Here is a 121,896-nt window from a genome sequence, read left to right as displayed (position 1 = left end):
CCGAAGAGCGTTCGAGAGAAAGAAACTTCAAAACTAGTTATATATAAAAGTCTCTCATTCAATTTATCCCTTTAACGGTCCCCTACAAATACAATTTAGGCTGGTTGCGAAAATGGTGTGTTTGACAAACGCATTTTCGAAACAACAAATTGAAAAATATCACAATAAAATTTCTACATATGATCTTTTCTCATATTATTAATAATTAATATTAATTATTAATAATATTTAAAAAATTTTTCAAGAATTCTCGTTCTTGAAGCGAAATTAAAAATGTAAATATATTTAAAATATTCAGACAATTTTAGAAATTAATTCCTTTCTCTTTATTATGATTTTATTTATTTATTTACCACATTTATCGCATTTTCCAGCGAAATCCGGATGGAACAAACAAGCCGAAACGGCAAGTCAAATCGATCTCCCTCTCATTTCACGAAAGCGTTTCGACCACGTTTTAAAAACGTCGAATGAACACGTTCGCGCGCATATTCTTAAAGTAACGCGGTCTTACAACCCCTTCGGCCGTGAAATGAAGTCCACGCTCTTATCCGTGGCAGAATCTAGCGGGATTAAGCTCGGCGCCCCCGGCACCTATCTCGCCATGAATAATTCATCGCGTGCAACGTGCTTGTCCGAAACAATGCACGCGGACGCCATCGACAAACCTCGTCATTCGGGAAATTAGCATTTTTACTCCGCGGTGCTACGCCGACGTTCCTCCGCGTTTGCCTGCGTAACCGATCGATTCCCGCACTTCGGGCGATCTAATCGCGATAACACGGTAAACTTGTCTTACGACGAGAACGATCCGTCGGGGATCATTTCCTGACGGCGTGACGTCGTGACGTGCTCGCTCGTGACGTTTCGCGTTGCTTATCGTCGATCAATTCTATACATACCGACGATTCCATCCCGTAACGTTTCCTTAAGCCCAAATTACATTCCCGATGTTACTCGATATTACTTACGCTCACTCGCATAACGTGCGTCACGTTATTATCCAAAAGGTGCAGCGAGATAAGGTGCAATCGATAAACTTAAGGGCTACGAGTATAATTTAAATAAAGGTAAGGGATATGATGTCAAAAATATAACAAAGTAATCGAGACATGGTAATAATGTGTATATAAACATACTGACAATTTCCACATATGTAATGTAATTAATTATATTTTCCAATATCTACAAAAGCCCATCTCTAAAAAGCAGAGAAAATCGATTAATCCTTAATCAATTAATTTAATTATAATAAATTAAATTCTAATTAAGTTAATTTGAGAAAATTAAATTGTAATAAATTTAATAAAGCACGGATCCTAAAGAACATCGTGTCGACGTGAAAACGAAATGTAATAAAGGTCTGATTATAATATCGGAATCATCCTGACGTGGCTGTGAATGAAATTGAGCATTTCCCAGCCACACATTGAAATTCCTGGAATATCGAATAATATAAAAAATTAGAATACTGAAGTTTATAGCCTACGTTTTTAATTACTATTGATCATCTAATTTCGAATTTACATTTATATCTGCCGATGAATCAAACAATTTTTGCCGTAAATTATCGCTGAATATATAAATATTTCTCTTGATGTATAACAATAATTGCGAAATTAATTCAGAAAATTGTTCTATTGTTAATACACAAACACGATGTTATCATAAAAGTATTACAGACACCATACGAATCCACCGTTACAAATCGTAAATTAAGTTCACGATGTTGCCACGATCGTTAAAAATACAATATATCTTCAAGTCATAAATGTCAACAGTGGAAGTGAAGCAACTGGCAATTGATCCTCTTCATAGCAATAAGTAAAATAATTCAATTATAAAGCATTATTATTTTGAAAAGGATCCGGAGAGCGGAAAAATGAATCGTTTATTGCAAACACGATGTTCAAAAATATATTATTGCATTATAAGATATTATTGTTTTGAAATTTACGAGTGTAAAGAGCCACGATATTCAAAAAGAGAAGAATACAAAAATATATTATCAGAAAATATTATCATACCTTTTTCAAATTTACGCTCTTCAGATTTATTCATATATTTCCAGAATATGTTATTGTTTCTTTGAACAAATGAACTATTTCTCGGGATTTTACATGTTTCAATTTTTCCAAGCGATGACAAACGAATTTTCAGTGCATTACCTCACATTTGTAATTTTGGAATTATAACTTTTCTTCATGGCTTTATACGTCAAGCTATTTTTAGAGAAGGAACTCTTGGTGCTTGGTGAAAGGGATTTAACTCTTTTATTTCAGTTCGCTTTGAGATATAATTAAACAGTGAGAGAAAATTCTATTTTTTTCTTTTTTTTTGTGCAATAACGTATTATGTTCTCGAATTTCCTTAAAAACGATAAATTAATTTAATAATAACTTCGCAAATACTTTAATATTCAGTTGATTGAATTAACATAAATAAAATAAGATTGTATAATTAATTATTATGTGTATATAAACATCAAGCGTAATAACTCTTGCTCTTTCTGAACAACGGGATATTCTAACTTATCTCCTTTACTCCATTCCTCAAAGGATTAATTTTCCTATTGTGGTTGTTATGAAAAGGATACGAACTACTTTACTCAGGGGATGATTCTACCACTCTGACTCATCGGAATTTCCCGCTCCAGACAACAAGAGCGAGCATCTTCCGCTGGGACGTTCCGTCGTGAACATAGCGAAGCAATAGTATGTGACATCGCCAGTATCCTTGCAGCCATATCGATAAATCACAGTCTGTCAGTCACAGACACAAGACAAGCATCGTTATTCATCTCATTTGCGTAATAATGCGTAACGTACTCTCAAATCAAATTTCGATCAATAAACATAATTTTACATATATACAATATCAATAAAGAAATTATCAGTTACAAAATAGTTGCTTCGAATTTTAACCGGAAATCAAATCGCGAAATAAGTTATCAAGATGCAATTACCGTATATGTGTAAAAATACACGATTAAATAAGATAAAACAGAAAATAATAAAAGTTGATTTTCTTCGTTTAGCGAAAAGAAAATAACAGTGATTTTTCACCAAACTAAGTTTCGTAAAAAAATTAAAGCTTGATATATCGAGAAGTGCCCCATTTGTCTTTGGAAACTCTTCGTAAGGATCGAACCGCGTAAAATATAGTAATTAGCTTATTGCGGTAATTAACGTTTTTCAACAATAATTTGCATTTACAGCACTATTATATTCACAGCAATTGAGATTAGCGAGACTAACGACCTCCGGCTTTTAACGACGCATAAAAAATTTCGTCTGCCTGTGACGTACATTTTTTGTTTGTTTTATTATTAATATCGATTTATAATCGCATGACTTTCTCATTTATTTTATTTTTTTTTTTTCTTTAGTTTTCGCTATCTACAATTTGGAGAAAGTGCGTGACTTTTGTGGAACACCTTTCATGTATATTAAATTATATGTAATGGACTTTTCTATCATGTCTTTTGTTTGAAAGCAAGAATCTCTCATGCTTAACAAATGTGAAATTTCTGAAGGGTCGCTCATTTATTTTTATAAAAAGTTCAGAAATGTTACAATATGAAAGTAAAAGGTTCTAGGAAAATTTTTGTTCATCAAAAGTACCATTCAATGCTGCAAATGTACCTAAAAGAAACATTGAAAGCATAGCGAGAAAGAAAGAAAAAGAAGCTTTCATTGGATATCGATTTTTCTACACACAATCGAGAATTCGTTTATCAAATGAATCGCAAAAATAACCAAGTGACTGTTCTAAAATTCCAGATTTATAAAACATAACAAACTTGCTCTGCAAAACGATTGATATTTAAAATATATATATTGTTTATTACACATAATTTAATCTACATGAATGATGTTTTACAAAAATCATGCATTTCTTCGAATAGCAAGAACAAGAAAAAAATATTCATTATTTATATTATTATTATGTAATTATTATATATAATCACTGTTTAATGATGGGTAATTAAAAGATTTAATGTATAATTAATATTCTTAATATGCATTATTCTTTAATTAATTTCAAATTATTTCAGTTAATTATAATTTTTTAATTGACAAAATAATTATACATTTAAATAAAAAAATGATGAACAATGAAATTGATGTTAAATCGAATATTATTAAATTCTGCAATACATTATTTTTGCACGATTAAGATTTAAAATTAACCGGAGAAATCCATTATCTCTTTTTTATTTAATTGCATCAATTAATTATAATCAAGCATACTCACGGTAGAACTAATAACGTCAGTGACCTTAATGGGGAAGCGATTGCTCTTCAAGGACACCCAAAGCGAGCACACAGCGAGACTTCGCGTGCGGCTCGTTATATACGATAATGTTGGTCAACGAACCCTCTTCGCGATAACAGTGGATCAATTGAAATGCACCCCTCGCGCGCGCTATCCCTGGCCAGCCATTATTACGATGCAAGGGGCATTTCATTTTCTTGCTCGAAACATATCTCCGGAATACAGGATCCTTTCGAGCTGAAGTAATCGCGAATGTATAGACTTCTCGCAATACGCGAAATCCGACGAAACGATTCGAACAAGATTTTATATCATATCCATTACATCATGGAAATAATTTTCCACAAATATCCCTTACATCTTTTAAGAAAAAAAAAGTTATTTTATATGTGAATTCCAACTTAAAAGTTGAAAATAAAAATTTTAATAGACTTTTTCTTGTTGAAGAAATTGTTGAAATTATCTTTTAGTATTGATGAAAATCTAATTATTTAATACTATCTAATAATATAAATAATATTTGAAATAATATAATCTTATCTGAAATAAAATTAGACATCCGAATGATATGACAGCAATCAAAAATTTGCGACTTGACCAGCCGTAATACCAGATGGCAAACAACGTTACTACGCTACAATCTACGTGACTATTCCACGGGGTGAGTTTTATCTTTAGTGCAGCGTGCATACAGATAAAAATTTCACGATGCGATCGTCAGCGTTCCACTCATGGCAAGATAGAGGTGCGATAATGTATCCATTATATCGCTCGTGCTGTCATCGACATCGTGACAAATAAAATGTTATGATCGCTATATCGATTAATATAACAAGCTTGTATAATGTTTTGTGGATGCTGGACGTTAAAACTGAAATATTCCGTACAACGGATTAACACAGAGAAACAAATTCTCAGAATGATATTCAATTGAAGTAGTAAGCACACTAAGCTTTCTTCGAAACTTGTCATAATAAAAAAATAAGGAAAGATTTAATTAAATATTTTCGAGTTATTTTAGTTATAAATGATGTTATAATAATTTAACTATACAACTATTAAACTAGAAAAAAATCATAATTGTAAATATATAGCAGCTATAAATATAAAAAAAAATTCGATATTTGAGTTCTTTAATAAAGAACAAAAATGAATACAAAAAAGATATATGAGAGATGTAATCATTTGATTGTCAAAAATAATTCTTATATTTTTACAAATAGGATCAATATCTAACAATAGTCTCATAACATCGAGAATCAATCAACTTGGTCATTATGTCATATTTATCTACAGAAAACGAATATATTTTACTTTCAAAGAATTTTTGAAAAATAGCATATTTTTCATGAATTATATATGTTGTAAATTATGTTTAAAAGAATAATATTTCAATGTGCTTTATTGGTTTTAGATCTAAAAAAGTTTTATCAATAACAAAATAACATTTTTTAAAAAAATTTTTGATTAAAAAATGTATAATTATTAGCATAATTTTGAGATGTGACAATATTTATATAAAGTCCTATCATTTTCATGATTCCTTATATCTGTTCATTGAATTAAATTGCATATGAAATTTACATAGTAATATAACATTTATATTGCTTTTATAAATCAGTTTCAAAAATTATAAAAATATATTTCTTATTTATTTTAAAATGTTTTAATATCAAACTCTATAAAAAAAAACATTATTCTTTTCTTACCCTTATTTTTAAAATAAAAAGCATCAGTAAATCACTTTTCTACATTCGCAGTTTCTCCGATTTGCTAGTATTGATAGCAAGATGCATATCGTAAATATAAAGCAAATGCATCATTCAAAGGTCACCAATGACGACTTCGTTGCGTAAACTATAAATCATATGTTGGACATTTGTTTCTGACACTGCGATCGATTTAACTTTTTTCACAAACAAACGGCGACATGCAATCTTCGCTAAAACACGCGTCTCGCGAAGGAAAATGCAGTAACGTCTTCAGCATAAGAATATAAGAAACAAGTAGTTTTTATCAAACAATATAAAAAAATTGTTCTCGAACTTAGAATTATACCGTTAAAGAGAATATTTGTGATAGATTTCAATGTTTTTAAGAAATTTATTTGTTTGGAGCTAAACTTATTATTTATTATTTTCAATTTTTATTAAAATTTGAAAATATATACTTTTTGAGATACTATAAAATAATTGTTTTTATATAATGTAAAGAGTAATCTTTTATTTGATAATTTATACAACAATAGCTACAAGTTGCTTCAATGTTTCAAGGATCCAAGGGATCCTTGAAAGTATATGGACGACACTGAATAGGAAAAAGCATTTAGTTAAGTGTACTCAAGGAGAAAGTCGCTAAATCATAAAGACATCTTCCATCGTGAATGAAACGCCCGCGAGGCTGAAAAAATGCCGGCGCGTCTAAACGTCGTGCTCTAAATCAAATGCGAGTCACACATCTATGCTTATCCTAAGGAAAACAAGAGAGAAACATAGTGGTATTCCCCTAACTGCAGGCTCGGCCTTAAGGGCGTACTAACGTCTACGATTTCACGAGTACTCCTGTTTACGGGAAACAACTGGGAAACGGAGCAGATCTACCGCCGAATCGATGTTCTAATTGAATTAGGAGAAAGGCGAATAATGCGAATAATGTGACCCATCGCAGATGGGACAGAATGCGATCGATGCGAAACACGATTGCACGATTCTGTGCTTTAAAATGCAAATATGAGAAACGAGATAAATAGAATAAGTATAAAATATGGATTAAACGTAACATATTCACAGTAAAAGAGTAAATAATTGTCATAAATTGATTACAGCGTATTTAAAAAGCAACAATATTCTTCTATAAAATACTTAATCTTCAAATAATCATTTTATATAAATGTAACAAGCTCATATTTTATAATTTTTATTTGAAAGATTAATTATAAATGTTTTATTACAGTCAATAAAGATAAATATAAAATATATCTATCTTTCAAAATATATCCTTAATAAATTTATGTATAAATTTAACTTAAATTAATGTTCATGTTATAGATTTCTAATATTTTATTTCAACATTTATCTGTATAAAAGATTTAATTGTTTTGTCTATATCTTCCATATTCGTTATTTTCTATTCTCTGTGCGTAAAATAAATTATTCATCATTTCTGAAAATATTGCTTATAAAATTTAAATCATTAACATATTAAAATCATTATGTCATCCATATCTAAATGACGCGTTTAAGTTTCCACAAGATTCTATTATCCGCTTATAGACGATTTTACTTTTCTAATTAGTAAGGATTTTATTAAGTATTTACAAGAATATTTAATAGAACATTATGAAGCATATAAAACTTAATGAAATTACTTAATGAAACAATATCATATAATTATGATCATAATAATTTTTTATTTTTATTCAAAAAATTTGTAATTTAATTTTATTATTAAAATTATTTAAATTTCATCCTTAAAACAATTTTATTGTAGATCGATTTCTGTCTCAAATCAAAACGACTCATTTGCACTTCGTAAAATCATCTAGCGGAATCGTTACCGCCTACTGAATAATCGAAATACGAGTGTAGTCCTGAGTCTATGAACGACGTGCAAAAGAGGAGTCGCGCCTATTCCCAGTGCGGCCATAGGGGATTCCCTCGGCATTGTCGCCTCACATCACCCCGCACACCGCTCCAGCAGCCCCCCTGGGTTCCTCGGGGGCGCGTGCGCACGCGTGGAAAATTGTGTCTGATAACGGCGGGTGTCCCGACGTCGTTTTAGTATTGGCCGTAACGCCGTAACGTCGCGACGTCTAGATACCGTCTTTTTCCCTTACGATATTTACGTCCCTAACGAAAACCGTCAGACGCGATATCGCAAGATGAGACTCCGATTTGTCGCAGTAAAAAGTCATCTCAGTCTTCCGAGATCGGTTCCGTCGCTTCGTATTGTTCCGGTTATCGCACGGCCACGGCAGGAAGTATAGCGTATTTCGCTAAGAGGTACGATTGCATCGATTTAATAACAGCCGAGATTGTTTTTATCAATAATATCATTGTCATTTTCTTTAATCGATGCAGGGAACAGTGATGACATCATTTTTATAAATACGCGAAATATTTATGGTGTATATTACAAAGAAATTTCGATATTTTGAAATCTTGTTGCACCAATTGAGCAAAGATACAAATATTTATCCAATTATATATAAATAGATAAATGAAAACTTTAATATATTGATTTAAAATAAAACGAAAATAATTGACAATGTTTATATTTCGAGATATATCTGATGTACAACAGGTTTTCGCTATAAAGCAATAATATGTTATCTTCTTTTTAATTCACATCTGCAGCAAGTGCTCCTAATCTCATATGGATTTTATCCTCTTTTGTTTCTGAAACAACTGCCGTTATTATCTTCCAAAATATTGATGTTCCTCGAACGGGGCACCTGCGCCAAAACGCAGAAAGAGCTTCATTCAGTTGATTTTCTTGAAAATCAATCGCGATTGTTCCATCTTTTTTTGGCAAATTTCCACATCGCGTTTCATTTCGTAACGAAACAATTATTTAATGCGAGAATCATACTTCATTATGCCAGCTATATAATTTGAATGTCCTTTCGCTTGACAGGAAGACGGATGTAAGGACGCGGCGGTGCGTTTTGGCGAGAGAATAACTTCGCCGAATCAGTGCAATTTCGAGTCGCAGTGACTACGATGTCAGAGTGATCTTTGCAATTGATCGAACGACAGACGTGCGTCATCCATCATGCAGAAGCCTAGACTGCAATTCGCGCTGTTATTCTGTTCGTTCATGGTGATAGGGATATCGGTGGTCTCAGGTACGCCCTAAAAAAAGAATTTTGCAAACATTATTAAGACAGATTTCATTTGTATTTCATTGTATATCCTATAACGCAAATATCATCTTTCATTATGACACCTCAAATTAAAGTAGTCAGCCGCGGTGATATATTTACTTCATAATGTAAAAGGGATTTAAGACTTTCATTTTATCACTTTATATGTATAAAATACAATAGTATTTTTCTCAATTTTATCATGTCTGTCTTTAATAATTATTTCTCAGTATTCAGAAAGCTTCTTTTTTCGCTTATAATTTATCAAATAACGAATAGATAAAAATCGTAATTGCGTGTGCGAAATTTATGAAAACGACAGAAATACATTTGTAATTTATGGTTTAATATCGTAACCAATAAATCTAATACATAACGGAAGTTGCCCGCCTCATATTAATCATTGATCATATATTTCCTAGATAGATACTACAACGTAGAATAATATGTAATAATACAATTTTTTAAATTACAATAACAAATGATAGAATATAAACGATCTTTTACGATATGATATCGTAACCGAACTTTTAAGTCGCGCCAGATCCATGATTAATTAATTAACTCGCGTCGCCATTGTATGCTAAATTGTCATGTCCGATTTGCAATCCTATACCGAAATACACTGTCACGCAGTATTTGTTGGATAAAACGGCTGACGCATGAAAAATAATAACCAGACGCGCCGTTATCGAATCTCGTTAGGTGTAGCGAACTCATCAAACTTAAACAGATACCAAAACTTTCTGCAATGGAATTTTTTTACAGAAACCAAATAGTCTGTCAAATAGTCTATCAATTAAATTCTTTAGAATAAATGGAGTTTTACTTGACTGAGAGAAATTCATTTAATTATATTCATATGTAACAATTTTCGAATTTTATAGATACAACAATTTCAATTTTACGGAATCAATTTTTGCTTAATTGTGTCGCGGTTTCAGAATAATATCGTAGAAAATCAGAAGGGGAATTAATCATTGCAATTATGTCGTATGAAGGGACGATGGATCTGGATGACAGCTAAGTTGACCTAAGATCATTCTATATTAGACCAATCCCTAATTAGAGAAGAACTGAGAGGGTGGCTATAGGATTAACCTTTGCACTAGGAACATAATTCTCCGTGCGGCAGATGCCCCGCGTTTTCCTAATGCATCGATGCTGCCGTGTTCATCCAATTATCCCCGGCTCGCGCCGTTGGTAAACGTCGGTGATGGAAGCAAAAGGCTCCATCGTGTAACTAATGTCCTGTTGTTGAAACGTTATAGCACGACATAACAATTTGATAATATTATGATTATAATATCGTTATTAAGTTGTAATTGGAATATTATAACATCTGCGATATCGCACGATTTCATAATTATAACGTTGTAGTTATACACGAGCTACTAAGATGATAATGTTGGACTGACGTTTTCAACGGTGCGCAAAGCCGTGCTTGCATTTAATTGTTAAGCTTTAACAAGTCGCCGTTAAATTGCACCTCTTCGCAACACCCGGAAACATATCTCTCCGCGCAACTCTCGCTCTAATTCAATTCTTAACGCCGTACGCTTTACGGAATATAACATTGTATGTAATTCTCAGGAAAGCGGCATGTCACAAGACAATGCGAGTTTCGTTAACGCACAGGAGGCGGTAGGCGCCCGTGAACGAGCTACAAGTTACAGACAGACCCCGTCCGTCAGTCTTTGCTCGACTTCTCACGCACGCCTGCGGGACTATCGATTTCGCGTACAGAACCGCACGAGCGAAAAAGGGTCTTGGGCAAGGGTGCATTGATAGGGGCTGGATGATAACGCGTTCGCAGAACGCAGCTCCAGGTGCACGGGTAGGGTCGTTTCGCCCTTCAAGCGCTATAATCCGCATTAGACATGGTATCTGAAGTCTACGAAAACTGTTTAAGGTCTGAAAAGTTACTAGCTAAAAAATCCATGAAAAAAATACAAGGAAAAAAACATAAGCAAAAAAAATACAAGCAAAGTCTAGTGAAAGATATTGATTATAATTAGGCCTAATAATTAATTACCATTCAGCTCCGAATTTTCATGTAGTTTTGCGTATACAAAACTCTAAATTACCGCAAAATAATGCTTCTTTGATCATAATTTATAAAATTACAAGTGACTTCTTCTTTTCAACACTATTAATTAAAACGTTGTTCAAATATTCTCGTTTCTCGTAGTATCAAAAGTGACGTTACAAAAATGTTTTTTAGATTTTTTTTTTCTTTTGAGTGAGTTGAATGTTTGATTCGAAACAGAGTAGCGCTTTTACAGAGCCTGTTGAAGCCGACGGCAATTTTGAGCCTGAGGACATCGGGGGGTAAAAGTCACGAACTACATGCCTCTTTGAACGGTTTCGTAACAATGCTACATAAAGGTTGACATTCGTCGCTTGATCATGCAATCGCGGTGTCGCGTGCCGACCGTGTATTCTCACGTGCACGGGCTCCGATGAACCGCGAGAATCGATACCGGCCTTCCGCATACGACCGTACTTTCTGTCAAGCCATTCAGGCTGATACGTCACGCGTGACAAGATCGAGCCGTATGGCAGTTCTCGGTATGGTCTATCACAATTACGATCTCTGAAGGACGATCATTTTTCAAACGTAGCCTTGGCATAATCCCAGAAATAAATAATAAAATAAACGGTATAAGCCTGAATATTTCAAGCCTGTAACACATATTTCAAACTTTCAACGAATGTCAGATAGCATCTTTCTCTAAAATTCTTTTTAAGACCTAGATTTACAATTCTAAAGAAAAATAAATATCAAATATCTTTGTTATCATAATTTTTATTATTTTTGAAAACGATATCTGAGCCAAAATATCGTAAAATATCGTCTAAAATATTAAAGGAATTACAATAACATCAAAAATCATCAGTCTTCAGAGTCAGAAATATTATCCGAGGAATTGACGTCATAGTTTAAAGTTCAAAGCAATTAAATTTCTTTTCATTGTCCATTAGCTGCATTGTACGTGCAATAATAAAAAATCTCGATTGCACGCAACGCAGGCTGAAAAGGGCACTTTTTTTAATCAAACTCAATTCTCAAGATAGCAAACCCCCGTAGAAGATATCATTTGATACTATCGTACTACATCAAGGGTATCTTACGATGTTTGGTATCGACGGGTCTCGTAGATGTGTGCTTTTTGCTCCTTTTCTTGCCGCGGCCCCGCCGCATTAGCGCGAAAGGAGGATACGACGAGGGGATGAACGCGGCGGGATTGGTCCCACCCCACGCAACCCACACGACGCTGTGCAGAACTCCGGCATGGCGCAAGACCGCGCCGATTTATTGCTCGCGTCACGCTATCGCGTTCGCCATCCGGCCGGGCAGCGAAATTTGGCATCGATTTCGTCGAAGAAAGCTCGCGTCGCGAGCTTCATTGACATTGAATGCGCCATTCAGTGGCAAGGCGCGACCTTGGCTGCGTTTCCGCGGTCGCATCGAGGTTACCGTCGCGCGGATACTATAGTTCTTCCAACCAGGCGACCGCCCCGTTACTTCCGTCCCGGATATAAAGGGCCGCTTTAAAATAATGAAAGTCTCCGCGGGCGCCGTGACAGAATTCTACGACGATATAACGAGACACCACCGAGTCATTTTAGGAGAGATCAATTAATAAGATTAGCAAGACTCATGCGAACGTGTAATTTAGCAACGCGAGCACACGCGATCGAGGAGCACCGCAGGACGACAGGAAGCTAAATGCGCCCGAGAGCTAATGACGTTCCGCAAGATAGGTGAAGAAGTGTGCATTTTTTAACGCCAGGTGCACGAGCTAGTATACATCGGATGCAATTTGTACGTGGCAAAGTAACAGAACGTTAAAACCGAGAGAAACCGTAAAACTTGCAACTCGCTCGACGTAAAGAACGATGAGAACGATGAGAAATAGAAAACCTTAGCGCGATATGACGGCAGGGCCATGAAATACGGACGAGAGGATAGACATGCATACAGTTTCCGACGCAAAAAGATAAGCGCAGCAAAGTTTGGTTGAGATAAGTTATCGCGGTGGGGGATAACGCCTCGTGTCCGCGAAAGAGGAGATATTAGCATTTCGCACGTCTTCCGAAACCAAAAATAGAAAATGGCGTAATTTCATGCGACACTCTTTCGACGGACTCTGGTTTCCGCGAATTTTCAGACATGCGCGATGTCATCAAAAACTAGAAACGTTAGATCGCGGCCGCAGACCCGCTGCACAATAGCGTTCATTGTCGACAGGACATTCTGAAAGGGGCCCTTCATGATACCATCGATAAAGCCCCCGCGCGAAAAGTTCGATAAGTACAAATCGTAGCGCAACGTGAAACGCCTTTCGAAGCGCCGCGCGTCATTCACGCCCGACGTTTATCGCCTCGCCGCAATAATGCTCTTTTATATTATTTGCGGGCCGAACTATAGCATTCCGCGATGTCGTGCCGCCAGCAGGCGGGCTACCTGGGGATCGATAATCGAAATTCCGCCGCATTGACGATGAAGCGTCGCGTATGAATGTTGAATCCGACGCGAACGACACCCACGCGCGCCTCGGTATTTATGCGAGTAATTAATGAACGCTATCACATGTGGCGGTGGGCGATCGTAGAATAAAAAGGACACGTCGAGTCGAAGGTAATGCGAGCGTGAATTGCAAAATGTCATTTTGGAAAATATATCCGCAATTTTTTTTTTTTTTTTTTTTTTTTAAGAGAAAACCACGCAGGGACGACAACTAAAATTAAATTCGCGCATTATAAAATTGTAACAATTTACCGGGATATAATTTGTCTTTTTATTATTTACGTAGTTATTATTTATAATTCCGGTGTGTCTGAGTTAAAGTGCATAATAACAATTCTTCGTGTCGATAATATTTCAATGATCAAAAATTAATAAAACAAAATTTTTTTTTAAATATATCAATAAACGATTGAGCGACTCGAGAGTAGTAAAAAAATTTGAATTGCTCGTCATCATCGCGAAACATGATGGTTTGCATTTATACATCAAGTCATCGTAACCCATGAATAGTAATGAGAATAGCCGAGACTCCCTATTAATGACACGGCAGAACACGCAGCGGTGCAAAACGTCTGGCGTGGGTCTTCTCGCCGTAATGTTACGGACTCCATTCGCGGCAATACATTTCACGGCGACATTGCCAGGTTTAGAAAAGAAAGGCTGTTTTTACTCTCCCGAATTAACTTTCTAAAACGTGAAATATCTGAGAATTTGTTTTAAGATTATTTCGTCATTTTGATTAGACTTACACTTTGCACGATATCTGATTACTTCACAAAACTAAGTAACGTAATATACAAATTTGTTAGTTTACGTAAAGGGTACATTAATTGAAATGGACAAAAGTAAAAGCTATATTTCTCTCGTAATCTTTTATTATGGAAGCTTTTTTTATATGAAAATATGATTAGTATTATTCAATGACATGAAATAATGTAGGATCTGATACTGAATTTCGAATTATAAATTTCATCTCATCAACAACAATTTAAAGTTAATGCACGTCACAACTATAGAACAGTCAAAATAGGAAAATCAAACATTGCGTGCCGCACTGGAATCGTTAATCAAGACGAATCCTAAAAGCAGCCCTCACCCTCACTGCAACCTAATCAAAGGGCGCGTGTGCATTATATGCATGTAAGAATCGATTTCCAGCACCCGCCATTAGGCGCCATAAGAAAGTATTAAGTTTAGTCGACGATCAAGTTTGGTTAATGGAAACTAAAAGAAATTTTATAATTCGAAGTTGAGAATAATTCAAGATTCAATCTAAAAAATGTAGAAAGGAATAACAATAGAATAATTTCGAGAAAAAAAAGACTTATGATCTCTAAACATTTAATTGTTTCTCTCTCTCTCTCTCTCTCTCTCTCTCTCTCTCTCTCTCTCTCTTTTTTCTATTTCAAGTTCTGGGAATAAACTTTAAATTATGTATTTCAATTATAGCTAATTCGATTTCTAAATTAATGTTTCGATTATGATTCAATCGATCAATTTCTATCAAGTGAATAAGTTGATTAATAGAATATTTTCTATGTTGGTTATTGGATTCCTAAGTATGAATGAAACAAGCAAACACGTTTCTGCAAGTACGAAATTTCCTCGAAATTGCACGTTATTTTATCGTCTCGACTGTTCTTGAGTGCTTTCTATGAATCATTGCCTGACAACTGTTTCTTCCCAGTGAACTAATGGCCAGATACACCGAAAGGATTTGGGTTCTAGAAGAAAGTGCATCACATAGAGTATACACGGGGCATTCTAAATCGTACCTTTCCACTCCGCAAAACTTGGTGTATCTCAGCATGCTCTATTATTGCGGATATATTGCCGTGAAGTACATCCACGTGTTAACGGACGTGTTGATTATCCGACGGTTTTCACTTGTGTTTTGCAAAGTACGCAGAATAATGCGCATTAAGCAAACATGAAAAAAACGGAAATTATTATTTTTACTCAATCCGTGATAATTGAATCATGCATTAAGCAAAAATTACAATTCCGATGTATGCGACATTTAATCAAATTAAGTCCATCACGAAACAAACGTTGAGAAAACGTCTGGCAAATTACACTTTCGAGCGAAAGTAAACTAGGATTATTCGTGTCACGCGCGAGCGTGTTTCAGAAATATCTTTTATAATATTGTATTTTTCTTGTGATTTTTCAAAATAATTCAGAGATACTGTTGCTTTGAAAAAAATCGACAAATTAAATAATTGAACAAATATAGCGAAGTCAACCCGGGAAAAAAATTTATATCAAATTATATATAATTATGTATAATTTTGTAGATCTACTTATATATGGATTTTGAACTGATCTAATCATATATAAATAGATAAAATTGTTTATGATTATGTACGAACAGATCAAATTATGCATACTTCATATATACCTAGGTAGCAAGATGTCGTCAATATAACATCTATTTTAAGTCATTAATATTACCAAATTCATAAAAGACGTCAAAAAGGAACAAAATGAAAGAAAGTGATGAAACATCTTTTATCTCGTATCGCATATTTCTAAAACCCCATTCTACTTGGAATTCCTGCTCGATGCTGCTTAATTTCTGTATTGGAATGAAATCTGCTACTGAAATGATGATATAAGTGAATATGGAATTTTGGCATAAAATATGATAGATCTGGTTAATGAATATTACTATATTGTCGTATAAATAGTCTCAATTTTTAAATCTCGATTGCATATGTAATTTTTATAGATAATTTAATTACATATATAGAGTCGTGAACTTATATTATACTTAATAATAAGAATCATTATTCTTATGAAAATTGTTTATAAATTGTAGTATATATTTTATTTATTTTATTTATGAATTTTTAATAATTGTTAATAATTGTATTAAATATGGGAAATATTTTTCTTATTTAGTAATATTACATTAATTAAGAAAGATGTAATTAATAATGTTATTTCATGTTGTTTTTTAATGTATATCTTTTTATATATATCTTTCTTTTATTTAATGTATTTCTTTCTATTTAAAAAAGAAATATAATTTTGTATAATTCAATTTAAAGTTGTTTTAATTTATCAACATTTTGATATAATTATTTCTAATTAGATATTCTTCGAAAAAAATTTCAATATAATTTTACATAATTGTATATAGAATTATTAATATTTTGATATAATTTGATATAGAGTTATAAATATTTCGATATAATTGCATATAATTTGTAATATTAATAGATCTCATTATATATAATTATATATAATTAGATGTAAACTTTTTTCCAGGGAAGTTACCGTTTTAGCAAAAATAAAAAGATTAACAATGTTATATCGAGAAACATGTAATGGAATTAATAAAGAATAAAAAAAGAATATAAAAAGGAGCTTAAAGTGAATAATATTATTTTAAACGCAATGAGATAAAATATAACTTTAACTTAACAAAAATTACTTTTTAATTATTAAAATTTTCTGAGTCTTTATCAGTCACTCTTGTTTGCAACATAACTATAAATCGATTTAACATTGCACGCGTGAACGGTATTTCATAGATTTAATGAATTATTGTTAATGATGCAGGCCGTAAAATAAGCTGAGGTAAAGGCGATGGAAGAATTGATGATTTTGGCTAATTCAAATAATTATTTTACGACTATTGTTCTGATCGTTGCACACACAATACGGATGTATATCGATCAATATATCCCGCATTCGCTATGCATACACACACATACATGCTTTATACTACGAGGCAGAAAATAAAGCTCAGGCCATTGTTTCGGAGCATGCAAATGCCTGACCTTAACCTCGACAATCTTTCACTTTTCCACGTATTTGTAATCTTTCTTCATCAAATTCGCATCAAACTCCGCAGGACTATTAATATATTATAATTCAAGTACCCCGAATTGAGTACCTAGCTATAGCTATAACTATTTTAGTCGTACGTATACAGCTATAAGCACGATACATTGAATTCCTGTAAATTGATCGCAGTATAAAGCAGAAAACATGAAATTCCGAAGAAGATTCCGTCATCGCGCACCTTGGCCTTAACGTGACATTTCACGAAACATAAAATTGTGCCACCCACGCTCACGTGTGTCCATTAAATCGTAATCGTGAACGCTTATCTGACGTGTGTGATGACGTGTGTGTACGAGGGACGTACTTATAAAATTGAAATATCCTTCAACAACGACGACAACTGTAATCGACTGTAGTCGATTCCTAGTTCTTTCGCAAACGTATCATCTCTCAAAGCTCGCCATATATCCGAAGAATATTAATGCATGTCGTAGTGTCATGGTGACGTGAGAACAATGCGTTCATTAATTTAGTAAAGCTATGCGAGTAACGAGCGAAGACACATTCGACACAATAGCATCAGTAACGAGAAACCGAGCTCAATTGCTGTATACGCTCCATATAATTCGACGGTTACGCGATAATCCTGTGTATCTTAATTATCGAACAATTCTGACTTTAATGTTCGCCATATTCAACAATATTTATGCGTAATTGTGCGTTACTAGGAGCGAATTGAAAATGTCATTCATGTCCCAATGAGAAAATTAAATAACAGTTAAAGAGAAATATTAACTTGGAAAATATTGATATGACCATTGCTTTATCTCGTTCGTCCACTTTGGCTCTTACTCGTGTGTAATGCAAATTTTATTCGTGCGGTACAATCAGATAAGCGTAGAATAATGCGAAAGCATCAGTAAGTCGGTATCTCAAAAGTTGTATCTGCGAGAACGAGGCTACAACGCGCCACGACTTTTAGGCGGATCTCTTTGATCTCTAAAGTGCATCAAAGGGTTGATCGATATCCTCGATGACGGTAATCATCGTATCGCCACCTTGTTCTCTCGATGTTCACGTGGCATGAGCGCATCGCGAGCGCGTCCGACGCGCATTACAAACGCATAAAGCTTTACGGTTATTGCTCTCGTTTCGCGTAATCGCGAGATTGTGTCGCGATCGCCTCGGCGAAAATTGGAAGCATTTTGTTGGGATCGTTAACGCACGCGGCTGTAATCAGGATCCCGAGCGCGCCGAATAGAGCGTATTTTCCGAAAAATAACGCCGGCTCTATAGAAACACACCCGGCAGTCATAACGACGATTACGTGACTCCAAGTGAGCATTGTTTGCGTCGCACCGCTCATAATGAATACGGTATTATTAACGCAATGTAATGGGACCGCGCGATAATGTAATCGAGGGACTCGCCTCCTCGACACGAATGCCCGTTACAACGCGCTGTTATAATTTAATCTGACTATCGTCGTCTCCCCCCCTCCTCCCCCCCGCTTTACTCCCCGCGAAAAGAGTCAAAGACACGTATGTAGGTAAAAATCCATCCTGTCAGTCCCATAAGAGGGGTGGCTGTCGCCACACCCCGTAACCCACATACCGAAAACGCACGTGTGACACACGGTACGTGCCAACCAGGTCGGCGACAACCGACCGCTGACATTTGTTACTAATTAACCGTGTACAGTACGCAAAATGCTTTCGCGTGTACAAGATCAGATTTCAAATTTCAGAATAATGTTAAAAACTTAATAATATTAGAAAGGCGTTGTGCAACACGTTGCAACATTTATTATGCAAGTTAAAAATATACGTACAATTTTAATTACTCCCTAATTAATTCTCTTAACATATGTCATAAATAAAACAAATTATTTTGTCATAAATAATATTTTGCAAGACCCTTTAATTTCTCTAATATGAAAGGTTCATGATCAATGTAAAAATTAAGCAAACTAAATATTTTTTGAGTATCGTATGGTGTTACATTTTTTAAAAATATTCATAATTTTTAAGAGCTAAACAAGTGTAACATATTATATTAATTTAACTAAGTAATATTAATGCATTCTAAAATTTTTATTATTTAATTAATTTATGTATAACGTCGCAATATGACGCTTCCTACATGAAAGTTTGCACAAGATGTTTTTATATATCACGATACGATAATATATATCTTTCGTGAAGATAAAATTCGGGTGCGGGCCCGATAAATGTATCGCGAAGGAGGTAAATATTTTCCCGTAAAATTCCTCCGTTACAGAAAATATTCGAGTCACGTACAGCTCTGATTATCTAAATTTTTTTCGTCCCGGAATTTCGAATTTAAGCGAATAGACATTGTTAATGGTCGCAGATATCGCACACGATATATCTTGACTAGACACCATCGGTGGAAAATACGGTAATCTTTATTGTCTCGTAACATTTAACCTTTAGTCGTATAGCATTTCTATTTTAAATGGAGCATCGCGGAATAGTAAAACGAGTTGATAAGTTCAAGACATGACGAGAATATGCCGCCACGAAGCGTGCGATTGAGTTTTTGCAGACGATCAATACGTCTATGCCAAGTAGCATTTATATATATATATATATATATATATATATATATATATATATATATATATTATAATTAATGAACGAAGACAGTGAACAAATAACAGAAAATGGCACATGGTTGTTTATGTATTTACCCAAATTGTAATTGAATGTTGTATGATCAAAAGATAATTAAACATTAATGTAATGGTCTTTCTGTAAATGACGAATGTAACAGTTTATAACAAATATGACGTTTTAACTGTTCAAACATAAACGATCGACGACAATGAATTGTAATTTAAATTCATCCCAATCTAAAAGTCTGATGGGAATCGAGTCTAACAACAGAGTAGAAAAAACGGTTTGTAGGAAAATATGAAAATGTATTCGCGGCTGTATTTCTCACACGTTGGCATCTATGTAAATGCTACGCCACCTTAAAAGGCAAACAGAATTATCTCACCGAATGTTCCACCTGGCGCTCTTATACGGGGTAATCCAAACGAAATCCCAAATTTAAATACAGATGTCATTAATTTATAATCACATTAAATTTTTTTAATTAAAAATGTTAATTTTTAAACTGACGATAAAAAAACATTGAGGAATTTAGATTTACAAATGACGTATCTTTTATATATCTAATATTTTTTATAAAATACACAAACAAATTGCATTTTGTTTCGGTCACCTTATACCTTGTCTGTCGCTGTTGTTTTTATCTTCGAGAATTTCCACGCTAAATCCGCTTAAGCCTCAAATGTTCGCGGCTGTCGCGTGCTTCATAATAGACTATTAATTTCTTCGTTAGGCTTCCTCAGCACTTCGCCGTTGTGCTATATCACTCTTATTGCACGGTTTTCCCAACGGAAATCATCCATTTTCGCTCTACGTTACATGATGCAAGTCTTCGTAATATCTCGGCCGACGCATGCATGGTGATTAAAAAAGACACGGTAACACTTCGGTGACCTGATACACGGCGCGAACAAAGTTTCGCGCAATCTGGGTTACCGTCAAGTACATAAACAAATTACTGCAAAAGCTGTAATGTGATAGCATTAATTAAAAATTGAACAAAATTAATTAATTAATTAAAATAAAATTAATTAATTAATTAATTAATTCCCATTTGAGATCGAACCGAGATCTTCATTAATTTAATAATTTTTAATATATTATTATATAATATGTAATTAATTTTGTAATAGGCAAACAGTATATAATAATGTTATTGTAATATTAGTAATTTCTCGGAAAGCAAGTTTTTAATTAAATTTAAGATTGTGATTTAACATAAAGAGAATCCCGAGGTATATTAAAATTTATATCTCCGTTGGCGCGAATAATTTACACAATCATAATAGAAGTACAATAATGATCATCACAATAACTGTTAAACCTCTTTCTCCTCAAAAGAAGGATTTAGCATGCTGAAAGCGTCCTCAATGACCGTTTTAGTTTAAAAAAGACATCTCTGAGGCGTTAAATCTCGTTCCTTTCAATGGAAAGGATTTAGCGTGCTGGAAGAATCCACGATAAGCCGTATATATAGAGAGAGTCAGTGCTGCGGTTATATATAATATATATGGCGCAAACAATTCGCATCTTTCTAATATTTATGCAGGCAATATCGGAGACGCGGGAAGACGGCATCGCACGTCCGATCGAAGATCGACTCGCACCACTGGCGACGAAGGGATATAAATCCCAGAGCGCGGATGCGGGAAAAGCCGCCGAGAATTAATCTCATTTGTAAACACGGATAGTCATCCCTAGAGAGACGAGCAGACATGCATGGAACGAGCAAAAATGTTCACACCTTCGAGTATCGCAGGATGCGGAAACCATTGCGCTCTCGTGGTTCACATTTCGGTAAAATAAAAGGGATATGAGATGAAATATAAATATGAGGCCTGCTGTGATTTTTTTAAGCGTCTCACACAGAATATATAATTTTTGAATGTTGAAACTTAAGCAAATTCAACTCAGCTTATGACATAACGATGATAAAGTTTGCGTAGAATTATTTATTTTATTTCCATTCCATTTTGTTTTTCCTGTCTTTTCGCTTCTGTAATGTTCTCTTGCGGCAATTTTTGTATGTGTTACATTCGAAAATTTTTTAATTGAAAAAATGTACACTGTCACTAAATATTGATAAATATATATATATATATATATTTCATATTATATCATTGAAATCATATGAAATGATAATATATCATATCATTCCGATGATGTGAGAAAAATATCGCAGATTTCGGTCTCTGATATACAATGGTCGACTGTTCCAATATCAGCTAATCCAAATATCAATTGTCGGCAGATATAACATTACATTATCGTTTACATCGATAAGCTACTATTTATGGCCCAATCGTGAACAGGATTGAGATAAAAGGGCAATACGGGCCAAGCCATACATTTTAACAAACGAATAATTAAAAAGCTTTTGTATATGTGTTTATGTGTGCGTAAAAAAGAGAGAGAAAGAAACATTACATTACGAAAATAAAATATTATAAAATGCTATAAAATTTTACGAGAAAAGATAATGTTAATCTGATTTATTATTCTTTGCAAACACAATTAAAAAAAATTCATCTCATCCGAAAACCTATTTCGACTAGAGTTCTTTGAAATCTGACGCGAAAAGAGAGCAAAATTCTTAATGGACCTATTGTTTATTTGAGCGTTACAGGGGATTGATTAAGTTCGTTCGATTCTGGCTCGATCGGTGCGTTGACACGAGTGTGGTGTCGACGGAATTAGCATGGTACGTACGTTGTTGACCATATCATTTTCGCGGCGCATCCGCGACATTATCGTGCGAAACGTATATGCCCCGAGCAAACAGAAAACTGTCGCGCGCATACGTTACCCCCCTCAGGTCTGTCAACATCGCTCTGCGACATATCCGTCCACCTCGATATAACCACGAAGAGGACGGGTCCGCGTCCGGAAACTAAATTCCTCGAAACGACACGCTTGTCCACGTTAAAGGATACCTCGGCACGCGAAGTTTGCATCCCGGGACGGCTTTCTCCCGCAGATTAATGTCAGCATCGCGGAGTCATGAATGTTCCAACCGCGAGCGAAATTCCGTTTGCGCTCAATTCAGCAGAAAGAGAAATGAAATTTCCCAGAGAGAAAAATCTCCCTTTGTCCCGACAGATTATCCTGATTTAGTCATTAGTTAAAGAAGTAAAAAAATTTCGTAATAATTTAAAAAAAAAAATTTTTTTTCTTTTTTAAATTAACGATTAAATGGGGATAAGCTGTGTAATCAAGATTTGAGATTTTTAGGTAATAAAGGAGACTCCCATTTCTGTTTTCGCAATATTATTATTTATGCAAATGTCTATAAAACTTTTTCATTTTTGTTTACTTCAATATTTTGTTGTGTCATACAAAAAATATAATTATATACCTTATAACTATACAATATTAAATTAAAATATTTGTTCTCTTCTTTAAACCAAAGATTCAATTACAAGATTATATTAGTTATATAAATTAACACAATAAAGAATACAATAGGACTAAATATAAAATTTGCTTAATTTACCCCTTGCTCAGTTTCCCCCGAATTTATGATATAATTTATCATTCCACGGATACAGGAGGATTAGTTGTTAATACCACAATGAGCTAACGACCCTAACGAGTCTAGAAATTCAAACGTCGATTGTCCCCATCTGCTATTCTAAGAACGAATAACGTTTTGTTTCTCGACACCTACATCGTGTTTCCGACAAACATTCGAAATGTTAAAGATCGAAAAAGACGGAAACGTTACGCAAGAAAAGGTCATAATATAAATACATCTATTAACAGCATAATATTATTTATTTAAAGCACATTACAAAATTTTTTGAAAAATATATTTCAATATTTTTCTACATTTTAAAAATATAAAATTTTTTTTTATATTTTAAAATAATATAAAATTTTTATATTTTTAAAATAATTCAAAATACGAGCGACTAATTTAAACATGCTATGAAATATGATACGCAATTATTCCGGAAAAATATGATTTAAAGCGCAAAATACGAAATATTTTTTAGTTTCAATATTCACCGCTACGTATGTTTGAAATTCTAAAATCTAGTTGCATAATCCGCAGAAAATTAGTTTAGGGAAATAGAAAATTAATTTAGGGAAAAAATATTCTGTGATATAAAGAGGTGCAAGCTTCATAATTTAATGATCGTGAAAAGTGCACTAGTAGCGTCTTTAGCAACACGAATCTAAATGCCATTCGCACTTGGGATAAACAATAGCTGTCATATATCATAAACATATATAAATTTAAGAGAGAGTAGAAAGGAATAAATTATCTGAATTTCAAATATTAACGATATTAATACTAGATTATGCGGAAAATAATAATCGAATTTAATCTACCCAATTTTAAGCTACCTACACACTTTTATCTATCACGAGCTAAATATTAATTTTGTGGATTAATTTTATGTATTGTGCGAAAAGTCCTTGTCCAAAATTTCTCGTTATTTTTTTGGAATTTGTGTACTCATAAATTTCTTCACTTAAAATTTTTAATTTTATGTTTAATTTTTCCCAAGATTATCGTAGATAAAATAATTTTATTTTAACAACCTTGTTTTATATCATTTTTCTCTTTAATAATATAAAGCATCTTTGTATTATATCATTCTTTTCCTTTTATAATCTTATAGATAATATTTTAAATCAATACGTATACAAGTATACAGATATATATACATATAAACAATGCAATCTCATATATATATGTGTGTGTGTGTGTGTGTGTGTGTGTGTGTGTGTGTGTGTGTGTGTGTGTGTGTGTGTGTGTGTGTGTGTGTGTATAGATTATTATTTTTTGAGCAACCTATAATAATAAATAAATCCACCAGTCGATGTACCACAACTCTGCTGCATCTCTGCGCCATTCTGTCTGCTGCTTGTTTTTTCTTACTAATCCACAATTGATCACAACTTCACACACATACACAGACACACACACACACACACACACACACACACACAGTGCAAACCTTAATCACTTTAGCACGACAATCACCCGTTATGTTGTACTGGCACCCTTGACGATTACTTCATCGTATTCCGTTTCGACACGACACGCTTCGAACCAACGTTATCTCGCTGTGTTCCAAACGAAAAAGTTCCTTATGCCAACTGTCGCGTTTCGGTAATGAATTCGCTAATGAATAAGTTTCGTGATTGCATCCATTCGATAGCTGCCTAAATACGGATTCCGTGAAGTTACATCAAACTCCGAGCAAACGCGAAATACGACTGCCCGTGGGCCCGATCGGCATTCTCGATCTATCACGCATGGCTTTCAACCAGGTCTTTTTTTTCGAAATTCGAAAAAATGTCACGACGAACACTGGCACTAATGGCACGCATTGGCACCGCAACATTTCGACTTCTCGATATTTCGAAAACGATGCGTCACCTGATTCGGCAAATCCGTTTCGGCGATCTATCGACGCTTCTCGATGTGCCGAATGGTGCTCACGAGCGATTAATGCGAAATACGTATATCGGAGCCTGGCAGGATGGAATCCACTTTCGCGAACGATAAACGCGCGATCCAGGACGTGATCTCGCGCGCGAACGGACGGCATCCGGAAGGGGTTAATAACTTTGAAACAACGTTTCACATTTGATACTTGCGATACTCACCCGCTCGTAAAATCCACTCGAAACGATCGAGAAGAACGCGAAAATGCATTCTCGACTCTGCTCTGAGAATGCTCAATTGACCGGCCTTTAAATCAGTATGTCATGCCACCTAACTTCACGGTATTTACGCGACAAAGGCGTTCCTCGCGCGTGATGAAAATTTCTCTTTGAGCAATTTTTTCTTTTATTGATGTGTCGGTAGGGAAATTTATTATACGAATATTCTCGAATTCATTAAAATTCAAATTAATTGAAAGCTCTCAAAGAGCACGAGCCCATTTGAATATAAAAGGCTGTATAGCGTGAGAATTCGAAATAAAAACAACGATACAAAATTTCACTATGTGATTCAAATTTAACTCGCTCTTACGATTACATCGCAGAAATTCTTCGATATATATTTCTATATGGAACAATTTTGCTGTAGAATTTGATCAGATACAAATTTAAAAAATAATTTTGTTGGATCAAAATTATTATGATAGATGTTTAAATATGATAATAATATTGCAAAAATTTTTTTATGTTCTGGCAACTAATTTAAATGTTATCCTATATAATTATTTTAGTGGCGCAGCAAAATTATTTTTTGGATCTGTATCCAACAAAACTGTTCTCTCCCTATAAATAAACAAATTTTTTTAATACTATATTAGTGAGATATTAAGAATATTAACTGCTGGAAATCAAATTACTTGGTACTTTACCTTTGACAAATTAGAACGCGAAAAATTACAATCTCACTTATGAACGAATAAATATACCGAATTAAATGGGACAGATGATTAACTTTGATCAACTTTGGGTCACTTAATATTCGTCTTTATACTCGATTCAGCGAATCAATTTTCATAATAACATCGAACATCGTATTTCAAAACAAATAAATGTAACAAATAGATATCGCTCAAAACACAGGTGTTGAGATAATTAATCTAATGTAATTAATTCCACTTAATATTTTTTGGCGAGTCATAACACGAAGAATTTGTCATGAAATTGTCAGATTCAATAAATTGATCGAGATAAAACGATATATCTATTAATATTAATTCACAATATTTATCAAAAGTTTGTTTATTTGTCAAATATACACTATCTCTCTTCCGGTTAAATGAAAAATAAAAATAGAACAAATAATTTAAAAAAAATACTTTATTGATACAATAAAAACAAAAAATTAATTAATAAAAAAATATAAACTATCGTGTGTTGTGTTATTTTTAATTTAATTGAAAAAATGGGTGCTCACACTTTTAACACACGATGCAAGTGCCTTTTCATGCTGATGCTCGGCATTTTCAGTGTCAAAAATAAATCACATGGCTATTCAAAAGTGACTATTCGAATTTCACTATTTTGTGTCAATTTTACGTGACATATTTTAACATTAAACATGAATTGGTACTTTAAAGCTATAATTTGTCAAATTCTTGGTATTTTTTTTTTTTAACAAGATTTTCCGATGCGAGCAAATGTGAAATGCCATGACTCCGATCTCTGGAAACAACAATATCCGAATAATTCAACAGAATAAAACGTAACAATTTATATTTTACAACTGTTGGAAAAGTTTTTAAAATATAGAGCTATCCTTTTAGATAAAAATATAATCCAATCACGAGCAGAAAATCATAAGCTGTCGAATGTAACGCGATACGACGCAATCGAGCGTTTGTCTTCGACACGTTCAAGATTATATGTATGAAAATCGCTTAGCGAAAATTCACACCATAACAAGACGCGCTACACCGATTTTATATCCTCGAACTTGTGTATTTTCGTCCCATTTTCGTATATTCTATTTTATATTCTATTTTTCAATATCTCACGCCTATTCTACACGAGCAATACACGTATCTTCCCATTTCCCATGTGCGCGTTACTCATACGTCATAGATGTGACACGTGGTGATATATCCGCAAACTCCTCGTGGTTTATCGTTTTAAACGTTTTCTATTTTACGAGGATTTCTATAGATATCTCGAGACGTATTGTATTTGTTGGAATTTTCGCTACGCGGATATTTACGAAGATATCTCGAAGCGCGTATTGTATTTGTAAGAATTCACTACGCGGATATTTATAAGATTTACTATTTTTTTAATTGATATTTATGATTGTTATGAGAAAAATGTGAATGTGAAATACAGACGAAACATGCATAGAGATGCTTGCGGATGCATTTTATATCGCTCGTTAAAATTTACTGGGTGATACTTTGGTTCGTTCATATACTATTTATTCTATATGTTATCTGATTTTAAGTAAAACCTTTTGCATTATCGAAGTGCATAAACATGAAACAGCGCATACGCTGACAAAATATTGCAGAGAATATTGCTTCTGTGTAGTTACGAAGCATCGATTGCATCTTCCAACGGTGGCTTTTACGCGCACCCGTTTCGATTCTGCAAGCATAACGTTGCAATAAAAAGATGCAATATCAATTTATAGGTATACATATGCATGTAAAAAGTTCAAAGAGCGTACTTTATTCGAAAAAAAGGTTGACCGAGATTTTCCGAGATGTAAATAACAGAAAATCAATTATGATTACGTTTGTAACAAAGTTGCAAATCCAATTTTGATAAATTTTATATAGAAAATAGCATTTGCCTCTCAGGAAAAAAATACATATTTTCTGCTGAAACTTATTTTATACTTTAATTTTTATACTTTTTCTCATAAAAATATTACAATAAAAATTAAATATCAAAATATGATTTTTATGAAAATGTATGTACTTACTAGAATAGTGAGATAAAATAATAAGTAATTCTGAGTAAAACTGATTATACAAAAATATGATTGAATATAATAAGACTTTTAAATTATTAAAAATGAGGACATTTATATACACACACACACACACACACACACACACACACACACACACACACATATATATATATATATATATAAAGAGGAGGAAGAGAAGCAGAAGATTTATGTTTTTCAAACTTAACGTAGTGTTAATAATGTTAAACATTAATTAAGCGCAGTTGGGAGGAGGCAGAATTAAGGAAGCAGTCGCGTGTATTGGTCGTGGGATCGCGATATGAAAACCGGGCCATGTTTACCGAGACTTTGATTAAGCCTTCGGCACCTTATTGCCGGTAAAAGCGCGGTGTGCGGTCGGTCCCTGGGTAAACTTAGCTTGATTGCGAGGCCAAGAATGGAACATAAAAGTCGAGTTAAAAGCAATTATAGCCCGGCCCCGTTTGTTAGAGAAATGGACGAGGAAAAATCGATGATCGTCAGTATCACCTGCGTATCGCACACGCGGGGATTCTCGACGATTAATGCAATCCGATCGATCCGATAGGAATTAATGCGTATTCTGCGAGAACGATCGTCCTTCTTCATAATTTATTGTCTAATTTATTCGTCCTGTCGTGGAAGAGAAAACGCCGCGAATTAGTTCCACCACCGTACAGAAATTACCCGTCGCATATTTAACGAAGAGACCCGACTGGCATACAAGTTTAATCGCAAGCTCCCAAAGCTGGTGTAATCATCTTTACGGCTATCAGAAAATGGTGGGTACATAGTCGTAAGTAAGCCAGGAATTCCATTGGTGGTTTGAGGTTTAATTAGTTCATTAAAAAACTTATTACCTTTAAACTATCGCTAATTACATTTTCATCAGTCGGCGACGTCGAAAGAATCCCATGAGAATCGCGCGATCAGAAATCAACAAGTTAATATTTATTATCGCGATTTATATCGCGATAAATTACTCTAATTAATTTATAGATTTTTTTTATTTATTTTATCTCGCGATATTCCTAACGCAACTATTTTATTTTATTCTTCTCTTCATCAACAATACAAAATAGATATAATATGGAGAACATAAATCTCACACATGTATCACGCGATATATTTTTTAATCTAACTCAAATTGCAACATACGAGTTTATTTCATTGACTGAAGAGAAACGCCACCGGGAAATAGGTATTTGCAAAGAGCAGCGAGATGAACAGCATATGAAAAATAAAATAAAAAAGAAAAAAGATTTCGTTTTAATGAGTTATCAATTCGCCGCGCGAACGACGTGTCAAAAGAAAAAAAGATTGTAAATATATTGACTCAAAGAAGAATATTTCTCGAAAAAGCTCTTATTTATTTCCGAGATGATTTTATTACGTCGTAATACATGAAAATTCGGTTTCTTGGAAAAGTTTGGTTACTATCCGCAAAATGCAGCGAGGTGTGTTGTTGCCCGCCGCGCCATTAACACGGCTTGTCGTATAGCATAAAATTTAATGTATATCGCGTACGCGGTAAGCGAATTACTTAACGGCATTACGATATCGCCCGCAGTATTATTCACCGTGGATGATAAGGCCGATTACCTGAGCAAGGCGAATGTAAAATTAGTAATATCCTTCCCTATTCTATCCGACAGAACATCGTGAACAAGCAATTGGAACGCAACCAATTAGTGTGACATATTAACTATTATCATATATTATATCAAATACGCTATGATAATTTTATAAAGTAATAATTATATACTAAAATTTGAAATCTGAATCTAAACTTTAATAAGCGTGAAACATACTTCTGTGCTATTATTATTATTTACAAAAATATTGTATAAATCATAAGTTAATTTATTTATAATTAATTAATTTATAATATAATTAGATGTTACAATTAGATGATATTAATTAATAGTATATATAATTTTTATTATCAAAATTTCGAAATAGTTGTAGTATTTTATGACAAGCTATCGGTCATTCGTTCGGGATGTAATTAAGAGAAATGTACCTCGCCCCAAATTATTAGGATACGTATGTGAAATTTATATAGATATCTCGCAACTTCTCGATAAACTCGAAATTATCGGTTTTTCCGCAAGTACATAATTAAACAAAGTTATTATTAATTATAAAGAGATGACTTACCACAAATTTTTTATTTATAACGTATACATAGATTTATAAAATTTGTTATATATTTATAACAGAGCAAACGTTAATATTATATTGAAATATGACATTGGCAAAATTAACATTTTCAATAATTCATAGAATCTATATTAACTAATCTGAGATTATGGGGTTTCTTTTCGGAAACTCTCTCTGCAATATAAAATCACGCGGCCAAATGGAGCAAGGCCGTGATGCAATAACGAATCGCAAGTGTTTACGGTTTCGTTTCTCGCCACGTACATCGCAACACATGCGGTATTAACGCGTCGATGTTAACGAAGCCATAATAAATTCCATATCTTAAAAGGTGGCGGATGCTCCGACGAACGCGGAGTTTTCCATGGGAGCCGCGTGTCGAAATATCCTAAATATAGTTAGGGCTATTTCCGAGTTCGAGAGCTCGGAGAGAGCTCGGCCATCGGGATAAAAGCGGGAAAATGAGGGAAATGTGGAGGGGGAGAAAGAAGCGGGATAACAGGCGGCCCTCGTTATTTATTGACGTCGCACGCACGCAGGTGTCTTTGCTTCGAGATCTATAGTGTTCGTGTCGCGTGTGCATCGCGTCCAGGACCATCTTCCTTGTGCCAAGTGTCACGACAATAGCCAGCCGCTTTCTTCTCTCCCACCTCGAAAGCTATTGACACACGTGTTCCATATCGCATCGGTCTGTCGTCTGTCGCGCGTCAGCTTTAACGGATCATCAGTATTAAATATCAGGATATTCCCCGGGATGTTTCTTCATACACAAACGATCGAGCAAACGATAGCGTATCTTTCTTATCTCATGAAACGAAAAGTATTGCGTGAAATTCTTCAATGATGTGCAGCATACAAAAAAAAAGAATAATTTTTATATATCTTTGTTATGAATTAAAAAAATTGTTTAAGTGCATTATGCAGAATTTGGCAGCGACAATTTTTTTTTTTTTTTTAATAAGAGAAAAATAATGTTATTCTGTAAACTGTAAGACTGCGTCAGTCAATCGGTACGATTGCGAGGATTCGCTTGGCATGGCGGAAAGGGTCCTTCTCCGAGATCGAGAAGCGAGGGCCGCTGCGGCACGTTGTATGGCTGCTCGTATCGTGTTCAGCTCCTCTATTTTCGGGAATTGTAACTCGATGTGCAAATACAGGGTTTCTACGTATAACGATCGCGTGTGTACCCGCGTTCATAGATGCGTGCGTGCGTACGTTAACATTACGTATCGCCCGCATGGACTGCATCGATCGGCCCGGACAAGATTCTCTCGCGCCTCCGTTTCTCTATCTCCTATGCACGAGGCATAAACCACTTGAACGTCCAACTTCGACACCCAGTAATTATCCACCGCGATCGAACTTCGCGAAGTCGGCTTGTAGAAGCCATTAGCCAGAGATTAACCGATAGTTGGCCGCCGAAATTCGTACCCCGTTTGCTGTGTCAGTTCTTAGTTCGATTACCAGCGTCAATTAGCGCTCTACTGAATAATTTAATTTCAGCTATGTTATGGCTAATTGTAAGACTGCAATCTGATATCGTGTGATTTAACATTATCATGATTCTGTATGTTTATAGAAATACTTTCACTCATTTTTTTTTTTTATTCATAGATAAAGAGATTCTCAGAGAGATTTTTTTCTCATTATATTAATAGTTGTGTAATTTTAATAAATTAAATTGTTTTAAATTGTTTTGCAGACAGATAACGTATAATGTATATTTAATGCGAAGAAAGTAAACTAGTTTTTAACTAATAATAGCACAAAGAAATCTCTTTCCTGAAATTTAGAATATATTGTCTTTAAATATCTGTCTTTAAACATCTTTTATTAGAATTAAGATGGTGATAATGTATTTTTATGAGCTTACTTTATTGTTGTGGCCCTTATTATGACATCTTTATAGCGACATTAGACGAGATGTGATAAAAACAGTAAAACAGTAAAGAAGACGAAGTGCGCGAATTAATAAATTAGAACGTTTCATGGGATACGTACAATGAAACATCTTGAGTGACGTGCAAAAAGAGATATTTGTACTCTACCGTATTTTTATATGAGAGAGTTGAGAGATTTATTTTAAAAGTATTCTTTCTTAAATAAGATTTCTCACAAAATAATATATATATATATATATATATATATATTACAAATGATATTGATATACCATATTTTATGATTTTATGTGATGTTATGAACAGTATAGAAATAAAATAAGAAGTAAAATTTAATTGCTTTATAAATCGAACATTTATTATAAAAAAAAATAAAAAATAATTATCAAAATGTTCTCTCTCCTTCTCTTTTTAATTTTTATAAGCTTATTTTTCAACTTGAAAGTTGTTTTCACTGTTTGAAACTAAATTCTAAAAAAATATAGACTAAATTACAAAAAACACAATTTCAATGTATTCGTAACATAAATTTAAGTCCGTTCGGAAATAAGCTCTTCGATCATTTCTTTCTGCCTCTGAAAGAAAAATCACCAGGGAAATTTTCTTGCCAGGTCAATAACGATGTTGGCGCCGCAAACTTTAACGCAATATACATTTCATGAATCCATCGAAAGTTGACATAAAAATTATACGGATGAATTGACAGTTAATATATGCTTCTAACAACGACGAAGTGTCATGATGTAGAAAATTCTATAAGCGACATAAGTCGAGCTCATCCGCCACTTTCGCTGCTCGGTGTCGAAAGCCCTAAGCGCTACCGTCTCGTAACTTATATTGACAACCCAGCACTTAAGAATATGAACGTTGTAATGCTCTTTTTTTTCCGAGAGAAAACTCTTTTAGAAGTAGAAGAAGCCTTTTATGAATATGATCGATTTTTCTTTCGTCGGAATAACATATCATCGCGAGCTTAAAGCCAGTAGCTTAAAGCACATTCAGTATCGGACGTTATTAACGTCCAAAGTTTTAGAATATAACTTGGAGATCTCAAAAGTTTAACGATACATTCGCACTTGAATCTTTCTATCATCAAAGCCATTATCATAGATAAGAAAGAGATTTTAAATAAAAAAATGTATAGTCATTCTAAGCCGCGAGACAAGCAGTAAGAATAATAAACAAATAACAAGAGTCATATTTGAATATATACTTAAAAAATTTTATAGTTTAAAAAAAGTAATATGTAATAATGTATAATATGTAATAAAAATTATATTATTATTTCTATCTTTAGAATTAAATTTGTTGCAAAAGTGCTTCTTGTCTTTAAAATGTTAATCACTTTTAATTTAAATGCTATAAACGCCTTGCCAGCTTTCTTGCTTAAACTTCTTACTTCGGTATGTATGACAGAGTGAAATTGCGACTGTTCTAGGATCTTGCATGGCGATATACGTAATTCATTCCTAATCCCCGACGAAAGTCAGGTAGATCTCGGTTTTCCGGAATGGGGACGAATGTGCTGCGAGACACGTCGAGCAAAATGGTTTAATAAACGACTCTCGGTGTCGTTTGTGTGTCTCGAGGTGGGCTCGGACCGCGGAATAAACAATTCCGGGCATCCGTGGAGAATCCCCAGGATTAACGTACCGCCGTCGCTCCAATAAAGCTAGGTTACAGAATGTCATTATGGTAGACAGGCGGCAGAAATACCGCGCATCCACTTCATCTACTAGACGAGGCCCCTTTTATTTTCATTGCCGCCTCGAAAAAAATTACACCGCCGACCACGCTATTTTTACGATCCCTTAAAACTATGCGCACTTTTATTTACAAAGTGTAGAAAACGAGTGACGATTGATGGTAGTACTTAAATTAAATTTAAATGCATAATAAAATGTTGCAATATAATTAAACTTAATTAACAAATAAATAATATATTTATGACAAATTGCGCAAGTAATGATAAAAGATAAAAAATTATCAAATTCGAAGAAAAATCGCAATACGACATAATCTATTGTGAGACAAAATATGCGTGTAAAACAATCGTAATAGAAGTCTCCTTTCAGGTAATATTTGCGTTGAATGGATCTTAACGACTGCTTTGAAATGCAAATTACGACCCGTTAACTCATCCAATATTAGAAAATGTTGAATCAATCGATCGGATTAAAATGAAGAAATAATGAGTAATGTGGCAGCTAGAGTCCATTAGACTTTATCCCTGATTACAGGAGGAACTCGTCACGGAATGGTCACTATTAAGGCTAAATGCGGTGCGTTATACCTACACGGTAGCGTTCGTTTATTAGTAGACATTTATCAAGGAAGCTTATACTACAATTGATTCCCCAAGATCCGCAACTGATTTACGACTTACATAAGCACAAATCGAATCTATCCATTGTGGAAATGATCGTACGCGGAGTTCCAGCAGCATTCTCAGTAGAATCTACTTTACGCAAATTATGTTTGAAATTCATATATTTAATGGACTTGTAAATGCCGACAAGCGTAAGTAAAATAACAAACCAGCAAATAATAAATCTTACTGATAACACAGAATAAGAAAGAGTTTTACGTCTTTGTTATTATTAGATTATTATTGCCTATTACGTTATCTTAAATATCTTTATTTTATATATTGGCAGTATTGGCTTTATATTTCTACAGTTTTCAATTTCAATGTTATTTATTTATTCAGAATTTTTCTTATAAAGTGGTATCTCGAGTATGTAAATACGATGTCCAGGTCCCCAAATATTCCAATAAGACAGCCTTCCAATAAGACATTCAGTGCCGAGAATTCAATTATACGAGAAAGACATAGAAGAAGAGGTCTGCAAGGCATATCTGTCTTGGCGACGTTATCCACTCTTGAATATGCAAACGCTGCTCCGTGCGATGTTTAACACGCGAAGAACTCCCCTACGGTCGATTGCACCGGGGATACAGACGGCGTTCTACCTGCGCCTGCGAGTGTACCTAAATGCATGTGCAACGCTTGTTTCGAGATAGAACAGGATTTATACGGTATAAAGTACCATAGTATAATATTCAACATCCACGAATAAATTCGAAATAAAAATGCTTGAAGAATTCCACTTACTATATTTCTTAGAAATATTTTCTTTAAATTTCATTATTCTCTATATATTGTTATCTTATATTCCGTCATTTTAGGTTCTAAAATTTTATGTATGAAATTACTAATCTAGTTTTCTTAATGATTTTGATTTCATTGAAATCTATGTTCGTCTATCTTAGACGGAGGACGACCACATTCGTTCTATTATTCAAGAGTTTAACAAGGGAATTGTTCTATATGAGGGTAGAGAACGTTTGTTCTTTTGCTCTTCTGTCACAAACTTAACTGTTCTCATTCCATAAATTGTTATTTAAATTAAAGGTGCATACTCAATATGTCTTATTGATAATGTATGTAATAAGAACAGAAAAAAGTATATAAATATATAATCTCTACACACTTGCTTACGATAAATTTTTGCTTTACGATAAATTAGCGTTTGGCTAGACGCATGAATCATGCAAAAAAATCAACTATTGTCTAGAGACAATTTTTCTAAAGTAAATCGCTATTTTTCAATGAGAAATAATTTCTAAATAAAATGATAATACAAAGTTTTTCTTTTAAATAATTTCATAATTTTAAATAATTAAAAAATTAAATTTTATGAAATTTTAAACCTTAAATTTTAAAAGACTTGAATTTTATTTATAATTTTATTTATAACAAATACATAATGAGATCTTGTAACTGAATTATTTCGCAGTAATTTAATTTATAAGAAAGTTTCCATATTTCTAATTCAAAAACTACTGATTATTCCGACATTTTAACTGCAAAAGGATCTTTTCCAAGTTCTCAATAGATCTGTAATTAAAATCGATGGTCTTGAAACACTTTTAGTGCCTATGGCGTATCTCAGGAAAGCCCTTCGAGGATAGTGTACGTGTTGAAGAACTTGCGTGGGAGGAAGGGCGGGTTGTAAAAGTGTTTGTAATCGTTCCGTCTGTATCTAGTTGCACACGCGATCTACGGATTAAAATTAACAACCGCTCCGGCATATATTGATTGCACTCTCACCTTGACACCGAGCAGGAGGTTCGTTCCTCCGCCGACAACGATGGCCGCACGCGAAGGTTCCGGTGCAGAGAAATACCTCCCTCTCTCGACATTGAACCCTCTCCGTATAAATACCGAAATTAGATGCCGCCGTCCATCGGAGAATCGGATCGTTGTTTCACCATTTAATGCGACCTCGCAGCAAGCTCTTTGCTGAGATTAAACGAAAAGTCGGAATCGAGTCAAAGATTTAAATTGCGACAATCCTTTAACAACTACTTAATTAACCGTAACTTGAATTTGATATTATTTAAAATTATATTATATAAAAAATAAAAAATGAATATATACATGATAAAATTTATAATATTTAAGAAAATAATATAAATTTTTATTTTTGACATAATTTTTTGCAGAGGTAAGATTTATGAGATGAAAAATTAATTATTTAGTAAGAAATATATAATACGTAAACACAATTTAAACATAAATTTAATAATTTAATTATATAAATTTAATAACAAAATTTATCCAGAATTTAAAGTGAAAGCATTAAATGATAAAATGAAAAAAATGACGTTGTTGCTTTATACGATGTTTTACGTACGTTTTATATTTTTATATTGTTACACAAAAGACATTGTAGAATTTTGTCAATCTAAAGTGTCGCTGTAAATATGTAACGGCCGTACTATCTCTTAAATCCCTCGATCCTCTTCGACAATCGCACTTAGGGGAGCAATATCATCATTTCACGAGAGTGACAGAATATCTTCAGGTCGCTCCTGGTACGATCGAGTCGATACAGTCCCTTATCGTCAAGTATATGGATTACCGATGAATGTCCGTTCCAATCGAAATTGGAAACGCTCGTCGAATAAGGAGGAACTCGCTCAACCATAAGAAACAGAACCAGAGCAACTTTGTATTTCCTCCCATGAATACTGGCCGAGTGCTCTTCCATTTCCTTTATTTGAAAAGAAGATGTTTCCGACATTTATTTTACATATCAGGTAAACATATGTAAACATTTTTTTAATTTCATAATTGCAGATTTAATTTCGATCTCACAATAAAGATAAATATAGCGCATTACGTTCCCTCTTACATTTACGCTTGTCTGAAATTTATAAATTCCCAGGTCAGATTTACATCGCTTTCAAAACAAACGGCCTCCATTACATTGTTATATTTTTCTGTATCTCTCATATCTGAAATTGCGTGCGGTAGAAAAGGTTTTCTCTATCTCTCGCGGGCGCTTATCGTCCTAATATAATTTATAAGGTATGACAGGAAGCGTGAGAGGAAAAGTCGCCTCTCGTGACATAATTTATTTGCTGGACGTGGCGGCGACGATCTCGAGAGCGTGTTCGATGTAAGCTCAAACGTAGAAACCGCCAGACGATCGGCTTCGATGTGTAACATATGCCTTACGCCAGACGGCCTTTAGATCGTCTCGCGGCATATTTTATTCAGCGAAGCGCATTTTTGCGGCTGAACACGTTCCAGCCGTTTTCAGAAACGCAGGTTTTCTGCATGCACGTAGGATCCTGAAGTTCTTATCCCGGGAAAGCTTGCAAAAAGAATTCTCGCGGTATCCCGAATGAGAGGAGATACTCGGTCAGCTCCCTTTCCACTTCTGGGAAATTGGTTTTCGTAATATTGCACTCGACGAGGACATGCGAAAAACTATTGCTTGAATATTCACCTTTCGGCAAAAATGCAAATTTTTTTTGCTGCTATGAAATATACATCAGAGAGATAGACTTTTCTGCGATATAATTTATTCGTCTTCTTCTGTCTCTCTTTCTCCGTGCACAAAATACCGAAATTCGACTGAGATTCTGATAGACGATCTATTCGTTTATTTAAACATTAAGCTTTCGCAACATTACTGAATTTCCATTCGACGACAGATTTTCCTTTCACGTTTTTTGCATCTTTTTAATCCAAAATTAAATATTCCTGATTATACACTCAGATAGAAAACTTATAACGCAAATGACTATGAAATAGAATCGCTTGGAAACATTTCTTTTTTTTTAATTACGGGCTGTTTTTTGTAATAAAAAAATTTTGCAAACGTTTTTGAGAAAACAGTATTGGTGATAGTAATTAACAAAACCGTACTGTTATCGTACTGTTGAAAATAAAACGAATTTGGTAAAAGTTATTGTTTTTATCTCTTCTTTTTTCCCGTTGTATGCGATATTTCTGCGTTGTACCTGTCAACTTTTAACGCGATAACGACGGCAAACAGCCGCGAGGCTTTCCGTGATGTTACGTGACGTTTCCGTGTACCAAGTAACTGTGAGACGTGCGCGCGAAATCGTCAGCAAAATCGGCGAAACTGGAATTACTACACACGTCACTGTATATTGTACATACCATTACTACATACCGTTCGCTTCCCGAAATTCGGCCGTGCCCTCCTACGCTTCCGGCGAGCCATTGAGTTCGTTTTGCGGAGAATTTATGAGCGAGGAGCCATTGTTCTTGGACGCGACAACTTTTGGGAACGATATCCGATATAAGTCAGCCTAGGGCGCAATCTGAAAATTCTATCCGGAGAAAATTGCGGAGGAAGAAATCACCAGATAAGAAGCGGACAAACGTTATTTTTTTTTCTTTTGCTTCAGGACTCTACTTCCCGCAATCGGACCTCACTCTAAGGTTGCCGTACTCGGCTGAATACAACGCGGACGAGGTCAAATTAATCGGCCTTAGGACGCTCCGGAACAACTCCGCTACGCCACAAAATGCGGAGTATCGGATCCTCATGCCGCAAGAAAAGTCTGTAATTTATCTTGGAAATACGAGCGATGTTATCTTACGAAATGTTCCGAAAAATGGTAGATACATTTTTATTTATTTATCACATTTTTTTTCACAAGAAAATCTATCTAAGGAATTTTATTTAATGCTATAAAAAGATAATATTTAACCCTAGCTGAAATAGTTTCCTATTTTTTACCTATTTTATTGCAAGGCACCCTTCATATCGTTATCAAAGCGACGGAAAAGAATTATAGCGAAGCAGTGCTCGAAATAAAAGTGAAATCAGTACCGGTGAGAGGAAAAACAATCAACTGTGCAGATTTCGTGCAGGTAAATTGTCGCAATAAATTTTTACTACCTTCTAAATATTCACGGATGATGAATCCTAAGTAATGCACCGCAAATATCACTTGAAAAATTCATATTCTGCACATAAATAAAATTGAACTAGATAATAAAAAAATATCTAATAACGTATTTATTATTTGGTGAATATAAAACCACAAGTCATCGTAAAAGTTTGTTTTATCTAGTCGCTGTGATATAAAGAGTATGGTTGTGTGAAATATCTATTAACGTGTATATTTTATCATATTTTATGGGAGGCATCGATACACGAAGTTCCTGGTGTTGCAGGACATGTGCTTCTGGAATACGTCAAGATACAAGATTTACGAGAATCAACCAGTCACCATGATTGGCATGTTCGGCCCGGAGGCATACAGCTACGTGTGTCCCGAATTTCGCGTTACCAAATATGAATTATTGAATGGCAAGTATCTTCACTGACATCACAATCCTTTCAGTTTCCACTTTTCGGATCCAATCCCGTATGATTTCAGACACATCCAATTATATTTTATTCAAATGAATAACAATAATCCAGATTTTAAATTTTAATTCAGAAATATTCAAAAAGTTTCTAAAGCATTTAGTGAAAGTAACTTTAAAAAAAAAAACTCCATTTTCTTCGCGTTTGAGATTTTTATCATTTTGAATTAAAGCGTCCTCGATGAATCGTATCGTCGCCCGGTGATCTTCGTCGAACCGTCAGGTTCATATTTGCGCGAGATAAATTCTCCGTCAAGGATCGAGCATTTTTCACTGACAAAGCCGGGATAACAGCGAAACGGTGATTGATTGGAGTCATTCGACGTAAAATACGAATAAATCGTGCCGCAACTGTTCGCGACAAAGCTGCCTTGCAAAAGCTGCCGTTAGATCAGCGCAAACTGTCATCATTAAAATTCACTGAAGACGTCGTTAGCGTTACAGTGACGTAATACGTAATAGCGGATCGAAACCTGTGGCTCTCTGTGTGCGTTGAATCATATATCAAATCCCTGAATCTCTTCAGCGACGGTTTAAATTTTATTTTTTGACCGCTGTGAATACAATAGAAGTCGCTATTGGGAAAGTGTTGCAAGCTCCATATTTCAAATGCAGCATTTTGGGAGAGAGAGTTTAATCTAACAATAGTGGGATATAAACATTAAACTTTTATATAAAATCCCGTGAAAAAAATGTAAACATAATAACTCGCATTAAAATATTTTGTCATTTGCAATATCATTTGCAAATGCGTTAGTATTGTAATAATAAATTTAATATCGATATCTAAAATTGCGGGATATAAAACGGCTTATGCATTAAATTGAAGGTTAAAACATTAAAATATATGTACATTATAGCTGTATCATTATTGTTATCATATATTATAACAGTATTTTTTATCAGATTCGTATCTGATAAATTTGATTGCTTGCATTATTGTTCTCGGAAGCTCTGCAATTATGTTAATTTAACGATAGAGGTGCTCTGCTACCCCAATCCACTTTTAAATAATATATATGCTACCCTGCATTTAATATTGAACTTAAAGCATAGATTGTCATAGAAATGATAACGCAAGATTTACTCTCACCTTTCAGGAACTGATTATTTTCACGTGATCGACGATAAACTATACGCTAATGCATCGTTGGATCGAGACGTTATCGCAAGTTATCCGCGAGGACCTGGACCTCGCATCAAAGTCGAAGTAAGATGTGTCGTTTATGAAGAAAATACCGGGTTGCAACATGTACAAACGGATGTTCTCACCATCAACATCCTGGATGAGGACGACAATCCTCCGATAGCGCAAAATAAAACTTCCATCTCTATACAGCTGCAGGACTTCTCCAAGGTAAGTTTATTAATTATCATCGAGTAACATCGAACAAACGGTCTAAGTAAGCCCTTATCACGATCGTTCGAGTGGATTGGGACCAATTAACTTCCTAGTCCTATTAAGGAAGTCGCAAATTTATCGTTAGCGGAGCATAAGGGCATCGCTGATCTATATCGAAATCCCTCCCAGCTAATGTTCTAGTTCCAATCTAATTTTGTGAACCTGATAATATCTACTTTCTTACTACTATTTTCTGAAAGAAAATTAAATTTTTATCGAATTGAACTTTCGATGGCCTTTATTCGTGAATAAAAATACATAAAATGTAAGAATTAAAATATAAATAGTATGAGATATTGTATTCAAATTACATTTATGTAAGAATATTATAAACGACGAAATAACACGTAAATAATAAGTGCAAATTAAATTAGAATTAAATTAGAATTTATCTGTAAAAAAACATTTTTTCTTACAAATTGAAAGGGTAGGTTGTCGTATTCATATTACGAGATTTTCTCTGAATAATCCCAACTCTTTATTTTTCCCCTAACATTTAATGCCCCGGAGCATTTCATTCGACAAATTTCAGCATTTCTCCGCGAACGAATCTCGTTTTTTTAATGGCGATATTACCACGTCGGAAAGGAGACTTAATCAAGCACTCATTGTTCGTGTAATTACCGCGTTGTTTCTCGCGCGACGTGCATAATAAATGTCAAGTGCGACGAATATTACAAAAGACATGCGAGAGTGATGAAGTACCGATGATAAGAGAAGAATAGCTTTTGGGATTGATCGTGATTAAATCTCTCGGAATGTCTCTCTCTCTGGCGCATCAAACCCTCTTTTTTCTTTTTTACTTTTCACAGACTTTGGTAAACACCTTTTTTCTCTTCACTTAGCTATTACTTTTTATTGTTCATTTCCTCACTTCTACGAAGAGGCGAATTGTTCTCTTCGAATACCGAAACACCTGAAGACTATCTACGAACATAGTTGAAGATTTTAATGAGTAAAGTTCGATCGATTAATCGAAATCTCTCGTTGTTTGGCTAAGTGCAGAGAAAATACTTAAAAGGCTTACTGAAACAATTTGATGCTATTGAAAATTGCAAAGAGGTAATTGCATTAAAAAATATTTTTATATCTTGCTTTTTATATGTTTCTTCTATTATAATAGAGTATAATGAAACCGAGATCTTTTTATGAAATCTTAACCACGATGAACGAATAAGTTAAAATAAAAAATCTTTGAGATAATAAAAAATACTTATATAGAAAAATAATAGATATTAATTAAGTGTGTATTAATAAAAAAACATGTGTAATTAAAGCTATTATAATATGTGATGTATGATAGCCACATGTTTCTATGTAAGGCATTAATAAAAATCAAATTTATATCACAGGACCACAGATTAGTGGATCAGAACCTTTTGCTCCTGAAAGATGCGGACGAGTTGACTAGCAATAAGTATGACGTTCGCTTGCTCGACGATACCTTCAACGCATTAACCGTCGATCCTATAATCTTGCCGATCGAGCATCCCACTCTCTTGGATCAAGCTCCTTCCACCGGTATTTTCCCGCGTAAGTATCAAACATTGTTGGCGATTAGCCAATTTTATTTCATTAATTTTTTTATTTAATTTAATAGACAACCGCATGCGTGACAATCGCGGTCATAATCGAAAATTCGTTTCACGTGTTTTCCAGAAATTTTCGCCAAGAAGACGCTGTTGCCGAAGTCGCCGTACCGTGTGACTCTTCAGGTTACAGATGAATCGCTTCTCGCGGGACACGGAGCGAATTCGGTGAGTCAGTATCGATTCTACGTCGCCGACACTCATTGGCAAGCTACTTGAAACACTCGCTCCATTTGCAATGTGTCAAAGGACAGTGGCCAAATAACTTAAGAGCCAATTCCTAGCGTGGTAGCATGTAGTGAGAGAGAGAGAGAGAGAGAGAGAGAGAGAGAGAGAGAGAGAGAGAGAGAGAGAGAGAGTAAAAGCCCCAGTTCCTTAACTTTATTTAATGCACTTTAAAGATCGGAACACTCCAAAGTTCTATAATTCTCTGATCTTGCAGTTTGAGGGCCTAGAATGACTTTTTATTTCTTTCGTTATATTAAAACGATTAATATGAAGATAAGGAAGTTAGAATTTTATCAATAATAAATTAAATACTTCAATATCAGTCTGAATTTACGAAAAAAATGATATTTACGATTTAATGAAATACTGTGATTTGTTAAAAAATTAATTGTTGTATCAGAGAATCAAATCAGAAATTTTCGTAATGTACTAGTGGGCTATTCATTGAAATCAACGAGGAACATATGCATGGATATCTCGTCGCACTGGGAAAGTGTTCGATCTGTTGTTCGATTAAAAAAGTTCGCTTCAATAAATTTCGCAATATCGGCAAAAGCCAATATCTCATCGCCGTATGTCATTTGCGAATGGTACTGACAAAACTCGAGACGAAAGTGCACCATACTGATCTGACAATTCGAGGAGGATCCGGTTTAATATACGAGAAGACCAAGACGTCCGTGATATCTTGGAGTTAGATCTTTCGTGATCTATGATCACTTACGTAGAACTTTCGTCCATTAAGAATCATTTCCACTCATCTGCAGCAAGAATCTACAGATCTCTCCAATAACCATGACTGTCAAAATTTGAGTTATATATCAAAATTTGAGCTGTTATTGCAAAATTCAGTAGTAGTAATTTATGCATGATATAACTAAGCCATTGTTAATTCCTTTATATACAAAAAGCTCCTTTTCAGGCAAAAGAGCCTATTGATTTTTTTACTTATTAATTCTGAAACTAAATTAATCATCCTCTCAAAGGTCTAGATTTTCATAAATGGCGTTGCAAATGTTTTTTCTCTTAAATGCAAATTTTTTTTTCTCATTTTTGTCGAGTCCACTCCCGATCGGCGTAAAGCGACATCGATCTGGTCTTGTATCAAGGAAGTCGAAAGATAAGGACTCATTAGTCGCCATTAGTCGTATGCCTTGCATCCGTAATCCTCGCTTCGCAGTATAATCGGAGGCCATTAAACAATTAGGTGGTGAAATCTCGCCTTGTTAGAGGCTCCTTGGGTGCGGCATTGATTTCGCGGAGGCGGCTAATCGCTGATTAAATACCATCGCCATCTGAAATTGGCGTGTGGGTGTAAGTCACTTATTATCGAGCTTCGTTTCGTATAATGCGATCGTCGTTAACGCGGCTGTTTTTCCTGACAAACAGACGAACGATTTTTTCGGAAATTTTTCACACCGGAAAGAAACATTCGTTCGATTGCACGATTGAAATAATCTGACCGATCCCTCGATATGATGAAATAAATTTGCAAAGAAACCTTCGGCAATTGCGAACACAAAGCGCAATATGCACGAATAAACACATTGTTACGCGTACCGCAGAATGCAATTTCCAAATATTGTGTCCATCGTTTTCACGATGGGAATGTTTAATCATGCTAGGAAAATTTGTGGGCGATTCATACGGAGTGCGTGATAGCTAATATCAAGCGAGAAAGGCTCTTAAATTTCAAGTTACAAAATGTTTCGGAAGCTTTTCTTAGATTTTCTAATATAATTGCAAAATTATATAGTATTCAAGTTAATGTCTTATTTATAAACTAAAATCCTACTTTCCATATTTATGTTAAGAGGATCTCTCAATGTCTCAAAAATATATTTAACATCAAATATTAAAGAGTTACAAAAATAAAAATATTTCAACTTTTTTAAAATATTACAATTTAATTAGCAAATTAATTAGCAATTTAATTAGCAAATTATTTAATATTTAATTTAAAAGTTATAAAATAAAATTCTATTTTTCAAATTTTGATATAGAGTATCCATATCAATTTTCTGTGTTCTAAATGTAATTTTTATTAAAAATATATTCAACATGAAAAATTATTAAGTGAATAGATATCAAATACAGAATATTAAATATTAATTGCGTAAATTTGCCGCTACAAATTGATACATTCATCAAAAATCTTTCTTCGATTTAATAATAATTATTAAATACACTTAATACATATGCATATTATTGCTTCTATTGATAAATTCCGCTCATTTCATGCACGGAAGTGCCGCACACCGCGGAATGTATGTGTGTCACCCTGAATATGTAATTGGAAAGAGGATAATGATTGCAGCACCGTAATACGCGAAGGCGATAATAATCGGATGGCATTCGTTCTAATTCGAGCCATGCTCATCATGCACCTTTAATGGATACTCTATATCATCTGCACGACTAACTGCTTAAATTGAAACCACGCGAGAAAATAAATCTTGACGCCGATATCCAGCGATCCCGGTGACCTGCTCCTGATATATAACCCGTGATCCTTAAATCAGGCCGTGCCTGAGGTGTCGCCGATCCTCTTGGGTAAATCACATGTCTTTTCTCGCGAAAACACGATACTCCAAAGCTAGCGATGCCAGATGATGCCTTTCTCAAGATTCTCAATTCACAATTCGTAATAGATTCGCAGGAATCGTTTATCGATACGAATCATCCGTGTTATTTCAACTCATTATTTAATAGTACGGCTCTATACACGAATATAAATTGATTTCACGATGAATTCGTGCTGATTTGCGCGTGTTATTTGTTTAAAAATTCGCTTCGCTGACGAATCTAATTTTAAAAAATCGAACTTTTCAAACTTTTCATTCGTGACTCGTATGAACAATAAACTGCGAAACCTCGAGCCACAAATCGCGCGTAGTCTAACGTTATCTTAACGCTTTCGCAGTTAAATACCGAACTTTAGCCATGAAGATGCATCTTAAAATTGCCCTTATTAAATACGCGTTGGAAGTTATCGGATCGCATGGTTTTGAATTACGTACAGCATTTTCCTCTCTTGCTCTCTCTCTCTCTCTCTCTCTCTCTCTCTCTCTCTCTCTCTCTCTCTCTCTCTCTCTCTCTCTCTCTCTCTTTTATTTCTTCAAAAAATTAACATATATATTTCTTGGGGTTTTATACACTCAAAAGTATAATTTAATATTAGAATATTAGAATATTGGTTTATTTTCTATAGAAAAGATAGAAACGATCAAATTATAAATAAAGTGTGATAAGAATTACTCACAGTTCCTATGTACGATTTGAGAAAAGATACACGTTTAAGAGCATCAAGGACCTTTCTCTATAGCTATTTCATGAGTGTACCAAGAAATGGACGATAAATTCTAATAAAAAACGGAGCAATCGTACCTGCAGTGGTCTTTAATATCGATCTTTCGCGGTAAGATATTGTCTAAGTCTTTTGAAGTCCTTTCTAATCGTGGCAAATCCTTCTAATTTCTTTTCACGTAAAAATCCTTAGAATTGACAAAAGATCTTTAACTATTTAAAAATTTATATTATACATTATATTATAATATTTAAAAAAATAATTATACTTAATCAAATAGTAGTAAAAGGAAATAATAAATATGATATAAGTCAAAATATGAAATATTATAGAAAAATTATAAAATTATCTAATCATATGCAAAATCACATCGGTAGAAATAAAATGAGGAATTTAATCTTTGAAGCAATATTTTTTTCTCGTTTTTTTGAGATCCTCTGTGAGCAAGCTAATTTTTCTTGCATCATTAATCACTATATTCACTTTTATTACAGGAGAAACTTTCAATTCCAGTCATATTTTTCTATCGTAAAGACAATAACACAAAAAGCCAATTTAAATAAGAGCATATTTAAATAAGAGCATTATAAAAACTGTTTGATAAAAGAAATAACATAATTATAAGTTAATTTAATTAAAGACGTAAAAATTATTAATAAAAAATGAAAGGTATAAAATTTAAATAAAAATAATATAGATATGTAATATTTCTTTTTCTTAAAATCTTATTTAGACAAAATTAACAATAATAAATTAACAATATTTCTTTTTATTTAGGTCAACATCACTATAACTTTCTCAGGGCCAGTGCACCAAGCTTTAACAACCGCGACGCCATCAACTGTCGGGATGGTTTCGTATCCAGGAAATGTGAAGATTGCCCGAATTTCTCCCAAATATCTACGCGTGGCGAAACCCATTACAAAGCCACATTCCTCGTTAACTTTCGTTCTGAACGGCTCGAGTGCCTTCAACATTACCCAACGAGAGGGCATCATTTATGTATCCAACGAGACTAAACTACGATCGGAGCCCAACATCGTTCAGTAAGTTGTCTATTTATCGCAAATGCCTTGATGTCTTGCGAGAGTAATTAAAATTATTCTTAGCAATTAGACGGTTATTTTTGTATATGTAGATAGAACGAAATATTAATAATTTATTCATTATTCTGCAGTATTTTTGACTTATGCACAAATAATACAAATTACAATATTCTATATTAATCGATTTCATATATAAAAAAGTTGTAATTATTATATATTAAAGTACTCCTATTAAATTCATGAAAAAACAAATTACATATTCAGATACTTAAATATAATCCAACGATTTTTTCCGCCCAATATTATAGTTTTGTCGAATATTTAAATATTTCAATTATAAATGCTCTTACTTTTTGCGAATATTTTCACTAAAAAAAGGCCGATAAAATTTTAAATATTTAATAAATATTTAAATAAATATTTCATAATATATATTGCTTTGACTGGAAATATATTTTCTTTCGTAATTTTGAAATTGATGTAAAAAACACTATAAAAATTATAAACATAAGAAATAATAAAATTATTGAAAAGATTTCGTTTCGATTACATCAAGCCGATAATTGTTGATACTTTGTTCGTCGAGTAAATTTTCTTGCGTAGTGTGATATTGATTTGTTCATCAGATTAACAATAAGATGGACCAGAGTGAATGGATTCGAGACAATTAAAACCCTGCAAGTTAATCTAGTCAACGTGTCGCAATCGAAAGTTATCACGTGTGGGCGATCGGTTCAGAAAACACATTCATGCGCGAATGCGGAAACGCGCGAAGAATGCGAAAAATCTTGCGGAATCGGTAGTGGAATTTTCAGGTATGTTACTATTTATTTTTTCTTGAATTAAATAAATATTCGAGAAAACATGTTATGTTTTTTTTAGACGATAAATATGATAAGAATTTATAACAGGAATCTTATCTAACTATAGATCCAATATTTTTTCTTAATATTGAGCAATTAAAATAATGTTTGTTTTTTATTAATATAACAATCCATATTGGAGTAATGAAATCATATTTATATACTCGAAAGAATAATTAATAGATATTATGCTTGCTATATTAATCATTATTAAAATAACAATTAATTTTTATTGTTATTCGTAAATTATTACATTTACAGAATTTTTGTTGAATAATTTTTCTTATTTCACACTACTAGAATATTCTTTTTAACTTCTAAATAGTATAAATTCGATATTAATGCGTTTAACAGTAGAAGCGCAGTTTTAGTGTTTGTTTTAGTGTTTGTATTTCTTATTTTATAATTATAACTTTAGGAAATAATAATTCATTTCTTTGCTTCTAATATATAAAAAATTTTCATAATGTTTTTATCCAAACTTATATTTTTTAAGAAAAGTCTAGAAAAAAATAATTGTTTAGGAAAAAGTACAAAAATATTTAAATCGCTTACAATCTAAGTTTGCCAATAGAGATAAAAATTAGAAGCTATTGTTCGGAAAATACGATTGGCCAGTAGCTTATATGTAATAAATCCTTTTGATATCAAACCTTCACAATCATCTCGAAATTGACGATGATTTTCTGCAATCAAATGGAGAGACTGGATCGTTGCTTTCGTTACTTTTCCTCGGAAGAACAGTCACATCGTCACGAGGCACATTTCATTGTAACAACTATTTCGGATAATAGCACGTTCTAAGTTTATGGTTCCTCATTAGGTTTCACTTTAACTCCTTTTCTGTGTTCCTTTTGATGATTATCGTTTTCTTTGTGATAAAGAAAAAATTAATCGAAGATTTATTTTTTCTATCCTTCTCTGAAAATGCAAATTATGTTAAAAAAACATTGTTTATTATCAAAATTGTTTAAAAAATTAAAAATATCTCTCTATTATCATTTAATTTATTATTATATTTTTTACGTATTATTTAATTTCCATGTTCAAATTAAATTTTATTATGGAATTAAATATTATTGTTTTTTTCAATAGATATTTTTTTTTTTTAATATTAATTAGAATTGTTTTAAAGTAAATAATTGGAAATGATTTAAAGGTAAAATATTATAAAATAATTTATAAAGAATTTATAAAAATTAAAAATTTTTGATTTGTCAGAACTATTTCCTTATCCTTTGCTATATAATGATCCGCGTAATGAAAGAAATCCTAAATTCAGTTTCCTAAATTCATAATTTTGAGAAGTTTATATGAACTTTTTGGTATTGCGTTTAGTATTATGTATAAATAGCAGTTAGTATTATATGTATAATCATAAGAAAAATTTTAATAATGAATTTATACACAGCAAAGGCAGTTTCGTCGATCGATGCATTTGGAGGAGCAACAACGCTACTCAAATGTCGGAATATTATTCCACCTGTTCACCGAATCTGTCGTTCTGTCCGGATAACGAATGCGACGAACTGGAACGCAGCGTTCCGCACATATGTCCGCAAGACTGCACCGTCGAATGTGAGTCGCATGCATTGTTTCGAATTAACACGGTAAAGCCGGCCATGTCGGACTAAAACAATATGCATGAGAATCTCTTGCATCACGTCGTTAATAATAATATAAAAAGATAACTTGAAGAAAACAGGTTGTTTAAAAATTTACAGCGGCAATTGTAAAGTACTTTCACGAGAAAAAGAGAAAAAAATTTATTTGTAAAATATTCTCAAAGTGTCAAAAGTGTTTAGATTTCAAAATTAGATTTCAAAAACGATATGGATTGAGATGTGGAAAGAATGCAAGTATATAGAGTCCTGCCTTAGATCTTCAGATCCAAATATCTTGGCACAGATACTTTCGGTTCTTCTCGTTCAAAAGCCTTCCATTTAAAAGGATTTCGCGTTACCGTTGTAACAGTCGCGTCTCATCGAAAGGGCTTTAAGGGCCATTGAAGAAGGATTACTATACTCACCTCCGAGAGGCACTCGATCGATCTGAGAGTGGTTGTGTTCGCGTTTTTAGCCGACGTTTTCCTCGGTCACATGAATAGCAACGGCCGTGGCATAAAGAGTGGCCTGAATACCTGCAGCTGCAACAGTCTGCTGCAATGCTACTGCGGGGTCGATTCTTTTTCGCAACAAGGAAACGATGTACCCGGGACGTCCAGGGAGGAACGAGCCAAAAAACGGGATCGCGGAAACGAGGTCATCGTATCAGGCGCGCGCAAAGGTCTGTCATCGAATATCTTTCGCCATTTCCTATCCAAATAAAAAGCATGCGTGTCAGACGATATTAAATTCGCGAAGAAAAGTTATTGAGCAGTCCAGCTGTTGCGTAAATTTATAATAACTTTGTGTATTAAATATCTTAATACATATATCTTTATTTACTTTGGATTCTCTTGGTTAGAAACAAAATTTACGAGATCCTCTCTCTTGTAATTTTACATCAAACAGCTTATTTTTCACTGTCAGACGGTATTAACCTTTGTCCTTTTGCTTCTATAGCATCCAGCGGACCGTGCGGCCCCACGTGCATGATGGGCGTCATTGGGGCTAGTTTGTTTGTGTTGATTGTAATCGTGGGATCATTTATCATGTGGCGATATAGGTAAGAAGACAAAAAATTAAGTATATAAGATGACAAAAATATTTTTAACAATCTCGAAATTGTATGTAATATTATAAAAATTATTAAAAATATGTTTCGTAAAAATATGTGATTTTTTTTTACTTAAAAAAACTTTTTTTACACAAAAAATACAAGCTTAAATAAATTTGTTATTGACATTATATAATTTACTAATTTAACATTTATTATTAAATTAAAATCTAAATAAAAATAGAAGAGTTAAAGATTGTTTGGAAAAATCTAATAATGTCAGGATGCAACGTGATAGAACGTGACAATATCTTATTAGTCTTTTGATCCACATGGATCTTAGAAGGGTTTAGTGAACTATTGCTTCTGAACCAGTGGTTTGTGCAGAGCTTATCAGCTCAAATCTTACGTTTACTAGGAATTAAGGGCATTGTGAACCTTGCAGTTAACCGGGATTTTGAACATAGTTTATTTAAACTTTCCGGGTCACAAAAAACGTAGATTTTCCGTAGAATAAAAGAGTAAACACAAAAATTATAATATATATTTATCAATTCTAGAGTAAAAATTTTCAAAATATTATTTTTAAATATTAAATAATGCGCAAATAATACAGATCGATATAAAATTTTTATGACTGTTTGAAAGACGAGTTTATCATCAAATTTTATTTAAAATCTGTGAACTAGCATATCTTTCTTCACGTTACATAATGTAATTAGATATTTGATATATCTTTAAATTTTGTAACTTTTAGACATCAAAGGATTCATTGCAAAAATACAAATCGAGAGAATTTTTCATGAGAGGAAAGAATATATTTGTTTAACTTGTCCAGAAGTTAAGTCGGACTCAAAAGTTCTCGCAGAGAGCGAAATTGCGAAAGTTTCAATGATATGCACGCTTCGCGACAGCACGTCCTTTTACATTTGCAGCTTGCAATCGGTTAGTTTACTTTTATTCCTTTTGAATTTTTAAGTTTTTTATGTTATTCGGTTATTTTATGTTAGTACGTGTTCATCATTTTTCTTATGGCAATTTTAAATTACGGAGAGTAAAATTAAATGTCTTTACCTAAAAAATTTAACAGTACTTCTGCCAAATAAATTTGTATCAAACGAATTAACGAAAGATATTGTGAATGCATGTATATGCCTTGTATATGCAATTCAAACTCACAAGCCCGTAAGCTATCTAAACTTTCGAATTTGGGTCAATGTCTACTAGAATTTCCTTCCGAGAGTAACTGGTGACCACAATGGACTAACTTTCGCTAAGCTGCATTAATGCATCTTGAATGATTCAATCGAAACAAAGGAAAAGAGATTAAACGTATTTTATTTTGTGATAAAACACTTATTACTATTATTAATTTCTTTTTATTCCTTTGTAATATTAAAAACTGTAATTTTTAATATAATTATAAAATAACGTTATCATAATAATAATTATTGTAGAAAAATCTAAACTAATTTGTAACATTATAATTATATCGCAGCATAGTTATCTCAAACTTATCGCCACAGTTATCTCAATTCCAATTATCCTATTTCACTCCACAAACCAAAATAGCCTCATAAGTCAATATAGATGGTCTTCCGCATCGCGATGCTCTGCGTTCCAGGATGGCGGCAAAGGGCGCTCGACGGGAATGCAAACACAGGGTGGACGATGCGGCAAATGGTATTGGTATTTTGCCGTCCGACTACATCGATCGTGGCGATGGCCTCCTGATCGGTCTGGACACGTTCACGGCGGCAAATCGTCATCTTTTGCTGCCCAAGACATGCCCGGTAAGAAATTGTCTACTTTGTTCAAAATATCATATCGATATATTACCCACCCGAAATGGAAAAATTTAGCACAAGAATGAGATAAGCCTGAAAATGACGGGCTCATTCTTACAAAATTGTCAGTTAAATATTATTTTATTAAAAGACTTCCATGCTATGAGATCTCTATTTCATATTATTAATACGAAGAAATAATTATGTTTACGAGGAAAATATCAAATGATGTTTACTTGATAAAAGCATAACAGGATACATATTTTTCTGTTTGCAACAGCGAATAATGAGTTCGTTAAAATTATAACGATTTTTAATGCTCGATATATTACTTTTTAAATCGACGTTATCTAAGATGTATTCTGCAAAGTTGGTGGAAACTTTCTTATTACTTTAACGCCGGTTTTATCTAGCCGCAGCTTTCCAGCAAATGATGCAAGATAACATTCTTTAATAATTCTCGTATAGATAAAATTATTTCTATAATCCGCTTATATCCCGGATTGTCGCATCAGCTTTCGAGCCAGTAAATTAATTTTAATCTCGCAATTTGTAAGTGAATTTCTGAATATGACTCAATGGACATTTATGATGAGAAAAGAAATTATAATTTTAATAAAAACCTTTTTTTGCCTTTCCGCGATTTTCTACAAGGCACACGTTTACATCACAAAAAATACCAAAAATAAAAGAGATTGATCATATATCTGTGATCGTAATAAATTCTTTTCATATATGAATGCGAGGGAAATTTCTCTTCTTTAATTTTTCTAGTCACGTATATGATAAAATTTAATAAAACCCCCCGCTCAGAATTATATCGATTCGAATAAAGTGGTAGCTGCATCTTTCCCAAAAAAATTTTTGCACGGAGGGAAATTTCACGGGGGAATAAATTTTGCACTTTTATTTATTTCTTTAATAAGTATAATATATAATCCCTTTTTCGCGAGGAAAAATCGTAAAAATCGCCCTCTTTCCGCACGTGTGTCTTCCGCAACTGCGCAACACTGCGATCCTGTAGATTTCACCATGCGGGCGCCTGCCGCACGTGATACGCCGTACGTGCGTGCTCGCGTGTTAGCGTGCAGCCGCGTAATCCCGCAAGCGGCGTGCTAAAGCGCGTAAGCTCCCTCAGCTTTCCGCACGGAGAAACGCGCAGCTCCAAGAGAGTTGCTTCTCGGAATCTAAACGCGCGTCGGAAACTCGGCCGAGCCTCAAGTAAGTCTTCAAGTTCGTGCAGGATATATTTGTTTGGTAATGCCACGTTGCTCGCGCTTGATCTCGCCCATCTCTTAGAGACGCGTCAGATCGCGGAAGATGTACTTCGGCAAAATAGACGCTGCGTAATTCTCGGGAGAGGATGGCAATTCTCGAGTGTCACATCCTTTTGAGAAGATATAGCGGCCATATGTAACTACCGATGGGAGAATAAGAGATATTTGAGATTAACTTCAACTTCAAGTTTAATTTTGAAGATCTTGAAGATCTCCCGAGGATCTTACTTATCTATCTTTGAAAAAAGTTGATGCACCGTGATTGCACCGTGCAAATTGTGTCAAGGATGGCACGAAAGGAGACTTATTATCATCGCTTTATTATTTTTTTATCAAAGTCAATTGTTTCTCATTCTATCGCATTCTTTGCATTACTTTTCGACTTGAGCGATTGCACGTTTCTCGCGCTACGATCCGGATAACGACCTTGGCACGTAGAACCCTGTAATTTGCTTTGAATGATATATGCAAAGAAACTTTATCTAACACTTACGCCCATCACTGATTACGAAAACTTGTTCGGACCACTCTTATTTGCCCCCCCCCCCCGAGAGTTACCTTGAAATTAAAGTTTAACTCGACATCTCCCGCATCTGCAACAATTCCTTATTTGGCGTAATTAACAACTCTTGAAGCTATGAGGGTCATCAGAATTTTTCGCAAAGGATCAAGATCTTTTTAAAGTAGAAAGTATCTTACTTTTATATATGTATCTTTTTTATTTCATAAAGAATCTAGTTAATAAAAAAAGAATTTTCAATTGAATTCTTTCTTTCTCCTTTTAAAGAGAAAATGCAGTTGTGGCATCTCTCCCTCAAATATTAGTTCCAAAAGCTTGAAATATGCAAATGAAAAAATGCGAAACAAACAATTTTAAACATAAAATTATAGAATATATATATTTAATATTAACTACATCTTGTACATATAATTCAGTTTATATTGTTATAATGTTTAAACTATTGTATTGATAAAATAATATTCATTACGCAAAATTATCTTTTGTCTTTCTTGAATAAGAAAAAAACAGAGAAGAGTAATAAATGCATTTGCTTCCACAATCGAAAATGAAAGAACGCATCGATAAAAATATCGATGAAAAAGACAAGTAAAGCTGCGAAATGTGACGGAAAGAATTCACGATATTTCTATTCTTTGCGTGTTCTTCTTGAAACGACACCAGCAAGATAAAGTCACTTTTATTCAATAAAGTCGAAACGAAGTCGGATCACTAACATGGCGTGTGCGATTCAGTGAACAGTAGGTTTATGGGGTAAAATCTTTCGTGACGCATATGAATTCATCGAGAACACTTACGTCATATAAAGTTATAAAACTTTAATAATAATAAATTATTTTATAGCGACTCTTTGACCGGAGAAGAGAGTAATCTGCTTTAAGCAGATTAATACGCAGCATCGATTTAATCATATTAGCTTCTTGTTTATGGCAAATATAATATACTTGATAATTCTATTTGACGATTGCTAAATCAAAACGTTATAACCATGTCATATTAACATGCCTGCCTGAGTTTTCATTACTCCAATAAATTCTAAATATTGATTATTCAAAACAATTTTTTAGTACAAAAAACAGATATTAAAAATAACTGATGCAATATCGAAAATCTTAGATTTGGTATAAAATTCATGTACCATAAGTGCAGAGGATGGCATTTCGATTCGAAAAAGCCGGGGAAAACATCTCCCAATATTGAGTCTTTGCAAAATGAAAAAGAATGTATAAAAATATCCGTATTGTCATATTTTCTAAATACATCCTGGTTAACGATTTATGTAACATTTATTAAGAGTAATCCTTTTAACTAATAAATAAACGTTAACCTTGTTCTAGGAACTCGTAGCAAATTTCTAACGTAATATATTAATATTAATTTAAAGTAACTACTAATAGTGAAGTATCTCTCATTAGTTACGTGATCCTATTATCATTCTTGAACCGTCGTTTAATTGGGTATCCGCTCGCGTCCTTTGCAAACCAACTCGTGCGAAGTAATACCGAGCAGATATCGTCTGACACGAATCTGGAAACATGTTCCTTTCAGCGAGGTGTAACGCCGGATTAGAGAAAATAGAGCTTTTATCGTAACAAGCCAAAAAGGATTTATTAATCGGTGTATACGTGTTCTCCATTCTTGTATTTAAGATCTCAGATACTTTCTATACGTATTATAAAGAAGTATAAAGAAATAAAGCGAGAATTAAAATAGAAGATAATTAAAATAACAAACTAGCCAGATCATAGGCGTGTTATGTGTAAATAAACTCAAACTTAAAGATAATATAAATATAGTCAAAATATTAACCTGTTAATGATGGAAAACTTCTTTTTAACGTCGGGACAGGAAACCAAAATCATTTATCCACGTTAATTGAAGTTAATTTGCGATAAAATATCAAATTGCTCACGAACACATAATCTAATTTATGAATTTTCGCGTGGAATTTCAGCCGGATCCAAAATGGGAATTCCCGAGGTCGCTACTGAAGATCGAGCAGGTGCTGGGCGAGGGTGAATTCGGGCGTGTTTTGCGCGCCAAAGCTATGAACATCGGCGGAATTCCCGGTCCTACGACCGTCGCAGTGAAGACCCTGAAGGAGGACGCGTGTGCGTCCGAGCTGGCGGATCTCCTCTCCGAATACCAGTTGCTGAAGGAAGCGCAGCATCCGAACGTGATTCGGTTGCTAGGCGCTTGCACGACACCGCCGGGCGCGCCCGTCTACCTCATCATCGAATTCGCCGAATTCGGCTCCTTACGGTAAGTGAGTGCCGTGATATATTCGACCGTTGCTGTCCTGACAACGCTATTTATGGCCTTTCCGTTTTACGAGCTTCTTATCGATAAAAGTCCTGCTACGCCGGCAGGAAGCGAATCGACGGGATTCGTGCGTCATGCCGATCGAAATCGAGTTTTACGTGCAGACAACTCTTCCTTTTATTATGTAACATAAATAACATACATCTCTACAATCTCTTCAAGATTGTAGAGCTTTTTATATTTATTTACGTTTCACTATTTGTTATATTAACAAATAGTTTTTTTATTATTAACAACGCTTTGAAAATATAATGAATATACAATTGTAGTTTATATAAAATATTATTAAATAATTTGTAATATGCAAAATATAAATATTACAATTAAAAATAAGTGGAAAGATTTCACACGTAAAAAATTTAGATTTTCAAAACGGGAAATTAAAGATAAAGATTTCTCTTTTAAGTGTTAAATGTAAAAGGAAAGGAAAATAAATAGTGGCACGGATATTAATGCTCGGTATTCGTAGTCCGGTATTCTCATTGTCTCGTTATAAAAGAGATAACATCAAAAGTCGAGATGTTTTATTCTGTTTCTGCCAACGATGCTTCCATATACATATACATATACTAAATGAACGACGCTGCAACGAATGCAGGCGACTTACAAACGCGGAAATAACTCCGGGAATTTATCGCGATGCGGAATTCCGCCGCGTGGAATTTCACTCACTACCAGAGGATAATAACCTTTGCAAAACTAGTTGCTCTCAGTAATTAAATTTTTCTACGGGTGACATGCCAGGAGATCCATCCAAGTTTCTCGGAAACGGATGGATTATTGACCATCAATTTTCCGGTTAGTACTCGCGGTTTATATGATGAATTTACACGAAATTTCAGCAACTATCTAAGACGCAGCCGGCATTTGGAGTCGGAGAGTAGAATACCTGCACCGTCGTCTCTGCTTTCCACTTCGCCGATCAACGTCGGCGAGGAATCGCAATGTAGCGATAACGCATTGAACTATACCATAACGCCGCGCGATATTCTCTCATTCGCCTGGCAAATAAGCAAAGGAATGGCCTATCTTGCCGATATCAAGGTAAATAAAATTCCCCTTTCCTAATATCTATCAAATTATTTGAAATTACTATTCTCATAATTTATAAAATATTTAAAGTAAAAATATTCAAAATATGTAAATTGTAAATTGTAAAAATGTAATTGTAAATTGTTGACTGGAAAATTGACTAACTAGAAATCAAAATGCTTAGCAGCATTCAAATTGACTTTCCTTATAACTTAGTTAAGAAAATTTAGGAGCGTGCGATTGCAATTCTCTCTGCAATTCTCCGGAAGGGAATGCGAGAGTCGTGAAATGAAATGTCGCAACTCGGTCAAGTCATTAGCAATTAATCAAAGTTTTCCTCCGCACTGCAGTTGGTGCATCGGGATCTTGCGGCGAGGAATGTTTTGCTCGCAACCGGCAAGGTCTGCAAGATCTCGGACTTCGGCTTAACTCGCGATGTGTACGAAGACGATGCGTATTTGAAGCGAAGCAAAGGACGAGGTAAGATCGTCCACTAATGAATAATCTACCCTGATTCAAAGCTCGCGGACTTCCTGTTAGATCCTCCCGATATTGAAATATATAACATAGCAAGTTATAGCAATATATATTAAATTAAATATTTATTTAAATTAACGTTCAATAATATAGATAAAAAAATGTAACTTGCAAATGAACTTGTAATGAACACGAAATATCCCATAAGTCTTATAAATAACACAATGAAGGATCTAATTTTCCAAATAAAAGGTATCACAACTCAATATTGAAAAGGCAATATTGCAAAGATGCAGGCAATTTTTTAGCAAGCTTGATACTAACGATCCTAATTCAACCGCGACGGAGTAATCCGGCCGTAACTCTCGGCGGATTCGCGAGAGAAAAACACCTTTAATGACTCGCGCGAGCCCGTGCGAGCTCGTACTTCGCGTTATCCGAGGTTTTACGATTCGTGCCCGCAGTGCCCGTAAAATGGATGGCGCCGGAATCCCTGGCCGACCATGTGTACACCAGCAAATCGGACGTTTGGAGCTTCGGCGTGCTCCTATGGGAGTTGGTCACGTTAGGAGCCTCGCCGTATCCCGGAGTGGACGTGCATAATCTCTACAATCTGCTAAAGGGCGGATACCGTATGGAAAAGCCGGCCAACTGCTCGCAACAGTTGTAAGTGCTTAACCATCGTCAAATGCGTTATCCTCTTCCAGTGATTCGAAACGCCGCGTGCGTTCATCAATCTTGAGGATCATCAATCTTGAGCTCACTTTAGAAATTTAATTCCACTTAAATTATTTATTACGTAAAATCCGCTTCCTATATAATTATCTTCCATCTTCAAAGCTGTTTGCGCTGATTATCTTTAACAAAGCAATTATCATTTCTCTTCGGAGTTGTCTTTGTATAAAAAAAATTACACGGAAAAACTAGTTGGTTCACTGTATCAAAATTTTGCTACAAAATGAACGAGATCAGAGATTATCAGATTTCTGTTTAAATTAACCAGAAGTTCTATTAGTTCAAACTGAATTCTGATAAGTTTAATCGGAATTTCTGATTCGTTCATTTTAAAACAGAATTTGGGTACAGTCAACTATTCATGTATTCTCCGTTATCATATTTTTCTCTCTTTTTCTTTTTTTCTTCCTAATTTTTTTTTTTTTTAATTATAGTTTTTTTAATTATATTTATAATTTATAGTTTATTTAAAACTTAACTTTTTCTAAATTAGCTCTAATCGTGAAAATTAATTAATAATGATAAAATTAAAGAAAGCTAGGACAGCACGTGACCATCACTTATACGATATTCATTATTATTAGAGACTTGTGAGTAATTATTAACAAAGGGAGTTCATGATTATGTAGCGTGACTTCATATCACATGTGAAACATTTATCTTCATGAAGATTAGATCACGGTATTGCGAAAGATCAACTTCAGCACATGCATTATGTGTATATATATATATATATATGTATATATATATATATATATATATATATATATATATATTATTAATAATAATTAATGATCTAGAACGTGTGTGTGTGTGTGTGTGTGTGTGTGTGTGTGTGTGTGTGTGTGTGTGTGTGTGTGTGTGTGTGTGTGTGTGTGTGTGTGTGTGTGTGTGTGTGTGTGTGTGTGTGTGTGTGTGTGTGTGTGTGTGTGTGTGTGTGTGTGTGTGTGTGTGTGTGTGTGTGTGTGTGTGTGTGTGTGTGTGTGTGTGTGTGTGTGTGTGTGTGTGTGTGTGTGTGTGTGTGTGTGTGTGTGTGTGTGTGTGTGTGTGTGTGTGTGTGTGTGTGTGTGTGTGTGTGTGTGTGTGTGTGTGTGTGTGTGTGTGTGTGTGTGTGTGTGTGTGTGTGTGTGTGTGTGTGTGTGTGTGTGTGTGTGTGTGTGTGTGTGTGTGTGTGTGTGTGTGTGTGTGTGTGTGTGTGTGTGTGTGTGTGTGTGTGTGTGTGTGTGTGTGTGTGTGTGTGTGTGTGTGTGTGTGTGTGTGTGTGTGTGTGTGTGTGTGTGTGTGTGTGTGTGTGTGTGTGTGTGTGTGTGTGTGTGTGTGTGTGAGATACAAATGAAGTAATAGAAAAAATGATTAACTTTATGAATGTAACATGTGCGGTCTTTTCAATTAAATTATTGTCAAAGCCATGCCCTTGGAAAAACTTTGGAAAAGCACCAGTAGTTAAAATAAAGTAGGTTAACTACTATTTCAGCGCGCCGTAAAACTCATCGTAAAAGTACATACTCTCTCGCGCGTAGGCGAAGAACGAAAGACATTTCCTATGTTTTACAACTTCTAGAGAAACATCTTCGGTTCGATTATAACAAGCGATATTTTTCTTAGATATAAGTTGATGGTGTCCTGTTGGCATCAAGAGCCCGGCATGCGACCGTCATTCAAAGAGCTAACCAGCCATTGGGAACGCATGTTGGAAGACGGTGTTGAATATCTCGATCTTAATCCACGAACCGTCCATAATCAAGCCTACTTCGCATCTCTACAAGCTATAGACAGCGCCAGTGGTAAGTGCAATAAGTTCGTCGATATCGTTCATAAATATCTGTTATCACAATTGCCACTTTTAACAATTCAGAGATAAGAAATTTCCGAAGTTTGAGTTAGTTTCAATTCATTTCGAAATATTATTATGTGGGATAACATAAATCAAACATTTGGCGATTTGAGATAACGATTCGGAGTTATCTTAAAGTCAAATCTTTTGTAGGTTCCAGCAACGATCAAGTAAACAACGGAACTACCAATATCCTGAAAACGAACACAGTCAACTATCTTGGCCGGATATGTTCTGAGCCCGTCACTAAATGTGATAAGGTGGATAAGCTGCAGGCGCTCTGGCAGCCATCGATAGCGTCCTTCCCCGAGGAACCTGTGAAATCGCCTTACGTAAACGAACAAGCCGCGAGTTTAAAAACCAATCACTATGAAAGTCCGATAAAGCTGAGAAACGCGAGCGTGACCAGCAACAGCGAAAATGATTTGAGAACACCTCCCAATGAACGTCCTCAATCCTACATCGATATGCAGGGAAGAAAATCGTCGGAGACGGAGGACCTCTTGGTGTTTGGAAGCGTGGACGACGACAAGAGTGACAATAATGTGACAAATTGATCGAATAATCTTGCGTTGTTTGACAAATAAAGAAATTCAAAATGGGAAAACACGCTGGTTTCCCGAATCTTGACAAGTTTTCTTGAGGCGGATAGGTGAAAGAAAGTAAAAGTTGATGGAGCAGTTAGTTGCAAATTGATTGCAATTTGTGCGAGAAAAGGAATATTTATTTAAAGGAGTGTGAGAGAAAATTGTATATGCGAGCAATTGAAAGCGAATGATTCGTGTAGAATGAAAAGCGCCATGTTTTACGGTAATCTGCGGGAATTGAAGAAGAACAGCGATGACATAATGAAACAAATGAAAATTGTATTTGTGCTAAAACAAATATTAATTCTGTAGAGTTGGATAAGTCGCGATTTAAATTATATCGCAGACAGAATTCTTGATTGAAAGGAAGAATTTTTGATTGAAACAAAACTTTCTCTGTAGAAAGTTAGGAGTAAACTATATCACGCAAAATGCGATTGCTATACCAAATATAAATTAATAATTAATTTATGTTTTTATATACTTAAAATTGTACAATCGTTTGTCAATCATCACTGGTAAGACCGCTTTTAATACTATTAATGATAATAGTTGATGCATTATAATCATTCGTGCGATTTTTCGAAAAGATCATTGTATTTTTCAGCATTTAAAAATCCTCTGTATATTACACCGAGCTACTATAATAAGATTTGAAAATCAGTTGCTCTTTGAGAATATCAAATTTCTCAAAATAAGTTCACAGATTGTTTCCTAGTTAGTGGTTTCTGTTACAAACTCGATGGTGCAAACATACACATTTTTTCGATTAATTTCAAGTCGGTAAAGATTCCACTTGAGGCGTAATTACGATATTAATATTTAAACTTGAAAAGTTGCAGATTTGGTCTTCCATCAAATCTTTCCTGATAGATATCCATGGTTGTGAAGTTATACGGCACCCTATTCAACCGAAACTTAATCATCACGCTTCCATTCGAAACGAGATACTTTCTATTGTCGCACTTGTCCGCTTTTGTGGCTTTCGTGTGTTCGACACACACAACGAAGCAGCGCACGCAAACTGAAGTGATACGAACGAACTGTAAGAGTAGTATTTTTTACGAGACGTAAATGTGGGCTCCGGTTGGCGCGACGTCATATCCGAAGAAGACTGTGTTTCACCGTACCTCACCGAGGACGGAATCGTCCCTTTTGTATTTATGTATAAAGCGCAACATTCCACCCATGATTAGCCTAGTTATTTATCGTACAAATTTTACACGACTGCGTATGATTTCGACTAGTATCACGTTTGATGTTCGCTCTTTTTCCTTTTTAAACTTGAGGCGTTAATAACAACGATATGGAGCGCATTATAAGCCGGTTAATATTGTGCCATATTATTTTCTTGTAATATCTCAAAACATATAAAAGACGCTTTTAAACGGAGATTCTTACCTGATTTCCAACAGCGCTTCTTCTCCTGTTGCAATAATAATTTTCTTGAAGATAGATAAAAAAATAAATAAGAAAAAAGAGAATAGGGACAAAATTAGCGATTATTCATATTTTTATCATTATACATTATGAACATTTTGTTTAAATATTTTTATTTTAAAAGAGAAGATTTTATTTTTTAAAAACTTTTATGTAAATTTTTAGCATAAAATATGAGATGATTATGTATAAGAAAATTCTTTTTATCAAACTGCAATACAATTATGTGTAAAAATGTGTTTCGAGTTCCACGAGGCAGAAATAGATTCGCATTAGAAATAAGATGATGAAATTTATAAAAAAATTATTTTTATATTCTAATCAACTATCGTCGCATACAAAATCAAACACAAAATAGAAAATGAATAAGAAAATCAATTTCTTGTGTGAGTTGTTCGTACAAAGAAAAGAAAAAAATTACAAATTTAGCTTATCTATGCGGAACTCACAGTCATTTTTCGCAGAATTGATGACAAAGGACTTATTTTCGTCAGTCTCACCGAGTAAATTCAGTTCGTCGATACGTGTTGTGAAAGATTGAGGTATGATGTCGCCGTTCAGTATGTCTGGCGGGCGTTCTTCGATACGTGGATCGGCGTTCCCTTTTGTCTCTTGTACAACATTCAGTGGTAACAAATCGTCTAGAAAAAATTCATAATATCTGATGTAAAATTACTAGTGCAATAGTAATCAATTCTAGTCAATCTAGTCAAGTGTAAGAAATTAAAATAGATAAAGATCAATCACATCTATAATAAGAAGAATGAGGACTTGTATATGAAAAAAAAATCGAAGCGTTAGCAAGATGTGCACACACTACAATAAAATCAAGCATCGTTAACGTTACTTACCGGTCTCCTCGGTGTTCTTCATCGCATTGGACTCGTCCTCGGAGATCTTCATCGTGGCGAGCTTGATACTCTCCAACAGTGATTCATTCGATGACGTGATCAATCGGAGACAGGAAATACCATAGATCGTTTTCACAAGTCTCATTAAATTCTTGGGTATGCAAAACTTTTTAAAGTGCCGCGCCTCCTCCGGTATATGGTCCGGTTTGCAGTATGGCAGATGTATCGCGTAGTACCTCTTGTTTCTTCGCGGATAATTCTCCTTCAGCAGTCGCAACAGGTGGTTGTCTACGTTTCGATAAATAATCGTCGCGTCGGCTTTCGCGAATGTCGGCGGAGACGTCGCGATCAGCACAACGTCCGCGATTTGAAACGCGGTATTGCACCAGAGCCCTGGGTCCTGCGATCACATTTATCGATTATTTCGCTGAACTCGCGTATATCGCGTACAAATTCATACATTATTAATCAAGTTTATTAATTATGTCAATTAAATTCGTGTTATCGGATGATGGGTCTATTTTAAAAGCAATTACCGTAATATCACATCGTCGATTTATCCAATTACTTACTTTGCTGGCAGTTTTTGGAATATCGAAAATATCGATCATGGCATTGATGCTACAGCATTGCAGATACTTGGTCAACTCCGCCATTACATTCACATGTGATGGATGCGTCGGAGAGTACACCAGCAAGCAATTCGGCTTTGTTGCCATTCTCTTTAAAACTATATTAAAAAAAAATAAAAATACACTTAAAAAAAGAAAAATAATTTATTAAAGCGAATGAGAGATGTCTTCACACGAATGAAAAAAAAAAAAATAACAAAAAATTCTCACCCTTCTTTCTGTAGAGTTTGGACGCGTGATACAGCGCGTACAACAGCACAGGTGGTATCCATATTAAGCTGATTATCATAATCAGCAGTTTATCGGACACATGTTCTGTGTGTGAGAATACACATTAGCAGCCAGTTGCAAGGAAGAGCCGACAGAGATATAAGGAAAAAAAAATTGACTTTTGAGATTTCTAAATTTCTCATTTACTTATGTGTATGTATGGCGTCGTGCTGTTCGCGCATCCGTATTTGTCGCATTCGGGATGCAAAACCGCGACGCTGACGAAATAGACGCCGTCCGGCGCCGAGAATTTATACCGAATGTTTTCGAGGTTTCTGCTCGCGGGAATAATCGTGTCGAGGACGATCGACCTCGTGTCGTTGTTGATCACCCACGCCCTGTACTCCGTCACGTTGTACTTCGGCGGGAGCGGTTGTATGTAAAACGACAGATCTGACAGATCCGTGATGTCAATGTACACGAAGGGCGTGAACGTCTTGACTTGGATGTCCGGAGTACCTGAAAGAGACTCGGGGTGGCTACGAAAAAACGGACAACGCAAAGAAAAAGAAAAGCAGAAAAAAAAAAATGAGTGACCTACCGAAATGCTCGTGCCGCGGCACGTAGAATACGTACGTTCCAGTGTACGCATAATTATCCCCGATCGCAAGATACTCCAAACTATACGAGGAGCCCTCGTACGTGTCCTCAGAGAACGGGCAAGACACGTGTAATTCCTTGGGCGCGGGGTGGCTGGCGTTCCCATACAACTCTATCCGTCTACACGCGCTCTCGCGCTTGTTGAGGATATTTTGATAACGCGTGATTAACCCTGATTCACATAAACAACAGACTTTTAATGCGGAGCAATAAGAGATGTTCAATTAGATAGACTTGTTTTCATTTATTTCCAGTGTGCTAAATACTGCTCGATACTGTCCAGCAGTGGATGTCTCCTTACTATGAAAATTGATATCCGAGACCGATAAATTAAACGCAGTCGTTCTTCCATAGAAATCGCCGAAGTCTATTACATACGCCTTTAACACGAAAATTGTCCGATAATCTCGCTTGGACGACTTCACATCGGTATTCTCAAATTTCAGCTTTGTACAATCTAGAACATCGTGTAATATTTGACGAGTGTGAGACACAATCTCCGCGAAATTAGATTATTATTTCCTACCTTCCCCCTTTTGCACTTTCGTTAGTACGCATTGGAAACCCGGTATTGGCTCCAAGTGAGTCTAAAAAAAATAAAATAAATTTAGATATAAAATCACTAGCGAGATTGGTTAAACAACTCGAAAAAAATAGAGAAAAAGATTATATGATCGAATCAGTTAAGATAAATTGTTATTTCAGATTTTATTATCATTCATTACATAACAAACCAGTATTTATCATTTGTCGATTCTTATTATCTATTTTTTTACAATGCGCAAATTAAAATTCACATCAATCACATCCATATAAATAGCCTTGCTTGTATTACTTGTAAAGGAGAATCTGATTAATTTAAGGTTTATCTTGACAAAAATATTGAACAAGATTACCATTTATGGTAACTGTTTATTCTTACTTTTTTTAAATTAGAATTTCTTAAATAAAGTTTATGCAGAATTAAATAACAAATGTAATTAAAGGCGGAGTCTGATTAATAAAAAAGCGCTTTTTCTTTGCAAAAATATTAATTTGTAGGATGATCAGAGGATTTACTCAGAATTATAAGACAAATTTCTAACGGTCTTTATTCGCAAATTCATTGTTTTTCTTCATAACGGAAAGACATTGTTCTAATCGCTTAAGGGTGGAAGAAATGGAAAGATCGATCACAATATATATACACATATCGCGGAGCGATAACATAAGAATTCCTGTACAAATGAGACCTTTTACAGCAATTTTTCATTTAATTTATCATAAATTTTAAATTAGAATTTTTTAAAATAAAGTTTATTTAGAATTAATGGCAAATGTAATTTCACAATCTATAATTCTTAAAAAATACGAAGATGTTTTTGGCTTATTTCTTTTCCACTTGCAACGAAAATTATTGATACTTCAATATTTTCATCGAAAAAAGATTATCTTTGAATTGAAAGAATTTTCGTTTAAAAATTATGCACGAAATGTATGAAATATCCTGTATACATGACGCGATAGATACATATCGTTCCAAAAGTAACAAATTCATAATATCAAAGATCAACTGAAGAGGACGATTCAAATCACAAAACGATAAGAAAAAGATTATATCTAACACCTTTGTTCTAACAGTTTGACCTAAAATTGATATAATACTAACTAATCAGATTTAATATAATTAAAATTGAATGAGTTGACGTGTAAACAAAGCATGTGATTGTCGAGACGTTTCCGTTGTGACATTACTTCACAAAACCTGATACTTTCGAATCGATCACATGAGTGGAGTATCGATACTCACCAGGTTCTGACAGTAATCCGGATAACAATAAGAAGCCAAGGTACGTCCAGTAAACGAGCACAGGACGACCGCGGCGATGAAGATGCCGTTGTGAATAATCTTGTGCATTTTTCTGAGTTGAGTGATCACTTGACGACGATGCACAGCGTTCGATAGACGGCACGTGTCGTTGATCTCGACATGTCAAACAAACAGTAGAATCTGATGTTTCACCACGGTGCCGAGCACTATCTTATAACTTGCATTCCACGTCGAATAATGCGAAATGTCACAACGCGGAACAACGTCAACGACCACCTCGGTTGGATGCGAGGTCACAAACTGCGCGTCGACGTGAGGAAAGCTCTGCTGGAAATGACAGGTACTGCTTCTGTCGCTTGTCGTCGACAACAACGATCTCTACAAGATGGATCATCGATGACTCAAGTTATTCAAGCTTATTCAGCGAACGTCACAGCGAATGATGGTGACTCGATGAAAGAAAAAATACAAAAGAAGTATGTAGACTACTACTTTTGAATCTCGGAGCATATTATGTATTTTTAGCACAGATCTATAAGGCACGAAATTTATAAGGCACAGAAAATTAATTGTGTTAAGAGGAAGAAAGATAAATTTCCTGATATCTCGATAAGATAAAGAACAATAGTGCGCTGTGTTGAGATATAATTAGAATATATTTTCGAACTGCAGAAATTAATTAATGAGATATTTAATTAGAATAAAAGAAGAGAAAGTGAGAGAAAAATATATTATTATATTTCTTGTTTTATAAATAATTTTATTACGGAAGTATAAAGCATGTATTTAAAATGATAAACTTGTCACATATAATGATAAACTTGTCACTTGTCACGCGTTACAAAATTTAAAAAATAACACTTTTATTTGTCTTCATTAATAAGGTGATTTCATAAAAACGTTTAGTACAGACGTCAGATCTCAGATAAAGTAAGATTTATAATCTTATCGCGAATTCTGCCGCTATGGACACGACAATTACTTATTATGATAACATATGTTGCTATTTTAGAATAAATTTCTACAATTTTGTAATATTTTAACTTTTGAATAGAATTAACATCAATTATTTGCAATAAATGTCTCACATAATTTTTTACTCTTTTTATTCCAGAATTTTCCTACAGAATTATAATATTTCATTGATTAAACAAAGTTTCGGACTAAATAATTATAAAATAATATTTTAACTTATTAATTTTTTTTACAATGCTAAGATTATGCGAGATGTAATATTAAACTTTTAAATTACAAAAAACTTATTGAAAGTATCTCATTTCAAAGAATTATATGATTTCTATGATAATAGTCACGCAGATATTAACATTCAAATTATGCTTAGTTACGCGAGTTATGATAATTTTCATAAAACTCTTAGCTATTAACAACTATTATTCTGGTTATCTTATAGGATAAGTTTATAAGATTATTTGTTCTCTTAAAGTAAGTCTAAAATCTATCTAAATATCTTGAATTCGCTGATGCTGATTTCGGATTTATTAATTAATTATGTGAAATATTTAAGCTTCTCGAAAACTAAACTAATCAACTCTATTTTTTGTAAATTTTTTTTTAATTTTAGTATGAACTCATGATTATATAACTTATATTATATAATGTTATAATTTCATTAACTTTTTAGCTCTTATTTTATATAATTGGTCAATTAATTTTTAAGAGGCTCATTTGATAGTCATATGGCTAGTTTTGTTGAGAGATATTAAAAATTTTTATATGTATTATATATGTAATTTATATATGTAATTATATAATAATATGTATTAAATCATAATAATTAATAAGTATTTTTATAATATCTAAATGGCATTTCAAATAAGTTGAAATTCTTTTAAATGTCAGTAATGCACAATTTAACATACTTTCATCAAATTATTGCATATAGTGAACTGATCTCGGTAATAACGTATAGATGTGATTAAAAGTTCTTTGCACCCGGCAACATTCTTCATATGAACGTGATGTTTGCGAATTTATAATCAGTCCTAGCTATACGCACCAGATAATTTTGCAGTTTTGCACGATATCCCCATGAATGCGACATACCATGAAAGAAGTAGCCGGAAGAGAAGAAAAATGCGCATTCCCTCAACAGCAAAAATATGTTAATATTCGTTTAGATCAATATTTAATAATAATAAAAAAATATCTAAAAAGACCATTAACGTATTTAATAATCTTAAATAGAAAAATATATTGAAGGAAAAAGGCTGACTGTTCTCTCTTTTCGTAAAATAAAATAAATCGTCAAAATAAATTTTCCTTTTCGCGAGGATAAAACAGTTGTTAAAATACGTGTTGTATGTAAAAGATAATGATTTTACTTTTCTTTTTGCCACGACAAAAGATTGAGAAACGTTAAAGATTTATCTCGCTGACGACAGTCCGTCTCCTGCGCAAAGATGAAGACATCTGATTGTTGCGTTAAGTGGTTTTGGCCTGCTTATCAGTGGGATCAAAATGCTTCCGTAGATCCTGCCAGCATTTATAGTAGTCGTTGTCCAGCTTGTTGCAAAGCTTAGCGGCCCATTCTGTCACGGCCATGCCATACGAGGTCTCGAACATAAACGCCTGCGTATCGTCGGCGATCCGTTCTGGCATCAGCTCGTTCTTGGACGCGGTCTCAAAACACTGTACATCAGGACCGTGCGGAGTCATAATAGAATGCAATGAAGCACCACCGGCAGAGAAACCGTCCTCCTTTGCCTCGTATCGACCCTTTATTAACCCCATAAACTCGCTCATACAGTTTCCTAAAAATTTAACAGCAAAATTTCAGGTTTGTTGCTTTCAGAAATGTCTATAAATTGCGCTGTATAAATTAATAAAAAAAAATTGAAACAAAAATATAATTGTCATTGTCATTAAAAGCATTAGAAAAAGATCAATTGTTTGTTTTATTTTCAATTTTCAATCATAAAAGATGTAAAATGTTTTTATCATTATTTTTCTAAGTTTCATATTTTTGTGAATTGTAAGAATTAAATAAGCAAAAAAAAAATTAAATAACTTTTTATATAATTTTTACATTTCTAGAATAATTCAATTACGAATAGAGAAAAAGGTACCATAGTAAATAAATCATTTTATTTAAATAATAATATATGTAAATAATATAATATCCATAAATAATAGAACGTTTAATAATATAACACCAATGTTCAGCATAGATCAACATAAATTATATATAGTATTTAAAAGGATACTAAAAAAATAACTATATACCAGCTCATTATCATTACATGTTATCTGTTTCAAATTATCTAGTCGAATTTCTAAAGAAACCGTTACCTTACCGTTGACTGCATCAACTGTGTAAATTAATTCTGCAGAATATTCGCATCTTGTTAAAAGAAATAATTACTGGAACGTATCAATATACTCTTGAACCTCCGACAAAATTCTACGTCCAAATAACAGGAACGATTTGACTTCAGAGATATCGGACACTCGAACAAAATTTCTCGCAAGATATGTAATATTCACTTTGCATATGTTAACAAACGCCGAGTAAAGCGTTTATGATCCATAATGAATCGACTTTAGTCAATGTTATTCCTTATCGTTGACGGATATATCACCGACAAGTCGATATGCGTATACGAGCATGTAGACGTCACGAGATCATGCGATCGCGAATTCAACGAGACCGGCCGGATCTGCAATGGAAATTACACGCACATTTTGCATATTATCGCTCTCCACGCGCCGCCGACTTATTCATTAACGTGGAGAATGGCCCGCATTGAACACGCAGCTATACTGGTTATCAAATCTCGGAGAAAGCAGCGAACGGCTACTCTTACTGGTACTCAAACGTATTCCGAGATACGACGTATTGCGCATAGCCTCGTTTACGTTGTTGCATAGTTTCAAATCAGCGAAAATAAAATTGTGTAAATAAGAAGAATGCAACACCCTCCTACGTAAGGAAAACTTGGAAAATTACTCCGTACTCCAGGAATTATGGAGGCGCGAGACATGAAACTAGCGACAATGTGGAACTATGAGGTAAAAGGCTTGTACTAAAAAACTAAAACAAAAGTACAAATATTTGATTTAAAAAAATTCACTAAAAATACAACCAGTTATTTGTAAAATTAAAATTATTATTTAAAAAGTTAGCTTTAGCTAAGAATTATTCGTTAAATTTTATTTCTTGAGTTACTTTAATATTGCCGATATGATATATATATATATATATATATACGCTTTCGATACTCACTTTCGATATAATAAACATAACAATTATTCTTTCCGCTTATTTGTGACATTAATTGACAAGACGTTGTTTTTAATAAAAAACCTCGATAGTCAGTATTAATTTTACGAACGGAAATACTATCACGCGTGTAATCTGCTGTCTTTAACGGCTGCTCTGATCGATCCTATAATTTTGCACGTGCGTAACTTAAATCCCATACAACGAAATTTCAACGGACATTCAACATTTCGATAATAGCCGCTTCTCGTAGCACCTAATTATTAAACTTGTAAGGATGCGTCCTCGTCGATAGGCATCGTGCGTACGTGCGTCTTTCTCTTTGCACGCGATGGACTTTCCCGACAGGAGAGCGCGATAATGCAGCGAAATACAACTGCGACGACAAGGACGATCGCGACGATCGAACGAAAGTGGCCCGTCCCGTCTCGTCATAATCAATCGGATCGGAATCGCAGTGACAGGAAATCGGTGAAACGACCTGTCGGAGAAAGAGACATTGTGCCGATCGGCCGCCGGGAAAAATTTCGAGTTTTCTCCGAGCAACTCGGTTGCACAATTTTCAGAAGCGCTCTTCCGGAACGAAGATGCCACGGAGTCGAGTTCGACTAGCACTCGCTCGAACTCTTGTCGCGTGTAATCGACCCCATGAGACCGGTGAATGACAGGTAAAAAGCCGCAGAATCCGCAATTTCTCGCAGATATACCGTGTCCAATGCGTCATGGATCGACGGATCGGTACTTTGATCATTAAATTGCTGTCGAATGGTTAGTAAGCGATTCAAAAGATCCAAAAGATCTAAAGGAGATATAAAAAAACATCTCTATCCAAAGCATCTTGAATTTAATAAATTTTATTTAACTTAACTAATTTTAATATCTAATGTTTAATTTTGTTTTCTACAATTTTTGACACATTTCCATAAAAATCCAGAAAAATACTTGTCAAACTTGTATTTTTCCCTTCTTAAATGTAATTTAAACAAACGACTTGAAATTATAGCAATCTTCAAATAATATTTCATCTTGTTAAACATCATTGACACGTAATTTGATTTCTGACAATTTTGGACATATTTCCATAATTCAGAATACTTGTCAAACTTATATTTTTTTTTTTTTGCTTAAATGTAAATTTAATCGAATTTAATGAAATTATAGCAATTAAATAAATTCAAGGAAATTATAGCAATTTTCAAATAATGCTTTATCTTGTTAACATCATTTGGCATACGATTTGATTTTCTTTGCATCAAATAGTGTGAAAAGTAGTTTGCACAAGTTAACTTCATCTTTGCTTCGGCAAACATAAAAGGAATATACTTTCTACATAGGAATATACTTACTATGATAGTAAGGGGGTCGGAAAGTGTGCTCCTGCACGGACCATCGAGGTGGAAAGATCACGAAATCGGCTGCGGCAGTTCCAGGCTTGTTAGTGGGACATGTTAACACGGTAAAGATAGACGGATCCTGCAAATTAATTAAATCACTTATCCCAAAAGTAATCATTGAATTTGAAAAATCAATCTGATAAGCATATAAAAGAATAAACGTATAAAACATCTGATAAGCGTGTAAAAGAATCGAAAATTGTGTATACACAACTGTTTGCCAAAATAAATATTGAAAGAATTAAGAAAAAAAAACAAAAAAAGGTGAAGAAAATTAAGAAAAAAACAAACTTACTAGTGAAGATAATTTTCAATTATTTGACAAGCTTTTTTCTCAAATAATCAATTTTCTCAAATAATCAATTTTCTCAAATAATTAATTTTCTCAATAAAAATATTTTATATATGATACTTTGATGTAATTTATAGAAACTTTTTTTTTAATCTTAAAACTTTGTTAGATAACTATGTTTACGATAGTGTTTACTCACGCAGTGATCAAAGGAGACGGAATTGATGACCATGAACCTATCGAGATCATATTTGTAAGGCACGTAATTGCCGTGCCAGGCGACCACATCGAAGGGACTGTGACCTTGCTTAGTTACAAACAACTTTCCCTGATATTTACATACGATCTCGTAATCGATCTCGCGATCCTCGTACCAAGCCACCGGCGTCTGAAAGTCTCTCGGATTCGCCAGGCCATTCGCCCCTGCGCATTAGCCCCGCTCATTAACCCATTCATTGAAGAAGCATTAATTTATCAAATCTTCCTGATGAAACATATTTAAGTTTTCAACGTCGACATGGCCGCACTATTATTTTTCAACAGACTTTACGTCGAAAATGAAATGAGAATTTAATCTACCTTTAACGTCGAGAGAGTTGATTTCGGAGATTAATATTTCTAAGTTTCTTAAAAAATATTAAGTGTAAGTAATAATTAAGTTACCTATCGGTCCCAATTCTGGCAGCTGGAAGTGATTGTCGAAAACCTCAAGGATATAACCCCTGGACGGGCCGAAGACGGTCACAGAAAATCTCATCCCCTGCTGAATGACGCATATCTCGTTCGGCTCGCATCGCATCTTACCGAACTCGGTGATAATTTGCAAAGCGCCTAATTGTGGCACTGCAAACCCGAAATAAAATTTAGTTGATACATATTTTTCTCTTTAAGAAAAAGTAATTCCGCCCTCTTACTACTTACCGATAAGAAAATCACCATCAGCATTGTAGGAAGCCCTATCCTTCATAGAAGCATTGCATAAGTACACGTGTACTGCAACACCCTGGCGCATCTTGGGATCGCCGGCACCGCAGAGAGTGTGAAGACCCTCGATAAAATCGACTTCGGGATCCCGTCGACTTGGAACGTCGAAAATCTTCCATCTTAACTAAAATATGAATAGTCTTTAGCTTTATAGAAGCTAATCTTTTAAGTCTCCGTTAATTAATTAAAGAGTGCAGTGCAATAAAAATCTAACTTGTTTTTCTATGATTATAAAAAGATCGGTAAAAAGGGAGAGAAATAAAAAAAAAAAATTGAAAAAACTAGATTTAAATTAATCACTCAATTAGATCATTATAGCGTTGAAGTTTTTAATTTGATATTATGGAAGTTTACCTGGTTTGGATTGGGATGGGTCTCGTTCCAATTGCTTTTTACAAAAGATTCGGCACCACAAGCTCTAGTGAAAGATTTGAACGGACTGTGAACGACGGATGGTCTCATTCGATATAGCCATGATCTTTTATTTTGACTTCTCGGAACTAAGAAGTGAAAATAATAAAAAAACAAATAAAAATTTATTGAACTCAATTCAACAATGCAATGATAAAGGATCCAAGTAACGACATTTATTACAGTATCACATTATTCACAGTATCTTAATATCTTTTTATCAGAAACTGATAAAGTGACAAGTTAAAGATTCAAGACAATCACTCTCTATTTAATGTAATAAAATGTATCATTTTTAAGATAAAAAATAAATTTTTTTTATATATTTCGTTATTTAAAATTTATAATTTTAAGTTATCTATTCAAAATTTTGATAATTTACTAGATGATTTTTAACAAGTCATTATTTTTAAGTTTTAAATTTAGACTGATCATTTGACAGCTACATAAGTAGAAGAGACATAAAAATCAAGTCGAAACATAATCAAAATACGAAATATTTTACAAAACAGGTTGTCAAAAATATTGAAAGGATATTGCAAGTTAAAGTAATTTTATTCACCGGTGAACGCTGTGCCTGACAATTGTTCGGCATAAAGACCGTATGGACACTTCTGTGGATTGTTCTGTCCAATAGGAAGTGCTCCTGGACAACGCTCATCTTCGCTGGAGAATTCACAGCCAAATCCCGTAAGATACTAAAAGATACTTCTCGATAATACGCTATTTTCTTCCCATTAAACATTAACACAAATTTTAAACAAAATTATGTGAAAAATTCTGGACTATTAAAAAATGCCATTTAAAAATTATTTAAGTAAAAATAATTTTCAATTATTACTTCCGCGATAAAAAGAAAATTTTTCTTTAGCAATGTTACAAAAAGAAAAATATCTTTTAAACAGAGCAACACTGAAATCCTCCAAAAAGTCGGTATATCAAAATGGACGGTTTCGCTACCTTGAGCTCGTCTTTCATGATGTTAGTGATTCTTCTCTTTGGTAACACGGCGTTTCTTTTCTTGATGTAAAATACGGAGATTTCCGCGGCACTCTCTCGTTTTATATAAATGTGGTCGTCCTTAGACGACGCAATAACGACGAGAGATTGGTATTATGCAAAAAACATGTTTATTCACTCCTGGACCAATCGGGCACGACTATCCATGTAGGCACGGCCACGTTTAATAGGCACGGCCGTCTCTGATAACCAGTCAAAGAGCTAGAAATTCCACATCACGTCATAGAATTTATCGTCGAGCCTCTGGCGGCCAAGACGAGCCTCTAATAACGACACCAAGCTCATCGTTTGATATCGAGCCGTGTGAACCATATTCAAATCAGTTTCCAACACCGTCAGATATTTTCCACGAGAATGTCTAAGATGAATCTTGATTTCGTCGTTTTGTTTCTTAAAGTTAAGCCTTGAATTTCTCACACAATGAGGATCTATTAAATAATAGTATTTCCCCTTTAATATTTTCTCTATTATCTCCATATATCTTTATTTCATACTTAAATTAAAATTAGAATTATCAATCTGACTATGATAATGTTTGCTAATAATTCGAATATTATAATGTTTCCAACATTATTCTCAAGAAAAAAGAAATAAATTTTTTACATAGATTTTTCAGATTTTTTCGCGGTGTGTCTGCATTTGCATAATGATGCTCGATTGTGTTTATTGAAAATACTCTTATATCTTTAAGGAAAATTTATGATTTATTACGAGCAGAAAAGGCGTGTATTGTCAACATCAAACTATAGATAGATGTTTTGTTGGTTGACTACATCATTTAAAAATTTATAAACTTGACTTGTTTGTAACACTCGTTTCAAAGAATGCGAACACGTATTTTATGACATTTACATAGTTTTTTTAAATTATTTCATGATAATGATGAAATGATGATAATTATTTTATGATTTTTAATTATTTATTATTATTATTATTCTATGATTACATCATATAAATAATCTTTAAAATTTTAATTAATTAACCCGAATTTAATACTACAAATAGATTTTTTTCTATATGATGTCATAACTTTGTATACAATTACAAATATAAAATATTATTACTACATATATAAAACTTAAAAAATAGGATGTGATTTAAATGTTAAAAATAAAGATAAGAAATAATACTAAGGATTATTAAAAAGTATACATTTATTCCAAATATCAATGATAATAACGACCGCTCCAATTTCTTCCTTTTAACATAACTTATCTCACAGATTCATGAAGATTACGCGATCTCAGTTTTCATATCTCAATTCTGATAAGCGAATAGCAGTGTTGTAGTTTAACAGAAATTCGTTTCGTTTCTCGTTGAAATTGATCACGTTGCCACATCTCCGAAATAGCATTTCTAATGCTGTATGCACGCGCTCATCAGAGAAGATGCTACATACTTATCTAATCGTTTTCATCTTGACGATTATCGGTTATCGCGGATAGTTTGTTGACCGCGAGAAAGTTTTGCGTCACGCCGAACGAGTACGCCTCCTTGCACCTTTGGCGTAATTATAAGTGAATTTCTATCAATCATAATTACAACGAAGACGTTTGTTACATCGCGTTCCAGATGAAACCGCAGGAACAGTGGTAAAGAGTATCATTTCAATTCAAGATCGTTAACTGTTATTATTGGCAATCTTGCAACACTTTCTCGTAACTATTTAATAATATAATACAATTGTAGTAATTAATATAAATAAAATAAAATAAAAGTCGACGTCTTCTATCGCATATAATAAAGCTTTTTTGTATTTAAAACATAAAACAAATTTTATATATGTACATACCATGTTTGTAATATTCTGTTAATACGTATTAAATTATATTTACATTATTTAACAATAAACGACATTCGTATAACAGTTCGGACGTAAACTCGCTCGGAAAGCGCAATTGCAATGCAGAAAATAACACTCACTATAACCGAGGCATTTGTCATAATTGCGCTCCATATTCTCGGACTTTCACCATGCGGAGGATCAGTCATTTACTGATGGCATATAATGACGAGTCGATCACGTTCGCTTAGAAAAGTCTTCGGTTTTTTGTACCGCGAACAGGATCGAATTATCGGTGTGTTTTTACGTGTCGATCTCGATATTATTATTATGAACGATCGAATGGAAATCGTCGTCGCTATAATTAAAACGCATGGTGGATTTGCATATGATCACGCGTTGTTTTCGCGAGCGACACGACGCACGATTGCGAGAAAAAAAAAAGAGGAATCTAATTGCAGCTTTTACCGCAAACAACTTTGCAATTCGCGGTTGCATCGCGAATAAATCGACGATGGTGAAGGAGCGTGACTCACAATCTTAGATCACGGCAAGACAAATAGAACAATTCGCGAAAATGCCACGCTAAAGCAATTGCAGGACAACTGCCTTGCAATATAAAAAACAATTTGAGATATTATATAAATATTACACATTAACATTACATCATGCAAATTTTGTTAACAAGCTAGACGAGAGTCTAGACTCTCGTCTAGCTTGTTAACAAAATTTGCATGACCTGTACTCATTTGCTAATTGCAGCAATTTAATATAATAATATATATTATATGTAATGTAATGTTAATGTGTAATATTTATATAATAATATCTCAAATTTAGTGTGATTTACGTAATCAACGTTTGTTTATTCATCTATCCGTATTTGTACACGTCAGTTTGATCACCAGGTGTTACTTATACATTTTGCAAAAATGAATTCCGATATGCATAAAAAACGATGGAAAATTCTACTGCACTTTGTGCGTTGCGCAATACTGATCCAACTGGTTTTCAAACTGACAAAAATCGAGGTGACAGTTAAGGTATAAAGTTTTTTTTTGATAAGAGACCAACTACGTATCGAGAAGTGCTGAATTCTCGAGGCACTGTCGACGTCAACTCGGAACTCTACTCAAACTAGTTTTATTTTGGTCGCGGAAAATACAGAGTTATAGAAAAGCTAATATATGTTAAAACTGACTTCACAGATGATTTAACAACGTTAAATTTAATAAATTATAAATTTCTTGATTGCATGTCCGTTAATTTCACCGAACCAGTGACATTTTGTCGAATTCCAAGTGAATTAAAAATCCCAATGTTGCTTAAAAATTAATAAAAATATAATTAAAAACTTTAGAATTGATGATGAATGAATTAATATTTTTACAAGTCATATAGACATGTAATAATTTTAACTTCTTATTACGTCAATTTTATATAAATTTTATATAATAAAAAGCAATAACCTTGACATTTCTTTGCCATGCTCGAACTAATTCCGTTTGATTAATCGGCCGCAAAAGGAGAAAATATAATAATCCGCTTTTATTAAAAAGAAATGATGAAAGGAAACGACGCACATTGATTGACCTTTCCTCACGTGGAATTTAAAATTGCTATTTATTCTATAATAATAAATCATTCGGAGATATTATTCGCAGAAATTATGCGGCAGTTTTACGAACGAGTCTCAATTCATAGACACTCGTGAATAGAGTGATCATGGAATTCGCGATCGTTCGGCGCGAGACTCGGCTGCGATGCCTGAAAGAAGAGACGCGAACTCGGCGTCACAGTAGCAGGGAATCATCGTCTTTACAGTTAGATATAGTGGGATATCGCTCGAGGAGGAAGCGAGAAATTCTCCTCCTGGTGGGGGATGATAAGGACGCCTCTAAGAGAAGAAAGAGCGGTGCCACCTCGCGGCGGCGACGACTTCTCTCTTCCATCTCTCCCTGCTCGAGAGGGGACTTCCTTTTGCATCTCGGGAGAGAGAACTAACGGGGAATGCAGATGCACACCTGAAGAAAAAGAACCCGAGCCCGCTCGTGCACGCTTTCTAGGTCGCGCTTACTTTTCAAGGAGACGTGCATCGTCCTCTCGTCGATCTAATAAAGAAGCAAACGAGGATGAATGCTCGATTTTTATGCTGATGAAAAGGGTATGCTGTTGCGATAAGAAGTAGTCTCTTTTGTTCGGTGTTAAAATTAAGATTTGTTTAAAACAAATAGGAGCAAAGAGGTCGTTTAATAACGCTTTTCATCAATTCATATCGTTTAATATTTAAAAATTAACAAGAGAGAAATTGTGAAGAGAAAAATGCATTAATGTACATTGTATCTTTGCAAATAATTTCCAAATTTTTGTTTTTCAATCCTGTAACAGCAGGAAAAAAGAGATAAACCAGATGAAGTAAAACTGTCAAAAATTTCTTACAAACAAATTACCAAAAAACTGTCTTAAATATTTAATATCGTTCAAGAATAAATATTAAAATACCGAAAGAAAAAGGAGAGCTTTAATAAAATAGAAAGCTTCCAGTCAAGGATCAGTCAAGAACCAATCAATCCTTCCAAAAATTGAAATGTAACTCGGAACGTAGCGGGAAGAGCTTAAAGCCGCAGGATTCGGCGGGAGTAGGACAGGCGCGAGAAAAAGGCAAAAGGACGAGATACGACGAAAGAGGCCTTCTCCGGTGGACAGCAGCGGAGTCGTATCCCTACCTCCAACGACGCTGCTCTCGAGAGCAGGTGGGCTCTCGACGATCTGCTCGAGAACGGCGAGAGAGTCCCGGTCTGCCGCCTCCTGCGCTCGCACCGGTGGCACGCACCGGCCTCCAAGAGACTCGCGCGAGTTCGTTGGCCGACCGTCACCCGCGCGCCCGTTTTCCCGATCGTTCTCGCCCGTTGCCGGTCGCTCGCCTGTTCTCCATCTGGGCGGACACCAGATTCTGGAAGCCGGATCGGAAAAGGGCATCCGGACCTGAGCGGCGCGGGTGCGGTTCGCCTCGCCTCGCCTCGCCTCGCCTCGCCTCTCACTTCCCTTCACCCTGGAGCGGAACCCCCCGCACCGAGCATCGAGTTCTAGTCGAGAAATCGACCCGCGTCACCCAGCTCGCCGGCAGGTGCTAACTCGCGCGTGACTCCGGTGTTAGCTCGGAGTCATAGTCGCGCGCCCGCTCGCGCTGACCGGACGCGTTCGCCGAGCTGGCAAGAGGCCGCTGGAAAACGGCATCGTGTGTTTGTAGAAACTTCGACGACTCCGGGAAATTCTTCTGGCTCCAAAATTTAGAACTGTTGGAGATTCGTCCGAAACGGGAGAGCTTTTTCCAGTGGACCAAATTTTGGCATTTAAATTTGTAGGAGAGCTCGCTTTTTGGAGTGCGAAAGGAATCAAGAGTGATTATAAATATAAACAAGTTCGATTTTCTCTTTTGGAAAGGATTTTTTTAAGATTTGTGACACTTCGAAAAAGCTTAAATATTTCTATCTGGAAGAAAATAAAAAAATAGCACGCTTCATAAAATTAGAATTAGTTTTGAGATCTTAAGTCTCTCGCCTGAAGTTTAAAAAAAATTAAGAGTGACCGGTAGAAGCTTTCTGGCGGCAATTTTGAAGAGCTCTAAAGCCTCCGGGGATTCGTCCGGAGCGTGAGGCAGATCAGCCGTTCGATCGACGCAGAGCGGAAGTACCGTTGTATCTGGTCTTTCTGGGGACTCGCGGATAAACGGCCTTGACGGCGCGAGCCTCGGCGAGTCTCGGTCTGGTCCGAACTAGGACAGCGAAGCGTGTGTTCCGATAGATGGACGGGAAGATCGAGCGAGACCTTCCTCTCCTTCTTCTGGAACGGCGAGGACTTCCTTGAACGGCGAGCGGTTGACCCGAGGCTTTTGATTTTACGGCATTACGCAGCAGCAGCGAAATCCGGTTTTGCATGGGTGTATACGTAAGTGAACCGTAATCCATAAGTACCGTAATGTCGCGGGTACAACTCTCGCGTTCTCGAGAAACAGCGTTTAGCGCCGACGGGGTCTCTTCACGATCCGATATGCGAGATAACGCGCGCTGCTTATTCGGCTATCAATTCAGATGAAAATATTGTACTTGTGCAGGGAACACTCGCTTGAAATAATCGTCATTTTCTTCACGCTAAATGCTATTTTATTAGAAATTCAACTGACAAATTTGTTTATGATAATTCGAAGACCGGAATTTCAGGACCGAACTCTCTAAGGGTCGCGCTGACGTCGAGACACGCCTCTCGACGATGACTCGAAAGTTAGTAAAATCGGCTCGCTGTAACGGAGAACCGCGGTTTCTATCGTACGATCCGGTTTTGCAAATCTTATAGCTGCTACTTTTCACTCTGTAATGAGCGGCGCGAACGTTCATGCGTGTAATGGGAAAATACACACTTATGCGTATTTCCGTGTCAGGACTCTCAAGGTAAAAGATATAAAATTGATATCCGAAATGCCCGTATGACTCGGAGATTCTTCTTCGGATATTAATTTAATCCAATGGTGTTGACACACTTATTTCCCTCATAAATTCAACATATGGCGGTGTGATCCCAAGTTTAAAAGATTACAACGCGCGTCTGATTTAACATCAAACTATCACATTCGGGCAATCATAGATTTTACGCGAAGCGTTAATGCTGCGATGAGAAGGTATGGGAGATATAAAGTGAACACCATACGTTTCTTACAAATTCGCATTTGTTTGACAAATGTCAAACCGATTCAAGAGAAGCTAAGAAGTTTTTCTGATGCTTCTCGTCCACGACATTTTCCTCACGTTTGATAATATATAGATAATATATAGATAATATATAGATATATCTTCGTAAAACTTGAACTTGAACTTGAACTGTTTGCGATTTCGCACTTTAGCACTCTGTCATTCCGTCCGTCCGTGAATGAAAAAATTGCCGCGATATCGCAAAAAGCATTTTATATGGCGTGACGAGTCGACCTTGCGCGGGTCAGTTCCACGCATGAGACTCAAGAATCACTCTCGTGTCGCCTTAAACGTCGACGATCGCTCGCGAAGATAATGCACTTGCGAAGAGACTACGATGCGACGAGACTACTTGTGGCCGATAACGAGACGAGGTTAATGCAATTTCAAAGAATGTTATCTATAACAATAGGAGTGTCGCGATATCCAGCGCGAAGTAAAATGTCGCGGCTCGGAAAATAACATGACGCGAAGGAAATGAGTTTTTAAACAGATTATTGTGTATATAGGAATCTTTTAAATTTAATTCAATTTCTTTTTACTTGAAATTTTCACTCTCATTAATTTTGCCTTTCTGCTTATTTATTTCGAGAGAAAGCAATAATTAATTAACTATTTTTATTGGATTGTATTTTCCTAGTTGTCTTTTTAAATACTCTTAAAATACTCTTAAACTTCTTTGGATAGTTTACTTTTAATACTTTAAACGCTGACGTTAATGATAACAATTAAAATCTACGTTGGCTCGAGCATTTTTGAGTGAAATTAAAAGAAGGAAGTTTTTATCGAGACTTTCTCGAGACCGATACATTTAACTTGATACGTCGTGTCTAAAATCACCGATCCGATAATAAAAATGTAACGGCTATAAATCCGCGGCTTTCTAATGTTTGCCCACATGAATTCTCCTACTTTGATCGACGATTTACGGTAAAAACGGTGCGAGATAGCGGGAGGACTGTTGCTTAGTCGGAAGCAAGATGCGCCAAACGTTTCTCGTAATTACGGTGGGCAATGAACTGGCTATTAAAACAGTACGTCAGCGAGGATTTGATCGACGTTAAGGAGAGAAGATCCTCATACTAACAATTCGTAGCCGTAATTGCCCGACACTCGGTTAATGATGAAACTTAAAGACGCCACTTACAAAGTTGAAAACGCACACCGCCGGCAAATTTATTGTTTCGCCTGTGCACCCTGAATATTCAATTAGTCTCGAATAAAAACGCGCCGTATAAATGCACATTAATTTTTGTTTCTTTTTTCTCGCTTTTCGGCCTTCACCCGGTTGAGCGGAAAGCGTGTCGTTGGCGCGTATCGCAACGGGATACACGTCACGGGGAAAGGATTCGCGTGGACGGACATTTTTTCCGGGGTGGTGCCCATCACAAACCAGTGACATCGCGCTGTCACGACTATTTGTCATTTCTCTCTGTCACGATATATTTTCATACCTCTGTAAAGCTTGCGCCCAGGCTCACGCAATACCTTGATCAAGAAGTCAATAAAAATGCAGCAAACTGCAAAATCACAGTTCCATTCTTCCTGCCAATTTTGACGAGAGCAAGGTGAGAGATACATTTTCTTCGAATAAAAAAATCTTGATCTAAGAAAAAAAGATTCTATTAAAAAATATTTGGATATATCTATAATTACTCAAATTCTCGTTTAGCGATTGACGAAATAATGATCATGAAAGATTGGTCGATATAGATTCCGAAAAAATATTAAAATGAACGAATTTAGATATACTTATTCAGGTACTTATTTAATACAAGTTCAGTACAATCGCTTGGCGATTGGTGAAATAGTGATTATGAGAGGTTGGCCGAGCCGTATTTAGATGTACGAGGAGACGGTGCGGTGAGAGATTTCGCGACACGAATTTCTCCTCTCGACCGGTACGAAAATTAGAATACATGTGGCCATCTAAATATCACTTTCCCGCGTGGCCGAGCAAGATTTGTCACTTTTGGCGCAATACTCTATAGAGACGGATCTCCTTCTCTTACGCGATCGTGCGCTCTTCTTTCGCTTCCTTGTTTCGCCACGTGACCCAATTACGCCACAGGCCAAGCACATCGCGTACAAATTTGCATAACAATATAGATACGGCGTATGTCCGCAACGGTAAGACGTTCGATAGAGCGAGAAAAACTTACCTGTTGATCATTTCTTTCACCTTTGTTTAACATTTTTTGAAATAAAATATTTTGGCAAATTTTATTTATTTTATGACTTGTGTTACAAATAGATGTAGATTCTTAATTATTACAATGCTAAATAATTAATAAAAATTGATCAGATAATGTTAATAATTAAATAAAAATTTATGTTTAATAATATTATCTGCAATTAGTGTTATCTTTTAATTGATAAGTAAATCAATTTCAATCGTTTTGCACGAAAGAACATCCCGAAACGTGTCCCAGAAAAAATTCTCTTTTTTGTCGTTGAGAATATTTCGTCGACTTAATCGGACACTCGATATGGAATCTTGTTCCGTATCGACACGCGGTTTCACCTCGATGAAACGAGAGCGACTGGGAAGCGGCGGCGCTCAATTTCCACATGTACATGGAATTATGGAAAGGGAATTACGAGCCCCGGTAGTTTACGATATAATCTAATCAGCGTGTCAAAGGGTTATCGTATCTAAAAAAACATAAAATAATCCGGTTTTTCGACATAATTAAAGTTGTTTCATCCTGCAAAAGCCTATGATATATCACGAACCATGTAGATCGATTCCTTTCCTCCGTCGATCGATCAAATGATCATGATAAGAAAATGTCGACATTCACCATCAGTTCACAACATAGCAAATCGTTATGATCGATCTATACCGTTTATTTTTTAGTTAAAATGAATTAATGCGAAACAATATATTTTATCGGCATTGGCGAAACTGCCAATTAATTACGCTTTCCTTTTACAATCTCTCTGTTTTATTTAAATTATTTATATAAAACAACATTCATTATTTAATTAATTTATTTATATTAACTTGAGGTAATCGGTAAAATTAGAAATTGATGCAGACAGATTTCTTCCTAAAGCTAAATTATAAATCAATTATATAAAAGATCTTATATAAAAGATTTAATTATAATATTATTTTCCTTAATTAATGAAAAATAAATACATAATAAACATATAAAGATAATAATATAACGTCTTGTACTTTTCACTTCTGTCATCTTCAGATATTAAATTTTATAAACTATTCCAGTCTCGATGTAAATCGATTAAAGAAATAAATTTCTTCTCTTATTGTCCTTCATAAAAATTACGTAGACGTATTAATCGCAATCCGTGCGCTTACACTTTCCTCCGTCTTATTACAAACACATACATATGCAAGGTTATTACACATATTTAAATAATTGCGCATCCTCTCGCAACAATAATAGCGTTCGCCGAATCATCGGCATTTTTCTCCATCTCCCCCGGCGTAAACTTTTCCGGTGAACGCGAAGGAGGTCAATCCCAGACTTTTGCGCAACTGTGGGTAATCGCTATTGGGCAACGGGTATTATCGCAAGTCCGCGAGCACAGCGTTCGACAAATGTAACCGATTGCGGTACATCGAAAAGTCGAGCTAAAGAGGCAGGGAGAACGGGAAAGGAGTGAGGAAGAAAAGGAGAAAGACAGAGAAAGGAGGTTCAGGTGTTTCGCTTACTCGCGTAATAAGGAAGAAGCGATCGCTTCCGCGACAAGTTCTCCGACTAGGACTCATTCCGATTTAATGGATCTGTCAGTAAACGCTCATCACCGGCGAACAGTTCTAATCGTTCTCCATTTGTTCCGGCATACAGCAGGAGACCGGCAAGCCTCCTCCTCCTAATGTCATCCCGAAGATGGCCAGGGATCGTGCCGGGTCAGACTACTCAGGCCACATGAGCGACACAACCACGTGCAGCTGCGTCGCGAGCTCTCTTGACAAGGTAAGAATAGATTTTATGCGCCTAAACATTAACATCATAGTTTTAATATCAAGGAAGATTTAAGGCGATTTAATATCAAGGAAGAAGTATTTACAAAGTATTTACAAAATGTCTCAACTCCTTTTTTTTTTTTTTTTTTTGAAAGAGAAACGTCATCAAAACTTCTTTGATTGATAATTTTGTCTTAAAATATTAAAGCAAATTTTGCTTTTCAGATTCATAATATTCAAGATTTGAAAATTTTTTTGTTTTAATTATCTTGTTTAATGTATGTGTATATTTTATATATATATTTGACATTGTCATATACTACCAAGTCATACTGTAATAAAATCCTAAATAAAAACCCAAAGAAAAAACATATTTAAAAACATATTTAAAATGTTGAAAAGGTAAAAATATATACTTCTTCCATCTTTTTTACACATGCGAATGCTAAAAAATGTCCGTAAAATGCATTGCAGTGCTCGTTGCGCGGTTGCGGCATGTTCCAAGAGCCGTTCTTCCTGCATCCACCAGGCTCCCGACCACGGGACGGTATCTATATAAATCCAATGAGCGCGTACATCGGCGAACCGCCCAAGCCCAAGGACTCGGCCGAGTCCTTCTACTTGCATAGTCCACACGATCTTGTCTACACCAGGATTACGCGGCTGTTTGGCGACGCCGAAAAACCGCGAAACGGCGTTTCCGCGGCGGAGCAACGCCATGTGCCGGAGAGGAAAGATGAGACTCTGACTGGTAAGTAGCACGTCCCAGATACTTCATCGCTGCATTATAACGCGCGGTACACACGGTGTCCAGAAAGTATCCCGCTGCTGGTCGTCGAAAGTGAAGGGACTTCATCGATTATTCAAATTTACGACAAGTCATCGAATTTTACTTTATTAATTTATAAATGAAACGAATAATAATAATTCTTAGAGATATATTAACTCAAAGCTATTTAGAATATTAAATAGAAGAGAGTTCAATGGTAATAAAAAAATATTGTGTTATTCGAGTTCAAGAGAAACCAATTCCATTGATTAAATTATTGCCGTACACGAGTCAAGCCAAAGCGATAATTTTGAGACACCTTGTGTATTCTGTTGGTTCTCGACAACCGACAAGCTGTGGTTCCAGGGCGACCTCGATTCGCATCCGATGTTCGTCAGTCTCTCTCTCTCTCTCTCTCTCTCTCTCTCTCTCTCTCTCTCTCTCTCTCTCTCTCTCTCTCTCTCTCTCTCTCTCTCTCTCTCTCTCTCTCTCTCCTCTCTCTCTCTCTCTCTCTCTCTCTCTCTCTCTCTCTCTCTCTCTCTCTCTCTCTCTCTCTCTCTCTCTCTCTCTCTCTCTCTCTCTCTCTCTCTCTCTCTCTCTCTCTCTCTCTCTCTCTCTCTCTCTCTCTCTCTATCTCTCTCTCTCTCTCTCTCTCTCTCTCTCTCTCTCTCTCTCTATCTCTATCTCTCTTCCTCTCTTCCTAATATTTACTATTACTAATAAAATCTCAAAGATTAAGCAGATGGAAAACCATTTATTTTCCTTACTTCTGTTTCATACATCATTAATGTATGATTAAAATCGGATTAAAATCGGTCTTTGGAATTTCAGAACACATATTTTTAATTGGCAAATATTAATTAATAATTAAATTAATGATTGTGTGTGAATGATGTTGATATTTTGTAAAATGTCTTGTGTCTAGGAGCGAAAAATTCGTAATTGATCTTTTCGTTCGTTTTACTTCGCGAGCGGTCAGCTTGATCGCGTGTTTTACGAAAGACATATGACTCGTACGTGGCAAAATTCCGCAAGACTGATCTCGAAGAAAGAGAGATACTTGGGTAATTGTCAGAGGAACGAAAAAAAGCCACACACACGTCGCGAGTAACACGCGCGCTCTGCGAAACCGGGTTAAAGACTTGCGCGCGATTTACCGCGGATACCGTTAAGCCGTTACAGTGCAGCGGCTCTTAATGAGTAAGAGCAATAAAAACCGCGATCGATAGATCGAGCGTGCATCTCGGCGCAACGCGAAACGCGCAAAAATCGCCGAGGATAAAAAGAATCTTAACTCTTTGATAAAAATTTTGGTTCGCTTTGAAAGTTCACATTTCTGTGAAGCGATCATCCGTTGATACGCGGCGTTGACTTTCGCGTATTTGAACTTTTGCTCAGAGTATTTTCTGAGGAACTTCTCGAGCGTGATATCTCGCGTTCGAAGGCAGTTTTCTCGTGTGCGATGCGTAATATTCCGAGCGAGACTTTGGCTTTCAGTGAAAGTGGACGTGCACATCAACAACGGTGGATTCGTCGGCCGGCCGCATCCTGGCAACGGACACGCGGCGCGCTCCGAGAACGCGAGGGAGTCCTCGGAGCACGCTTACGAGCAGATCTGCGTGAGACAGGAGGAGACGAGCAGCGTGAGCTCGTCATCGCGCAAAAAGCCGGCGGACAATGCCTCCGACAGCAGGTAATGCGATACGAGCAAGTTCACGACGAGTGAAATCAAGAGAGAGAGAGAGAGAGAGAGAGAGAGAGAGAGAGAGAGAGAGACTTTAATTCGCAATGTTTGATTCAGACTAAAATTTATTCAGAGAAAATTTCTTTATTTAAATATAATTATAAAAAATTAATTTTAAATTAAAAATTAATTTTACCAAGTTCTGAAGGAAGGGATGGATCATTGTTGTATTAGAGCTTCAATTCGATTTGTCGCTTTAAACGTATATTTATTATTGAATCTTTTAGTCTTACGAAAATTATTAGGTGTAAACATTTGTTTTGCAAAGTAAGTATATTTTGCTGACATAAGTAGATTTAGTTGTTAAGGTTCTATCGATACCGCGAATCGCGTGTCAAGTTTATATAAAAGAACTTTGATGAAACACAGCGCAACGAGATATCAGGTATTATAAAAGCGAGCGTGAAGGTAAGCAATCTCGATATATCAACATCAAAAATGATGTGTAATTATGTTACGATCGAAATTGGCTTTATAATCTCCCAAGATGATTCGTGGGTGATTCGCATTCGGAGAAAGAATATCGCATCGTATCGCTATTTTTCTCGTCGTTTATCTCGCAGATAAGCGACCGCGCGTCAGGTAGTAGATTAAACTTAAGTAGATTAAACTTAATTCCCAGCAATTCCAGTTCGCGGATCCGCGAAACCTCGATAGACTGCTTTTGACATTTCAGTCGTTCTCGAAAAACCGACAGGCGATACAGTCGATCTAGCAGCGCCAGCGAATCTTCAAACATGAGCAGCGAGATTCACGGTTTGTCCTCGACGACATCCACCCCGTCCTTATCACGGCACAGTAGTAGTGAACGAATTAACAAGTCGGGAATTAAGACGAGCATCGATGCATCGCACGGTATGTCAAACAATTACTGAAAATATCTGTAAGAAGGCCACAATGTGTGTAATTATAAAAATATGATTAAAGAATGTATTATTAATGACATTACAACAATTAGTGAGATATCATTTCTATCGAATTGTTGCAAAATAAATGGTCATGAAAAATTGTTGAAAAAAAAATTGTGTCACAACAATAGAAAAGAAAAATAAGTTGGAATTTAAAAATATGAGAGAGAGAGAGAGAGAGAGAGAGAGAGAGAGAGAATAGAGAGAGAACAGAGAGAGAGAGAGAGAGAGAGAGAGAGAAAGAAAAAATAAAAAATAAAAAAAAGCCTTTTGTTTGATATACTTTGTTTGTCTTTTTTATTGTCACATTCACGATTGTAATGACTATGTGTCACATACGATAATCACTAGCTGAAAATTTATTTTTAGCTATTGTCAAATTAACATAATGCAATAGACACTAATAGTTTTGAGCGAAAAAATAACAGAAACACCATGGCAAAAATCCTCCTGCGAATATTAATACGATGATGTGAACGGCCGTGATTGACCGATACGCTATTCTGTTTCGATGTTCGCAGAGAGGAAGGACTCGTCTAGCGCGCAAGTGGAAAGTGAAAAGGAGATCCGTATAAATGGCAACGGCGGACCTAGGTAAGTAGGGCGAATCGATATCAGATTGATTCTTAAGCTAAAGCCGCGTCAATAAAAAAGAAAGAAAGAAAGCTCGATCGAAAGTCGATCGAGTCGATCGGAGGTTGCTCGCTACTTCGCACGATTCGATCAGCTTCTTTTTTTTTCGATTTTGTCTTTTCCTTTAAAATATCGCGCGTAATATGAAGATGGTCGATTTTTTACTCGCAATTATTTTCGGTCATTAATGCATCAAAATGAATATGGACAATCCAGATTATGTGACTCGCTTGAACGAGAAAGCGAACTACTAAATCGATTACTATTAATCCTCAAAAATATAAATTTAATCGAAAGTAAAAAATATCCGAGAAAATTTTTAAATGATTTGCTTTTGAAACAAAGTGAACGTTCTTCCATTTAGTTTCTTGTGTAACGTTTTCGCTCGTTTTCATTTATTGTTATTACCTGTTATTAGGTACATGTATTTATTACTGTGCTCTCTATGATTGCGACTTTCACCATACCTTCATAAAATTGACAAACATTATCTAATCCCTTTAATTATCTGGTAAACGATATTTTCGTTATTACTATTTATTTCTCTCAAACGCAATTATCGATTACTGTAATAATGTTATCTTTATCTTGTCGTCATAAATAAAGATGATGAAACTTACCTTCACCAATTTTCCTTTATTTTTCTTCTGAAAAAAATTATCTGCCTTTACCAATATGGAACCAAAAAAAACACAGATTTCTTAAATCAAAGTTTATCATTCCTGTTCAAGCAGGAAATATTATTTTTAATTAATACTATCGATATCATTTAACATTTTTTACAATATTAATTTATTAACATTCCGGTATCATTTATATTGTTTACGTGATATCTCACGAGCGTAAGAATTAAAATTTGTGTTTTTAGTCTCTCGAAACCACCGCCACCGCCACCACCGCCGCCGCCGGACGATGACGTAGTAGTTGTCTTGGTGAACGCAAAGTCGAACGCAGACGCAGCCGCTGACAAGAAAGATGCGCGAGCAACTAGCCAGGACGGAAGAGGCGAGTCCTTCGGTAAGAAACTGCACTTGACGCCCATTTCCTTTTCAATGTTCTTTTGATCCTTTGCGAAATTGCCGCGAGCGTGAAAGTTGCAGGCCGACCTCGAGCAGAAATGTGTGCACGCACATTCGTTTGACATTTCCCACGTGCATTCGCCTACCGAAAAATATGTTTAATCTGAATTAAACGTTTTCCATCGGTAATTTCGGCTTCGGAAAAGATCTCGAATCGAAGAAAGATTTCCCCTCGTGCGCCCTGCGTCGCGAACGCGGTCGCGTATATATTAAAATCGTCATCTGTCAAAAATTACTCTGCGACGGATATGAGAGGAGATTCTCTTAATGTATAATAACTTAATGTATAATTTCACGTTATCCACGACAATCACGAAAAGAGATCGCGTCGCACATGAACGGTTTTACGGCCGGCCGACGTTTTACGACTACCGGTCAACGCTAAGACCGTTGTACTCTCAATTACTTCCTCGACAGATTTTATTTAACGAGTCGATCCTCCTTAATGACGCTACTTACGGAACACCTCATCTCAGATTCGGAGTTTGTTTGTCTTCGACGTTTAGTGCCTCCGTTATTTAATTATTTCCGCCGCAATTAGTTGATTTTTGTGGGAGGGGGGGAGGGAGAGGGGGAAGATCCAGCAGTTATGAATTTGTTTGCAATCCGTACCGAGCTAATAAAGAAAAGAGAGAAAGAAAGAGAGGTGTGGTAACTCCGTTATATAAAATCCATAATCCGCTGTTACTGTATTTTTATCGCCACGATAATCGCTTCGCTACTCGGATAGCTGTGTTACGCTCGTGCGAATTACGCTTACATTTTCGGGGCGCGTGCCTCCGACACTTCGAAGACATGCAGGCAATTAGCTGAATCGACTACGACGACGGGCAATTACAGTTAAAATCAGACAAAATTAATTCGCAGATGTTAATCAACAGCCGTAGATTTAATTGGGCCAACTCGGCACACGATCGAATAGCAGCACGGAGAAGGGATTTAAAGGCCTCCTCCTCCCCCTCGTCACGTTACGATCTCGATTTGGGCTGCACGCGCGTATACCTCGGGCTTTAATTAAACTGTTAGCGGATCATGCTCAGCAGAGGTGGCCTCACTTACTAGACCATGGTGCTCACCGGGCATATAATATACTTACCTAGATTTCACTTGCCCCTCGGTAACAACCGTCATCCAATGCTAGAGGATATAACGAGAAACCCTCTCCTCTCTGCCTATCTCCTTTACCTTTTTTTCCACCTTCTCTATCTTCCCCCGGACTGTCGCCGTCTCTCTTTCTCTAACGCTGCTGGTCGGTCTCGGAACAGCGACCAACAAGTCCGACGCATCATCCTCCGGCGAGCATCCGCAACAGCCGGAAGTGCCGGCTCCCGCCAGTGCGCCGGTGGACGCGGACGAAATTAAAGCGAGCCAGGCGTCCCACCTGGTAAACAGGCACATGGTGCTGCCGTTCATACCGCCAAAGTTCGCCAACGCGGACTCCAATACCCTGCTCAAGCCGTCCGAATACCTGAAGAGTATCTGCAAGGTGTCGTCCAAGAACAGCCTGTCGAAGGCGAGGTCAGTGATCCTTCCTGTTACATACAACGGTGTCCGCTTCCATTTATTTCCATTTGTGATCTCTAACGTAACGTCATACTTGTCAAATGTTGACAAATTTTTGTCGTTTGTTTAATTAAACCAATTTCAAATTGAATGTATAGTGCACCTCCGGTATATTTGGATTATTGCTTTATGTGTGCACTAAACAAGCGAATAACGAGAGGTAAGATTTACTTTATGTGCTTCATCTACTTAAATTACTTAGAAAGTAGTGATTTAAGTCTAATTTAAGTGTTTCGCTCATAGTGTTTGTATGATTACTTAAACCGCATCATTTTAGCATGTTGTGTGCAATTTAAATAAAAGGTAACCTGTTGTTTATTGTTAATATCACATAGCTATGATTTATCAATTTAGTCTTCGTAAATTTAAAATAATATTGACAATCATTATATATCGGTAAAATTTGCTGTACAGCCGATATAATAGATGCCACCAACTGAAGTCTTCCAACTATATTATAGAAATGTAAATTCGCGTGCGCGTTTGACTTTCCGATTATACATAAACATAAGAAATCAGTTTAACGTGATTGACTCGTCTTCTAAAAAAGTATTTTTTACCTGTACGAAAAAAAAAACATTTTCCTTTAAAATAATTGTTAAACAAAGATTTTTATTGAACAAAAATTAATACATCTCGAAATATTTAAAATTATTTAATATACTTATTTATCTATATGTACATTTAATATATCTAAAATTTACATATATATATATATATATATGCATATATTTTTTATGCATATATGCATATATATATATATATATATATATATATGCATAAAATAATCGACATCGAGCAAGCTAAATGTAACGATTCTTTGATAAATAAAACAAATATTTAAATAAACAAATTTATCTCCGCGTGGCATCGTTATAAAATTTTCTGCTGGCATGACAATGCGAAAATCGTGCTCGCAGGTCAGTGGACAACTTGGACATTCAAAGCCGGAATACGGAGCAGGGTGAAGAAGAAGAGGCGGACGAGGAGGGGGCGCGAAGGAGCAACGAGGAGGCTAAGGAGTCTTCTACGGGCCCCCCGCCACCGCCCTTGTCGCCCTTGCAGCAACGAGCACGAAGCAACCAGGCTGCAGGTACCGGCACCGGTAACGAGACAGAAAGCTCCAAAACCCCGCAACAACCCTTAGCCACAATCAGCATCCAGGACCTCACGAGTATCCAACTGCGACGGACCAGCACGAAGATGAACGCCACCAAGACATTCTCCGCTCCGCCTCCTCGCAGCGTGTCCATGACTAACGGTAAGCTAGTCCGCGACACACATGCACATACAATTTAACGCTTTTACGAACATAAGTGCAAGGCTTCAGACTTCAGCTTTCAGGCTTCAGACTCGAGGAATTTAACCTGTAACGATATTCCATGTTACATTGGCAATGATATAATTTCGATATTTTGAGATGACTCCATTTGCGCCACGTTAAAATAAAATCATCAAATTTATGAGATCATATCACTTCGTTTAAAATAGAATCGTGGCCAGATTTAAATAAATAATTTTATCGATTTCAGTCTCGGAGCCGTTCTTCGTGCAAAAGACGGATCTAATCGCCGAACTGAAGCGCACCAAGGATATTCCCGGTATCAAAAAGTTAAAGGTGGAGCGGGCGCAAGTCGAGAAGACTCAGGAACAGAACCTCATGTCGGAAATTAGCAGAGCGTTTAGCGTTACGAATTTTGTTGATCAAGTAAGAACTTTTTACTTTGCGTCCTTCTGGAAAGGTGTACACTCGATCGTAAAAAAAAGTCGCAAAAATATCTATTTGTCTAATCGGATGTAACGGTCGATTTAAATTTCCTTTTTCTTTTGATGCTTTTATGTAATTCAGATTTGAAATTCCGAATCGTCGATTTTGCTTTTGTAGATACCCGAGAAGGATAGCTCGGGAAATGTAATACCAATCTGGAAACGGCAGATGCTGGCCCGTAAAGCCGCTGAGCGAGCGAAAAAGGAACTCGAAGAGCAAATAGCGCGAGAGAACGAGGAGAGGCGGCAAAAGGCGATTCCACCGTGGAAACGACAGCTTCTCGCCAAGAAAGATAACGAGGAAAAGAGGTACGTAAATTAATGAATCTACATCAATCAATCAAAACATGCGATTGAATGCTATTTCTTAGCCCTGGGGAAAGCCATAATTAATTAGAATTATTTGTTGCAAGAAACATTTTTATGCTCGTCACAAAATCGTATTTAAATTTGTGACACTTCTCAAAAGAGATTTATCTCGCACTATTTTCGAGATTTGACTCCGAACCGTGTGTTTTTAATATATACAGACAGAAGGGAGATGGGACTAAGTGCTCCAATTATCGTGAATATTACAATTGCCTCTTGTCGCAATTGGCTTCAAGTTCCTTCGTTTCGCGTTACAAAATTACGCGATATGCATATTAAGTATAATATTTTGTATGTACATTAAAAGATTAGTCTAGCAAATCTGATAACTGATATTCTAATAATATCTAGGTAGAGAGTCGCTTCAAAGTATCTTAAATTTTTTCAAATTTTTAAATAAAAAAGGAAAAGACTGTTGAGAGGAAACAAGAGAAAGAGGATGTTATTTTTATATTTTATATATTTTTTTATGTGATTTTCTTGTGTATTCTTGTGTATTCCTTTTCGTTTCTCGATTTCCTTTTACGTCGATATTTTGACGTGACCTTATTTTATCTTGTAATTCGTTAACTAATAATGTAAAATTTTCTCACGTTACTCAAGGGTCAAGTTATCGGTTTGATTACAGACTGAATCAGACACAAGTGTCCGCGTCGACGAGCATAACGAAATTCGAAACAACGACGGCAAACCCGAAAAGAGACGCCTCACCAGCGGCAGCGTCACGCGTCATCAAGAAGGAAGAAAACCCCGAGGTCGACGAGAAACGAGAGGATCCTGCCAAGGACGACTCTGACGACGGTCAAATTATACCTTGGAGAGCGCAATTAAGGAAGACCAATAGCAAGCTTAACATCCTCGATTAACCATTACAAACGCTTCTTCCATTTGTCAAAAGAGATACGCGTGATGTATCACGTTTAGTCATTAAATGCGCGGATTTATGTATTGTGAAATCTCTCTGAACTCAACGCAACGAGCAAAAGATGAATGTGACGGAGGAATATTTTACTTTAGTTTACTTTTAGTTGAGATAATAAACGAACACATACAATAAACGGTTCATGGAACTATACAGCATAAAGCGTGTTCGATACTTTCTAAAGTAGTACGTACTTTTTTTACAGGTACTAAAAAAATTGAAAAGATATTTTTATATATCTATTTAGTATCGTCACAAAAACAATGTCCTCGCAAACCTCCTCGTAGGTAAATAATATTACGAAATATCTTATCTATTTTATAAAAACTATACTGAGAAGCGGAATACATATCTCAAGTTAGTGAAGAAAATTCAGAAAAATGGAAACTTGGCAAGCAACTCATTTACCTTTCTTTGAAAAAAGAAAAGAAAATATTTTTGAAAGAAAGATATTTTTAGTAGTACTACTTTAAATACTTTTAAAATATTACTAAAGATATTCTAGTAGGATTTTAAAAGTATTGTTCGCAAAAAATGGAAAGCGTTTAACATAATAACGTCAACCAAGGACAAAAACAACTTTGTAACTACGTAAGGAATTAATTACCGTGTGTCTTGAATTATGTAATACGACGCAATATATGTATATATGAATAAGTCTTATGATATCAGTTGCATTATAAAGCTTGAAATACTCCTATTATCGACTGGTTTTGACACTATCACTATGAAGTTGAGAAAAAAAAAAATTCCCTTCTTCAATTTAATTTTCTTCACTTTCTTCGGTTACTTTCGTTGAATTCAAGGAAAATTTTATTCTTTTTGATTCTTCGTTACTTCAGTTTGATTACTTCAACAGAATATTTCATTTGGCGTTTAATCGCGCAAAGTGACCGAAGAGACAGTTGGTGATTCTAGGTCTAATTAATAGTGTCAGAGAGAACAACGTGATGAATACTCCTGGTAACTACCAATTACAGTCATTAGAACGCTGCAATGACAGATCAGCGAATTAATGCTGACGTTGATTAATCACTGCAACGTCACGATAACGCCTGGCGCGTTACAACATATCGCTCGGACAAACAGTTATCTTCCGCCACACTTTACCGAGATTTATCTCTTCGCGAAATACGGAGCAAGGAACGATTACGAGATATTTTGAGCGTGGAATTATACTAACCCCTTAACTGCGATATGCGAATATCAATATATGTATTATCTAAGAAAAATTATATGTATATAACGATTGATATTTCTATATAATATTTGTATAATTGATATCTTAAAATTATATGAAATTATGATTACTTGGCTATTTTTTGATTGGACTAACGAAATTTTGCAGAACCTGTAACAGGAACAATTTTATCTAAAAATTAGATAGAAGAATAAATAAATTAAACGCAATGAAAATATACTATATAAAATAAGAGAAACTGCAGGGGGGGGGGAGGATGCATCCTGCTGGGAAACCAAAAGATTAATATTTCAATCCCGGCTCTTTCTAAAGGCGCTCCTTTCTAAAGCATCTTTCTAAAACCGTTTCCCTCTGGTTCGCATACCTGATCTCTCATTTTCTATGCGTTCCTCCCTCTGAACGAGTCGACGAATGCAGGGGTAGGAAAAACCGTCTGTCCATTTGATAACGCACATTCGTCTTCTCTTTGGCAACGACGAACAAAGCACGTCATTGTACACGACGCGTATGCTCGTGACGTGCGTGACCGTGCCCCTCTTTCTCTCTCTCTCTCTCTTTCCCTCTGCCACTACCACCTCGTCGCTTCATCGCACGCAGCCTTCGTTACGACACAGAGGAACATTACGACGAACATTACCGTACGAAGCGAAACGCGAAGCGGGAGAACGACGCAGCCCGCGGAAGACGTCGGTGTCGCAACGCTGACGCTATTGACGGGCCTCCTCTTCGTCGTCTTCGCCTTCCTTCGTCTTCCGAGCAGGCAGCGCCGCGATTTACAGCCGAGATTTTTGGCAGCGTTTAAAGTAGAGTACAGTTAAAGCACGGCGAGTGTACGAGCCAGTTGCTGGCGAGAGCGTACGCGAAGAAACAAGCTCTTCCGAAAGTTCGTTCTCTAAGAAGGGTTGAAAATTCAATCTCTCTCTCTCTCTCTCTCTCGCGTGTCAAGTATCGTATTTAAGTGACATGACAGTTCACGCGTGAAGTGAAAGACCGTACTCAATTGAAGGAAATCTGTCTTGAATAGGAATAATTAAGAAAACACTATTGGAACCGAATTTTTAACAAGTGCTCTGAAATTGAAAGGCCAATGCACCGGTGAGAATCGTTTGGAATCATATCCATCATATTATCATCCAATGGAAAAATGGCGTCCAATCGCAGATTGCTAGGTAAGTCATGGCGGTTGACGTGACAAGGGGTTAGAAAGATGAGTAAAAACATTTATTTTTATCATTTTTAATTATTGAAGATAAAGTAAAAATAATTCTAATAAAAAAACTTTTTTACTGGATTATTTTATTATTGTAAATGTTACTGTATATGTTATTAAATATTATTGAAATGTTATTGTATATGTTATTAAATATTATTGAACATTGACAATTAAAATTTAAAATAATTAAGGGAAAGAAAATATAATTTAAATCTTAATAATTAATAGAAGCGGTTAGCAGAAGCGATTCTTTGTATTTTGATCTACACTTAGATTTAAATACAAATTTACATTTCGTCGTGATAAAACACAAAAGAATCTTTAACCAGTTACACCAGTTTAACCAGTTAAAGTTGTTTTCCAATTATTATTGATGAAATCTATTTGCTAGTTAAAATATTTCCGTTTACAAATATTATTCTAAACATGTGACGTGCGATATTTATCACTTTGTATTCATTTCGTAGAAGTGACAAAAGATTTCATAACTTGTTCTGTTAGATTTTCTATCATTAGCATGATGATCTAACACAATCATAATTGATTGAAATAATCATGTTTTTGTACACATTTCATATATTGTATTCGCATATTCGATTTTTTTTATTTTAAACAAATAGTACCGTAAAATTTTTTTATTTTAAAATAAATCTTAAAATTATTTTAAAATTATTGATTAAAATAATGTAATATTTATGAATATCAATTAAAATTATTTGATGACAATCTTATTCTTTTTTATTAAAGCTCAACTTTTTATTATAATCTTTAAAAATGATTATTTTTTTCTGACAAATCTTTTTCTGCAGAAACATAATTTTCTTGAAAAAAAGACAAACAAATTTATGATAACTTAAGTTGCGCGCGTGTCTTGCGACGGACGGCAATGAACGCGGCTTCCGCTTAAACGTTAATGCATTCTTTATTACGGGAAGGGATGATGATTCGTCAAGAAGCCAGCGCGTAACTCGACAAACCGACGACAAATTAAAGTAATAAAACATCAACTTCCGGTATATAACATACAATATTATACACACACACACACACACACACACACACACACACACACACACACACACACACACACACACACACACACACACACACACACACACACACACACACACACACACACACACACACACACACACACACACACACACACACACACACACACACACACACACACACACACACACACACACACACACACACACACACACACACACACACACACACACACATATATATACATATATAATATATTATTTTAATAACAATTTTAAATTGTAATGATACGGAAATATCTATAACCAGGAAATATATGTTCATAGCTGCTATAATATTACTGACATCTTGTACCAATTATAGAAATGAAAATATATATAAAAGAAGTCAATTTAAGAATGATAAAATCTTTTAAAAATAAATAAAGAAATAATTAAAGGAACATTAAGTCAATTTTATGTGCATTAACTGATGTTTTAAGACACATACTTTAAACATAAATAATATACTTTAAATATATATAAAATAGAACATAGAACACGAGAAAATAAAAATACTACATTAGCTTGGTAAAAAGCACATTAGTAGCTTGATATATCTAGTGCATATGCATACAGGAAATGATTATACGAAAATCTATAATCTCTCTCTCTCTCTCTCTCTCTCTCTCTCTCTCTCTCTCTCTCTCTCTCTCTCTCTCTCTCTCTCTCTCTCTCTCTCTCTCCTCCCCCCCTCTCTCTCTAAATGAAGTTTACATAAAATATAAGTGTAATGTATGACGATTGAAAGTTGAGCGTTAGTTGCCCCCGAACCCTCACCTCTTCTGGGGTTAACACGTGCCGACGACGTTCGCATGTCGGCAAAAGACGAGCGCCTATTAATGGTTCAACATTTACAGTCCACGCGACGACGCACCAACCTCTAATCTTCGACCAATCAGAAGCGAATGCATATGACGACGAATCTCGTAGATAATAATGCCGTCGTTAAACTCGCGACCTGAATCGCTGCTTTCCGATCCTTGAAGCTGCAAGTCATCAAACTTGGCTTTAAGGGGAGCATGCAGGTATACTATTTTGAGCCTTTGCAAAACGATGAAATCGCTATGAATAGCCGGCGGGAAAACGTCTATAGAGTTCTGGGTGAAGGTCGTGATAGCGCCTGATCTGCAACACAAATAATAACGTGCAAAATGTCATAGATCTCAATACGAAAGTTCATGAAGTCATGAAATAAAATAGAGATCATGTTGCAAAAATCCTCTATTAACGATAAACTTTTATAATTACTTTTATATGATTTTCGATTTTATCAATGATAAAGAGTTTTACGATCGTATATTAATTTTTCTCTAAAGAATAAAAATATAAAAGAAAAAAAGGCGGAGATGTTTGATATTTAAATATGCACTAGTACATTTAAATGTCAAACATCTCCGCTTTTTCTCCTTTTGTATTTTTATTCTATTTATTAATGTATATTTTATCATTTAAACAATTTAGAAACTTGTAGATATATCTCATAATTTCAACAACCCAAAAAGTTTAGTTTTGACATAATTATGTTTTATGATAAGAATTAATTGAATTACTTAATTTTTCCACCATAGAATCAATTCATTAATCAAACCATTAATTATGTTGTATTGTGCTGTCAAGTTTTCCGGCTATTAAAACCAGTGTTACGTTATCGAGGTCATCAACAACCCTGCGTTCAAGTCAAACCAGCTTAATGATCAAATATAAAGGCGGTCGTAAAAATCGTGATTAGCGGCCTTAAGTGCTGGTCTGTCAAGTTAATCCCGTAACACTAATATGAGACGTGCAAGTGACGCTAATGGTTCTATAAATTTATGACGGAATTATATCATACTTATTGTAACAGAAAAGAAAGCGCTGCTATAATTTACAAATAACATAAACATTTTAATTATTCATTCTATATATATAATAATAAGTTAAAACGATTAATATCTTGAAGATGTCAATTTCATTTATTTTTATCTTAATTTAAAAATGAATTATTATTTCTTATTAATTAATAATTGTAAAAACGTGTCTATCTTTTAAAAAAGAAGTAAAAAGGAGATCAAATTTATTATGCGCTATTATGAAAAATAATATTTTATTATTATAAAATCTATCGTCCTTAATATTCGGTATCGAATTTCATCAAGTGCAGTACAATACTCATTAGGATTTAAATATTAATAAATAATATTCATTAGAATTAAATTGTAAAATTGATAGAACCAGCGAATTGAATAAACGCCTTCGTTGGTTCAATAGTTTTTCACATACGTATCAATTACATTATCTCGCTTAACTATTAACATAATATTTTTCAGTTTGACATAAAATACGAAATAAAATACGAAAAAAATACATGCTGCATATTGTCACCGTTATCAGCGAACGGTCAAAGAAGCCATTAATATTAAAAACGCGATATATTCCCCGCATTTAAAGTACCAATTTCCATTGCCACATGATCGGGGAGCGTAATAGTCGCAATAGCAGTTAAGTGGGTAGCACGACATACGTGGCGAATACTCGATTTGCGAGTTGCGTCGTTATTATATCGGTCAGATTGGACTTTTAAATAGGCACTTCTCTCCAATCACCCGAATTGCATCTACGGGAATCTCGTCCTCCTCAAAGTAATCCCATATGCGTGAACAGCGCTTACGGCCAATATGCTAAAATGAAAAGTATTATACGATACAATAAAATGTCGAATGTTTTCAAACTGTTTCGTTTCCAAATCCAGTTGTAAAGAAAAGATTTTATGTAACGTAAATGAACGTATAAACACATGCATTTAAATTGAAATAAAATATTTTAATTTGAACGTTAATTAAAATAAAACTAATAGAGGATACAATATTTTCAATTGATTTCATTTTTGTTATTATCCGTATCATCGACAGCGGCATTTCCTCATATAATATAACGAAATGATAATCAAATAATCCATCAAATTCCCTTGTTAAGAAAGTAAAATAGAATTAATAAAAAAAAATAGACAAAGTCAATTTCAGGACGTCGCAAGAACTTTATTATATTAATGCATAATAAATAAAATTGTAAGTAAATCTTTAAGAAAAATTAAAATTAAACTTAAAATCAGGACGATATATAAACTTTATCAATTTTAAATATAAATAAAGATAAATCTTTTAATTATTGTAATTATTATAATGACTATAATTGTTATACGCAAATATAGAATGTGTTTCAAGAAAATTATTTTTTTCTTTCACATTTTTTCTAAGTTAGAAAATCCAACTATGAGCGATAATAATAAAAATAATTTATATTTAACTCTTCCTGATGATGATAAACAATTTTTGCATAAAAATATAGAGGCTCTGAAAGGATCTTATGCATGCATGAAATCACTAAAATCGACAGAATAAGGTATTATTTCTACGCGGAATGCACCTGCCTGCGATTTCATTCGACCTTACTCGCGGTCGCGATTACGTCAGATATGTCAGGTACGATGGTTAGAGCACGGTTTTGCATCGACAACGCTGACATAGGTTTGCATCGGCGAACGTTTAATTCGCAAATTATCCGCATCGGATTCTTTGTTCCAACGTCGCGGTCGCGCACCTTTTCAACCCAGGAAATCTCAGTCATTCACGTATTGATGACCACTCACTTTCGTGAGCCGAAGACGGACACGTGCGATTATGCAATAGAGCACGACTTATTTGTTGCTCATCTCGAGACATTTGTCTGTTGTAATAATTAAGTGCGTCAAAGACGAGAATTAATTGACGTAAGAAATATTGCCTTAACCCCATCAAAGCAAATTTTTCAGCATTTTTGCATTATTTCAACATTATTTCCTGCAGATAAAATTCTATCAAAGTAAAGTCCACAATGAAATCAACTTGCCCGCGATTACTAATCCTGTCGGCTATTTACTTAAATTGCAAAAAAAACGTACTTTATTTCCAGTAATTATTCATTTCTGATAATTGCACGAAAATTGTACGTCGCCTTTCATTTCAATTCGTGCTTCCATCGGAGGGAAATAGGCCAAGGCGATTTGTTATTAGATTCTATATGGGCAGAAATTTGATACTTGCAAAGCATGATGATTCATTGTACGTATACGGTAGCATCGAATGCCTCTACGATAACCTCGAACGCAAATTCGCGATAAGCAAAGTAAGTAGTCAGCTTTGTGGATACGATCGCGCGTGTATGCAAGGCGGACGATCCGAGGCGATCTAATACTGACTATTAATATCGTGGATGAGGTGCGCCTGTTTACGCTGCGATTAAGTTTGCGCTCCGCAAGCTCCTCGCGCAAGGTTACCCGCTCAGTTGGACATTTCGTCCAACTTGGAGCTTTCGCTCGGAGCAGCTTCGAAATTTGCGAAACCGCGAGACGCGCGTGTAAACGAGGAAATGGGAAGGAAAGGGGAAAATAATTGGCCGGCTCGCGTCATTCTTGAAATAATTTCGGCGATCTGCCAACGAACGGGGGAAACGTCGAGTATCGCTCATGACCGGGAAGTCCGATACATCTATATATGTCACCTCATTAAAGCGGAACCGATGAGAACGCGATGGCATCGTGAATTGGCACAATCGCGCTTTTAATTAATCCATTCTGCCTGATACGCGCTGCAAGCGAAAGACATTTGCGTAGCTGCATAATAATTCGGGACTCGGGTGATAATGTGATAATTTGTGATAATGTGGAGCTCGACTGAAGGCGTGACCTCGCGCGCTGTAATTTCCGGAATCCCCAACGAAGTGACCTCGAGATGACTCCGGTCTTAAGTAATAGGCATCGAAATCAATAATGGACCGAAACTATACGTAGTTATATGGATTGCGTGCTGACGTTACGTAAAAATTGTTTACGGCACTTGGGACATGTGACGCTCGCTAGTCACATATATAAGTACGTCTTGTTTTCGACAGGACTTTGTCAGACAGTGTAACTGTGTAAAAGAAATGTCATAATTAGACAAAACAATAATGTCAGTAACAATGTCAACGATGTAAATAAAATTGACTAACAACATGTGAGAAGAAATCAAGAAAAATGTAGCCTTTCCTGGATTTTCACATATTAACTACCCATAATCTTTAAAATATATCTATATTTTTTTAAAAAAAATATCGTAAAAAATTGAATATAAAATATAAATATAAAGTATTAAACCAAGTTTCGTTAAAATAGTATATAAAATTACAGAAAAAATTGTTACGTAAAGATCTATAAGAGAGTTGTTGTGTAATTTTATGATTTTCTTTGATTATTTTATAAGTATCTCGAACAAATTTCCAAAGTCAGTATTTTAAATAAAAAAAAGTACTGATTTTATAAGACATTTCTTCTTTCTTTTGTACACATATTCAAATATAATATTATAATATTTTTGCATATTTTATTTCATATTATCGAAGACATAAATATTCTATTTCACAATTCATAGTAAAAAAATAGAAACGTTAAATAAAATCGAAACGAAAAATAAAATCGACCATTACTCTGCATCAATTTAATGCATGGACCGAAACGTTTGCGACCGATTTCGAATCGTGAGGCCACAAAACCGCGAAACGAATGACCACAAAATATTTTTCCAGATTGTCTCTCATGCAGGCAGGTACTGAATATTATGGTGATTCTCGGCTTCATGTTGAATTATATGCTACGCGTGAATCTGATGATAGCGATTGTAGCGATGGTGGCACCGAGCAACAGTAGCGATCAACATTCGCATTCCAACGAATCGGCGTTGTTGGACGAATGCGGTCTCCAGGCGACGATGATGAACGACCTCACCCCGATCGACGACATCAGGACCCCGGCGGCCAACGTCAACATTAATAGAGTCAACGAGGTGAACAACGGCACCATGCTCGCATCAGCGTTTCTCACACTGGCACCGTGTTCGTTGAAACTCGCATAAAGCCGAACTTGCCCGGTTAATGACCTCAGTAATCGCAAATAGTTACGCAACGCATGAACGTGATCTTATATAGACGCCAAATCGACGTAGTTTAATCGCAATTTTTTCAGAGTCTAAAATCATTTCGTTTTGACCGATCGTTAGGATTATCTTCTCTTATTCGATTTCGCGTTCTCTCTCATTTTTATTGATAATTACCTTAAGACTGATCCATATGATTTTTTTTTTCTTTTATACATGCACGTATACGCGCATATCAATCTTTGTTTCTTCATTTCTTGCGGGTTTATCTTTCACGAATACCTTGATTTTTAATCCCAGGAAGAACGAGCCCAGACTAAGTATTCGTGGAACGAATATGAGGTGAATCTGATCATCGGCTGCTTTTATTGGGGTTACATCTTTACGGAGATACCAGGCGGTCGACTCGCGGAGATAATCGGCACCAAACGGGTCTTTGGCTACAGCATGCTGCTATCGAGCTTCCTCACTCTGCTGACACCGTTAGCCGCCACCTTCGACTATCCCATGCTCATCGCATTGAGAATCATACTAGGATTCCTACTGGTACGTACTTCGCTACTTCATCCAGGAATCATTATAATTAAAAAAAAAAAAAAAAGAAAAAGTACGCGTCCGCGTTTTTCACGAGAAACGATCAGATAGACAAAATTCTAACGTCTGAATCTATCGAGCATCTCTCTCTTATCCAATTTACGTAATCCAATTACGTTCAATCAAGTTTCATACACGACTGCGATCAAACGATCACACAATTCACATTGATTATTGAAAATCTCTCAAAATTTATTCGTCTCGCAAATCAGGGTGCCACCTGGCCTGCCATCCAGCCAATGACTGCTCGATGGATTCCACCGACGGAGCGTAGCAAGTTCGTCTCTAACATGATGGGTAAATGATCACGATCTAATTCGTCATGCGAAATTCAGGCCGACCTCAATGCCGCAATACCTCTCTCCGTGCTCTTAAGAAACTGCGAAACGTATACGCGAAATAGATAGATAGATAGATAGACGCAGCCGTTTTATGGTCGCGACGGATGCACGACTGCATCAAGCGCCGCACCATAAACTTGCATCGTTACTTGCAGCCTCGTCGCTCGGCGCCGCGATAACTATGCCGTTGTGCGGATTCCTCATCGCCTCGCTCGGCTGGGAGTCGGTGTTCTATGTGACCGGCGTGATCGGGATTATATGGAGCGTGACATGGTTCTTGCTGGTGTTTGACTCGCCGTCGCAGCATCCGCGCATCAATGCGGAGGAGCGGAACTTTATCGAGAGCTCAATCGGAACGACCACTACCATGAAGGTTGTAGTAGAAAATATTTCTCTAAAATATTTATCTTTATTATTTTACTACTTCACTGTTTAACTGCTTCATTATTCCACTTTAGTCTATTTTAAAATTTTAAAAATCAGCAGATAGCATAGTCTAAATTGAAAAAGATTTGTTTGCCAGTTGCTCCCGGTTAACGAAACATCACTTTACTTATTCTCCATGAGATCTTGATCAATATTTATTATGAATTACTAATGTAATACTCTTCTACTGCAGCATCTACCGATACCGTGGCGTTCGATGCTCACATCAGCACCCGTCTGGGCTATCGTGATAACGCACGCGTGCAGCGTCTTCTGTTATTTCACTATTGTCAATCAACTTCCAACTTATATGAAGTACATCTTGCACTTTAACATTAAAGAGGTACATATTATCAATTAGTATTAGTAAAAAACAATTTTTTTCACAAAATAAAATATTGATGGATACATATTAAATACGAAAATGTTTTTTTACAGAACGGACTGTTATCATCATTACCCTATTTAGGCAAATACTTATTTTCTTTATCAATGTCCACTTTAGCTGATTATTTGCTTCGCACTAACAAATTATCAGTGACCACGATACGCAAAATTTTCACAATATTTGGTAAGTAAAATGTTCGCGAATTTATTTATTTTCGAATTTATTTATTTTTCTTTTGCTTAACTACGATGACAAAATTAAATTTTCTAATTATTATTAATATTATAATTAATTTTCTAATTATTAATTATATTAAATTTTCTAATTAAACAGCTTGTATAAAACTTAATATATATAATTTGCACACACACCACACACACACACACACACACACACACACACACACACACACACACACACACACACACACACACACAAAATTATGTATGTGTGGGTATATTATTATTATTATTATTATTATTAATTATGTAAATTAATAAATATTGACTTTCTTATAACTAGAAGATATTTTTGGTATGATAAAAAGATTTCGATTTTCCAGCTGAGTTAACTCCCAGCATCCTTATGGTGATCCAAGCGTACTATGGTTGCAATCGCGCGGCGTCGGTCGCCATATTTACCGTCGCTCTAACAATAAATGGTGGCGTAACAGCCGGGTATCTCGGGAACGGACTCGACATCGCGCCTAATTTCTCCGGGACCATATTCGGTATCGCCAACACTTTCAGCTCACTGGGTGGTTTCCTTAGCAGCCACATGGTTGGACAAATCACGTACAAGAATCAAATCTATGCGCAGTGGAGCATGATCTTTTGGATTTTGGCAATCATCTACTTCATCGGCGCATTGACATTCGCTATTTTCGGTACTGGCAAGTTACAAAGTTGGAATTCGCCCGGTAGCAACACGAAGAAAAACGGCGCCATCGTCGAAGATGGCCCCGAATCGGTTCCCCTTAAAAGCAAAACTATTTCGTAACGATTTCGAGATTTCGCTAGGAGATTGCAAATCAAATGCGGCGATAAAAGTGTCGATTTATTGCGACACGATTTATTCCAAACGGGACAATATTCGTTTTTATTATCTTTGGATTTTAGAACTATCGATGAATATCTCTTAGCTTGGCAGTAGTGAATAAAACATTTTTCACTGCCTTATAATTTTTGGCTTAGAGATTTAGAATAGGGTTTTTAATTAACAAAATTGATGTAATTTATTATAGCTTAATATTTTATGTTTTTTAAAGTAGCATGAGAAAGACACCTTTTACGTAATAATAAAATTAATGATTTTTTTATAATTTCTATCATTTTATAATTATATCGAATTAAAATCTTAGTTTCGCTTTCTTAGTTTTGCCAAGTTCAGGATTGAATAATGTAGAAGTAATTGAGTGTGTTTTACACTTATTTTGTATCAGTATAGTGTAATAATTTCGCACGATTTTTTACATAAAAAAATAAAGATACAGGGGTATGTATCAGTATATGTACACTCGATATGATTAGTTAGATTTATAAATAAATATATTTTTAGCAAATGCATATAAAATATCTTTTAATAATATTAACTATAATATTAACTTCAAGAATAAACTAACATAAAAAGATTATTAAAATTATACATTATCATTATTGATATCAATGTAGAAAATTAATAATGTTAAAATATTAGACAAATTATGACAATATTCCACTATTTTGATCTTTACGAGTCACGGGAAGAACGTGATTTTTAAAATACATAATTATTTATATTTAATACTATTATTAATAAAAGTATAGTTGATATCAATGATGAATATTCTGAAATAATAGTTAACAATATTAGCATAGTATTTAACTAATTAGTGATTTAAAACTTTAGAACTTTAGATCTAGCACTTTAGAACTTTATGTTGGTAAAGAGGTACAATTTCATCACTATTGCCATCTACCATGAAGACATCTCACTCAACATACAACAGATTGTTGCTGTACAACGACTGTTGCTTCTTCGTATATCTTCTGACCAAAAGGTGGCGTCAAATGTTGGATAAATGAATGAACGTAACCGAATCATTGCCTTTTTTTAAATCATGATATTATACACTAAAAGTAAACTCAACAAAAACAAGAAAATCTTTTTATGAATCATAAAATTAATAGGCTAAATTTACAAAGATCAAAACTGATTGAAAGATCTGAATTAAAATTCTATGAAACAAAATTTATATAACTAAACCAAGAATAAGTTTATCTCTCGAATGTAAGTTTTACAAAAATATTCAATTGATCGTTCAATTGATCTTAATTTAGACAGTCTATAATTAGCATTTTAAAATTTTATTTATATGCCGTATTTATATTTTATCGCATGTGTGTAATTTCAATTATATATACTTTTTATATATACTTTTTTTTATATTTATATCTCTTGATTCTCTTTAAATATTTATATTTCTTGATTTTCTTTTCATATTTATTTATTAATTATTAATACATAAAATAAAATTCTATCTTGAAATCCGAAATGAATTAGATTGTCTAAAATGGATTTTGAGTGATTCAAGATCAATTTTTATTTGCGTGAAATTTTCGGACCGGAAGTTAGACTGAGGTACTTGAACATCTTGGCACACTGCTGTGTGCCCGTCTCACATCCATCCTCATGCCGGACGATGCTGGTCGCTCGACACGACGGTAGGAGAAGGACGATCAGCGCCGTCGCGCGGCATCGCGACGATGGCAGAAAGGAGTCAAAGCGCCACGGCGTAGCCGCGTCGCGGTGGCCGGCGTAAAGGCGCCGCGCGTTGCGATGGTGCTCGCCGTGACGCGTGGCGCTGCGGCGCTGCGCCGAGGTACCAGGAGATCAGCTGCACGAGGAGATTTAATCTATACTTCCGTCGTTCCCGCGCGCAACTCGCTCCCTCTCCGTCGCACTTCCGCAACCCGCTCGCGTTCCACCGCATCATCGCGCTGGGACGCGCGCGAAGAGAGACCCATGCTCGATCCTCCATCTCGTGTGCATCAGTTATATCTCGGCAGTCCAGCGTTCTAAATGAGTCAGTGTCAGAAATGGAACGACAGTTTCGGGAATTTTCCCTCGGACAAGTCGAGTAATTTCGCTCTCGGGGATTTAATTATTTCCACCGACCGTCAGATCTATCTAATCTCGTCCTCGCCGAGAGCAGCGAAGCTTCGCGACGCCGCGCGCCGGCGTCCAATGCCCGTCTCTCCTTCCATTCTCGTTCTCCGGAATGGACACGGAAACGGATTGGGAGGGAAAATCCGCCGCTCGCGGACGACGTCGCGCAAACGGAGGAAACGGAGGAGCTCGCCGCACGCACGCACGCATGCACGTACGCACGTAATACCGGGAGAGTACCGGCGCGCGTGGCCGTTCGGTATGACGGTAGAATCTCCGGAATTCGCGGACTGCAGCACCGAATTCAGTTGCTATGTCGCGCGCAGCGGGCGAACATGAGCGGCGCGGAGCGTTCGGCACACTCGTCGGTTTACCGCGCGGGACCGCCCGCTCGCACGAGCCATTATCGGGGGAACATGTGCTCGAGAAGTCGAGATTTACCGCGCGAAGGATAGGGAAGTGGTACGAAGAAAGCGCACAGTGACAGGCGCACGCGTACGGGAGAAGCTGTGGGGAAGAACCTCCGGAGCGGGAGATGGTGAACGCCTCTATCGCGAGAGCGGGATAACGCCGCTGGGCCGGCTGGGGGTAGGCGTACACCTCCAATCGCGTCATGTCGGCCTGCTCGGTTGTGATTAACTAAGGTTTAATCAGCTTTACAAGCTAAACTTCCTTTGTCGACATGCACGCGCATGATAATCCGCCGGACTATCTCACCATGTCGGCCGACAGCCGAAAACACCTCCGGCGTGTCGGGGGATCCTACTAATATGAATACGACGTCGTGCGCGTCAACGGGAGAGCCGGCGTTATTCCGGTCGCCGGCTCTGGAGGACGTCGTACTCGCCGTCGTCGTCGCGCGCCGCTCCCAGCGTCGTTCGTCGAGCACTCGACCGGGCTTCATACGGTCCTAATACCGAAATTCGCGGGATGTTAGATGCAGAGTCCTCGGACGCGCCAGTCCGGGATGACTGAGCAGCAACGCGCCAGCTGCGGCAATCGATAGCGAAACGCTGCCGTAAACATTCGACGCGTTACCACGAAAGCGCGGGATATTGCCCATTTTCATTTTCATCTCTATATTGCGTAAAGTTACGACTGTCATTTATGTCACGATTCCCGTCCGGTCATGATAACAGATTTCATCAAATGAGCGTACGTCAAGTTTGATCATTGTACCATCCATTGTTAAAATGTCAGGAAACATAAAAAAAACTTGCGTTACTTTTATTTGAAAAATAAAATAAAATATTTAATTATCAATAAATTTATATGATAGTAAGAATTTATGATTTAAAGGACTTAAACTTTATTTTGACGGAAACGTTGCGAGTGATAAAAAAACAAGCGCGCGATGCCTTCTACCGACATTGATCTGATGACATGAAGGCCGAGAACTTCTTGTCTCGCATCACTTCCTGGTTCGCCCCTTCGCGACTTCGTCGCTCAATATTCGCCGAGGCGCGAACGTGACGCGATGAGGCGCGTTCACTGGCGGTGAAACGATTCACATTCCCCTAATGCCTTGATCATGTACATGGAAACATTATAAATTCTACAAATTAATTCTTCATTAATATTTTTAAAGAATAATACCAAGAACAAGACTCAAAATCATTACGTGCTCCTTTAATTATTTTGAACAATAATTCATTGTTGTTAAAATTCTTCGTTCATAAAAATGAGATATTACTGAAATATGAATCCATAAACTTTGATTTTAAGAGAAATTTTATTTGTATCTTTTGTATAACGCACTTGTTGCAATTATCAAAATTCTTGTAAAATGAAGAAATCGTAAATTTCTTGTAAATGAAGAAATCACACAATCATTGTTTATCGTCAAGTCTTACGAAACAGTTATTGATGCACACTAACATAATGGTAAATGAATCATTTTCCTATTTCCTCTTAATGCAGATTGAGCTTCGTCGTACTGACGATAAAACCGCAAGAGATGTGTCAGAGGTTGCATCGAGACAACTGGCTACCGTGCGCGGTGCTGGAGGAACAGCTAATCCGCGATAGTTGGGATCGAAGCGAGAGGAAGTAGAAATCTCCCCGAGCTGAAGACAGACGGAGAGAGAGAAAGAGGCAGAGGTTAACTCTCGCACTGGGTTATTAAGGGTTCGCGTAATAACGTGTTTGCGAGAGCGCGCGATATGTATGCGTGTGTGTGTGTGTGTGTGTGTGTGTGTGTGTGTGTGTGTGTGTGCGCGCGCGCGCGTGTGTGTGTGTGTGTGTTGCACGCACCGTTCACGAGGTGGAACATGGCATCGCCCCCGGGTGCTCTCTCGGACTCAGCATCTTCCAGAGCCTACGAAAGCGTCGGCGTGGCCGCCCCCGACTCATGGGAACGTCCTCGGGGCAGCATACAGTCGACGGGATCGCGCGCGGCCGTAGAACAGCCGTCGGAATTTTTCTTAGGAACTTATTAAAATCTGAGGTTCCCTCATTAGAATTGCGTCGGAGTCGATCGGGACGATTCCCGCGTCGTTTACAATCCCCAAATAGTTTCCGCGAAATCATTATAAATTGATTGCAATAGCAGCCACGAAATAGTAATTATAGGAGAAACAACTGTCGTTAAAACGTTGCGATCGTTCATCGAGAGTTGTATGAAAATTTCACAAAAAGACACGGAGAGATTCATACGAAGAATAAAACGTTTTCGTCTACGAGTACATCTTTTGAGGGAATTGAATTTCTATTAGGGGATTGAAAATCAAGAAGAAAATTAAGAATGATATCGTTTTAATCAAAAAACTTGCACTCAAAAACTCAATGTATTTTCTTTGATCAATTTAAATGCGTCAACACATTTTTAATTGTTTCAAAAAATTGAAAAATAGAGGATAAATGTAATCCATAAAAAAGAAGAGAAATGTAAAAACAAATCACGTTTCAAAATTTTTAACTTATACCACTATGATTTTCAACTCCTCAATTTTATCTCGATAGCTTCACGATCTCAATCATGCTCATCTTAAACGTAAAATTTGCATTAAAGAATATTAATGAAAAAAAAAATCTTAACACTTCTTTCTAATTAAAATTTCTCTGTTCATGGATACCTAAGACATTATTACATCTTTTACAATGTGAATGGTCCTTTGACATCCTCTGTTCTTTGTCGTGGGACCAAAATTCTATGCCCATTCCTTCTCCCTGCCACTTCTCTACGATTTCAATCCCGAGATACTCGACATCGGCCGACAGAAGGTCCGAGAGTTTACCGGTAGGCAATAATTTCACGGGAATGCGGCGGCATCGGTGGCGGCACCGCGGCTTTCGTGTCTATGGAAAAGAATCTCGGACCGCTCGATAACGGATCTCACGCCGGATTCCGCGCCGTGAACAAATTGGACTCTTCTGAGTGACCGGACTTCGTTATTCCCGAATAGAACGGTCGCTGCGAAAATTAACTCTCATCAGCGTGATGGCTCGCGCTTATCTCGTTGGAATGCGCATAAAATATACGAAAGACACGAACGCGAATTATAATAAATTCATATAATTAATAATGTTTAATTTTATGGGTCGGACGTAATGGTATTTCTATGTCTACGCGTAGCGCAATATTTCATATATTTCTACTTTCTCTCATACATTATATTCTCAGTACTCTCTAATTCCATTCTTAAGGAATCTTCAAGTAGAAATAAAAGGGTGATCCCTCTATCAAGGATTCTTATCTCGTACAAGCACGAGCGCGTTTCCTGAGCGAAAAGAAAGAGATGCTGATGACGATCCAAAAAGAAGATGAGGAGACGGAAGGAAAGGATCAAGAAGCCGGAATGGTAATGGAGAGGATGAGTCGAAGCAGAAGAAGGGGGAGGGAGAGGAGGCTGAGAAGGTGGCTAGCACGTACGTCAGGTATGCGGGTGAGAAACACCCCGGGGGCGCCCCTGCCGTTCCGCCCACGTTTAAGGTGCACGTTGCGAGCGGGCCCCGCGTGCCCCCGGGGGCCCCGCGATAAACTCCCGGCTCGGACTTTCTTCCTCTTTCCTCTCCAGCTGCGAGACTCGCACGCGATCCACGACTCTCGAGGAGAATCGAACACCCCCGCGGGCACACGCCGTCATCACGCGAACCTACAGGTAGAAAGAAAGAGGGGACGCAATGGGCCCTCCTCGCGCCCATTTCTGTGTTTCAGGCATCACGAGTAATCTCGTGCCCCGCCGCGGTCTTCTGTAATTTCTACGGGCTCGTTCCTTCTTTGATTTTTTTTCTTGCGGAGCTCTTGCGAGTCTCAGACATTCCTCGATTTGTTCTCTGGAAAACTAAAAATATCTTTCCTCGTCGTGTTGCAAGTAATCATAAAGTCATTATACATTTTTCATGCAACTCTTAATTTTTTATACGACGAATAATTGGTATTATAGTGATGGATGATTAAAATTCAATCATAGAATTATTATTATGAAAAATATTATGAAATAATTCTATGAAAAATTCTAATTTGTTTTCTAACACTGTGTCTTCTGTAAAATGTTCTTTATCCTGAGATGTATTGCTATGACAAAAAAAAACGACGCCGTGCAGCTAGCAACCCTACCATCACCTATGTATAACTGTTCTCATTCTTTTTCTAAAAAAAGTAAAAACATCATAGCGTGATATAATTATAATCATATAAAAAAATGGGGGCGACAGAAATGATTCAAATTAATTCAAGACGGTACGGAAAAGAATTACTGAAAAATAAATGTTATATTATTATATTATCCTCAGAGAGAAGTCAAGATACATATCTTTTATATAATTCCTCACACCGAATGCAAAAGATCCTCATCCGCCGATGCCAAGAAGCCGATTCAATCATGCGGTAGCGCTACGCGCGATTTCATCCGCGAGGAAGAGTATACTTTTGCCCGCATAGCGGTCCCACGCTCCTCGGTGCATTACAGGTTCATCTCCGCCTACCGACTGCTCGCGGGGATACGATGCATGTCGGCGATCGATATGCACGGCCAAATCGAATCGATCGCGTAACTTGCACTACCGAACGATCGCGCCGCGAAAACAAAAAATCCTCGATCAATTACAAACATTGCCCGCAGGGATACGGACGGTCGGTCAAGCTGGCCGTGCGTGATGATTAAAGGATCACAGAAATCGAAATCTGAAATGAGACATCATTGGAAAAGTATCGTTTAGATATCGTTTAAATAACGTTGAACTCGTCTTCTCTCAATTTCTCTTTGATAAGAAGATTTTAAAAAATTCAAAATTCAACTTACTGTTAAATCCTCTAAATAAGGATCTCTATTAAGATAAAAATTCAATTTTTTTCTCATTTATTTAATTTAAATTAAATTTTATTTAATTTAAATAATTTCTAGAAAAAATACGACGTTTTTCTCTTATCTTTGATCCTCAAAATCGACTCGCAATTCTCTTCGCGCACAACTGGACGTTAACGCGAACGCGCGCGGCACGCTCGCGCGATTCTCATGTAAATTCGCGCGCGATGTAATCCTTACGCGCGGCACGCGTCTCCTTCTCTAGGGACGGCCAATTGGGCCGATATCTCACAACATCACGGCAGAGATCGATAAGCCGGACCCGGGTATTACCGGCTACGTGCATAGGCGGGCAAATTGCGCGCGTATATATGAATAGAGGCGGCAGTTCTCTCGCTCGCACACGGCGATTGTCATTAATTAGACAGTTGGCACGCGCCAGGTGAAGCTCGCCCGTGTTCACCTGCGACGAGTCACACGCGCGTTTCGTGTATATTATATATAACACGAGCGACACGGCTTTTCGGCTTGCCGCCGTGCCGCCGCATTGTGGCTTTTGTGCGCGACGGCCGGCGCCGTTTATAGGGGTCGCCCACATGACATCTGACCCACATCCGGCCGATGTTCACCGGGCATCGATATCGTCCGGGCCGTGCCATTAAAACGTCGAATAATTTCGAACCCGCGACGTGTGCTCGGGGAATTTATAGCGGATCGATAGGCGCGATATCGCCGTAGTATCGCTGCGAGTGCAACCTGCTCCTATGATCGACGAGAAAAACGGGATTATTTTCATTAGACCTTTTTATGTCAAATATATGTAATGAATACCAATGTGATAGAGACAAATGCAATAGTTAAATTTGAAAATTTAGTTAAATTTTACTTATAAAATTGACAAATAATTTTTATGTATCTTATTGATTCTGACATATCTATCTTATTAGGAGTAAGATAGATTGCAGAAAATACAATGTTTTCGACATATCTTATACATTTCATTCTAATTTTTATAGAAAAAAATTTAAAAAAAAGTTTATACAGAAAAAAATTCCGATTAAAAATAAACAAATCAGAAATTCCAATTAAAATTACCAGATTGCTAAATCAATCAAAAGTTCGTTGAATTCACGACAAGTCTCATTACTTTAAATTGAATTCTCATAACTTCAATTGGAATTTCTGATTCGTCTATTTTAAAAAAAGTATTTTGATATAACCAAACTATTTTTCCCATGTACTAATATGCAGTTGATATCTGAGATAATAAATAGACTTTGTATGTATTTATTAAAATATTTATATTTATATATAATCTTATTTGCTCTAATGTTGTTTTTCCTTATTTATCTTTGTATAAAAAGGAAAGTCTCCAAGAAAAGAACAACTTCCGCGTAAACGATACCTGCTTCTGTGCACCTTCTGGTAATTAAAAGGCAACACCTGTACCTGTACACTCGCGCTGTGTAGCAATGTAATGAGGCAAGACGAGAAGAGTGAATGTGCCGAGCAACAACGCACAACGAAAGCGACCAGAGCCCGCCTGGCGCTCGATAATCGCCAGAAATTCCCGATTATTAAGCGTACAGGTGTTTACACCGGGAACCAATTCCGGATCTGCCCGAGACGCCTTGGAGGAATACACGTTCGCGCGTGAACGACCCGTAAGGAGCACCCAACTCTGATCAAGTGTGCGTTGCCACTGGTTCCCGCAGAAAGAATTTCACTTGAGTTGCAGCTGGTGCTTTTTGCGCCGTTCAAACTTGAGATAACTCCGCGCGATAATTACTCACTGTTGACTTTATGACGAAGATGCATTGCTCGTCTGCAGAATTAATGTGTCAATAAAATGCAGGATATTATAGGTCAATCAATTAATTGCCGCGATACTGAATATAAATTAAAAATTATGCACGAATTAAAGTTTGTTGGTTTTTTTGAATAACAAATTTTCTCCTTCTTTCGGCATAACTATGAATAGAATTTTCCTAAAGGGACAACTTGATTTTTTTAAGATTAATGTTACTTTTATATGTAACTTTTATATGTATTAAAGAGCGATTATCAAAATAAATATTTAAATAATGTGAAAATACTTTTAATGGACAAAACATTTTATTTCAGTATTCACAGAAAGAAAATTAGTCTTATCTATTATAAATCAAGACACATTCTCGTATATTATAATCTTCTTAAAAATTTCAGTCTTGATTTGATTGAACTTGTATCGATGCAAATATTATTTACTGCTTAACTCAAAATTAAAAATCTTTTATATGAAGATTATAATATTCTTTCTTATATATGAAAACATCTATATTTACAATACAGAATCAAAATAAGACTAAAATTTTTCTAATTGTAAATTAGAATATTCTTAGTTATATATGAGAATATATAGTCTTTATTTAAGACTAACTTTTTTCTGTGTTCTACAAGAATGTATAGCTATCAATATACTTCATCATTTCCCCTTAAAGTTCGGGATACAACTTGTCCCAGTAACACCTTATCGAGGCGTAATTACGCGCACCTGAATGCATATGAGAGTATGCGACTTTCGAGATCGCGGATCGATTGGTTGTTGCGAGGTAATGCGCGCTCGCCCCGGCAGGCTTGTTAATGCAAATTTCGCTGTCGCGCCCCTGTTTCATCCCCCTCCGCTCCTACCTCCATCGCGAAGCGTTTCACCCTAATTTCCTGCGCCGTAGCACCTGACGGTGCACGAAGTGCAGCGCTGCTCGCGTGCTCACCCAGCAGCTTCCGGTTCCGGCGCGTGCTTAAGCATTCCGGCTGTTTGCACTCGCGAGCGTGAACACGCTGAACGTGCACACATATCCACACACATCCACCTGCCCGGGCATACGAGCATTCACGGTAGGATGTGCCGTTGCCATCCTACCTAGTGCCCTCTTTCCCCCCGCGTTGTGCACCTGATGCGCCCAAGAGTTTGCGCTCGTAGATCGGCAGATAGAGATGTTAATGATCGCGAATTGAGACAAGGAAAGGGCTCGACAAATGGCCCGTTGAAAATAATTATCGCACGGCTGTCCGAAAATGCCCTCGCCTGTAAGTCGATTCAAGATCGACACGATCGTATTTCGACAAGTAATACTTGAAGATATTTTAAGGAAGGTCAATATTAATTTCATTGAAAGACTCGTTATTAAAATTCATTACCACGAGAGCAGAACAAAAGTAACAATTTACAATTAACAAAGTGCATCATATAAATCCCACTAAGCATACAATTAGATTCTTGTCAGAAAGAAAGAAGAATTTTATGTGACAATATGAAGAGATATAATCTGACGTTTCAATTTGCAAAAATTTGCAAGAAAAATTTGCAAGAAAAATTGAATGAAAGAAAAATCACATATCTTCTCTTAGAAATTCTCGCTTAGAAAATCAGAAAGATTGTTCAAAATATGCTTTGACACTCGAGGACAAAGAGATAGATCTGGTGACGTCGCAGGTGCAACAGCGAGTCGGTCGATCGGTCGATCGGTCGGTCGGTCGGTCGGTCGGTCGGTCGTCTGACGTTCGCTTCGCATTTCATGGACGAGCAGTGATTAACATCATCACGGGACGAAAAACGTGTTACACGACGTCGGCTTAACGCGTTGCATATCAACCGACGATGGTTTTCTAGCTTCCACCTTATACCGTAATCTCAAAGATCTACTTCCACTAAACAAAGCAGTATTATTGATACGAATAATCTGAACTATACATCCAGAAAATTGTTAAATATAATATTTACGTATAAATAAGTGTAAGTCTAAACGCGTTTATCCGCGCAATACATTATTGCGGAATTTTCGTGTAACCAATTTTGCCACCCTTGTCACCTGGCCATCTAGCTCCGAAAAATTAAAAAGGTATTAATAAATAAAAACCATAAATTAACCACTAAGTTAACGCAAAGTTGCTCCAGCTTCTTTCGTTGGGAAGTCGACTCTATTAAAGTACTGCGTCTCGTACATTTAACAGCGTGAAGATCACAGGTGAGCAATCGGCGTGGAAACTACGCGCAAGCTGGTGTCGGACAAATATTATCGTCGAAACATATCGGACACTCGGGGCGGTTCGAAATGCTGGCAATTAGCGGTGGCAGGTGGTGATTACCGGGGCCAGAATGATCCTCCTAAACACCGGAAACGTCCCTCTCCATCGGTCGGGCGTGATTCCACGGCCTCGCCGTATTAAGACGGCCACGACGCGGGATTCTGCGAGCGAAGGCGCAATAATTCACGAGCGATCGCGAAAGAAATTACCGGTCTCGAGTCTCGTACAAGCGCTAACGATCTCCCCGGCCAATTACACGTCCCGCGGGTCGATAATCAAAGTCCTCTCCGCGTGTGCGGCGATTAGCGTCGCGGAGCTCTCACTTCGCAAGAAACAGATGAATTAAGGATGGACTGCGAGAATTCATTTCGTGAGATTGAAATTTCTAATCTGCGAAATGGCCGATTGAATTCCTGCCTTCTCCTCTCTTCTCTCGAATGATGAACGCCATATGGCGTTTCATATAAAAGACCAACGTAGTATCTTTTCACCAAATAAAGTTGGGTAACATTAATCTAATATTAATCTAAGTGGAATGTAGAAATTTATAAGCGTATTTAAAAAAAAAAGTTCCTTAAATATATTTAAGGAATTAAATTTTCGTTTTATTTATTAATTAATTAAATCAAATTTTAAAATGGCACTTATATAAATATCGATACAACACGAAATATTTATGCTCTTAATAGCGAAATATTTCAGGTACGCATTTCTAAACTGTGCGGCGAACGTTTGACAATTAGAAGCGAATCCGCACCACCGAAAATTCACTCGAGTTTCTCGCCCTTCTTCCAGTCGGCGCGGAAGAACAGCGGGAGAGGGACAGATGGGAAAAAGGAATCCGACGTAAAAAGGGCATCTCGTTTGCGGCCGACGAGGCACGGAGGCCGTGATTCGCTGCCTGGCTGACGCCATATGGTGTGCAAACCGAGAGGCTACTAGTCGATCACCGTTTCGCATTACGCAAACGAACGAGCCGCCCGCGTCACTCCGTCGGTCGCTTTCGACGTAAGTACCATAAATCCACATAAACAGAAAGGACGGCCGGAACGATCGCGGGTAACGGTCCAGCTTCTAATTAGATCATTCTCTATCGTTCATTTAACATGAGCATTTTTTTACGTAAATCAAAAGTAGACAAAAGAATAAAATATTTTCGAAATATACGATCGTCTTGTAAATAATATTAGTACACAAAAATATAAATAACTTTATATTTTCCATAAAAATTTTTATTAATATCGCTCATAATTTTCTTATTTTTCCACACAGAGAAAATAAATCTTAAAAAATCAAGAAAAATATTCTCTATAAGTAAGAATATCATAACTTTTCTCAAAATTTTAATCTTGATAAATTTTTATTGATGCAAGTATTATTTTTGCTCAACTCAAAATTAAAAATCTTTTGAAGATTATAATATTGCTGCTTATATATAAAAATATATATACTTGCAATGCTAAAATTTTTCTAAGAAGATTGTAATATTCTTCCGTATATATGAGAATATATAATCTTGATTTAAGATTTTTTCTGTACATACAATTGTATTTAAGATGATTATATTGAGTAGATTATTTCGAGAATTCGATCATCTATCATTCTATAGCGCGTTCTAAATTGTCGGACAAGGCGGATCTCGCCTCATCGGTCATCTATACATCAATGGATTTATGGATCTATAGAATATCGCGCATTCGCACGCGCCATAAATTTTAATTATCTTAAATCATAGAAGATGTCAATTTTCTTCTACGAATCCGATTTCCAAGATTAGAAATTGGATGACGAGGAAAATGACGAGAGGAAGTCTTAGAAGTCGATAAGAGAAAGAGAGCTTCTCTTTCCCATGGTCCGTTCCGAGAAACGGAGGAAAGAAAGAGCAGAAGAAAGAGAAAGAGGAGCAGACAAGGCCTGTGCCTCTCAATGGCCATAAAAGCCGAATCATAATCGCGGTATCATTAACGACGTCGTGCGAAAGAAGTAATTAAAGCGCGCGGCTCGTGTTCCTCCTGAATCCGGCCCGAGCTCTTTCTCGGCTCGAGTTAACGGCTCCTTCTCTCTCGCGGAGTTTTGCTGCAGAGCTCCCGACTACGCCACGTCATTTCACGTCGTGACATCGAGCAGACCGAATGCAGGGAAGACACGCCGCAGGAACGCTTCTACCTGCGCGTCGCAAAAAGTGGACCTGCCGCGCCGGTAGAAAGGCTCAT

General features: G+C 35.8%; 5 protein-coding genes and 2 long non-coding RNA genes across 12 annotated transcripts; 5 read left to right on the top strand and 2 right to left on the bottom strand.

Annotated features, from left to right (window-relative positions):
- Positions 1 to 8,050: 8,050 nt before the first annotated feature.
- Positions 8,051 to 63,312, top strand: Ret (protein kinase receptor Ret oncogene). The gene is made up of 20 exons (XM_011638147.3): positions 8,051 to 8,279; positions 8,914 to 9,124; positions 39,287 to 39,499; positions 39,637 to 39,755; positions 40,062 to 40,197; positions 41,357 to 41,613; positions 43,011 to 43,191; positions 43,318 to 43,415; positions 47,560 to 47,828; positions 48,455 to 48,643; positions 50,103 to 50,269; positions 50,771 to 50,977; positions 51,256 to 51,358; positions 52,974 to 53,142; positions 56,888 to 57,195; positions 58,098 to 58,299; positions 58,638 to 58,767; positions 59,229 to 59,430; positions 61,105 to 61,283; positions 61,487 to 63,312. The coding sequence occupies exons 2-20, from the start codon at positions 9,052 to 9,054 to the stop codon at positions 61,888 to 61,890; spliced, it is 3,606 nt and encodes a 1,201-aa protein (XP_011636449.2). The 5' UTR covers positions 8,051 to 8,279; positions 8,914 to 9,051; the 3' UTR covers positions 61,891 to 63,312.
- A 340-nt stretch (positions 63,313 to 63,652) lies between these two features.
- Positions 63,653 to 67,848, bottom strand: LOC105426763 (uncharacterized). Its single transcript, XM_011638146.3, has 9 exons — positions 67,503 to 67,848; positions 66,240 to 66,300; positions 66,015 to 66,170; positions 65,655 to 65,885; positions 65,261 to 65,572; positions 65,054 to 65,158; positions 64,784 to 64,941; positions 64,212 to 64,611; positions 63,653 to 64,001 (listed from the first exon to the last, which is right to left on the bottom strand). Exons 1-9 carry the CDS (start codon positions 67,608 to 67,610, stop codon positions 63,778 to 63,780), a joined length of 1,755 nt encoding a protein of 584 aa, XP_011636448.1. The 5' UTR covers positions 67,611 to 67,848; the 3' UTR covers positions 63,653 to 63,777.
- Positions 67,849 to 68,612: 764 nt separating this feature from the next.
- On the bottom strand, positions 68,613 to 76,127 carry hgo (homogentisate 1,2-dioxygenase). Its single transcript, XM_011638145.3, has 8 exons — positions 75,805 to 76,127; positions 75,407 to 75,542; positions 74,788 to 74,933; positions 74,371 to 74,557; positions 74,113 to 74,292; positions 73,649 to 73,872; positions 73,110 to 73,236; positions 68,613 to 70,294 (listed from the first exon to the last, which is right to left on the bottom strand). The coding sequence occupies exons 1-8, from the start codon at positions 75,820 to 75,822 to the stop codon at positions 69,966 to 69,968; spliced, it is 1,347 nt and encodes a 448-aa protein (XP_011636447.2). The 5' UTR covers positions 75,823 to 76,127; the 3' UTR covers positions 68,613 to 69,965.
- LOC148938231 (uncharacterized) lies at positions 71,253 to 73,566 on the top strand. Its single transcript, XR_016141353.1, has 2 exons — positions 71,253 to 71,552; positions 73,098 to 73,566. It is a non-coding gene; the product is annotated as an uncharacterized LOC148938231 (long non-coding RNA).
- A 4,420-nt stretch (positions 76,128 to 80,547) lies between the features above and the next one.
- f (espin protein forked) lies at positions 80,548 to 97,393 on the top strand. 4 transcript variants are annotated; one of them, XM_089080377.1, is made up of 12 exons: positions 80,548 to 81,595; positions 86,214 to 86,339; positions 86,804 to 87,080; positions 88,596 to 88,791; positions 89,519 to 89,697; positions 90,272 to 90,344; positions 91,252 to 91,400; positions 92,728 to 92,980; positions 93,946 to 94,286; positions 94,558 to 94,733; positions 94,911 to 95,101; positions 95,790 to 97,393. In XM_089080377.1, exons 1-12 carry the CDS (start codon positions 81,584 to 81,586, stop codon positions 96,025 to 96,027), a joined length of 2,211 nt encoding a protein of 736 aa, XP_088936503.1. In that variant the 5' UTR covers positions 80,548 to 81,583; the 3' UTR covers positions 96,028 to 97,393. The 4 variants fall into 4 exon arrangements, with proteins under 4 accessions (XP_088936503.1, XP_088936509.1, XP_088936496.1 ...); XM_089080383.1 differs by having other exon boundaries at positions 86,211 to 86,339; positions 89,540 to 89,697; XM_089080370.1 differs by having other exon boundaries at positions 86,211 to 86,339.
- Positions 97,394 to 97,933: 540 nt separating this feature from the next.
- LOC105426761 (putative inorganic phosphate cotransporter) lies at positions 97,934 to 108,794 on the top strand. The gene is made up of 8 exons (XM_011638144.3): positions 97,934 to 98,453; positions 105,127 to 105,383; positions 105,774 to 106,019; positions 106,280 to 106,364; positions 106,564 to 106,781; positions 107,028 to 107,177; positions 107,273 to 107,405; positions 107,785 to 108,794. Exons 1-8 carry the CDS (start codon positions 98,429 to 98,431, stop codon positions 108,219 to 108,221), a joined length of 1,551 nt encoding a protein of 516 aa, XP_011636446.1. The 5' UTR covers positions 97,934 to 98,428; the 3' UTR covers positions 108,222 to 108,794.
- A 1,473-nt stretch (positions 108,795 to 110,267) lies between these two features.
- LOC148938230 (uncharacterized) lies at positions 110,268 to 117,708 on the top strand. 3 transcript variants are annotated; one of them, XR_016140016.1, is made up of 3 exons: positions 110,270 to 110,340; positions 112,290 to 112,469; positions 114,015 to 117,708. It is a non-coding gene; the product is annotated as an uncharacterized LOC148938230 (long non-coding RNA). The 3 variants fall into 3 exon arrangements; XR_016140017.1 differs by having other exon boundaries at positions 110,268 to 111,524; positions 112,290 to 117,708; XR_016140015.1 differs by having other exon boundaries at positions 112,290 to 117,708.
- The last annotated feature ends 4,188 nt before the right edge of the window (positions 117,709 to 121,896 follow it).

This window comes from Pogonomyrmex barbatus, unplaced genomic scaffold (assembly GCF_055798465.1).
Source record: "Pogonomyrmex barbatus isolate J1 unplaced genomic scaffold, ASM5579846v1 scaffold1, whole genome shotgun sequence".
NCBI lineage: Eukaryota > Metazoa > Arthropoda > Insecta > Hymenoptera > Formicidae > Pogonomyrmex > Pogonomyrmex barbatus.
This window is presented reverse-complemented; position numbering and strand designations above follow the sequence as displayed.

What these genes read in the sequence shown, in the direction of transcription:
- LOC105426763 (XM_011638146.3), bottom strand. Translation starts at nt 67,610, where the DNA reads ATGCACAAGATTATTCACAACGGCATCTTCATCGCCGCGGTCGTCCTG. An exon ending in CAAACTCTACAGAAAGAAGG is followed by an intron (nt 64,942 to 65,053) that starts GTGAGAATTTTT and finishes TTTTTAATATAG; the next exon opens with TTTTAAAGAGAATGGCAACA. An exon ending in TTCCAAAAACTGCCAGCAAA is followed by an intron (nt 64,612 to 64,783) that starts GTAAGTAATTGG and finishes ATGTGATCGCAG; the next exon opens with GACCCAGGGCTCTGGTGCAA.
- LOC105426761 (XM_011638144.3), top strand. Translation starts at nt 98,429, where the DNA reads ATGGCGTCCAATCGCAGATTGCTAG. An exon ending in TCATACTAGGATTCCTACTG is followed by an intron (nt 106,020 to 106,279) that starts GTACGTACTTCG and finishes CTCGCAAATCAG; the next exon opens with GGTGCCACCTGGCCTGCCAT. An exon ending in CAAAATTTTCACAATATTTG is followed by an intron (nt 107,406 to 107,784) that starts GTAAGTAAAATG and finishes TCGATTTTCCAG; the next exon opens with CTGAGTTAACTCCCAGCATC.
- f (XM_089080370.1), top strand. An exon ending in AATGGCAACGGCGGACCTAG is followed by an intron (nt 90,345 to 91,251) that starts GTAAGTAGGGCG and finishes TTGTGTTTTTAG; the next exon opens with TCTCTCGAAACCACCGCCAC. An exon ending in AACAGCCTGTCGAAGGCGAG is followed by an intron (nt 92,981 to 93,945) that starts GTCAGTGATCCT and finishes TCGTGCTCGCAG; the next exon opens with GTCAGTGGACAACTTGGACA.
- hgo (XM_011638145.3), bottom strand. An exon ending in GTCAGGCACAGCGTTCACCG is followed by an intron (nt 74,934 to 75,406) that starts GTGAATAAAATT and finishes TTCACTTCTTAG; the next exon opens with TTCCGAGAAGTCAAAATAAA. An exon ending in GCCAGAATTGGGACCGATAG is followed by an intron (nt 73,873 to 74,112) that starts GTAACTTAATTA and finishes GCTAATGCGCAG; the next exon opens with GGGCGAATGGCCTGGCGAAT.
- Ret (XM_011638147.3), top strand. Translation starts at nt 9,052, where the DNA reads ATGCAGAAGCCTAGACTGCAATTCGCGCTGTTATTCTGTTCGTTCATG. An exon ending in ACTGTGCAGATTTCGTGCAG is followed by an intron (nt 39,756 to 40,061) that starts GTAAATTGTCGC and finishes CTGGTGTTGCAG; the next exon opens with GACATGTGCTTCTGGAATAC. An exon ending in TGCTGCCCAAGACATGCCCG is followed by an intron (nt 53,143 to 56,887) that starts GTAAGAAATTGT and finishes GTGGAATTTCAG; the next exon opens with CCGGATCCAAAATGGGAATT.